At 53.5% G+C, this 134,337-nt stretch overlaps 3 protein-coding genes and 1 long non-coding RNA gene across 5 annotated transcripts; 1 reads left to right on the top strand and 3 right to left on the bottom strand.

The window, feature by feature from the left end:
* Window positions 1-24,433: 24,433 nt before the first annotated feature.
* C21H1orf159 (chromosome 21 C1orf159 homolog) lies at window positions 24,434-35,941 on the bottom strand. Its single transcript, XM_066563900.1, has 11 exons — window positions 35,924-35,941; window positions 34,529-34,615; window positions 31,740-31,870; window positions 31,266-31,356; window positions 30,788-30,863; window positions 30,258-30,362; window positions 29,986-30,045; window positions 29,278-29,412; window positions 28,741-28,766; window positions 28,392-28,422; window positions 24,434-27,701 (listed from the first exon to the last, which is right to left on the bottom strand). Exons 4-11 carry the CDS (start codon window positions 31,335-31,337, stop codon window positions 27,622-27,624), a joined length of 585 nt encoding a protein of 194 aa, XP_066419997.1. The 5' UTR covers window positions 31,338-31,356; window positions 31,740-31,870; window positions 34,529-34,615; window positions 35,924-35,941; the 3' UTR covers window positions 24,434-27,621.
* Window positions 35,942-44,191: 8,250 nt separating this feature from the next.
* Window positions 44,192-45,831, top strand: RNF223 (ring finger protein 223). The gene is made up of 2 exons (XM_066564201.1): window positions 44,192-44,231; window positions 44,987-45,831. The coding sequence occupies exons 1-2, from the start codon at window positions 44,192-44,194 to the stop codon at window positions 45,829-45,831; spliced, it is 885 nt and encodes a 294-aa protein (XP_066420298.1).
* Window positions 45,832-47,039: 1,208 nt separating this feature from the next.
* On the bottom strand, window positions 47,040-120,343 carry AGRN (agrin). Of its 2 annotated transcripts, XM_066563778.1 has the most exons (40): window positions 120,206-120,343; window positions 113,548-113,809; window positions 99,543-99,563; window positions 89,501-89,548; window positions 85,220-85,435; window positions 84,356-84,580; window positions 82,983-83,207; window positions 81,831-82,037; window positions 76,916-77,137; window positions 74,618-74,812; window positions 73,642-73,842; window positions 71,687-71,832; window positions 71,492-71,597; window positions 70,821-70,934; window positions 68,814-68,978; window positions 68,343-68,486; window positions 67,879-68,003; window positions 67,536-67,641; window positions 66,932-67,309; window positions 65,458-65,592; window positions 64,140-64,267; window positions 63,480-63,594; window positions 62,609-62,728; window positions 61,749-62,114; window positions 60,760-60,952; window positions 59,537-59,752; window positions 58,695-58,924; window positions 58,015-58,149; window positions 57,830-57,926; window positions 57,323-57,487; window positions 56,533-56,644; window positions 55,457-55,468; window positions 54,542-54,658; window positions 53,830-54,019; window positions 53,384-53,471; window positions 52,852-52,875; window positions 51,796-51,828; window positions 50,751-50,975; window positions 49,868-49,971; window positions 47,040-49,495 (listed from the first exon to the last, which is right to left on the bottom strand). In XM_066563778.1, the coding sequence occupies exons 1-40, from the start codon at window positions 120,242-120,244 to the stop codon at window positions 49,338-49,340; spliced, it is 6,108 nt and encodes a 2,035-aa protein (XP_066419875.1). In that variant the 5' UTR covers window positions 120,245-120,343; the 3' UTR covers window positions 47,040-49,337. The 2 variants fall into 2 exon arrangements, with proteins under 2 accessions (XP_066419875.1, XP_066419876.1); XM_066563779.1 differs by lacking the exons at window positions 81,831-82,037; window positions 82,983-83,207; window positions 84,356-84,580; ... (3 more) ...; window positions 113,548-113,809; window positions 120,206-120,343 and adding an exon at window positions 78,815-79,346.
* Window positions 120,344-122,743: 2,400 nt separating this feature from the next.
* Window positions 122,744-131,443, bottom strand: LOC136565550 (uncharacterized). The gene is made up of 3 exons (XR_010784883.1): window positions 131,321-131,443; window positions 124,265-124,458; window positions 122,744-122,855 (listed from the first exon to the last, which is right to left on the bottom strand). It is a non-coding gene; the product is annotated as an uncharacterized lncRNA (long non-coding RNA).
* Between the last annotated feature and the right edge of the window lie 2,894 nt (window positions 131,444-134,337).

The raw sequence follows: 134,337 nt of genomic DNA, 5'->3' as shown, positions 1-134,337 counted from the left end.
TCAGGAGTGGGAACGGCGGCCACATCATCTCCTGCTTTCCCCACATCATCTCCTGCTCTTCCCACATCATCTCCTGCTTTCCCCACATCATCTCCTGCTCTCCCCACATCATCTCCTGCTTTTCCTCCATCTCCTGGTTTTCCCCTCACCTCCTGCTGTTCCCACATCATCTCCTACTTTTCCCCCATCTCATCTCCTGCTTTTCCTCCATTTCCTGATTTTCCCCCAGTTTTCCAGCCCTGCCCCATTGGGTCATTCCCAACCCCATTCCAGCCTCTCCCGACCCCATTCCCGCTCCCACCCAAAGATTCCCTTGGGAAGCTCCTCCTGTGCCACCAGGGATTTTCCTGGAAAATTTCCAAGGAAAATCAGGAAAAAAAGGGAGGGAAGCTCATCCAGGGACTGGTCAGAGCTCTGGAAAAAATGGAGGGAATGGGAAAAAATCCTGGCAAATGCTCTCAGGTGGGATTTGGGGATTTCTGATCCCTGTGGGGCCCTTTGCACTTTGGATATTCCAAGATTTTTGATGTTTGGAATTTTTTTGGGCTGGCTCCCTGTGGAGATGCCAGTGCCAACATCTGTATTGATAGTTATTGATAATTATGGATAATTAGGGATAATCCAGGACGAGTTTCTCGTGGAAATCTTGGTTTCTCAGTGGAAATCCGTGGAAATTCCTGGGATTTCAGAGGAATTGCTCATGGATTTAAACCTCTGCTGGAGGATCCCTGGAGTTTGTGCTGGGAGCTCTGGGAATGTTCCCCTGGAGAAGGACTGGGGCAAGGGAGGGAGGGAGGGACAGACACTGGGAATGGAAAAGGGCAGGGTGGGATCAGAAATTTGGGAAAATCCCTCCCTGGAACATTCCAGAGGCTCCCAGTGAATTCCAGCAGCTTTCCCTGGACTGGGGTCGGGGTCATAGCTGGGAGTTCCTGCAGGAACAGAGACCCCAAAAGCTGCTCTGGGAGGTTTCTGATTCCCTGGGAAAAATTGGGAAATTCCAAAGAAAAATTCATTTGAATCAAACTTTTTGCTTTTGGGGTTTTTATTTGATTGGGGTTTCCAGCCTCATTCCCAACATGATCCTGAGGAATCCCAGCCTCCTTCTCCCCTTTAGAATTTCATCCCAAACCTGGAGAGAACAGAACCATCTTTGGGCTCACAGGAAAACCTCTCAGGAAAGGAAAAAAAGGGAAAAAAAAAATCCCATTTTTGGGGAATCAAAATTCCTCCTCCAGGAGCAGAGATCTGGATCAGGGAATGGGAAGAACATCCCAAAAAAAGCCATGGAATTCCATCCAAAGCCCGGCTTTACTTCCCCTTTTCCCAAGCCTCTGGCAGCAGAGGGAGAGCTGGAGAGGCTGGAAAGGAGAATTCCAGAGGAATTCAATGCTGACCAACATTCCCTGGAGAATTCCCAGAGTTTGAGCCCCAGCTCAAAGGCAGCGCTGCTTTTCTGGAAATCTGGGAATTGTTTCCCTTTTATCACCCAAAGCCCCTGGAACAACCCAGATCTGTTCCTGCAATCCATGAAAATGGAATTTTGCCAGGAATTCTTTTGCTCAAGGGAATTTTCCCACATTTCCATCAGGACAAAAGTGCCTAAAATGCCTTAAATTAATACAAAAATGCATAAATTCTTCTAATAAAAGGATTTTGTGTGACTTTTCTCCACATTTTTGCCATGAAAAAAGTGACATAAATCTGCCAAATGAATTCCAGCTGTGAAATTCCAGGAATTCTCCCTCTCAAGGGAATTTTTCCTGGCATTTTTGCCCCACCGAAAGCGCCTAAAATAATACGAAAACTCCTGGATCCTTCCGATGAAAATGAAATATTTTGGGGGTTTTTCTTCACATTTCTGCCCCGGAACCAGTGCCCAAGGCCCCAGGGCGGAGCCGCAGCTGTGGGCGGCCGGGCCGGGCGGGACTGGCGGCGTTAGCGGGCAGCGGCAGACGGAGCCGCCAGGCCTAAGCGTGCCTGGGACGGCACCAGTCTGCGGGAAGCCCAGAGAACCATCCCACAGGAACTCCCAGGGGATCTGGAGCTGCGCCCGCTTGGCTGGAGGCAGGAAAATGACGGAAATTCCGATTTTCCTGCTGGGCTGGGGAAGGAACTGGAAATGGTTTAAAGGACTTACCATGAGAGGGATCCTCCAGAGCGGCCTCCAGAAAATTCGGGATGTCCCTCATCCATGAATTCTCCTTGCTGAGGCAGTGTTTTTAGGATTCAGGTCTAGAAAGCTCCTGAACCACCCCAAAAGCTCCTAAACCATCCCCAAAAGCTCCTGGAATACCTCAAAAAGCTCCTAAACCATCCCCAAAACTCCTGAACCATCCCAAAAAGGTCCTGAAATATCCCAAAAAGCTCCTGAAATACCCCATTGAGCTCTGAACCACCCCAAAAAGCTCCTGGAATATCTCAAAAAGGTCCTGAATCACCCCAAAAAGGACCTAACGATCCAAAAAATCTGAGCCACCCCAAAATGCTCCTAAAGCACCCCCAAAAAGCTCCTGAAGCATCCCAAAAAGGTCCTGAACCCCCCCAGAAAGGTCCTGAACCACCCCAGAAAGGTCCTAAACCACCCCAAATCCCAGCAGTGGTGGTGAGGGGGATTTGAGGAAAGGGGAACTCAGTGGGAAAAGGGAGAGGATGGAAGGAAAAGAGAATTTTCCAAGAAAAAGGGAATTTTCCAGGGTTTTTCCTGGTTTTTCCCCACCAGGGCACTGGGATTTTCCTGAATCCCTTTGTTTTTCCCAAGGATTTCCCTCTGGAATGTTCCCCTGGGTTTTTGGGATTTCTTTCCCAGTGCCAGGTTTTGGGGGGGGCTGGGCCCCATCCCGGGATTTATGGGCTCGTTAAATTCCAATTCCCAGAATTCCTCCCCCATTTCCTCCAGGCCTCCCCAGCAGTTACTCATTAACACCAGCCTTAATTAATCACCCCCTGCTTCCTCCTCTCCCGCTTTTCCTGGGAATTTCAACCGACAAGGACAAACCTGGATTTAGGGCAGCTCCTCCCGAGCTCTCCGCGCAGCAATCATTTTACTGGAATTATTGGAATTATAATTTTCATTTTGAATAGAATTTAAAATTTATTGGAATTATAATTTTAATTTTGAATACTTTTGACGATAAACCCCGGATTTGGGATAGCAGCACCTCCATCATTTTTCTGTGAATATTTTGATTTAAATTCCCATTTTCCCTGGCTCAGCCCTCCCCATTCTCCCCAAATCCATCCTTACCCTGTGGAAAAGGTCCTGGCTGGAATTTTGGGCCTGGAGTGGTTTGGATCTCCCTTTAAACATCGTTACCAGACAGTGTTAGAGTAGAGGCAGAAAATCCAGCACTGTCTAGTAAGATGCCCACAGAGGACCAGCGCGTCCAGCAGCAATTCCGGGTTCTTCGGGGCTCAGAATTCCAGGAAAAACCAAGGAATGGCTTCACTTCCTCGGGAATCGGCCGTGGGTGCGAGGAGAGGGGAGGTGGGGAAGGAGAGGTGGAAACTGTGGGGGGTTTGGGGGGAAAAGGAGCTTAAAAAGGGATTTAATTCAGGTTTAAAGTGGAAACAGGGGGATAAGGCTGGTTTAAGGCAGGACAAAAAGAGAAATGTGAGGTTAAAATCTGATTTAATACAGATTTAAAGGAGAAACAGGAGGTCAAGCCTGATTTAAAACAGAGGTAAAAGAGAAAATGAGGTGAAATCTGACTTAGTACTGGTCAGATAATTTTAGTATAGGTCTAAAAGAGAAAGAGGAGGTTAAGCCTGGTTTAATACAGTTCTGAAAGAAAAATATGAGGTTAAGTCTAGTTTAGTACAGATCTGAAATGAGAACACGGGGTTAAGACAGATCTAAATGAGAAAAAGGAGGTTAAACTTCACTTAATGAAAATCTAAAAGAGAGAGATGAGATTAAATTTAATACAGCTCTGAAAGAGGAAGATGAAATTGAGGCTGCTTTAGTACAGATCCAAAATAAACGCACCAAGTTAAGCCTGATGTAACACAGGAAAGAGGAACAGGGGTTAAGCCTGGCTCAGCAGCAGCAGGCGCTGCCAAGGTTCCACTGCAGTCCCAGCTCCCGGCAGCTCCTGGGGAACGTTTCTGGGACAGAATTCCCACCCTGCCCTGTTCCTTTCCCCACCTGGGCATCCCCACAGTTTGGGGAATATTTTGCCATTTTTGCAGCCCCTGGTCCAGGGATTTTCCCTGAGCCAGGCTCACCCCGGGGATTTCCCCCAGCCAGAATTGAGATTTTCCAGCCCACACCAAACCCGGAACTCAGAGCTTGGCTTTGATCTGGGGAGGGGTTTGGGGCCCTAAACTGGAACTTTAAGCTGGGACTAAGCTCCAGTGCCAGATTTCTGCTGGATTCCCTCGGAGTGCAGGAAACACCATCATCATCATTACCAGGCAGTATTAGAAAGGCTGAGATCATCCAATGCTGCCCAGTAAGATGGTGAGGATATCTCAGGCTCAGGACTCCAAAATCCGAATTTTTTGGAGCAAAAACCAAAATTATTTAGGAAAAAAAATCACCTGGGGATGGTTTTCTGTTCAGGTTTTGGCTTTTTTGGGGATTTTTCAGTGAGAAATCTGAGAAAATCACCCCAAAATTCTGTGTTCATAGCCAGCCCTGCCTATAAATTAAGTGGAGGCTTTGTAAAGATTAAAACCTGGCTTTGTTAGACATGGTTTAATAATAAAACCCACCTCAGTCATCTATGGATTATGGATTAAAAGAATAAAAAATAATGGAATAAAAAATAATGGAATAGAAATAATGTGATAAAAAATAAAATAAGAATAAATTTAATAGTGATAGTAATGAATAACTGACAATGAAAATAATAATGATAATATAATAATGATTATAATTATAATTATGATACTGAATAATAGTAGTAGTTTTAATAGTAATACAATTCCCAAAAAAAAAGTAATAATAATAATAATAATAATAATAATAATAATAATAATAATAATAATAATAATAATAATAATAATAATCGTTAATGAAAACAATTCCCAAAAATACCCCAATATTTAATTGCAATTAGAGCAAAATGATCCAATTCTTAATAACTCAGGAAAAATTTCAGGAAAATCCAAAATTCTGCCTCCCAGAACAGGACTCAGAGTTATTCCATGAATTCCGAAAAATTCCTGGAGTTCCTGCAAGGCCTTGGATCAAAAATATCCTTTAAAATATCCTGGAAATCCAAGTTTTGATGGGATCTGGAGCTCAGGGGTTGGCATGAAAAATCAACTCCCACTTGTGTTTATTTCCAACAAAATCCAATTTCAAATCCTCCTCCCACATCCCCCATTCCAAGGAAATCCAATTTTCCCATTCCCAAATGGATTTGTTGGGTTGAGGTTTGGAAATTTGGATTTTCAAAGGAACAATTAAAAAAAAAAGTGATTTTTTTGGGGGGGAATGGATGTTTTAATTGGGAGGTCAAACAGGAATGGGAAAAATCTGATCCCAGGGAAAAAGGGGAATTTTACACCAGGACAGCCCAGAAGAGAGTATCAAAAACAATCCAAACCAGTAAAAACTAGTTAAAAACAGTTAAAACCAGTTGAAAACCAGTTCAGACCTACCAAAACCAGTTAAAAACAGTAAAAACCCAGTTAAAACCAGTTCCAAACCAGTAAAATCCCAGTAAAACCTGTTAAAACACAGTAAGAGCCCAGTTCAAAACCAAGCAAAACCCAGTTCAAACCAGTTTGAAGCCAGTTAAAAATCATCCAGAACCAAAACTGGTTAAAAACCAGTTAAAACCAGTTAAAACCCAGTTAAACCCCACCAAAACCAGTTTAAACCCAGTTCAAAACCAATTTAATCCCAGCTTAAGCCCAGTTTGCCAGAAGTGCATCCCAGTGTTCCACTGAGGCCTTGTCCTGTATGGAGTAAAGCCAAGCTTAAATCTGAACTTGGAGCAAACCCCACCAAAAACTAAAAAAGCACCAAAAAATTCCTAAAAATTCAACAGCAACCAAAAAACACCAAAACCCCTGAAATTAAAACAAAAAAATTGACAAAAAACTCAACAAAAGCAACGAAAATCCCACAAATCCCCAGCCCCAAATCCGGCAGAATTCCCAAGAATCCTCCTGGATAACAAAACCCCTCTCCCAGATTTTCACCCACATTTCCAATGGAATTCTAAGCCAAAAATGGGATTTTGAAATGGAATTTGAACCCAAAGAAATGGAAGCTTTAAATGGAATTGTAGCCCAAAAAATGGGATTTTTAAATTAAAAAAAACAATTGTGATTTTGAAATGGAATTCTAGCCCAAAAAATGGGACTTTGAAGTGGAATTGTAACAAAAAAAAAACCCTGGGATTTTGAAATCCAAAAATTGGGATTTTGAAATGGAATTCTACCCCAAAAAAATGGGATTTAGAGGAAGAGCCCAGGGCCTGACCTCACCCTCCAAAAATGAAATAAAACCACTTTATTCAACTTCTCCTTTCTCCCTTCAGAGCCCAGCTCCCCAGAATTCAGGAGAAAGCAGGAAAAGCCAATCCTGGTTGGATCCGGCACCGGAATAAAGCCAGAATTTGAATATTTGGGTTTTTCCAGGCACCAAAAAGAGCCCAAGACGAGCCCGAGGTGAGAAAGAATCACCAAAACCACCCCAAAATGGCTCCTGCAGCTCCTGCTGGGAGCGGGGCCGGGATTTTCTCCTGCGTCCGCTCGATCCAAACAAAATTCCCAAATTTTCTTCTGCTGCTGGGAAAATTCCCAATCCATCCCTCCCTGCTCTGATCCGAGGGATTTGGGTCGGGGAGGAGGAAAAAGGAACATTTGAGGATGGGGCGTTGTGGAGGGTGAGGAGAACTCGTTACAATGCAGGTTAATTAAAGCAGTCATTAGAACGTGGCAATGATTGCTCAGAGCCAGCAGCAGACTCGGGCTGGAATCCTCACGTTCATCAAAAACTCAGAAATCCTCCCTTAAATCCAAATATTCCAAAATATTCCAAATGTTGGAAGAACCCCCTTCGACTTCCCGCTCATTTTATATCAAATTTATTGGGATTTTAATTGAATTTTATCCGATTTTCCCAATATTCTTTTTTTTTCAGAGGCAGCAGCAAACTCGAATTCCTGACTTTTACTCCCGAAAGTGGGAAATCCTCTCTTAAATCCAAATATTCCACAATCCAGGAATATTGGAAGAGCCCTTTTCAATTCCATGCTGGTTTCCTATGGATTTTATTGGGATTTTAATCAGATTTTCCAAATATTCCTTTTTTTTTTTCAGAGCCAGCAGCAAACCAGGATTTGGAATCCTCACTTTTGGTTGAAAACTGGGAAATCCTCCCTTAAATCCAAATATTCCAAAATCCAAAAATATTGGAAGAACCCCCTTCAATTTATGCTCATTTAATATAGATATTATTGGGATTTTAACCAGATTTTCCAAATATTGCTTTTTTCCCCCCAGACCCAGCACTAAGCTTTGGTTTCGAATCCTCGCTTTTGGTCGAAAACTGGAAGATCCTCCCTTAAATCTAAATATTCCGAAATCCAGGAATATTGGAAGAACCCTTTTCCATTCCATGCTCATTTTATATCAATTTTATTGGGATTTTAATGGAATTCATTTAGATTTCCCCAATATTCATTTTTTTTCTGTCAGAGCCAGCAGCAAACCCGGATTTGGAATCCTCACTCTTAGTCGAAAACTGGGAAATCCTCCCTTAAATCCAAATAGTCCAAAATCCAGGAATACTGGAAGAACCCCCTTCAATTCCATGCTCGTTCCTATGGCTTTTATTGGGATTTTAATGGAATTTCATCTGATTTTCCCAATATTTCTTTTTTTTCAAAGCCAGCAGTGAACTCGAATCCTGACTTTTACTCCCGAAACTGGGAAATCCTCTCTTAAATCCAAATATTTCACAATCCAGGAATACTGGAAGAACCCTTTCCAATTCCATGCTGGTTTCCTATGGATTTTATTGGGATTTTGATCAGATTTTCCCAATATTCTTTTTTCTTCCCCCAGAGCCAGCAGCAAACACAGATTTGGAATCCTCACTTTTGGTCGAAAACTGGGAAATCCTCCCTTAAATCCAAATATTCCACAATCCAGGAGTATTGGAAGAACCCCCTTCAATTCCAGGCTTGTTCCTATGGATTTTATTGGGTTTTTTTTGGGATTTTGATGGGATTTCCCAAAGATCCCCTCTTCTCCCCACCTTTCCGTGACACCTGGCTGCGAGCAGCCTTCCCCCCTCATCTCCCTCCTTCTGGCAGCCCTGGCTCTGCTCGGAGCTGCCCTGACTGGTTGGACTGGTTGTAAAATGAACGTTTGGATTCATGCGCTGCCCTCCCCTCCCCCAGCGCACACAAAACCTGATCTGTCCAACAAAAACCCTCGCGAATCCACCTGGGGGGAGAAGGAGGAAGAGAAAAGAGGGCGGAATCCCAGAGAAAGTGAGCTGGGGAGAGGGAAGATCCATGGAAAAGTAGGAAAAGCCCTCCAAGAAGTCGTTCTCGCACTCAGTAAATCCCATTTTTTTCCCTCCCTGCTCTACCTGGATATTTTGGATCTTACCAGGACCAGCACAAAATCCAGGGAAAAACTTCAGTGCTGGGAGCTTCTCCCAAAGCCAGGTCAGCCTCCAGGTGGGGAAGGAATTTTGGGAGGATGAGGAGCCAGGAGAGTTTTCCTCTTCCGCGTCCCGGAAAAGGCGACCTTGGGTTTCACGGGGAAATTGGTGCCGGAGCGAACGGTGGCAAAACCACAGCCAGACCTGGAAAAACAACACCTCTACACCTCGTTAGGCTGCTGAAACCGAGCTTAAAAAAACAAAACCCAGCTGAAAAGGGACAAAAAAGCAGGCCGGGAAGGGCCGGGCCGAGCGCGGCGGCTCGGAGGAGCTGCGTGTTGGAGCTGGAATTGAGGAGGATGGTTGGGGAGCGAGGCCAAGGCTCGTCTTACATGGAGCCCTCACCCCTCCCTGCGCAGGTGCACGCCCGGCCCAGCCAATCCCGCGGCCCCGTGGCCAACAGGTGTGTCCTGGCCTTGGGGAGCGGCCCTGGAGCCGCCTCGGAGCCGCTGGGGCTGGGCCCGGCCTAACAAAGGCTGGGTTATTCCTGGGGCTCGGGGGGGGGTGTGTGTGCTGCAAGGGACGTTGGAGATCCCGGGTCACCCCGGGCTGCGGGCAGGGACCTTCCACCACCCCACAAACTGGACTCGGACACTTCCAGATCCTCAGGTCCAGGCCTCGCTGCCCTCACAGGAACAACTTCCTCCCAATGTCCCTTTAGTTCTGCCCTCATTCTGCACAAGCCATTCCCCAGAAGGGACGCTGGAGATCCAGGGTCACCCCTTCCATGATCCTGGAGTGCTCCAAGCCAGCCTTGGACCCTTTCAGGGACAGGGCAGCCATGGTGCCTCAGGCTGAGGCCTCACTGCCCTCAATTTCCTCCCAATTTCCCACCTAAACCTGCCCTCATTCCACACCAAACCATTCCCATTGTCTTATTCCTTGTCCCAAATCCCTCTCCTGGAGCCCCTTTAGGCCCTGGAAGGGCTCTGAGCTCTCCCCCTCCTCCTGCACCCCTTAAACTTTGCCAAATCCACCCTCACAAGGAACGATTTCCTCCCAATTTCCCACCTAAACCTGACCTTACCCAACCCAAACTCATTCCCCGTGTCCTGTCCCTCCACCCCTTATCCCAAATCCCTCTCCTGGAGCTCCTTTAGGCCCTGAAGGGCTCTGAGCTCTCCACATTTAAAATAAAAACATTAAAAATAGGAGCATTTAAAAGAAAAACATTTTAAACAAAAGCATTTAAAAGAAAATAATTGTTAAAAATGAGAAGTGTGGCCTTCTAAATATCCTTTAAAAATGGGGAATCATCCCCCTTCAAGGACGGTGTCGGAGAATTCCCCTCGGTGCCCTGAAAATCAAACAAAAACACCAAATGTTTTCTCCTTGTTATGAAGGCAGCAGGCTCGGATTTCCCAGGGAAGCTGCACTCCTGACTCCAATTATCCCCTAATTGGCCCCAAATCCCCACGGGAGCCAAGCTCTGCTCCCCGGATCCCTTGGGAAGCTCGGGGTGGGTCGGAGGGGTTTGAGCAGCCCCAGCTGAGCTCCTGAGCTGCTCCTTCCCCAGCTCCGCTTCCCAGCCAGCCTGGAACGGGCTGGGTGTGTGGGACTGGGAATGGGGCCTGGAATCTGTGGGGTCGGGTTTGGGCTGGGGCCTGCCATGGGCAGGACATCGCCACAGAACGTTCCCAGAGGGCATTTCCATTTGGTGATAATCCTAAATATTCCCTACTTGATAAATCCCAGAAAACATCCCCACAGAACATTCCCATTGGAGGATAATCCTAAATATTCCCTACTTGATAAATCCCAGATAACATCCCCACAGAACATTCCCATTGGAGGATAATCCCAAAGATTCCCTACCCCATCAATCCTGGAGAACATTCCCACAGAACGTTCCCATTGGAGAATAATCCCAAATATTCTCTACCCCATCAACCCCACAGAACATTCCCACAGAACATTCCCACAGAACATTTCCATTGGAGGAAAACCCTAAATATTCTCTACCCCATCAATCTCAGAAAACATTCCCAGAAAACATTCCCATTAGAAGATAATCCTAAATATTCCCTACCCCATCAACCCTGGAGGACACTGGGAAAAAACCACAAAAGCTTTGAAAGAACCTTAACATCATTTAAAAAACAAACCTTAAAATCTTTTAAAGAAACCTCAAAACCTTTGGAAAAACCTTAAAATCATTGGGAAAAAAAACCCCTCAAAAGCTTGGGGAAAAAACTCAAAGTCTTTGAAACAACCCTAAATATTCCTTATATTTTTCAGTTTCAGCCCTGGTCTCACTGCAGGCCCTCAGCTGTGTCTGCACAGGGCACAAGTGAAAGGGGAGACGGATCCCAAACCTCGGGCAGCATCGAGGGTTCCCAGGAGGGACCAGGATCCCATTAATCAGCCCCGGGGGATTCGTTCCCTGCTCCAACCAAAGCAAACACTGGGAAATCAGAGCCCTTCAGCTGAGCTTAATTCCTGGTCCTGAATGAAACCCAGATCAGTCAAATGATGATTGTTTAGGGCCTTTCACTGAGCTTTTAAATCACCTTGGGCTCAGCACAGGACTTGGAGAATCAAAACTGCCCATAAGACCTCAGACTCAGTTTAAAAACCATTCCTTGAGACCTCAGACTCAGAATTTTGAGAATCCAGTTTAAAATCTCTTCCTTGAATTCTTGGGCTCAGAATTTTGAGAACCCAGCTTAAAAATCCTTGAGATCAACAACACAGAATTTTGAGAATCCAGTTTAAAAACCTTCCTGGGGACCTTGGGCTCAGAATTTTCAGAACCAAGCTTAAAAAACTCTCTGAATCCTTGGATTCAGCACAGAATTTTGAGAACCCAGTTTAAAAACCTTCCTGGGGACCTTGGGCTCAGAATTTTGAGAATTCAAGTTAAACCCTTGGGCTCAGCACAAAATTTTGAGGACCCAGTTTAAAAACCCTTGGAATAACAACACAGAATTTTGAGAATCCGGTTTAAACCCTTGGATTCAGCACAGAATTTTGAAAAATGGGTTTAAAACTGTCCTTGGCACCCCGGGCCGAGCAGAGAATGGCTGAAAGCTCCACATCCCCTCCTTCCCAGGAATTCCAGCCGTTCCTGCCCTTTCCTCCTGCCACTCCTCCCTGCCTGATCGCTGATCCCGGCAGGACAAAGGGGACTGAAAAGAAAGAGGAAAAAAGAATTAAAAAAAAAAAAAAATAAAAGGAACAAAGGCTTTCATCTGCAGAGCACGAAGATTTCACATCTAAAGCTTGGGGCTGCCAGGAGCCAGGCTGAGCTTAGGGATTGGTTTTCCAGATTGGTTTTCAGCCCATCCCGGGGGTTTTGGGCCATCCTTTCCCTGCTTTTGTTTGTCCTGGAGCAGCTGAGGGGAGCAAAAATCCAAATTTAATCCCAGATTGGTTTTCAGCCCATCCTTTCCCCGCCTTTGTTTCCTCCTGGAGCAGTTAAGTGGAGCAAAAAACTCAATTCAATCCCAGATTTGTTTTCAGACCATCCTGGATTTTCCAGGCCATCCTTTCCCTGCCTTTGTTTCCTCCTGGAGCAGCTGAGTGGAGCAAAAATCCAAATTAAATCTCAGGGCCTCTCATGGTTTCTGTGGGAAATCCACCCCAGGGATTTCTCAGTGTCCCAAGGAAAGATTTGTCCCGAATTTCTGATCCCAGATATCCAGGGCTGGCGCAGCCGTGGATTCTCTGGGAATCCCATCCCAGGGAAGGATTTGTCCCCAATTTCTGATCCCAGGGAAAAATTTATCCTGAATTTCTGATCCCAGTTATCCAGGGATGGGGCAGCCATGGCTTCTTTGGGAATCCCATCCCAGGGAAAAATTTATCCTGAATTTCTGATCCCAGTTATCCAGGGCAGGGGCAGCCATGGTTTCACTGGGAATCCCCTCCCAGGGAAGGATTTCTCTGCATGTCTGACCCCAGATATCCAGGGATGGGGCAGTCATGGTTTCACTGGGAACCCCCTCCCAGGGAAGGATTTATCTGAATGTCTGATCCCAGATATCCAGGGCAGGGACAGCCCCGGTTCCTCCGGGAATCCCTCCCAGGGAAGGATTTATCCCAAATTTCTGACCCCAGATATCCAGGGACAGGGCAGCCCCGGTTCCTCCGTGAATCCCCTCCCAGGGAAGGATTTATCCCAAATTTCTGACTCCAGATATCCAGGGCAGGGACAGCCATGGTTTCACTGGGAACCCCCTCCCAGGGAAGGATTTCTCTGCATGTCTGACCCCAGCCCCGGTTCCTCCGGGAACCCCCTCCCAGGGAAGGATTTCTCTGCATGTCTGACCCCAGATATCCAGGGATGGGGCAGCCACAGTTCCTCCGGGAACCCCCTCCCAGGGAAGGATTTATCACAAATTTCTGACCCCAGATATCCAGGGCAGGGACAGCCCCGGTTCCTCCGGGAACCCCCTCCCAGGGAAGGATTTCTCTGCATGTCTGACCCCAGATATCCAGGGATGGGGCAGCCATGGTTTCACTGGGAACCCCCTCCCAGGGAAGGATTTCTCTGCATGTCTGACCCCAGATATCCAGGGATGGGGCAGTCATGGTTTCACTGGGAACCCCCTCCCAGGGAAGGATTTCTCTGCATGTCTGACCCCAGCCCCGGTTCCTGGGAGCCCCTCCCGGGCAGGCTCCATCCCAGTGCCCCAGCCCTGCGTGCGGGGCCGGCCGGGCGCGGTGCCCGCGGAGCAGGAAGCGCAGCGGGCGCTCGCTCAGGTGTGCCAGGTGTGCCGGCTCTGAGTCACCTGCACAGGGAGGGCTCCCGGCACCTGCCCTGCCCCCGGCGTGCCCCGACAGCTCCGGCCCCTCCTGCCCCCACCCGACCCCAGCACGGCCGAAACCCCGAATGTCCCCCGGGAAACCCCGGAGCGGGCAGGAAATGGTTAAAAATTCAATTTCCTGCAGCCCGATTGGACAGGTTCTGGATCAAATCAATGACAGGAACATAAAATTCACACCAAGCACCTTCCCCTCCTTCTTCAAAGGTAAAAAATCCACGGCTCGACAGCCAAAATCCCAAATGTCCCCTGGGAAACCCCAACTTGGGGAGGAAATTGTCAAAAATTCAACTTCCTGCAGATCAGTGTGAGAGGTTCTGGATTAAATCAATAAAAGGAACATAAAACTCATACTGAGCACTTTCCTCCCCCAAAGGGTAAAAAATCCACAACCCCACCGCCAAAATCCCAAATGTCCTCTGGAAAACCCCAAATGAGGGAGGAAATGGTTAAAAACTCAATTTTTGTGCAGCCCAATTGGACAGGTTCTGGATTAGATCAATAAAAGGAACACAAAATCCACACCATGCACTCCCACACCCAGCATGCCTAAAAATCCATGGCCCCACAGCCAAAATCCCAAATATCCCCTGGGAAACCCCAAATTGGGGAGGAAATAGTTAAAAATTCAATTTCTTGCAGCCCAGTGTGGGTGGTTCTGAATTAAGACAATAAAAGGAACGAGCACCTTCCTTTCCTCCTGCCAAGGGTGAAAAATCCATGACCCCACAGCCAAATTCCCAAATGTCCAACCCCAAAGCCTCTGGAAAACCCTGAATCAGAGAGGAAATGGTTAAAAATTCAATTTCTTGCTGCCCAATGTGGGTGGTTCTGAATTAAGACAATAAAAGGAACGTAAAATTCACACTGAGCACCTTCCCTTCCTCTCCCAAGAGTAAAAAATCCACGACCTCACAGTGAAATCATCCCAAATCCAACCCAAATCCTGTGGAAAATGCCAAAAGAGGGAGGAAATGGTTAAAACCTCAGATTCTGCAGCTCAGTGTGGGTGGTTCTGGATTAAATCAATAAAAGGTACATAGAATACACACTGAGCACCTTCCCTTCCTCTGCCAAGGGTAAAAATCCAACAGCCCCACAGCAAAACTGCCAAAAATCCGACCCCAAACCCTGTGGAAGACCCCAAAAGAGGCTGGAAATGGTTAAAAACTCGACTTTCCCCAGCGATGGCAGCGGAGTCAGTGAAGGAAGATAAAGGGGCCGGGGGCTCGGTGCGGGGTCAGGCCGGGCCTGGGGTCGGGAACTCCTCAGGAACGGCCCCAAAGCCCCAGCAATGAAGGGGTGGGGCTGGGTTACAGCAGGTGCAGGGCAGGTGCAGAACGGGGAGAAATCCCGAAAAAAGGGAGAATTGGATTAGGGCTCAGGGACAGCTATGGGTTCAGTCACACAAGTGCGATTTTAGTCATAAAGTCATTGTTTTTAACCCTAAAATTATAAATATAAAATCATCATTTTAATCATAAATCCATCATTTTAATCCTAAAGCTATGGGATGGTGTTAATCCTAAAATCATCCTTTTAATCCTAAAATCATCCTTTTAATCCCAATCCAGGAGGGTTTAAACTGGGAATTCTCAGGGATATTTTTGGGGCAGGAGCAAAAAATTCCCAAAAGTTTTTCCAGAGATTTTGATCTGAATTTCCCTTTAACAACCCCAAAAATCTGGGATGAATTCTCCTTCCTTATCAATCCCTCCCCAGTTCCACAGATCCCATAAATCTGCTGGAACAGGGAATTTTCCTGTGGGATTAAGGTCCTTCCCCTGAATTTCCATCCCTATTTAAATATGGGATTAAAGGGGCTCAGAGCCACCTGCCTGGAAACAAATACGGGAATGATCCATGCAAATCCTAAGGGATGGGATTTGGGATTGCAGGGAAAAGAGGGGCCTGGGCCACGTCTCACCCCATTAAAATCAGAATTGATGCAAATTCCCAGATTTCCTCAGGGCAGCCAATTCCAGCTGCAGCTCTGAGCTCTGGGTTGGGGCTTTTTTGGGATTTTGATCCTGATTTATTCCTGAATCCTCCTGAATTTGGGTGGGAAAGGCTCAAACCCCAATTTATCACTGAATTATTTCAGACTAGGAATGGAAAAGCTCAGACCCCAAATTTATCCATGAATTCTCCTGAATTTGGGATGGGAAAGGCTCAAACCGCAATTTTTCCCTGAATTATCTCAGAATTGGGGTGGAAAAGCTCAGACCCCAAATTTATCCCTGAATCCTTTCAGATTTGGGGTGGGAGAGGCCGAAACCCCAATTTTCCCCGAAACCTCCTGGTTTTGGGGTGGCACAGCCCCAGTTCCAGGCGGGGCCCGTTGCAGGAGGAAGGATCAGGTGACAATCTGGTGACATTTTGGTGACTCAGCTGCTAAAAAAACCCGCCCAAAAACAACAGAAGGGAGGTCACGGCCCCGGAAAACGTCCCCAGAATCACTTTTTGGGGTTTGGGGTCGGCGGGCAGCACGTCCCCGCAGAGATCGGTGAATGAAGGGGCCTGCGGGCCGCGCTGTCCCCGCCCCTGGCCGCGCTGTCCCCTCCCGGTGCCGCTGGCGCTCCTTGAACCCGGGGGATCGGGGCGGGACAGCGCGGGGACAGCGCGGGGACACGGATGGGACACGGGGGGGACACGGATGGGACACGGACGGGACACGGATGGGACACTGATGTGACACAGACGGGACACGGACGGGACACGGATGGGACACGGACGGGACACGGACGGGACACGGTGGGACACGGGGGGGACACGGATGGGACACGGATGGGACACGGGGGGGACACGGGGGGGACACTAATGGGACACGGATGGGACACGGTGGGACACGGTGGGACACGGATGGGACACGGATGGGACACAGATGGGACACGGACGGGACACGGTGGGACACGGTGGGACACGGATGGGACACAGATGGGACACGGACGGGACACGGACGGGACACGGTGGGACACGGTGGGACACGGGGGGGACACGGATGGGACACGGATGGGACACGGACGGGACACGGATGGGACACGGTGGGACACGGTGGGACACGGGGGGGACACGGATGGGACACGGATGGGACACTGATGGGACACGGTGGGACACGGTGGGACACGGATGGGACACGGATGGGACACGGATGGGACACGGTGGGACACGGATGGGACACGGATGGGACACGGATGGGACACGGATGGGACACGGTGGGACACGGGGGGGACACGGGGGGGACACGGGGGGGACACGGGGGGGACACGGTGGGACACGGATGGGACACAGACGGGACACGGACGGGACACTGATGGGACACGGGTGGGACACGGACGGGACACGGACGGACACGGTGGGACACGGGTGGGACACGGGTGGGACACGGACGGGACACGGACGGGACACGGACGGGACACGGACGGGACACGGATGGGACACGGATGGGACTCGGACGGGACACAGATGGGACTCGGACGGGACACGGATGGGACACGGATGGGACTCGGACGGGACACGGACGGGACACGGATGGGACACCAGGGTGACTTTGGCCAGCAGGTCCCCAGGGCCCCCAGGCTGTGACACCGATATGACGTCACTGTGACATCGATATGACGTCATTGTGACACCGATATGACGTCATTGTGCCATCGATATGACATCACTATGACATCGATATGACGTCATTGTGACATCGCTGTGACATCGCTGTGATATCACTGTGGCACTGCTGTGACACCCACCAGAATTCCAGAGCGTTTCTCATTCCCCTCTCTTTCAAAAATCTCTTTTATCCTCAAACACCTCAAGGATTTATCCCGTTATTTTCCCTGGATTGTCTGAATATCCCAAATAAATATCTGGGAATTTAAAGGAATTCTGAAGGAAGAACACAGAACAGGAGGGTGAAACTGCCCAGAATTCCAGAGGGATTTCCCCAATTTCTTCACTCTTTTATCCTTAAAACCCCTCACGGATTTATCCCATTAATTTCCTGGGATCATTTCAATATCCCAAATAAATTTCCCTGCGCTCGTTTCACTTGCAAAGGAAATCAGGGAAGCTTTAAATCCCAGCAGAAAGATGGAATTCCAGGCAAAATTATTCAAATCCACATTTTCCCTGCCCAAATGCTCATCCCTGGCACCTGCCACCCTTTCTTTTTGCCACGTGCTGCCCTAATTAATATTTAATTATGCAAAACCCGATGTTAATTAGGGGAGCCGATGATTGCTTCTGCTGCTTCCCAAAGGTGAGTTCAAAAATCCCAGGAAAAGGAAGAAAAAGTGAAAAGAAAATGGAATTTCTCTGCCCTGGGAGTTTTAAGGCAGATAAAATTCATTATTAAATTTCAAATCATGGAATTAGGGTGGGGTTTGGGAATTTTTCCTGTTGGGATTTGGGATTTTGGGAATTCATCTTTGGGATAAGCAGAAAACAGAGCAGAGGAAGTGAAATTCAGTGAAAATGGAGCTGGGGGATTGGAAAAATTCCCGAATTTCGAGATCTCAGCCTTGAAATCGGCATCTCCCCCCTCCCAAATATTCCCAAAGATTTTCCCAAAGATCCAGCCTGGATCTGGGTTGAGCTGCCCCTTCCCAGGGCCCAAAACCATTCCCAAATTTCCTCTTCCATCCTTTCCAACTCCATCCCACAGCAGGAATGATCAGGAATTTCCAGGAATGATCAGGAATAATCAGAAATTTCCAGGAATTTCCAGAAATCCTCAGGAATTCCCAGGAATGATCAGGAATTCTCACCCCAGGCCCCAAAACCATTCCCAAATCTTCTTTTCCATTCTTTAAATCTCTATTCCACTGCAGAAATTACCAGGAATTGCCAGAAATTCTCAGGAATTTCCAGGAATTTCCATCCCACAGCTCCTGACCTGGCACAAGGCTTTGGGATGGATCCCAAAACCCCCCACCCTCCGGCTCCATCCCAAAAAAAGCATTCCCAGAAAAGCTCGGGAAGCAGGTGCTGCCTAACCCCAGCAGGATTTAAAATAAAAAATTGGGAATTTTCAGCTCCCATCAGCCTGGACAGGGATCCAACCCCAAAAAACAGGAAAAGGCCGGATCCCAAAAACTGGGAGGGATTTTTGGCTCCTTCCCCATCCCGAAATTCCAGAAATTCAGGAGTTAACTCTGTGCCTGCACCTTTTATTTGCCTTGGATTTGCCCCAAGTTTGAGTCACGGAGTTCAAACAAAAGGAAAAAAAAAAGCCAACAAAAAACCCCAACCCTTTGTGTTTCATATCCCAGATATCCCTGGGAAAGGAGAATTTTGGGAATAATGAGGGCACATCTTTGTTTTATCCCAAAAAAACCCCCAGGATGTGTTCAGAGCATTAAATAACTCCAATTTTCAGGTACTGGAATTAATAAATGATGGCAAAATTCTGGATTTTCAGCAGCTCCATGGAAGTGCTGGAGGTGGGAGCGGGGTTTTTATAGGATCACGCTCCCAAAGGAACGTCAGGAATGTGGGGTGGAAACAGGGAGAAAAATAGAGAAAAATCTGGATTTTTTTTTCCTCTGAAAGAGAGCAGAAAAATAGAGAAAAATACGGATTTTTTTTCTCTTCTCCCCATGAAACAGAGCAGAAAATCAGAGAAAAATCCGGATTTTTTTGCTCTTCTCCCCCTGAAACAGAGCAGAAAAATAGAGAAAAGTTCGGATTTTTTTCCCCCTGAAACAGAGTGGAAAACCAGAGAAAAATCTGGATTTTTCCCCTGAGAGAGAGCAGAAAAATAGAGAGAAATCCGGATTTTCCCTCTTTTTTCCTCTGAAAGAGATAAGAAAACCGGAGAAAAATGCCGATTTTTTCGCCCTTTCCCGCCTAAAACAGAGCAGAAAACCGAGAAAAATCCGTATTTTTCCCGCTGAAACAGAGCAGAAAAATAGAGACAAATCCGGACTTTTTTTTTTTTCCTCTGAAAGAGATCAGAAAACCAGAGAAAAAGGGGATTTTTTCGGCCTTTTCCTCCCGAAACAGAGCAGAAAAGCGATAAAAGCGCGGGCTTCCCCTTCCCCTCAGGGATCCCATGGAAACCGGGCCCGGCGCCGCTCCCGGATCCGGAGCCCGCGGCCTTTTCCGGCTCCCTCAGGAGCTCCGGAGCTTCGGGAGCGGCTCCGGCGGCGCTTTGGGCTTGGACTGAGGGGAAAAAGCCCAAATGGCCTTGAACCCTGCAGGGTTTTGTCCTCATTTATCCTGCAGAGCCCAAAGAAACCCGGCCTGCGTGGGGAATAACCGGGGCAGCCTTGGGGCTGCACCCCGGCTGTGAATTCAGGGGTCTGGGGGGGGATTTGAGGGATTTTTGGAAGGATTTTAGGGAACCTCTGGATTTTTTGAGGGATTTTTTTAGGATTTTAAGGATTTTTGGAGGATTTAAGGGAGCCTCTGGATGATTTGAGGAGGATTTGAGGGATTTTTTTGGATGATTTTAGGGAACATCTGGGTGATTTTAGGGATTTTTAAAAATTATTTTAAGGATCTCTGGAGGATTTTAGTGATTTTTGGAGGATTTTAGGGTTTTTGGATTATTTTAAGGATTTTAAAAATTATTTTACAGATTTTTGGAGGATTTTAGGGACTTTCGGATGATTTTAGGGACCCCTGGATTGTTTTAGGAACCTTTAGAGGATTTTAGGGAACGTCTGGATCATTTTAGGAACTTTTGGATGAATTTAGGGAAATTCAATCGTGCCAAAGGTCACAATAATTATTGTTAATGTTTTTCATCCCTAGGCTTTCAGCCCTTTCAGCAAATCCCAAAAAATCCAAGATTTCAATAAAATTCCCTCTTCTTCAGGCACATTTTAAGAAAGATTCCCACTTTTTTTTGGCTCTGCAGGAAGAGCAGGGATTTGGGATTGTTCCAGGTTCTCACCAAAGTGGAAATCCCTGATTTTCCACCAGCTCCATGGTCCCTCAGAATGCTAAAATCCAGGAATATTCCAACACTCCAAGTTCCCTACAAACCACCCAAGATGTGGTCCCAGACAACACCAACTACAACATATCCCCAGGATTCCAAACAATTGGGAAATAAGTGATTTATCCTAATATTTTCCAATGGGAATTCCCTCTCAAACAGCTGCATCCATGGCTGGGAATTTCCAGGAATCACCAGAAAACAGGGAAATACCTCTTTTAACCATTTTGTCCCTCAAGAAGTTTCCCTGTTACAATTCACCCCAAGCACCTCAAAATCCAGGATTTTTCACCCATTTTGCTCCTAAATGCCCTATTAAAAATCCCAATCCAAGAATCCCTCAGAAAAAAAAAAAAAAATTCTTCCTTAGGAGGGGATAAAGTCCAACACTTACTTGTGGCGCCCAGATCTCTTTGTCCTTGAAACTCCAACAAAACCCAGGAGAAGAGGTCAAATCCTGATCCCAAAAGGAGAAAAAGGAGGGAAAACGAGGTGGGAATAGGAGCTGCTGATGGAATTTGGGATTTCTTCCTACTCTGTTATCTCCAGGGAACGCTGGTGGAAATCTTTGCCTGGTACAGTCGGAGCCTCTGCTTCACAGGCCAGGAATTTTTACTTTGAATAATTTTTAACTTCGGCTCCCGGCGAGGAAAATGCTCCAAGGCTCTGCTTGGTTGGGTTTGTTATTTATTTCATGGGAGAGGATTTTTTATTGAGGGGGGAAATGCGGGAAATTCTCCTTTTTTTCCCATCGTTTCCCAGCTTCCAGGGGTGGAAGGGATGAGGGGAAAGGATTGGAACAATTTTCCTGGAAAAATGAGGGGATAACAGAGCTGGGAGAGAGGATCTTCAGGAACTTTAATCCTCTGAGCTCCATTTGTTTTCTGCTTTTTTAAAAAATATAAATAATTTTCCTGGCCTGTGGCTGAAGCAGCGCAGTCCCCTCAGAGGTGCTGAAACAAAAGTAATTCACAATTGTGATACTGAAATTGGTAAAAACACCAATTTATTGTTATTCCTATTCTTTGAGGGTTGAAATTCAGACATGTTCCCCTCACAAACTGAGAGAAATCACTTTAAAACACAAAGAAAATTTTAAAAACTCCAGGCCAAGGAAAAGGCCCAAATCCCCTCAGAAAAGCTGAAACAAAACTAATTAGGAAATGTGATAATTGAAATTGGTAAAAACAACAATTTACTGCTATTTTTACCTCTTTGAGGGTTGAAATTTGGACATATTCCCCTCACAAATGGGGAGAATTCACCTTAAAACAAAAAGGAAATTTTAAAAACTCAAGGCCAAGAAAAAGGGCCCAAATCCCCTCAGAGGTGCTGAACTGAAACTAATTAACAAATGTGACCATTGAAATTGGAAAAAAACACCAATTTACTGTTAATTTTATTATTTTTACCTCTCTGAGGTTTGAAATTCAGGCACATTCCCCTCACAAACGGGGAGAATTCACCTTCAAACAAAAAGGAAATTTTTAAAAATCCCAGCCAAAAAAAAAAAGGCCCAAATCCCCTCAGCTCCCTGAGGAAGTCAAAAAAAGTGGGAAAATTGGGATTAGACCTCAAACTGCACCCAGACACCTCAAAAAACAACTTTTAAACCAACTGAGGTGGAAATAACTGTGTCATTTTCCCACCTGGGAACAGGAAATTGAGGAAGGAGCTGGAACAAAGCACAGCAGGAAAATGGAGCGGGTTGATTTTTGTGGGGATTTTCCAGGATTCTCTGATGAATTCCATGGAAAAATTTGATTTCTAAGGGGTGTTTTCTTTCCAGGGTGAGGAGCCCACAGCAAATCCCCCCAAAAATCAAAATATCCCATCCAAAGCTTGAAGAATTTCTGCCCCATCCCCATTTTTTACCCTCACGCTCCTTCCTGGATGAGAAATTGATTTATTTTGTTTATTCCCACCCCAAATCCCAATAGAAAAACTCTTTTTTTTTTTTTGCTGGCACTGCCAGCTGAGCCCCACCACAAATATCCCGATGTTTTTATGGTGTTTGTCCTTGTTAAAGTCAAATTTAGCCCTTTTTTTTTTCCTCTCAGCACCTGCCCTTTTCCACCCTGGGAGCTGCCAAGCACCTGCACAATTAAAGCTTCATTAAAACCGACTTTTTAATTGCCTCTGGGTCGTTGGAGCAGGAAAAACAGCTGGAAAAAAGCCTTGGACATTGTGGGGAAGCAGCAAAAATTCCATGTTTTCTTGTCAGTTTTACTGTTTTGTTATTTTTATTTTATATACTTGCCTTGGTGAACATGGAATTCACCAAATTGGAAGTGTCCGTCCTCAATAATGAACTGGAAATAGAGAATAAATAAGGATATTCCAGAGAAAAAGGGGAGAATAATAATGATAAATAAGGAATAATAATAAATAAAATTCAATAATAATAATCATCATCAGGATATTCCAGAGAAAAAGGGAAGAATACTACTAATAAATAAGGAATAATAATAAATAAAATGTAATAATTATAATAGTGGAATAATAAATAAAATGTAATAATAATAATCAGGATATTCCAGAGAAAAAGGGAACTATCCCCTCAAAATAAAAATTATCACCGCTCTTAACATTTACTCAGAATTTTGTGATAAATTAAAGATATTTTTAAAGCTTTTTCTAAGCCTTGGACAAACTTTTTTCTTATGCCAGGAATTTTTTTGGAGCTGGATTTGTCCTGGCCAAGCAAACAGCCCCAGCAGAGCGCAGCTTTTCATCAGGACCCATAAAATTGAATATTTTTTATTGGATTTCTGGCAACGCCCGGGAACGTTTGGTGCTTATCAGGCCCAGATAAGATAGCAGAGCTTGGGCTCGGCTCATTAAAGCCCGGCCTGGCAGCGGCAATTAACGAACTGGTTTTTTCCAGGGATGAGCAGCTCCAGAGGATTCCCGGGAAAAGCGCGGGAAGCGCTCCATGGCCTGGGCCAGAATCCGGGGGTTTGCTGAGCCAAAGCCAATAAACAAATTGGTTTTTCCCAGGGATTCTATGGGATGAGCAGCTCCACAAGGTTTCCAATTTAATAATAAATAAATAAATTTTCCAAAAATTATTGGAAAATCCTGGTTCCACCTCAATTTACCTGGGCCAGAATCCTGGGGTTTTCTGATCCAAAAGCAATGGACAAATTGGTTTTTTTCCAGGAATCCCACAGGATGAGCAGCTCCAGAAAGGTTCACCTGTTCTTGGGAATCATTGGAAAATTGAGCTCCCAGTTCAACTTCCCTGGACTCTCTTTGGCCTTTACTCCCCCCAGTGGCCACAGCTCCAGCGATTTCCAGAGAGGAAATGAAATTAAACAAGAAATCCATGAAACAAAATTAAAAAAAATGCGTGGAATGAAAGGAAATCAGTGGGATTGAAAAGAGATAAAAAGGAAATCAATGAAATTAAAAGGAAATCCATGAAATTAAAAGGAAATCTGTGGAATTAAAGGACATCCAAAATAAATCCATGAAATTGAAAAGAAATCCATGAAATTAAAAGGAAATCTGTAGAGTGAAAAAGAAATCCAAAAGAAATCGGTGAAATTAAAAAGAAATACATGAAATTAAAAGGAAATCCGTGGAATTAAAGGACATCCAAAAGAAACCCATGAAATTGAAAAGAAATTCCGAAGAAATCCATGAAATTCAAAGGAAATCCAAAAGAAATCCATGGAATTAAAAGGAAATCCATGAAATTCAAAAGAAATCAGCCAAAAATCAACAGTGGAAATGACATCACTGGGGACTGGGAATTGCAGTGGGAATTTCCCCAATCCCAACCCCAAAACCCCAAATCCAATCCCAGTGGGGAATTGGGAGGGAAAAAGGGAATTAAAGCCCAGCTTTACCTGCTTGATGTAAACATCTTAATTAAGCCCATGCTAATTGCTCGCTCCTAATTAAAGCTCTCCCATTTCCAGAGCCTCTGGAATTGCAGCTCCTGGAATTTTGGGATTTTCCACAAGGGAATTTCCCTGCTCAGCTCTCCCCGAGGGGCAGCACAGGCTTGGAATTGGATTTTTCCCCACATTTTTTCCCTCTTTGATTTTCTAATCAACCCCCAAAAAAGCTGAAAAGCCAAACAAGAAAAGTTTAAATCTCTTTATTTTGGCACTGTTTACAAAGATACAAATGCAGGAAATATCGGGGGGTTAAAACCGAGTTTTAAACACAATTTTATTGTTTTCAACCCAAAGCAGCACTTTGGAAGAGGAACTTGATGGTGGAAAGGAAGGAGAAACCCAGAAAACTCAAAATTAAACCGACAGAACCAAAACTGAAACCCAAACCCAAACTAACCCCACAAAGCTCAACCCCAAACCCAAAACTAAACCCATAAAACCAAACCAAACCCACGAAATTCAACCACAAAGCCCCAAGTTAAACCCAAACCTTAACCCCAAATCCAAATCTAAACCCACCAAGCTCAAGCACAAACCCAAACCCAAACCTACAAAACCCAAACTCCAAACCCCACAAAACTCAACCCCAACCAAACCTAAACTCAGAAAATCAAACCCCAAAACCCAAAATTAAACCCACAAAACCCAGACTTAAACCCAAACCCAAAGCTCAACCCCAAACCCAAACTAAACCCATAAAACCCAACCTAAACCCCAAACCTAAACCCCATAAACTCAACCAGGAGTTCACAGCAATGACAAAGCTGAACCACACCCCAAAAATGAGTAAAAGTTTGGGGATTTTAGCATTTTCTGGGTAAAAATTTCAGGACTTTAGGTAAAAATCTTGGGATTTTCATTTTCTGGGTATAAATCACTGAGAAAAACTCGATTTTAATCACACACAGAATTAGATTTTTAGATTTTACACAAATCCCACTTTTAATGTCACAAATCCCATTTTTAATGACAAAAATCCCATTATTAGACAACAATTAAAGCAAATCCCACACAAGAAGAGACAGAAAAAGGAGCTGATCCTTCAATAAATTAAAATTTCAGCAATTAAGCAGGACAGGAATTAACACACAGGAATTCCCAGCTCCAGAGGTGTAATTCCTTGGAATTATTTGCATAGTTCCTCCTTTTTTTTTTTTTTTGCCCCTTTGGAATTCAGAAAATCCTCAGGAATTTGGAAAATCCTCAGGAATTCTGAATGCCAGGATAAAACCTTCCAACTTGGGAAGGGAAAAAAATCTCAGCAGCACAAAAAAATGGAAATGATCAAAATTCCAAGTTGGAATTTCCCAAATCCTCAAAAAAAATGGGAATTTCAACTGGAATTCCTTGGCCAGGAGGAAAATAATTTTATTTCTCATAATAAAGAGGAAAAATTTGGAATTTTTTGGCACAGGAGCCTCTCCATGATTTGGGTTTTATCCCTAAAAATTCCACCAAAATCTCATTGTTTTTTTAAGGAGATAAAAGCAAATCCAGCTGCCCCAAAATTCCCAGAAAAAATGGGATTATTGCATGGGATAAATGGATTTGTTCCCATCCCAAAGTCTCCTCCTGGGAGGTTTGAAGCCCAGGGCAATGTGGATTCTCCAGGCGGGAGGCAGAGCCAAGAGTTCTGTTCCCATTTTCCCATTAAAAAATTGGGGGAAAAGGGGAGAACCAAAGTTCCCAATCCCATCCCTGGCAGGGAATGCTGAGGAGCCAAAGGATTTCTCTGGGAATGCGCAGAGCTGGAATTCAGGGGTGACAGAGGAATTCCAGGGATTTGGGGTGGATTTGGGATGGATTTGGGATGGATCCCAAACCAGCCCAGCCAGGGGTAAAACAGTTGGAATTCCAGGGGGTGACAGTGACTTTTCCATGGATTTAGGATGGATTTAGGACTTTTCCATTGATTTAGGACTTTTCCATGGATTTAGGACCCTCAGGCTTGGATGGAAATTCTGCAGGAGAGAGACCCAGCCAGGAAAAAAAATCCTTTTCCATCTCTTTGAACTTCCCAAAATCCCTCAGGCAGGAATGAGATCCATGGGAGAAGCTGAGGCTGCCTGGAATTGGGGAATGTCTCTGGAGCTCCAATTCCAGGCATTTCCCACACCAAAAATCCCATTTTTCCACTGGCAGGAGTTGTCCCAATCCCTGTGGCTCATCCCAAAAATCCCCGAGTGCCCCCAAAGCAGGAATTCCCAATTATCCCTTGGAGAACATTTAATCCAAGGATTGAGCTGGAAAAATTCTCAAAAAATCCCAAGATTTGGGATCAGGCCTGGATTGAGCACCAGGAGAGCTCCCAGTGGGATCTGGGATTTGCTTCCAAAGGATTCTGCATCTTAATTCTTGTCATAATTAATTAGCATGGTTAGTTAGCATAATTAATTGCTGTCCCAGGTTAAAGCAGTGGCACTTGAGAGGATCCCTTGGCCAAGTGTCCAGCCCAGGATGGATCCACATCCCAAATCCCAGCGCCGGTTTTGGGCTCACATCCCAAGGAAAGTCCCCAAATCCCTCAGGAATTCTCCCCAAACACCAAAAATCCCCCAAATCCCTCAGGAATTCTCCCCAAACACCAAAAATCCCCCAAATCCCTCAGGAATTCTCCCCAAACACCAAAAATCCCCCAAATCCCTCAGGAATTCCCCCATCCTCGGGCAGGAACCCCCGGAGCAGCACCAGGACCCTCCAAAGCCCCCAGACGTCCCCGGGGCGGCGCCGCCGTGAGCTGGGGGTGAGACCAGGCACAGACCCTTGAGGTTCAGCACAAACCCTTTGGGGTTCGGCACAAACCCTTTGGGGTTCGGCACAGACCCTTTGGGGTTCGGCACAGACCCTTTGGGGTTCGGCACAGACCCTTGGGGTTCGGCACAGACCCTTTGGGGTTCGGCACAGACCCTTTGGGGTTTGGCACAGACCCTTTGGGGTTCGGCACAAACCCTTTGGGGTTCGGCACAAACCCTTTGGGGTTCGGCACAAACCCTTTGGGGTTCGGCACAAACCCTTTGGGGTTCGGCACAAACCCTTTGGGGTTCAGCACAAACCCTTTGGGGTTCGGCACAGACCCTTGGGGTTCGGCACAGACCCTTGGGGTTCGGCACAGACCCTTGGGGTTCCTGTGGGATCAGCGGCTCCCAGGGGATCAGGCACAAACCCTTTGGGGTTCCTGTGGGATCAGCGGCTCCCAGGGGTTCAGCACAAACCCTTTGGGTTCCTGTGGGATCAGCGGCTCCCAGGGGTTCAGCACAAACCCTTTGGGGTTCCTGTGGGATCAGCGGCTCCCAGGGGTTCAGCACAAACCCTTTGGGGTTCCTGTGGGATCAGCGGCTCCCAGGGGTTTCCGGGGACGCTCCGGGCTCGCGCTCACACGTTGCTGACCCGGCTGTCAGCGGGGCCGGGCGGGACCGGGGCGCGCTCGCGGCGGACGTAGCGCGGCTTCCGCACTGCCGGGACAAAACATCCCAAAAACATCCCTGGGAATGGGGTCCCACAGGGAATTCCCAAAGGGACAGGGAGGTGGGATGTGGGGATTGAGGCACAGCGGGGTTTGGGGTTGGGCGTTTAGGGTTGGGATTTGGGATTGCGGTTGGGTTTCGGGTTTGAGCGCGGGTTCCACACTGCCGGAGACAAAATATCCCAAAAAGTCCCTGGGAATGGGATTGGGGAGGGAAATCCCAAAGGGAGGAGGGGGCGGGATGTGGGGATTGAGCTGTGGGAGGGTTTGGGGTTGGGGTTGTGTTTTGTGGTTTTTAACCCCACAAAACCCAAACCTAAAACCCACAAAGCCAAGTGTAAATCCCCAAACCCCAACGCCCCAAACTAAACCCACCAAACTCAACTCCAAACCCAAAATTAAACCCACAAAACCCAACCACGAACCCCAAACTAAACCCACAAAACCCAACCACGAACCCCAAACTAAACCCACAAACCCAGTCCCCACCCCAAAAAAACTCAACCAGAACCCCAAGAATGGATTTCCCACCAGAAATCCCATCAATATTTTGCCCTGCATGAATTAAAGCAACAAACCCCATTAGAAAAATCAAATCCCACTGATTTCTGTTCCTTATCCCGGGAATTTTTGGGATTTTCCGTTTATTTTTAGCACATTCCAGGGGAAATTTCCTCACCTGAAGAAGCTGGAGGAGAGATCATGGATGCCTGTGGAATAGAAGGATAATGTCAAAAACCCCCAAATTTTAAAAGTTTTTCTTTAAAAAAATCCAGGATTTTTTTAGGATTCCTATAATTTTCACTGTGTACAGAGCTTTTTCTTGGAAAAATCTCTTTTTTTTCCATTTCTGTCCCGGTTTGGATCCAAAGAACCCCAAAATATCTTTAATTTTATTTCAGCCTCATTCATCAATTAAGGAGTTGCTTAATAAAGTCCCAATTTAGTTAATTAAAATGGAAATTCTTGTTAATTAAAATGGAAATTCTTGTTTATTTAATGTTCCTATAAAAGCAGAATTCACTCACTGTTTCACTGGGCTGGAGGACGGATGCTAAAAAAGAAGGAAAAAAAAAGATTAATTAACATCATTTTAATTAATTTGAAGGCTGGAATTGTTCATTTTCCAAAAATACAGCCATGAAGGGAATATTTTCTTGTTAAAAAAGGAATTTTGTCTCAGAATCCCAGGAAAATACTCAAAAATCCCATTTGGAGAATTTATTTGGTATAGGACTCTCAAGACTGGAGAATTTATTGGCACAAAATGGGAATTTTCTCCACAGAAAATGGGAATTTTCTCCACAGAAAATGGGAATTTATTGGCACAAAATTGGCAATTTTCTCCGCATGAATGTGAATTTATGAGCTCAGAACTGGGATTTTCTCCACAGAATGAGAATTTAGCAGCCCCAAATGGGAATTTTCTCCACAGAATGGGAATTTATTGGCACAAAATAGGGATTTTCTCCACAAAATGGGGAATTTTCAAGGAAAAAATCCCCATGTCAGTCAATGAACAGAGCGAAATTCATTAATTAATGGACAATTAAAGGGTTTTTTACCTTTGTTCCTTCGGTAGAAAATCTTTGGGAGTTTGTTGGCTCGTTTGAGGTAGAAAAAAGAAGCCACAGAAAGGATCAGGAATAAACTGAGGAAAAACGTGCCCAGAATCAGAGAAGCGGCGACTTCAGGGCCCCCTGGCAATGAAAAATGATCAAAAAAGAGAGAAAACCTGGTTTTGACCAAAAATCTCTTTTTATTAAAGGATTAAATCCAAATAAAGAGCAAATTCCTGATTTTTAGGAGCTGTTGGATCATTCCCAGTGCCTGAAACTGAGCTTCAGTTTCAATGGCAGCTGCCAGGGATTCAATCACTTAGAAAAAGTTTTAATCAATTAAATCAGTTTTGACAAATTAAATCACTTTTTAAACTCATTAAATCCCTTTGTAAAAACTCACTTTAACAAATGAAAACACTTTCATTGGTTAAACTCTTTTTGAAGCCATTAAATCACTATTAAAACTCATTTTAACAAATTCAAACACTTTTAACTCATAAAATCCCTTTATAAACTCATTTTAACAAATTTAATCCTTTTAAATTCATTAAATCCCTTTTTAAACTCAATAAGTCACTTTTTAAAATCATTTTAAGAAATTCAACTGCTTTTAGACTCATTAAATTCCCTTTTTAAACTAATTTTAACATATTTAACTCATCAAATTCCTTCTTTCAGACCCGAAATCCTCCCAAAATCCCAGGTTCTCACCAAAGTTCTGGATGAAAGGAGAGCTCATGTTCACGTGGGAATTCATCCCTCTGCTCCCAGCTGGGGAAAAAACCAGAAAATGCACACCAAACCTTCAAATTAATTAAATTCAATTCAAATGAACTCCAGGACGTGGAATGAAAATCTCCATTTTTTGCTGCCTTTTGGGGGAGTTTTTGCAGTCACTGGTACCAATTGATTACGAAGAAATATTCCAATTAATTCCAATTAATTGAATTAAATGTATTGATAAAAATGGGTGGAAAACTCACAGTTCCTGCACTCGCTGAGGTTGTGCCCAGAGGGGCTGGGCAGGGTCTCATTCCTGCATTTGATGCAGCTGCTGCTCCCATCCTCATTCCACCTCCTGTAGCATCCTGCCCAAAAACCATGGAAAATGGATCAAACCAGGAACATTCCCAATTTCCTGGCAATTCCCAGGTTTTAGAGGGGGAAGAAAAGCAGAAATTCCCTTTTTTGGGGTTACAAACAGCACCTGATTCCCCTTTTCCCACAAGAAAGAGGTTTTAGTCTCAAATTTTATTCCCGATTTTTATCCCAGGAAAAACAAAAATTTCCCAAAGGGAAAAAGGAGAAGGAATTATGAGGAAATAATATTACTTAATTAATGAATTAATTAGCACTCCCCAGCTGCTGGATTTTGGTATTAAAGTCCAGAAAATCTGGGAATTTGTGTTCCCTGGAATTGCCAAGGCCAGCTTGGTCTCTGCCCATGGAATAAATGACCTTGAAGGGCTTTTCCAACCCAAATTCCATGGGTTTATCCCAAATAATTCCCTACCTGGGCTGCACTGGTGGGTGACTGGGCAGGAGCTGTTGGAATCCAACATTTCCACACAACATTCTGGGTCTGGCACCTGAGGAGAGAAATCCCCAGGGAATTCCCACTTTTCCATCGAGGAGATGATAATAAATATAACAAATAAATTTAAAATCTCCACAGAAATTAAGGGATGATACACTTAAAACCCACTGGAACTAACATGAAGGAGAAAACTTGGTTTATTTTTAATTTTATTTTTATTTTATAAATCAATTTTATTTTTCTAAATCCATTTTATTTTTAGATATAAATTTTATTTTTAAAAATCTATTTTATTTTGCTGTTAAAAATCATTTTTATTTTTCTTTTCTAAATCCATTTGATTTTTAGTTTCTAAATAAAAATATGGAAAATTTGGGATAAAAAATAAAATAAAAAATAAAATTAAAAAAATTTAATAATAATAAAAATTAAATTAAATTCCTGGAGCACCCACTGAGTTTTCCGTGGATTTTCCTGCAACTTCTGCCACGAGCCTGGTCAGGAGAAGCACGAAGGGCACCTCCATTCCCAGGGAAAACACAGATCTGGAGAAAATTTGGGAATAAATTCAAATTATTTATTCATGACACCGGAAGTCTGCTTCCCTTTAAAGAAGTTTAGGGAAAAAAGGGGAGGAAAAAAGGGGTGGGAAGAGTAAGGAAACACAGATGAAAGAGGATTATGGATTATAAAATATAATAAAATTAAATTATTTAGATTTTTGTCAATATCTGAATATTCAAAGAATAAGGAAACACAGATGAAAAAGGATTATTGATTATAAAACCATAATAAAATTAAATTAGTATTTAGATTTTTGTCAATACCTGCTTATTCAAAGAGTAAGAAAATACAGATGAGGAAGGATTATTGATTTTAAACAACATACTAAAATTAAATTATTATTTAAAAAATCGATTGTTCTTACCTAGAAGAATACCCTTGAGGAACAGGTCATAATAAAAGGGAAAATTTGGGTGGAAAAAGCCCCTTGGAAGTGCTGGATGCTGCTGGTGAAGGCTCAGCTCCCTCAGCTCAGTCCTGCTTGGGTTCCCATCCCTGAAACAGATCCGGACACGAGGACGCCTGAGCCCAGCCCTGCAGCCTCCCAGCCTCCGAGCAAGCGTTTGGATTTCATCTGCCAATCGTGTGGATTTCATCCGCCAATAAATTTGGATTTCATCCGCCAATCGTGTGGATTTCATCCGCCAATCGTGTGGATTTCATCCGCCAATCGTGTGGATTTCATCCGCCAATAAATTTGGATTTCCAGCCGCCAAGCGTTTGGATTTCATCCGCCAATAAATTTGGATTTCCAGCCGCCAAGCGTTCGGATTTCATCCGCCAATTGTGTGGATTTCATCCGCCAATCCTTTGGATTTCATCCGCCAATCCTTTGGATTTCATCCGCCAAGCGTTCGGATTCCATCCGCCAATAAATTTGGATTTCATCCGCCAATCGTTCGGATTTCATCCGCCAATCGTGTGGATTTCATCCGCCAAGCGTTCGGATTTCATCTGCCAATCGTTCGGATTTCATCCGCCAATAAATTTGGATTTCCAGCCGCCAATAAATTTTGATTTCCATCCGCCAATAATTTTGATTTCCAGCCGCCAGAGAGAATTTGGAAACATTTGATGGATCTGGAGCTGTTGGGCTTTTTTATTGAACCAGTTTGAAAGCAAAGCTGAGCTCAAAACCTGCTCTAAAGCTTCTAAACACTTAAAATATTCGGATTTTTTTTACTTAATTTTCACTTAACTTTTAAAATTACTTCATTCCTACTTAATTCCTTCCAAGCCATCCCAAAATTGACAAATTTCCCACAAATTTCCTCAGGATCAAACACCCACAGCAAAATAAATTTGCCCAAAAATCTGTTCCATGTTTGGCAGCATTTTTTATGTGGATTTGGAAAAAAATAATTTTTATATATATATGTATGTATATATAGTATATATATATATATATAGCCTCTGCCTGAATTAGAAGATATTTTTCCCTCAGAATTTTCCTGCCAGGGCAGGAAAATGTTGGAATTCCGACAAAGATTTCACAGCCTGGTAAGGAACAACATTTTCTGGTCAGACACAACATTTTGCTGCCCCCATGGAGGAGGTTTCACCTCATAAATTGAAATTTAGAGAGAAAAAAAACCAAACCCTAAAACCTTCAGGAGATTGAGGATCCAGCAACCCTGAGGAGAAGCGAAGCGTAAGGGGAGGTTTGGGCGGGAAACTGGGGAGGAATTGTGAGGGCCTGGGATGGAATTTGTGGGAATTTGTGGCTCCCCCTTCACTGGAATTGTCCCAGGCCAGGGCGGAAAAACCTGGGATATTGGAAAGGATGAGTTTTAAATTCTCTCCATCCCAAAATTCTGTGCTACACAAATTTCCCACAAGTTTCCTCAGGATCAAGCACCCACAGCAAAATAAAAATCTCTTCCATGTTTGGCAGTGTTTTCCCTGTGGGTTTTGGGGAAAAAAAATGAATATATTATATATACAATAACATACAATAATATTACATTATATTATTAATTATATTAATTAAATATAATATATATAATTGATTATATAAGACTATATTATCTATTATACATATCTTATATATCATTTATATATTATATATATTTTTTTAATATACCTTTATTTTTATATATATAAAAAGCCTCTGCCTGAATGAGAAGATATTTTTCCCTCAGGATTTTCCTGACAGCTCAGCTTGGGGCAGGCAGATTTCAGAATTCCAGCAAGGATTTCCCAGCCTGGGTGTCAGCTTTGGAACAAATCCCAGATCTCTGCCAGCCCAGATCCCATGGGAATGAATCCCACGGGGGAATTCTGCCTCTTGTTGTGTCTCAGAAGCAACACAAACAACTCAGGAACACCGAGGGCTTTCCTCCCACTCCTGCAAGCAAAATGTTTTCATTATCTCCACAGTTTCCAGTTGTTTCTGCTGCATTGGCAGCATTTTTCTTGCGGGAGCTTGGGAATTCCTTCAGTAGCTGGGAAAGGCTGGAAGTGGAGAGAAACTGTGCCTGAAACTCAGGTGATTTCACAATTCCCTGCGTTTGAAGCCACATCACACCCAAAAGCTGCTTAATTCTGAAGAGATAAGAAAGCTGAGAGCAGGACTAGAGAGGGCTGGAAAAGCTGAAAGGAAAAAAACTGAGGAGAAAAGCTGAAATGATAAAACTGAGAGAAGAATTAAAGGGTTTTAAATATTGAAATTATAAAGCTGAGAGAAGAATCGAGGGTTGGAAAGGCTGAAATGATAAAATAGAGCAGAATCAGAGAGGTTTTAAAAGTTGAAATGATAAAACTGAGTGAAGAATTAAAGAGTTGGAAAAGCTGGAATTATAAAACAGAGCAGAACCAGAGAGGTTTTAAAGGCTGAAATTATAAAACTGGGGAGAAAAGTTGGAATTCTAAAACTGAGAGAAGAATGGAAGGATTTTAAAAGCTGAAATTATAAAACTGAGAAGAATGAAAGGGTTTTAAAAGCTAAAATGACAAAACTGAAAACAGAACCAGAGAGGTTTTGAAAGCTGAAATGATAAAGCTGAGAGAAGAACTAAAGGGTTGGAAAAGCAGAACCAGAGAGGTTTTAAATCCTGAAACGATAAAACTGAGAGAAGAATGGAAGGGTTATAAACATTTAAATGATAAACCAGAGAAGAATGGAAGGTTTTAGGAGCTGCAAGTGTCCCTCACCTGCAGGCTGCCAGGAGCCCTGTGCACCTTGCCCAGCTGCCAGCAAACACCCGAGGCTCCGGCTTTGCTGCTCATTTCACCAGGAACCTGCAAAGGTTCAACAAAGCAATCTTTTATCAATCCCAGCTGGAGCAGGACTCGTTTTTCCAGCTTGGAGCTGAGCTCAGTCCTGCCCTTTCCACGGCTGGGGTTTTGTAACAGCGCTCAGCAATTAAAAGCTGGGTTTAATCAGAGCCACCTTGAGCCAGGCTTTGCTGTAAAAGCTGCTCCACACCTGCCTTGAGCAAACATTCATTCATATTCACTGCTGGGACACCTTCTGCTCTTACAGCGCTTGCTGCAGCATGAAAAATCAGGAGGAGAGATGAATATTCCACAGGGAAAAGTGAATATTCCACAGGGAAAGGAGAAATGAATATTCCACATGGAAAAGTGGTTTGGGAAGGAGAAATTCATATTATACAGGGAAAAGTAATTCATATTAAAAATATGAATTAAAAATAATTCATATTATACAGGAAAAATTCATATTGTACAGGGAAGGAGAAGTGAAAATTCCACAGGGAAAAGTGTTTTAGGAATGGGATAAAGGAATGTGTTGGGAGGGATTTAAAGGGTTCTCAGTGTCACCTTGCTGTGCCCCAGGCGGCTCCAAGCCCTGTCCAGCCTGGCTCGGGGCATTCCAGGGATGGGAAATCCTTGGGATAAGCAGTGCCAGGATCCCAGCAGCCTCACAGGGAGGGAATTCTCCCCAAAATCCAACCTAAACCCACTCCTTGTAGCTTGGAATTACTCCCTCCTTGTCGTGTCCCTCCATCCCTTGGAAATTCCCCTTCCTGCAGCTCGGGAAGGTCACAGTGAGGTCGCCCCAAAGCTTCCCCTCTCCAGGCTCAACAATCTCGATGTTTCTATGATAAATTTGGGGGTTTTTCACCCCTAAACGGTGCACCAAAACCCGTATTATTGGGATGTGCATTTGGGGGAAGCTCAGCCACGAAAAACACACCAAAATAATATCACCAAATCCCCACCACCCCAACAAGCTCAGATCGGCAAAAAATCCTCTTCAACCGAGTTAAATTATTAGGAAATAAAAGTTTCGGGGGGGGGGGGAAGTAGAGAATTCCTTTCCAAACGCAGCTGGCCCCAAAAGCGCTGGGGAAGGAGCAGGAACAAGGGGCGACTTTTAATCCCAAAGCCTTTTAATCCTAAAGTTTTTTAATCCCAAAGCCAAACCCCTCCGACCCCGCTGGTGCCGATCTCCCTGCAGAACTCGGTGACTCCATGAGGAACCGCTGCCCACCGCGAACAATGGGGCCCCACCCGGGGCTCGCCGCTCGCCCCGGGGCTCGCCGCCCGTTCTCCCTCCCGCTTCCTCCTCCTCCTCCTCCTCACCTGAGGGCTCCCCCGAGCATCCCCCCGCCACCGCCGAGGTTCCCGTTCGTACCCCCCGCCCTCCACCGGCGCCCAGCCCGCTGCACCCCGCGCCACCCTGGGAGTTGTAGTCCCGCAGCCACGCCCGCCTCGCCGCTTCGCTTAGCGGCCGCTCCGCTAAAAACCACAAATCCCAATAGCACCCGCGGCGCGCCCCACCTGTACTCCGCTCCCCGCAGGTAAATGCGCTCGCTCAGCCTTTTCGCGCGGCGCCGCGATGCCTGCTGGGAAAGCGAGTCCCGCGCTGCCGGCAGCGCGCGGGGGCGGTGGGGACTTCGCACTACAACTCCCGGCGTGCCCCGCGCGCGCGCCGCCATTTTAGGCGTTGCCTGGCAACGCTGACGCGGCGGGGTCGAGGCCTGTGCGCCCCAAAATCCCGGGAATTCGGGAAAATCGGGAAAATCAGCTGTGCCGGATGTGGCTGCCCCATCCCTGGCAGTGCCCGAGCCCAGCCTGGAGCAACCTGGGACAGGGGGAGGTGTCCCTGCCCAGGGAAAGGGGTGGGACTGGATGGGATTTAAGATCCCACCCAAACTATTCCATAATTCCATAAAGGAAACCGTGGGGTTTATTTCCTCTAAAAATCTCCTTCTTCTGTGGTTTATTTCCCCCTACAAATCTCCTTTCATGTGATATTTCCCCTAAAAATCTCCTTTTAATGTGGTTTATTTCCCCTAAAGTTCTCCTTTCATGTGGTTTATTTCCCCTTTTAACCCCTTGTTATTTTGCATGCGGATGAGGAGCAGCTCCTTCCGCAATCCCAGAATTTTCCTCATTCCTTGGAGCACAAATCCATTTAAATTTGGCATTTACAAGCTGGCTCCTGAATTCCCTCAGGGTTTTTTTTTCTGACGAAAGCGTAAATAAACCTCAAAGGCCTCATTTAGACAAATTTGGAGCTGCTCCTCACCTTTATTTTGAGGAAAATCTGTTTTTCTTCTTAAATTAACATGGAAAACATTCCTGGAGGTTTTGGATGTCTTCCGTAATCTTTTTTAGTACTGGAAGTTGCAAATTATACACAAAATATGGATTGGCTTTGTCAGATTTTTCTTTATTTCAAATCAAGACTGCCTCGAAATGCAAATATTTGTAAAGGTAGGAGGTGAAAAATTCCATGAATATTCATAAAATATGATAATTACCCCAATTACAGCTAACGAGGTAATCTTGCTTCATTTCCATGGCTTTGTAAATATTATTTTTTAAAATAAAAGGGAAGGAGGGAGAAAAGGAGATGGGGAATCCCTCCTGAAGCTCCAAAATGAAATCTAAAAAAATTATAAATATAAAAATAAAAAAATCCATGAAGGATTTTCCAACTTATTTCCCTGAATAAAGGGGGAAAAAATCCCTGGAAGTGGGAGAGGCTCGAAATTCCAGGGGTTTGGGGTCGCCCAGGAATTCCTGGATGGATTTCCGTGTTGCTTCACGTGCTGGAACTTTTAATTTTTAATTTTTTTTTCAGGAAAAATCCATCCCTTGGGGCTGGAAAGGGCTGGGTTGAGCAGGGATTGGGATTGTCCCAACATTTGTGTCCAGTTGTAGGAACAGGAATATGGGAATGGGAAATGGGAATGGGAATGGGAAAGGGAATGGGAATATGGGAAATTGGGAATGTGGGAATGGGATTGGGAATTGATGGGGATGGGGATGGGAATATGGGAAAGGGAATGGAGAATTCCTGAATTCACGGAATTCCTGATCCCTTGGAATCCCAGCTCCTCCTTCCTACCTGGGTGTGCTCTGGGCAGTGCAAACCATCCTGGGAATCCTTTTGCCAGGAGAGTCCCGTGGATCCAGGCTGGAAGAGCAGGAATGGGGAATCCTTGGCTGTGAGGATCCCGTGGATCCAGGCTGGAAGAGCAGGAATTCTGCCAGCAGAGGGCCGGAGGGTTTGGCTGGGGCAGGAAAAGCGGGAGAGGAGCGGCGGGAGGGCCCCGGAGGCATCGCGGGCTCTGCCGGCGCATTCCCGGGCCCGGAGTCATTCCCGAGCCATTCCCGAGCCCGGAATCATTCCCGAGCCATGCCCGGGCCATGCCCGAGCCCGGAATCATTCCCGAGCCAGGCCCGGGCCATGCCCGAGCCCGGAATCATTCCCGGGCCATGCCCGGGCAGAGGGAAGTGACTCAGAGCCGCGGGATGGCACCGGGACAGGCACGGGACAGGCACGGGACAATGAGAGAGCTCCCAGCGCCTGCTGGGAAGAGCGGGAGAGCCAGGGTTTAGGAGGAGTTGAAATGTCATCGATAGATCCTATTAATAAACAATAACATCGTAAGTATTTTGTACCGATTCCATATTTAATATTTCTGATTTATTTCTGATTTATATCTGATTTCCCAGCAGCATCCACGCTCCCCAGCTCCTGGAATCCAGGGAGACCACACAGGAAATATCCAGGGAAAACACTCTGAGCTCTCCTCCTCCCCCTTGGCAGCTTCTCCCGAGACACCATTCCCACCTCTGTCCCTGCGGCATTCCCGGGAATTCCGTCTGCAGGGAATTCCCAGAGAAACAATTCCCTGAGCTCAGCTCTTCACCCCCGCGTCATTCCTGGGAATTCCCGCTCCGGGCTGGACACAGGGAACGGTTCCCAGCCTTGTTCTGCTCCTGCCTCCAGAGAAAAATTTCCTGAGCTCAGGTCCGTCCTTGCAGCATTCCCGGGAATTCCGGGCGCTCAGCTCCATCCGGGAACGGCTCCCGGCCTTGTTCTGCTCCCAGCCCCAGATAAACAATTCCCAGCTCTGTCCCTGCAGCGCTCCCGGAAATCCGAGGCCGGAATTCCCCGCTCCAGGAGTGGAACCAGGGAATGGTTCCCAAACTTTCTCCTCCTGGCCCCGGACAGACAATTCCCGGCTTTGCTGGAATTCCAGCCCCGCGCACACAGATCTGTGAGGGAACGGCTCCCAGCCTGTTCTGCTCCCGGCTCCAGGGAAACAATTCCCAGCTCTGTCCCCGCAGCATTCCCAGGAATCTGAGGCCGGGAATTCCCGCTCCAGGCTGGAAGCAGGGAATGGTTCCCAGCCTTGTCCTGCTCCCGGCTCCAGATAAACAATTCCCAGCTCTGTCCCCGCAGCATTCCCGGAATTCCCGGTGCTCCAGCAGGGAACGGTTCCCAGGCTTTCCCCTCCTGGCTGGGGTTGGCTCTGCAGGTCCCAGGATGTCGAATTCCAATGGGAATTCCAGAGGCTGTGCTGGCTCCTGGCAGGAAGGAGCTGGTGAGTCACCAGATCAACCTGGAGCTGGCCCTGGCATGGATTCTATTTATTTTATTTTATTTTATTTTATTTTATTTTATTTTATTTTATTTTATTTTATTTTATTTTATTTTAATGTTACATTTTATTATTTTATTATTTTATTCTATTTTAATATTATATTTCATTTTATTGTATTTTATTTTTTCTTTTATTTTTTCTTTTATTTCTAAAATTTATTTTATATTAATTTTTATTTTACTTTACTTTAGATTTTTATGTTATATATTTTTTAAACTTTATTGTATTGTATATTACATTGTATATTTTATTTTATTTTCCCCTGCTCTGTTCCGGCCAGACAATCTCAAGAGGGATCAATGAAACTGAATTTTCCATCAATGGAAATTGATGGAAAACAACAGAAAATTTTGAAAACCTCTCAAAACCAGAATTTCCCAGCCTTTGACTTCCAGGGACTCTGGAAGAAAAGGATAAATTATGGAAATTAAAAAAAATCCTTAAAAATTGAATTTCCCAGCCTGGAAAAGAGGGATCAATGATGGACATTGACAGAAAGTTTGGAAAACCCCTGGAAACCAGAATTTCCAGCCTGGAAAAGAGGGATAAATTATGGAAAATAACAATAATAATTAAAAACAAAAACAAACCAAAAAATCCCCTCAAAAATCAAATATCCCCACCTGGAAAGGAGGGGTCATGATGGAAAATTTTTTAAAATCTGAATTTCCCAGGCTGGAAAAGAGGGCTCAGTGATGGAAATTGATAAAAAAATGAGAGAAAATTTTTTTAAACCCTCAAAAATCGAATTTCCCAGGCTGGGAAAGAGGGACCGCAGAGGGAAATGGATGGAAAAGGAGAGGAAATGTTTCAAACCCCCCAGACTGGGATTTCCTGAAAAAGAGGGAATAAATCAGGGAAAATTTTTAAAAACCCTTCAAAAATCGAATATCCCCGCCTGGAAAAGAGGGCTCAATGATGGAAATTGATGAAAAATGAGAGAAAAATCTTTAAAACCCCTCAAAACGCGAATTTCCTAGGCTGGAAAAGAGAGAATAAATCAGGGAAAATTTTAAAAAACCCTTCAAAAAATCGAATTTCCCGGGCTGGGAAAGAGGCACCGCAGAGGGAAATGGATGGAGAAGGAGAGGAAATGTTTCAGACCCCCCAAACTGGGATTTCCCAGCCTGAAAAAGAGGGAATAAATCAGGGAAAATTTTTAAAAACCCTTCAAAAATGGAATTTCCCGGGCTGGGAAAGAGGCACCGCAGAGGGAAATGGATGGAGAAGGAGAGGGAATGTTCCAGAGCCCCGAACCGGGTCCCGGTGCCCCCAGCGCTCCCCGGGCGGCTCCGGCCGCGATCCCGGCCGTGATTCAGCGCCTGGGGCCGGGCGGGCGGAGCAGGAAAAGTCACCTGGGCAGGAAGGGACGGATAAAACTCACCGGGCGGGCAGCGCTGGGGTTTCCTGCTCGGGAGAGCCTCAGCACAGCCCGGCCCGGCCCTGGGACACAGCCCCGCGGGATCCCGGGCATTCCGGGGCATTCCTGAGGATTCCTGAGGATTCCGGGGCATCCCGGGCATTCCTGAGGATTCCTGAGGATTCCGGGGCATCCCGGGGCATTCCGGGGCATCCCGGGCGCTGGCAGAGCAGGAGATGGTTCGGTTCCTCTGACAGCACCTGGACAGGTACTGGGGGGGAAATCCCACTGAGCCATCTCTGGGACTGGGCAGCTGCGACTGGGATCAGTGGAATTTGGATTGCTGGGACCGGGGAACTGGGACTGGGGAACTGGGACTGGGATCGCTGGGACTGGGGAACTGGGACTGGGGAGCTGCGACTGGGATCAGTGGAATTTGGATTGCTGGGACTGGGATCGCTGGGACTGGGATCAGTGGAATTGGGATCGCTGGGACTGGGATCACTGGGACCAGGGAACTGGGACTGGGGAACTGGAATAGGGATCACTGGGACCGGGGAACTGGGACTGGGGAGCTGCGACTGGGATCACTGGGACTGGGATCGCTGGGACTGGGATCAGTGGAACTGGGATCTGTGGAACTGGGGAACTGGAATAGGGATTCCTGGGGCTTAACTGGAATCACTGGGACAGGGATTTTTGGAACTGGGATCACTGAGACTGGGACTGTTGGAACTGGGATCACTGGAACTGGGATTGCTGGGACTGGGATCACTGGGACCGGGGAACTGGGACTGGGGAACTGGGATTGGGATCAGTGGAATTTGGATTGCTGGAACTGGGATTGCTGGAACTGGGGAACTGGAATTGGGATTGCTGGCCTTAACTGGAATCACTGGGACAGGGATCACTGGGACAGGGATTTTGGAACTGGGATCACTGGGACTGGGATTGTTGGACTGGGATCAGTGGAACTGGGATTGGTGGGACTGGGATCACTGGGACAGGGATTTTTGGAACTGGGATTGTAGGAGTAGGATCACTGAAACTGGGATTTTTGGAACCAAACTGGGATTGTTGGAACTGGGATTTTTGGAACTGGGATTGTAGGAGTAGGATCACTGGAACTGGGATTTTTGGAACTGGGATCACTGGGACTGGGATTGGTGGAACTGGGATCACTGGGATCATTGGAACTGGACTGGGATCACTGGGACTGGGGTCACTGGAACTGGGATCACTGGGATTGTTGGAATGGGAATCTGGGACTGGGGTCACTGGAACTGGGATTGTTGGGTCTGGGATTGCTGGGATGGGAATCGCAGGAACTGGGATCACTGGGACGGGACAAATCCTGAATCCTAAACCCCATCCAAACCGTGACCCCTCTCTCTGCTCTTATGGTGCAAAAAGATCCCTGGAATTTACAAAAATCATGGAATTCCTCCCTCTGTATCCCTCTCCTGGATGGTTTCGTTATTTCCCAAAGCTCCTGGAAGTTCCCAGTAAATACCTGGGAAAAGGAGAGGCTCTGAATTGAAAAAAGATCAGAAAATCAAACAAAAGGCCCCTAAAATTCAAATAATTCTGTTAAAAAGGTGCAGGAGGGGAAAGTTATGGAATTTAAAATGTCCCATCCTCAGCTTGATCCAAATCCCTGCATTCCAACTGGTCCACAAGCCCCAAAAATCAAAATATCAAACAAAAAATAAGGAGAATAAAAGGATAAAAATGAGCAAAATCTCAGTTTAATCAAACCAAGAAACTTCTGTAACGGCACAATTGCATTTAGCAAATAGCAAAGTTTGAATTTTTATTTGAAAGCAAATTTTGGGGTAAATTTAAGGTTTAATTCAGGATTTTGCTGGGCTGGAGCTGACGTAGGCCAGACCAATAAAAAGCTCCTGAGAGCAGCTGAAATTTCATAATTCATCATTAATAATTTCATAATTCATAATTGTGCAATAAGAGCTCGGGCAAGCCAAGGCTTCTCCCTTTCTCAGCTGCTCAGAATTCCTGAAAATCCCTGAAAAACTCCCAGGAACTGCAAAAAAAATGCATTTAGGGGATGGGGAAAAAGGGAATATTTAGCAAAAAAAAAAAAAAAAAGATAAAAAGGAAAAAACTCCCTCAGATTTTCCTCATCTTTGGGCCAGTTTGGGCTTGGATTTGGGATTTATCTGTAAGCAGGAAAAAAATTTTAAAATAGATTAAAATCCATTAAAATTAGCTGGAAATGCAGAAAATTTAACCTCAGGAGAAGCTGCACCCTAAAAAAAAATTTTAAAAATCCATTTTTAAATGAAGAGAGGCACAAAAAAGAGAAGTTCTGAAGGGAATTATATAATAAATAAATATATAAATGTATAATTAGAAATCTATAAATATATAAATAGGTATTTGAATATATTTAAATATATGCACCTATACATAAATATATAAGCATAAATAGAAATATCTTTTATATAAATGTGTAAATAAATATACATGCTATATAAATATATAAACAATTTAGATTAATAAATAGATATTGAGATAATAATAGAAATAATGGGAAAAATAATATAAATATTATAAATATTAAATTATAAATTGCAATAATTATAAATAATACACTATAAATAATGGAGATTTTTTTTTTCATTTTTTCCTTGTGGAATGTCAGGAATATTTGGTGTTTCCCAATTTAAATTCAGGTTTAATTGCTGGGGCAGGCTGTAATTACAGGAACCAGCTGAGCATTGCAACCCTCGGTGACACAGCCCAGAAAAATCCAGCCCGGAGCCGTCACCAGGGATTTCCTGCAGCTCTCGGGGACAGGAGCTGCAGCGCTCCCGAAAATAATCTGAATTCAGGGGCATCTCAAAAAGGGTGAAACTCAAAATTCGGGTCTGGGTGATCCCTAAAATACCCCAAATTTGGGGGGGTTTTAGGAAAGATGAAGGGACAGGAGCTGAAATCTTGGGTCTGGGTGCAGGTGATCCCTAAAATAATCTGGATTTTGGAGGATTTCAAGAAGGATGAAGCTCAAAATTCTGGTCTGGATGCGGACGTTTCCTAAAATAATCCAAATTTTGGGGGATTTTGAGGGGGATGAAGCTCAAAATTTGGGTCTGGGTGCAGGTGGTCCCTAAAATACCCCAAATTTTGGGAGGTTCCAGGAAAGATGAAGGGACAGGAGCTGAAATTTTGGGTCCGGGCGCAGATGTTCCCAAAATAATCTGAATTTTGGGTGATTCCAAGAGGGATGAAGGAACAGGAGCTGAAATTTGCCTCTGGATGCTGATGTTGCCTAAAATACCCCAAATTTTGGAGGATTCTGAGGGGGGTGAAGGGACAGGAGCCTTTTCCTCCTCACAGTCACAGCCCAGAGCTGCAGCTCCGGGCTGAGAATTCCACACTTTTAACGGGAAAAACCTGAATTTCCTTCCTTCTCTGGGTTGGTTTTTCTGGAATTCCAGCTCCCCGGAGCCAGGACCACAAATCTCCCCAAAAAAAGCTTTTTTTCCCCATTATCTCCCCACTGAAAACGTTGTCTGTCTCTTAGGCCGGGCTCAGCTCCACAAGCCCAGAATTAAGAGATTCCCCATGGAATCCTCTGCTCTCCTCCCAGCTCCCAGCACCCGGGGTAGGTCCAGTTCTGGTTTTTCTGCCCCAAAAGGAGGAATTGGGTGGGAATTTCGCTCCTGTCCCTGCAATTCCAGCGGATTTCCTGCTGGGAAGGGTCTGGGGGGATCTCTGAGGCTTCTTGGCTTTTCTTGATGGGATTTTTGGGGCTACCTAAGAGTGAGGCCAGATAAAATTAGGAGAATCAAAGAAAAAAAATAAGTACATTAAATTAAATTAAAAGTGGGTGATTCTGAATAGATAAATAAAATAAAAGAAAGAGAATGAAATAAATAAAACAAAATAAAAAGTGGATTATTCTGAGTAAATAAATAGATAAATAAAATAAAATGGAGGTGATTCTGAATAAATAAAATTAATTAAAAAAATAAAATAATAAAAGGAAATAAAAAGTGGGTGATTCTAAATAAATAATATAAATAAAGAATTAATAAATATATGTCTAAATAAATAGATATACAAATATAAATAAATATATAAATAAAGACTAAATAAATATAATATAAATAAAGAATAAATAAATAAAGAAATAAATAGACTAGAAGAATAAAATAAATAATAAAATAATGTAAAATAAAAAAATAAAATAAATTAAAATAAATTAAATAAATTAAAATAAATCAAATAAATTAAAATAGAATAGAATAGAATAGAATAGAATAGAATAGAATAGAATAAAATAAAATAAAATAAAATAATGAGACAAAATTTAAAAAAATGCAATGCAATGAATCCCATTGTGTTGTTCTCTTGCAGAGTCTGCCCGGGCTCAGTTCCCCTCGGGGGGCTCCATCATGTCCTGCTTCCCTCAGCTGTGGCACTCCAGCACCCCGGAGTCGCCGTCCAGCCCCGTTCCCGCCCCGCCGGGCTCGCTGCCGGTGCCGCTGAGCCCCCTCGTGCTGCCGTCGCCGGGCGATGCCCGCAGGAAGGGCCGGTCCCCCGCGGGCTCCCCGAGCTGCGCCAGCCCCGGCTCGCCCAAGCCGGCCTCGCCCGTCGAGTGCTCCATCTGCTTCAACACCTACGACAACACCTTCAAGACGCCCAAGCTGCTGCAGTGCTCGCACGTGTTCTGCCTGGAGTGCGTGGCGCGGCTGAGCGCGGCGCTGGGCGCCGGCCAGGAGCTGCTGCCGTGCCCCTTCTGCCGCCAGCCCACCAGCCTGCCCAGCCAGGGCGCGCCCGGCCTGCGCACCAGCAAGGAGCTGCTGGCCACGCTGCCGCCCGAGCTGCAGCGCGAGCGCGAGCTCTGGATGGACGGCACCAAGCTCTGCTGCCGCCGCGCCTCCGACGGCGACGCCGAGAACCCCGAGTCCTGCGTGTCCATCGACGTGGCCCTGAGCAAGGCCGAGAGCGCCGAGGCAGCCCCGGCGGGGCTGGCGGGGCGGCTGTCGCGCTGCGAGCTCTGCGACGACTGGAAGCGCATCGTGCTGCTCTCGGCGCTCCTCATCATCCTCTTCTGCATCATCCTGTGGCCCGTGCAGTGCGCGCTCAAGACGGGCAACCTGCGCTGCTTCACGCGGACTGCGGCCGTCAGCCGGCCCGAGCTGCTGCCCCCCAAAGCCACCGCGGGCCCCATGGCCGTGACGCGGCCGCCGTTCCAATAGGGACCACTGGGGCTGCTCAGGGATGGGGACAGGGACAGGACCTGCTGTCCTGGCAGCTGCGGTGACACGGCCACCGTTCCAGTAGGGACAGGGCCCTGAGGCTGCTCAGGGACGGGGACAAGGACGGGACCTTCTGTCCTGACCACCTCAGTGACACGGCCGCCGTTCCAGTAGGGACAGGGCCCTGGGGCTGCTTAGGGATGGAACCTTTTCTCCTGACAGAAGCTGTCACATGGATGCCCTTCCATAGTGCCAGAGCCCCTGGATCTGCTCAGGGATGGGGACAGGGACAGGACCTGTTGTCCTCAGAATCTGGGGCAAAATCCCCATTCCAGTAGTGCCAGAGTCCCTGGATCTGCTCAGCTCCATGGGGACAAGGGACAGGACCTGCTGTCCTTTCAGGATTTGGGACCAAACCCCTCTGGATCTGCTCGGCTCCATGGGGACAAGGGACAGGACAGAGCCTTTCCTGGATCTCGGCTCCATCCGGTGCCAAGCAGGACCTGCTGCATTCCTGGGATTGCCGGCAGATCCCACATCCCGCTCACCGCGCTCCTGTGCCTCTGGAATGTCCTTCCCCGCCTCTGGAATGTCCTTGTGCCTCTGGAATGTCCTTCCCGTGCCTCTGGAATGTCCCCGTGCCTCCATCCCGCTGCTCTCCACGGAATCCAGGGCTGGGAATGCACCCAGAGCTCCCCAGGCTCCCCCTTCCTCCAGCTCCTGAGGGAATAAAGGGATTTTTTTTTTTTTTCTGGAGCAGCTCTGTGATTATTCCTGTGAGGAGCTGGGATGGGAGGGCTGGATGGACAGATGGGAAACAGCAGAATTCCAGAGGCTGGGAGGGTGAATCCTGAATTCCAGAGGCTGGGAGGGTGAGTCCTGAATTCCAGAGGTTGGGAAGGTGAAACCCAAATTCCAGAGGCTGGGAAGGTGAAACCCAAATTCCAGAGGCTGGGAAGGCTCCCTGGTGCTGAGGGGGATAAAAGAGACAAAGAAGGAAATGTGGAGACTCCCACCAGCTGAAACCACAGAGGAGGGGAAGGAAAGACACAAAAATCCTGCAAAACCCTGGGATTGGGGTTGGAATTCCTGGAAAAACTGGATTTAGGAGATGCAGGAGCTTCCCCCTCCTCTGCCCAGCAAACAGCACCAAGAAAAGCAGGATTCTCCTTTACCTAGGGGAAAAAAGAAAAGAAGCAGAAGGCCCCTTAAAAACCTCTTTAATCGTTTCCAACCTTTATTTCTGGGTGATTTGACGAAAGACACGAGTTAGTAATGGTTACATCATGCTGCTCCTCTACTGCGCATCGCCCGCCACAGCTCAGCCAGCAGCTCCCCAAGGCAGGGATTCACCCTCTCCACGGACACCTCAGGGGTTTAAATTAAAAAAAAAAAAGCCAAAAAAAATCAAATCCAGAAAAAAACCCCAACCTTATGTTCTCTTTTTTTTTTGGTTTTTTTTTGCGCGTTCTGTGGTAGAAATGTTGATAAAAATAAAGCCCAGGTGAATGCGCTGCTGGAAATTCCAAATGCTCCCCCATGAGGACACAAAATCCTGGTTTAAGGCATTTCCAAGCCCCAGCAAAACCAAAATGAGTTTTTATATTTATTTTTGTTCAATTCTTGGGTTTTTTTTTTTTTGCTCTTTCTTGACTTTATCCTGGAAATCAGCAGCTTCCCCATCCCTGTGGAGCTGGAACACCAGCCCAGCTGGGAATGCCATTCCAAACTCCCAAAATAGGGACTGGGGGACTCCCAGCCCAGCCCAGCCCAGCATTTCCCACCAGGAATCCCAGTTTGGACCCAGCAGCCCCAAAAAATGGGAATTTTGGCACTCAGGGAACCCCCCAGGCACAGCAGAGCCCCCATCCCACGCAGGGCACAGCCCCCCATGGAATGTTTAACCCTGCCTTTTCCACAGGAATGTCACAGGTTGGGAATATTTATTTTTTTAAAAATCAAATAAACTAAATCAAAGCAGATCCAAGTGGTTTTTCCATTGGTTTTCCCTCTTGGTTCCACCTTTGTTCAGAGCTCACCCTGAGAGAAGAAATTTGACCTTTCCTGGCTCAAAAGTTGGTGCCAAAACTCCCATTTCAAAGGGTGCCCTGCAAGGCGGGGTAGAAATTTAGGGAAAAAAAAGCCAAATTCCGGCAGCTTGGGCAGGAACTCCCACCCAGAACCTGGTGGGGTCCTGCAGATGAATCCCCAAAGTTGTTTTTCCACAGAGAAATCCCAGCTGAGGGTGGGGAAGGGACACAGAGGCCACAAACCGGCAGGAAATCCTTCCATGGAGAAGGAATCCCATGGAAGATGGGATTTCTTCCAGGGCTGGGATCCATCTGTTCTTCTCCACATCCAGGAGACCCCGAGCTGCAGCCAGAGGTGCAGCCACACCCCAGAAACTTCACAACTGGCCCCAAAATTTTCCTGTCCTGGAAGAAAATGCTTCAAATTCCCCCCAAATCCTCCCCAGCCCTGCTCCTGTTGGAGCCGTTCCTGCTGGGCTGGCAGCATCCAGAGGATGTGGAAGACCCAAAAACTCCAAGTCCAAGGTGAAAAATTCCCAATTTTCTTGGTGGGAGAGGCTCCAGTGGCAGCTCTGCGTTGCCAGGCTGGGAGCCAGAGGCTGGAGAAGGCTGTGGGGCGTGAAGGACACATCCAGGAGACCTCTGAGGAGGGAACAGGGAATCTCCTGGTCCTCTTGGGAGAGGGAGAGAATTCCCAGCTCTGGGACAGGAGCTCCCAGTGATCCCCAGCATGAGGGAGGCCAAGGCTCGGTGGCCGGGGAGGGGTCAGGACGCGTCTGGATGAACACAAAATGTGGGAATGAGGTTTCACAGCTGCTCCTGCACGTGTCCAAGAGGAAGAGGAGGAGGAGAACCGCTGGAAAAATCCACATTTTTGCCTCCCCAGCACCTCTGAGTCCAGCAAAGAGTCCCGAGGCGAGCGCAGAGCGAAGCTTGGGCCTGGCTCTCTCCCTTCCAGTGCGTGGCATCCCTGATTTGAGCAGAGCTCGGAGGAGAAAAGCACTTGAGATCCTTACACACATAAATTACAGTGAGAGGAACGGGGGGCAGCAGGAATCGGGTGAACACGGGGCCAGGAGAAGGTTTGGAAGAGCCAGAGCCCGGAGCAGGGTGGGAATTCCCACCCCGCGAATCCGTGAAGGCCTCGCCAGCACCAGCAGCGTTTCCCCCACAGGAAAACAGGGTTGTTTTTGGGAACAAACCCCCCAAAAACACCAGGAAAAAAGGGGGAAAACAACCCCAAAACAAAGGAAGCTTCAAGTATGAAGAAGATTGACGCTGCAGTGGGAGAGTTCTGGTGTCACTTCTCGAGCTTTGTTCCGCTGCTCGGGCCGAGAGCCCGAAAGCAAAAAGGGTTTCCTGCCCTCCCTGTCCCCCCCAAAAATATAAAAAGCAATAAGTTTACAAAAATAGAAAATAATTACAGCAATAGGCAGGAGGGAGGGAGGAGGGAGGCGGGAGGGAGGTCCCTGTGCTCTATTTGGCCGAGCAGTGCAATATCCGGGGCTGGTTCAGGGCATCCTCCAGCAGGTGCAGCTCCCGCCGGTCCACGAGCACGTCCCGCATGCAGCCCACGAAACCCGTGCTGAACGCCTTGGGCAGGCGCTGGGGCACGCTCAGCTTGTCCAGGCCCCCTGGGAACAGAGCAGGGCTCAGCTGGGGCAGCGACAGAGCCGGGGACAGAGCCGGGGACAGAGCTGGGGACAGAGCTGGGGACAGGGACAGAGCAGGGGACAGAGCTGGGGACAGAGCTGGGGACAGAGCTGGGGACAGGGACAGAGCAGGGGACAGAGCCAGGGACAGAGCTGGGGACAGAGCCGGGGACAGAGCAGGGGACAGAGCTGGGGACAGGGGACAGGGACAGCACCACTGGGAATGGCACAGGGTCAGCTGGGACTGAGGACAGAGCAGGGGACAGCACAGGGACAGTGCAAGGGACAGGGGACAGCGCCCCTGAAATGGCAGGGGATAGGGGACAGGGCATTTTTCAGCCACCTGAGACTCACCCAGCCACAGCGCCCCGTCCGTGTCCAGCTGGGTGGCCCCGAGGGGCGAGGAGCCGGCGATGGGGGCCTCGTTCCCAACCTGCAGGGAGCCTTCCCTCTGCACCCTGCTCCCGAGGGGCAACAGCAGGGATTCAGCAACAGCAGGGATTCAGCAATGGCCCCCAGAGCCAACCCAGAGCTGCTGCCTGCAAGCCCTGACCCTGGGAACCACCAGGGGGCAGATTTTGGGATAATCTCCACCCCATTCCCCACCAGTATATCCCCACCAGTAGGGCTGTAGTTACTTTATTTTTTCTGTATCTTAAACTCTAAAACTCTAAACTTTCCTTTACTTAACGTGGCTCTGCTTTAAACTCTAAATCCACATTCTCGCTTCTGGCACCTAAGTCTGGAAGCCTTTTCCAAGGTCTCAGATCAAATCCTGAGTTTAATTCTAAGCTTTGACTTCCAGACCCAAAGTTCTGAGAGTTCTGATCCAAAGAGAGCTCCTTGGGGATCATGGGGCTCACCTGCCTCATTCCCAGCTTTTCCACCCTGATCCCAATCCTGATCCAGAGCCTGATCCCAATCCAGATCCCAATCCCAGTCCAGATCCAAAGCCTGATCCCAATCCTGATCCTGATCCCAGTCCCAATCCAGATCCTGACCCCAATCCCAATCCCAATCCAGATCCTGACCCCAGTCCAGATCCTGATCCCAATCCTGATCCTGATCCCAGTCCCAATCCAGATCCTGACCCCAATCCCAATCCCAATCCAGATCCTGACCCCAGTCCAGATCCTGGTCCCAATCCCAATCAAGATCCCAATCCCAATCCAGATCCCGATCCCAATCCCAAAGCAGACCCTGCCCGCAGTCCCGGCCCCGCTCGCGCTGTGCTGACCTGGAGGCCCTGATGTGCACCCACTGGTTGGTGTTGACGGGCACGCTGGAGCGCAGGGTGACGGCCTTGGAGCCCAGGTCGTAGCTGAGCTGCACGCGGCCGTCCACGATGGCCAGGGCGATGTAATCCGAGCGCTCCAGCCCCTTCCCGCTCCACAGCAGCAGCCCCTGCGTCGCCTCCGTCTTGATGCTCAGCTCAAAGTGGTTGGACTGCAGGGCCTTCTCACTGCGGGGAAAGGCCATGGGCAGCTCCTCCTCCTCCTCCTCCTCCTCCTCCCCCCCGGGAGATGAACCCCCCGCCTGTCCCCACCTGCTGCCCTAAAGGTGCCAGATCTTGGGATAATCTCCATCCCATTCCTGAGATTCACCCATGGGGTCTGTGCCCATCTGCTGCCCTAAAAGTGGCAGATTCTGGGATAACCTCCATCCCGATCCTGGGATACACAAGAAGGGTCTGTCCCCATCTGCTGCCCTAGAGGAGCCAGATTTTGGGATCATCTCCATCCTACTCCTGGGGCTGGGATACACAGGAAGGAGATTCTTTGGAGATTCCTTGCTTTTATCCTCATGGAGCACAAGGATCAATCCCTGCCAGCTGTGGCACAGCAGCCATGGCACCCTGGGGATGGTCACAGGAAGGGCATGGAGGCAACAAAACCTTTTCCCAAGGGAGGAGGGAAGGAACGATGGGATTTTCCCCAGGTTGGAATCCTGATTCTTGCCTCTGGAACAGGCACGAGGCTCCTGGCCACAGCTGGAGCGGGACACACAGAGACACCACAGAGAGCTTTTTATTCCTGAGGGATGCTGCATCCAGGGGGTGGGACACAGCCCTGCTGTCCCTGCAGAGTCCCTCAGCCTTGGTGGCTCTTTGCTGTCCCTGCAGGGTCCCTTAGGCTGGGGCTGGTGGCTCTTTGCCATCCCCCCTGTGCAGAGCTCATCCCTCACGGATAAAAGGCCAGGACAGGGACACAGGACACACACAGGGACACAGGGACATGCTGAGGCACAGGCAGAGCAGGGGACAGGCACACCTGGGCACTCACCTGGGCTCCGAGGGGAAATCCAGCGCCTCGGGACTCGGATGGGAGAAAAGGGGAGCGAGCCATAAGCGAGGGGCAGCAAGGAGGCCCTTCCTGCCTTTCTTTTCCCTTTTCCCTTTTCCCTTTTCCCTTTTCCCTTTTCCCTTTCCTTTCCTTTCCTTTCCTTTCCTTTCCTTTCCTTTCCTTTCCTTTCCTTTCCTTTCCTTTCCTTTCCTTTCCTTTCCTTTCCTTTCCCTAGAGCTTCCCTGGAGGAGGAAAAATCCACTTTTATGGGCACCAAATCCAGCACAGGGGTGTGGGAGAAGCACAGCCCAAACTGGCCGGGAAAAGCCTGGGAAAAGGCTGGGAATGGTGACATTCCCTCTGCAGGGACACAAGGCAGCAGGGATGTGGCTCCGGGAGGGGACACAGGGACAATTCTGAGCTCACATTGCTGGAGGGCACTGCCCAGCTTAGGAGGATGCTCAGGATAATCCTGAAATTCCTAAAAATCCCTTTGCAGCCCTTCCCTATGGTTTGGACATGCAGGTGGTGGCTCTGCAGCCCCCCATGCACAGGCACAGCTCAGCCCCCAGAGCCCTGAGGGCACACAATGAGGTGGGATGGGATGGGATGGGACAGGCAGGGATCCCCCCAAATCCCCCAAATCCCCCCCTTCCCACAGCAGGGAATGCTCTGCATGGAGCAGGGAATTTTAGGATTTCTTTTAGGGCTTCTCTTCCATGCAGGACAGACCCACAGCAAATCTCAGCTGTGCAGGGATTGGGATTTCTCCCCATCCTCCTGCCCTGACCCTTTTTCTGACCCCCCATCCACACTGGAGATGTTTTGAGGGGTTCCACATCCACACTGAAAAAATCAAGGATCAGCACCCCCAGTTTTCCATCTCCAACACCTCAGGCTGCTGCTGGAGCAGGAAACCACAGGGATCTTCCTTCCCTGTGCTCATCCTTATTAAAACCATGCTTAAAAATTCCTGCCCCCAGCCCTGCCCTGAGCTGCCCCGGGGTTTGGGGTGACAATGGGGACGTGGGGTGAGGGTGGCAGGGCCATACTTACGCTGGGATCTCATTGCTCAGGTGGCTTGGAAACAGAGAAACAGTGACATTGAGAAGGGACAGACAGACAGAGACAGACACCCAGGGAGGGACAGACAGCAGCTCCACACGGACACCCCCCCCAGCAGGGCTGGGACACCGGGAATGGGACAGGCAGAAGGACCCAGGAGTCTCCTGAAGGAGGAAATTCCAGCCTGGAGGAGCTCAGGGGGAGCTCTGCTCATTCCCAGAGGGAATTCCCAAGAACAAGGAGGAATTCCCAGCCTGGAGCAGCTCTGCTCATTCCCAGAGGGAGTTCCCAAGGAGCAGCACATCCACGGCCAGCCCAGGTCCTCCCCAGCCCGGGGTTGGGACAGTCCCACGTGTTCCATCCCTGAGGGACACTCAGGATCCACCCCCAGCCCATCCCCAGCCAGGCCTGGAGCTGGGAATCTGGGGGAAATCAAGAGGGGAGAGCCAGGAACATCCAGCCCCGTTTGGAGCTCCTGGATCCCAGCTTGTCCTCCCCAGATCAGCCCTGGTGGGGCAGGTACCTCTTGGTGATGCTGTTGTGGTACTCCAGGTACGTGCGGCCATCGAAGGCCACGGCCTCGGTGTCCCCGGCTGCCTTCTCGATGATCACTGGGGAGAGACAGGGAGATGGGACAAGAACGGCCAGGAAACCCAGGGAATTCCTGGGAGATGGGAAAGGAAGGGCCAGGAAACCCAGGGAATTCCTGGGAGATGGGAAAGGAAGGGCCAGGAAAGGCTCCCCATGGCCACCTCCAACCCCCATGGCCACCTCCACATTTCCTGTGACACCTCCAGCTCCCCATGGCCACCTCCAACCTTGTGGGCCACCCCCAGCCCCCCGTGGCCCCCTCCAGCCTCCCATGGCAACCTCCAGCCTCCTGTGCCACCTCCGCTTTCCCATGGCCACCTCCACCTTCCCTGTGGCACCCTCCTGTCCCCGTGGCACCCCAGCCCTGGTGGCACTCACCCTTCTCGCAGTGTGCCCCCGAGAAGCCCCTGTGGCAGGAGCACTGGTAGCTGCCCAGGCTGGGGCTGCAGGTGCCGCCGTGCTGGCACGGGTTGGGTTTCTGGGTGCAGGGGTGCCCCCGGAACGGGGACACCTCCCTGGCACTGCGGATGTTCTGCTCCTTCAGCACGGGCACGCCACCCACGGAGATCTGAGGGGCAGGAAGGGTCAGCCAGGAGCTGCTCAGGGCCAAAAAATCCAAAACCAGGGAATTCCCATCCCTGGCAGCGTCCCAGGCAGGGCTGGATGGGCTGGGATGGTGGAAGGTGTCCCTGCCCATGGCACATGGGGAGCCTGAAGGTTCCTCCAACCTAAACCAGGCTGGGATCTTCTGAAGGTCCATGGCCACTCACCTCTGGTGAGCCAGGGACACCAGGGGACACCAGGCAGTGGGGACAAGAGGAGATGTGAACCCATCCCTGAGGTGGGAACCCATCCCTGAGGTGAGAAACCATCCCTAAGATGATGGGAATCTATCCATAAAGTGGGAGTCCATCCCTAAGATGATGGAAATCCATCCCTGAAATGGGAATCCATCCCTAGGGTGGGAATCCATCCAAGTGTTCCCAACCTCCCCTTCTGTTCCCCACTGGTGCCACTCTCCCACCAGCAGGACAGCTCCCAGGTCCATCCCAGGACAGGTGGGACACTGGAATGACCAGCAGGACCTCACCCTCTGCACAGCTCCCTCGAAGCCGCTGGAGATGGCAGCTGCTCGGGCCAGCCTGGAGAAGTCGGGGGCTCCCCCCACGTAGAAGGGCTCCTTCAGGTTCAGCACCATGTGAGGCACCTGGGGGAACAGGGGCAGCAAGGACAGGGTGTCAGCTCGTCCCTGCTGCCCCATGCAGGGCCAGGAGCTGGCCTCGATGGTCCTCGTGGCTCTCTCCATTTGGGAGATTGATGATAATTTATTTGATGATATTTTATTTATGATTCCACGGATGGAGCCTCCAGGAAACCTCCTCATGCCAAGGACTGCCAGGTCCCACCCCCAGCAGGCACCTGGGAAAGGTTTCCCCTGGATTGAATTTTTGGGGAGAGGCTCCTCCCGCACCCTCAGGCCTGGAGGGGGGCTCTGCTCTCATGTGCCCCCCAAAATTGGGGTCCCCAGGCCTTGCTGAGAGCCCCTGCAGGGCTGCGGCTCAATCCCAGCCCGTTCCAGAGGGATCCAGCCTGGCTGCCCCAAGGTTTGAGGAGCAGGTCCAGGTTTTCTCCTGCACCCCATGGCTTGAGGAGGTTCTCCTGCACCCCACGTGGTGGTTCTGGAGGAGGAAATTCCCTCCTTGCTGTCACCAGCCTCAGGATTCCTGGGAAATCTCTGGGATGGAGGCAGGGCCACAGCAAGGACGGGGTGACATGGAGCACTAACTAATGCTTTGTGGGATTAACACAAAATAAATGACCAGATTAATTAATTGAAATGGTCCCAAAACCAGAAGGTGACAACTGGCTGGGAATGAAGGACTAAACTACAGGGATCCTAAACCAGATGGGGAAGATGAAAAACACAAAAATAGGAAGGAAAGGAAGGAGGGAGGTGCCAATGGCAGATGAGATGGAGGCGTCGGGGGGTCATACTTATCTGTACCTTACGGGATTTCTGGGATCCAGACAGCAGGGGAGGGGAAAATACAAAGGAAAATCAAAGGGAGAGAGAAGAAAAGAAAAAAAAAAAAACAAAAAAAGAGAGAAAAGGGCCATCAGTGGGTGCCATTGCAACGGGCAGGGCTGCCACAGCCCCGCTGCCACCAGGGCTGGGTGGCTCTGGGGGTGGCAGGAGGGTCACTGCCACCCAGGGCTCTGCTCTGCTCAGAGAGGAGCTTGGACAGAGGAGAGTGAGGGCAGGAAAATGCCAGGTCGGGTTCTGTGGGTTTGGGGGTGAGCTCAGCAGCCAGCAGGGCTTTTCCTGCCTCCTCCTGGAGAGGGAGGGAAGGGAGCCCAGGAATGCAGGGAAGGGAGCCCAGGAATGCAGGGAAGGGACCCCAGGAATGCAGGGAAGGGACCCCCAGGAATGCAGGGAAGGGACCCCCAGGAATGCAGGGAAGGGAGAGACCCCCAGGAATGCAGGGACAGCACAGGGAGGGACAGGGAGAGGCTGGAACTGCAGAATTCCCAGCTGAGAGGAGAGCAGAGCAAGCACCAAGGGATGCAGCAGCAGGGCCTGGGTTTTTCCTGCTCCCTGAGCTCCTCTCACTGCTGGGGGCTCTTAATTAACCATTAATTACTGACCCAGGGGTGCCTCATGTGGCTGTTCCAACAGGGGACAGGTGAGGACCTGGAATAAGGGAGAGGGGTCCAGGAGAGGTGGGGGGCTCATCCAAGGTATCCCTGAAACCTGGCTGAGATCCTGGGCAGGGACAGGGGGGACAGGGGCTGCAAGGGATGCAGGGATCCTTCCCTGCCTGCTTCTCCACCCTCAAAGCCACAATTTAAACCCCAGAAACCTGAGAAACTCCACTCAAATCCACAATCTAAAGCCCAGGAACCTGAGAAGCTCCACTCAAATCAACGATCTAAAGCCCAGGAACCTGAGAAGCTCCACTCAAATCCACAATTTAAAGCCCAGGAACCTGAGAAATTCCACTCAAACCCACAATTTAAAGGCCAGGAGCCTCAGGAGCTCCTCCCCAGGAGAGCAGGGCAGGGCTGGGTCCCCCCACTCACCGGGGACTCCCCTGTCACCCTGTGGCCGTTGTTGACCCTCAGGACGCCCTTGCGGCCGCTCCTCTCCAGCAGGACACTGACCCACGTGTTCAGGGGCACTGGCTCCTTGCTCCTGAGGGGGAAATAAAGGGAAAAAAAAGCTTAAAAAACCTTCTAAAATCAGGCCTTGCTCAGCTGAATGAACATGTGAAGTTCCCATGAGAAAGAATCACAGGAATGAAAATCAGTTTGCAGAACAATCTGTTCTGGTAAGAAAAGCAGGCTTGCAGCTGTGGCAAATAAAAAGTCTGTGAGAATCTGTGAAGAAAATATTAAAAACATATAAAAATCATATTAAAAGTATAAAAATAAAAAATGTAAAGATAATATCAAAAATATATCTCTCTGTGTAAAGAGTCTCAGCATGTACACACACAAGCACCTCCTAAGCAATGAACTGAGCAGCAAGCAAGTTGAAATTAGAAAAAGCACAATAACTGAAATTAGAAATTAAACACAATAACTTGGAAAACTGGATAAAAACAGGTTGTAACATCAAAGTGAGGCTTTTGCTGCTGCAACTTTGAAAATTGTCATTATTTGCTGGTAATGTTATAAACTCTGCCCTCAAAACCTACAAAACCAGCCTGGAAAGGTGCCCTGAGCAGGTGATGCTTTCTATTTTTAAGATTCTGTGCTGATGTCTCAGGTTGAGCAGGGCAGAGTGCCCCCGGTGCCCTCACCTGAGCAGGGCAGAGTGCCCCCGGTGCCCCCAGCTCCCTCACCTGGGCAGTGCCCCCAGTGCCCTCACCTGAGCAGGGCTGGCCCTTTGCCCAGGTCGTATCTGTACTCCAGGTGGCCCTCATGCAGTGCCAGGGACACAAAGTCCCCTTTGCCATCGGTCTTCTGGCCGTTGTAGAAGATCATCCCGCTGGGCTTCTTGGCCAGGAACACCACCTCCATGGACATCTTGTCCCTGGGAGAGCAGGGGTGGGGTTATTGATTATTGATTGTGGGTTAGGGATTACGGGTTATTGGTTATGGATTATGGGTTGTGGACTATGGGTTATGGATTATGGATAATTTTGGATTGTGGGTTATGGATTGTGGGTTGTGGATTTTTATGGATTATTGATTATGGGTTATGGATTGTGGGTTATGGACTGTGGGATACAGATTGTGGATTATGGATTCCCTCCCATCCAGCTGCTCAGGATAACCCCGAGGCCGTGGGTGTGGCAGCCATGCCAGCCCTGCCAGCTGCGGGGTGCCCAGGGTGCTGTGGGTGGGGTTTGTCCCTCCCTGTCCCTGCACTCACTGCAGGTCGGGCACAAAGCTCTGCAGCCCGTTGAGCTCCAGGTAGGAGAAGCCGTTGAACTCGGGCAGGAAGGGCACGGACTGGTCCTGCTCTGTCACTGGGCACAAAGCGGGGAGCGTGAGGGACACGGGGCGTGGCAGGCGTCCCAAGGTCACAGCGGGCTGGGGACACCCCTGCTGCCCCACCTCGCTCGCACAGGTCCCCCTCACGGCCCACGGGACAGGCGCACAGGGCCCCCCCGGCGGGCAGCACCAGGCAGGTGGCAGAGGCGTGGCACGGAGAGGGCTCGCACGGGTTCCTCTCGAAGGCACACGTGGGGCCTGCGGGACGGGAGATTGTCACCAACCCCCTGACACATGGCCCCAGGGTCCCCCATGTACTCAACGTCCCCCATGGGCATGTAGGCATCGAGGCACTGGCACAATGACCCCAAAAACTCCCACAGAACCCCCCAGAAATGGTGAAAATCCCATAATCCCCATCTCCGTACCTCAAAACCCCCTCAGAACCCTGCAATGCCCATCTCATACCCCAAAAACCCCCTCAGAACCCCCCAGAGGGATGAAAACCTCACAGTGCCCATCCCTATACCCCAAAACCCCCCTCAGCACCCCACAATACCCACCCCATACCCCAAAAACCCCCTCAGACCCCCTTGGTGCCCACCCCATACCACAAAACCCCCTCAGACACCTCAATGCCCACCCCACACCCCAAAAACCCTCTCAAACCCCCTTGGTGCCCACCCCACCCCCCAAAAACCCTCTCAAACCCCCTCGGTGCCCATCCCATACCCCAAAAAGCCCCTCAGACCCCACAGTTCCCACCCCATACCCCAAAAACCCCGTGGGTGCCCGCGCCGTACCCGTGTAGGCCTCGGGGCACTGGCAGTGGAACATGTCGGCCTCCCTGGCGTGGCAGGTGCCGCCGTGGTGGCAGGGGCTGGGCTGGCAGGGGTCGGTGCCACACTGGCCCACGGCCGTGGCGTACAGGACGTCACTGGAGCCCTGGTGCAGCTCGTGCCCACGGTTGTTGATGGCCAGGGCCCGCACGCAGCCCCGCAGGCCGCTCGTGGCACCCGTGCGCTCCGCCACCCTGAGGGGACACAGTGCCAGGGTTTGTCACCAAGGGAGTGGCAGGGCCCCTGTGCGCTCTGCCACCCTGAGGGGACACAGTGCCAGGGTTTGTCACCAAGGGAGTGGCAGGGCCCCCGTGTGCTCCGCCACCCTGAGGGGACACAGTGCCAGGGTTTGTCCCCAGGGGGTGGCAGGGCCCCACTCATGGTGGCAGCGCCACCCTCACAGTACCACACTCAAGGGGCAGTGCCACCCTCCAAGGGGCAGTGCCACACTCAAGGCCCAGTGCCACCCTCCCAGCAGCAGTGCCACACAAGAGTGCCACCCTCACAGGGCCAATGCCCCCTCATGGGGCAGTGCCACACTCCTAGGCCCAGTGTCACCCTCATGGTAGCAGTGCCACCCTTGCAGGCCCAGTGCCACCTCCTGGTCCCTGTGCCACACTCACAGTGCCACCCTCACAGACCCAGTGCCCCCCTCATGGGGCAGTGCCATCCTCCCAGTCCCAGTGCCACACTCACAGCAGCAGTGCCACCCTTGCAGGCCCTGTGCCAGCTCCCAGGCCCTGTGCCCCATTCCCAGCGCCACCCATCAGCCCAGTGTCACCTCCCTGTCCCCGTGCCCCACTCACAGCGCCATGTGCTCGTGGGGCACTCCCCCGATGAAGAGCTCGGTGTCCAGGTTGAGCCCGTCGGTGCCCGGGGGGCTGTGCCCGCTCACCGGGGGCTCCCCGTCCACGGCCAGCGTGCCCGTGCGCCGGTTCCGCGTCACCAGCAGCCGGTGCCAGCGCCCCGGCTCCACTGGCACGCGGCTGGTGACCGTGCCCGTGCCAGAGCCCGTGTCAAACCTGACAAAACACGGCCTTGGTGTTCTCCAAGGTGCCAGCTGGGCTGTGCCAGGCGTGACTGGCACTGGGAGCACTTGGGGACCCCCTTCTTCCCTCCCTCCTTCTCTCCCTCCCTCTTTCCTTCCCTTCTCTCCTCCATCCCTCCCTCCTCTCCCTCTTTCTCTCCTTCCCTCTCTCCTTCTCGTCTCCTTCCCCTCCCTCCCTCCCTCCCTTCTCTCCCTCTCTCTCCCCTTCCTTCATCTTTGCCCCCTTCTCTCCCCATCTTTCCATCCCTCTTCCCCTCCCTCCCTCCCTGCCTGCCCTGCCCTCCCCCTCCCTCACTCCAAACCCGTATCCGTTGGATTCTGGAATACAAAAAAAGCCACTCTGGCTCTTTCCTCCCTTCCCTTTTTTCCCCCCTCTCCACATTTCTCATCCCAGTTAAAAAAAACCCTACCAAAAAAAGATGTCTCAAAAAACCCCCAAACCTGCCAAAAAAACCCCAAACCTGCCAAAAAACCAACCTGCCAAAAAACCCAACCTCCCACACTTCAGAGCTTTTTGAACTCACTCAAAGTTAGTTCACTTCACTGAAAAGAAGGAATGAGCTCCCTCAGTATTCCAGCCAGACACACCCCAAAAAATCCTGATTTTTGTCCACTTTGAGGCCTTTTAGGATGCAAATTCCCCTTCCTGGGATACAAATTGCCCCTCCTGGAGTGCAAATTCCCTGTCCTGGGTCCAGAGACTCGCCTGAGCTCGTGCTCCCTCAGTATTCCAACCACATCCCCCCAAAAAATAAAGAAATCCCAATTTTTGTCCACTTTTAGGATTCAAATTCCCTGTCCTAGAGCTCACCTGAGCTCAGCCACACTTGATTCCAGCCACATCCCTCCCCCACAAAATAATCCCGATTTTTGTCCACTTTTGCAGCCTTTTAGGATAGAAATTTCCCCCCGCTGGGATGCCAGCTCTCCCTGCCGGGACACCAATTGCCCCTTTGGGACACAATCCCCTCGCAGCCTGACCTGAGCTCCACGAAGCCCCCGAGCAGCGCCAGGGAGATGAAGTCCTTGCCGTGGCGCTGGGCGTTGTAGAGGAGCAGCCCCCGGGGCTCCAGCGCGCGGAACTCCAGGGAGATCCTGACCGTGTGGTAGGCGCGCATGGTCCGGAACGCCAGCACCGAGGCGCCCCCGAAACTGGGCACGGACCCGCCCGGGGCTGGGGGAAACAGCGGGGAATGGGGGCAGAAACGAGGGGGAAACGGGAGGAGAACAGGGGAAGAAAGGGGGAGAGAACGGGGAGAGAACAGGGGGAAGAGAGGGGGAAAAAGCGGGGGGAAAAAGGAGGGGGAAAAAGGAGGGGGAATGGGGGGGAATGGAGGAAAAGGGGGGAAAAATGGGGGGGAGAATGGGGGAAAAAAAGGGGGTAAAGAATAGGGAGAAAGAATGGGGGGAGAACACGAGGGGAAAGGGGGAAGAAAGGGGGAGAAACGAGGCAGAGGGGGGGAAGAGGGGGGAAAAGAGTGGGGAAAGAAAGGAAGAAGAAAGAAAGGAAGAAGAAAGAAAGGGGGGGGGAAAAAGAGGGGGGAAAGCAGGGGAAAAAGGGGGCGAAAAGGCAACTTTTATTGAGCTTGGGTTTATGAAAAGGGCAACTTGTTTGTGCCTCCCTTGAGGAGATCTGGGACTCCAAATCCCATTAAACCAGCAGGGCTGGACACCCACTGTCATTTTCCAAGGGATTTGTGAGATCAAATCCCATAAAACCAACAGGGCTGGACAGCCACTGATGTCTTCCATGGGATTTGGGAGGTCAAATCCCATTAAACCAGCAGAGCTGGACACCCACAGCTTGCAGAGCTCCAGGTGAGAGGGTTTTTAGCTGTTTTCCCATCTCTGGGAATGCCCAAATCCAGCCTGGCACAACCTGGCACAGGGTGGGTGGCATCCTACCCACATCAAAGGACGGGAAGCGACTTTTAAGCCCCAAATTTGTGATTTCTCACATCACCACCTACATTTCTCACAGAGAGCCCCTCCTGTGCCCGCGGGGCAGCTGCAGGTGAAGTGGTGCCCGTCGTCCTGGCAGGTGCCACCGTGCAGGCAGGGCTGGGACTCGCAGGGCCGTGCCAGGGGGGTGCCAGGGGGCAGCTGGGTGGGCTTCATCCTCCTGCTGCTGCCAGGGCTGCGGGTGCTGCCCACGGGGCTGTGGGTGCTGCCCCCGGGGCTGCGGGTGCTGCCCCCGGGGCTGCGGGTGCTGCCCCCGGGCTCGCCGTGCTGCCCCAGGGCCGCGGTGGCCGCGGGCGCCCTGCGCGTGGTGCCAGGGGCCATGGTGGTGGCCGTGGTGGTGGTGACGGTGGTGGTGAAGAGCCGGGGGATCCAGTCTGGAACACAGCAGGGATGGGGTCAGCTGGGGGCATTGGGGGCAGCTGGGGTTGGGGGTAGATGGGGGGGTTGGGGTCAGCTGAGGGGGTTGGTTTTAGGGTCAGATGTGGGATAAGGTTGGGGTCAGGTATGGGTTAGGGTTAGGGTCAGGTGTGGGTCAGTTTTAGGGTCAGGTATGGGTTAGGTTTAGAGTCAGGAGTGGGTTCAGGTGTGGGTTAGTTTTAGGGTCAGGTATGGGTTAGGTTTAGAGTCAGGTGTGGGTTCAGGTGTGGGTTAGTTTTAGGGTCAGGTATGGGTTAGGTTTAGAGTCAGGTGTGGGTTTGGAAGTGTCCAAGCACCCTCTGGAAGATCCCTGCCCATGTCCAGACCCCTCTAAGGTCCCTCCCAACCCCAAACATTCTGGGACCCACCCGGGGAAGCTTTTGAGGGGTTGGCAAGACCAGCAGAGCCCCCCTGGCATTCTGAAACCCCAAAGCCAGCGAGGGGGACTCACCAAAGTCCATGAATTTGATGTGCTCCTGCTGGGGCCTCTTCACCAGGATGGTTTTTCTCTTGGCAGCTCGGAGCTGCTTCAGCAGGGCCCCCTGGACATCAGTGGCCGTGTAGGACGTGGCTGAGCCCAGCCAGGAGGGCAAAGGAGGGGAGCAACAGTGAGCATTCCAACAGGAATTTCCTTCCCACGACCTCCCCAAACCCCTCCTTTCCCAAGGAAATAATCCTCCTTTCCAAGGAAATAATCCTTCTTCCCAAGGAAAATAATTCTCCTTCCCAAGGAAAATAATCCTTTCCCAATGAAACTAACTCTCCTTTCCCAAGGAAAATAATACTCTGTCCCAAAGAAACTAACCCTCCTTTCCCAAGGAAAAGAAACCTCCATTCCCAAGGAAAATAATCCTCCTTTCCAAGGAAAATAAGCCTCTATTCTCAAGAAAAATAAACCACCTTTCCCAAGGAAAATGACTCTCCTTTCTTAACGAAAATAATCTTCCTTTCCAAAGAAAATAATCTTCCTTTCCAAGAAAAATAATCTTCCTTCCCCAAGGAAAATAATCCTCCTTCCCAAGGAAAATAACTCTCCTTTCCAAGGAAAATAATCCCTCCATTCCCAAGGAAAATAACCCTCCTTTCCCATGGAAATAATCTTCCTTTTCCAAGGAAAATAATCCCTCAATTCCCAAGGAAAACAATTCTTCCTTCCCAAGGAAAACCCTTCCAGCTTCCTTAGTGTGCAGCTCCTCCCATCTCCGCTCACACAGAAATTTTGCAGGATAAAAGACCCAACCCCAGTGAATTTTAGGATGGTTCTTCCCTTCTCCTCCCCAGCCAGATTTCCCAGCCAGAATTCCCTCTGGGAATGGCCCCACCTGGGTCAAAGTGAGCCTCCACGATGACCCTGACGGTGCTGCTCTGGCCCAGGTCCCGCACTCGGATGCTCCTGAAATCCTTCCTGACATCAGAACCCCGGAACAGCTCGTCCAGCTGGGGAAGGAAAGGGTTAACGGGAAGATCCTGGCACGGGGATCCTGCCAGGGAAAGATCCAGGATAGGATTTGCTTCCCAGCCTTTGCAAGGCAGCCCGGTGACAGGGAGGGGACAGGGGACAATTCCAGCTGCTCTTGAGGGCCAGGGAAGAACAGGATCCACAAAGTGGGACAGGGATGTTCTGTGACAGTTCCAGCTGCTCTTTAGGGCCAAGAAAAAATGGGATCCATAAACAATTCCAGCTGTTCTCTAGGGCCAAGGCAAGAACAGGATCCATAAATAAAGTGGGACAGGGATGTTCTGTGACAATTCCAGCTGCCCTTTAGGGCCAAGGGAAGAATGGGATCCATAAATCAATTGGGACAGGGAACCATCGACCATTTTGGGTTCATCTTGAGTGTAGGCCCAAGGTGTATCCATTGAGGAGATCCTTTTAACAAACCCCTGCTTCACTGTGTAACTCTGTTCTGGGGCAGCCCCTCAGGGCACCTGCAGGGTCCCCTTGGTGCCAGCTGTGCCCCCACGAGGGGCACGGAGCTCACCGCGCTCTCGATGCTCCGCGCCGTCTCCCCGAAGAGCTCGGATTTGGGGTCGGCCATCTCCGGGGTGTAGAACAGCTCCTGGCCCTCCACCTCCTCCAGGATCAGCACTCCTTGGAACACTTTGGTGGCTGCGGGAGGAGGGAACACAAGACAAAGCCCTTGAGCTGGGCAGGGGCGGCGAGGGAGCGCCGCGGTCCCTGGCAGGGGGGATGGCAGTGTGGGGGTAGTGCCAGTGCCGGGTTAGTCGGGATGGGACGGGCACAGCCATGGAGGATTAGTGCTGGAGCAGATGGCAAGGACCAGGCTGGAGATGGCAGCTTTTACCAGACGGGTTCCTGCGAGCTCCGGCGCGGAGAGCAGCCCCCCTGCACCGCTGGGTGACAAGAGAGACACGTTAGAGGACAGGGGACACGCCAGGGCCCCGGGGCACCCACGGGCACCCATGGGGCACTGCCCGGGGCCGGGGGCCAGGGGGACACAGGGCAACCACAGCCCTGCCAAACCAGCCTGGAGCTGCAGCAGGAGTGCCAGGGCTGGATCCTGCCCTGGGGCTGCAGAGGATGGAGAGATCCCGCTGTGGGAACCACACACGAGGTTCCTCTTCCTTTCCATTTTCCCTTTTTCTTTCCCTTTCCCTTTTCCCCTTCTCTCTCCCTTTCCATTTTCCCTCTCCCTCTTCCTTTTCCTTTTTTCTTCCCCTTTCCCTCTCCCTTTCTCTTTTCCCTTCTGCTTTTCCCTTTCCCCTCTCCTTTTCCCTTCCCTTTCCCTTCACACAGGGCTGTCCTTTATGGGTTAAAAGGGAAAGTTTTTTTTCCTAGAGGCAAAGGGGATGTCCTACTAGAAACCCCAAGGAACAAGGAAGGACTTGAGTGAGGAAAAATCTGGGACATGGCCCCTGAGGAACAATTTTCAGGATAACGAAGATATTCTGACAGAGCAGAGGTGGGGCTGTGCTTCCTCAGATTGCGGGAAGGAGGAGAAATCCCAGCTGGATCAGGGGACAGCAAACACCCCCAGGAAGTGATCCCAATTCTTCCTCCAGCCCCAAATCCACCTGGGCAGTTCCGTGTGTCACTCCCCTTGAGAGATCCCAATTCCTGACCCCAAAGGGATCCCAAACCAGCCCCAAATCCACCTAGAGAGCTCTGTGTGTCATCCCCCTTGAGAGATCCCAAACTCCTGACCCCAAAGTGATTCCAACCCTTCCTCCAAGTCCCAAATCCAGCTGGGCAGTTCTGTGTCCTCCCACCCTGAGAGATCCCGAACTCCTGACCCCACAGGGACCCCAAGGGACCCCAGTCCCCCATTCCAGTCTCACCGGGGCAGTTGGTGCCCTCGCTGTCGGCAGCTGCGGTTTTGCCGTCGGAGCAGCAGCCCAGGGCGCTGTTGTAGCACGTGGCCCTCTCGATGGCAGGCGTGGGTGGCACCTGGCCCTCGTCAGGCTCCTCCTCGCCTGGGGGACAGACGGGGGACACCCAGCAGTGACACCTCTGCATGGCACCCGCCCTGCTCGTGGTGACACCCAGGGCGGGGCTGAGGACACCAGGGGACAGCCCCCAGTGGCCTGGGGACACTCAGTGTGGCACTGCCCAGGGGACACTGAGCATGGCACTGCCCTAAGGACACTCAGAGGCACTGCCCTGAGGACACTGAGCATGGCATTGCCCAGGGGACACTGAGCATGGCGCTGCCCTGGGGACACTCAGTGGCATTGCCCAGGGGACACTGAGCATGGCATTGCCCTAAGGACACTCAGGGGCACTGCCCAGGGGACACTGAGCATGGCGCTGCCCTGGGGACACTGAGCATGGCGCTGCCCTGGGGACACTCAGTGTGGCATTGCCCAGGGGACACTGAGCATGGCGCTGCCCTGGGGACACTGAGCATGGCGCTGCCCTGGGGACACTCAGTGTGGCACTGCCCAGGGGACACTGAGCATGGCATTGCCCTAAGGACACTCAGGGGCACTGCCCAGGGGACGCTGAGCATGGCGCTGCCCTGGGGACACTCAGTGTGGCACTGCCCAGGGGACACTGAGCATGGCATTGCCCTAAGGACACTCAGGGGCACTGCCCAGGGGACGCTGAGCATGGCACTGCCCTGGGGACACTGAGCATGGCGCTGCCCTGGGGACACTGAGCATGGCACTGCCCAAGGGACACTGAGCATGGCACTGCCCTGGGGACACTCAGTGTGGCATTGCCCAGGGGACACTCAGGGGCACTGCCCAGGGGACACTGAGCATGGCACTGCCCTGGGGACACTCAGTGTGGCATTGCCCAGGGGACACTCAGTGTGGCACTGCCCAGGGGACACTGAGCATGGCACTGCCCTGGGGACACTCAGTGTGGCATTGCCCAGGGGACACTGAGCATGGCATTGCCCAGGGGACACTGAGCATGGCACTGCCCTGGGGACACTGAGCATGGCATTGCCCAGGGGACACTGAGCATGGCGCTGCCCTGAGGACACTGAGCATGGCACTGCCCTGGGGACACTGAGCATGGCATTGCCCAGGGGACACTGAGCATGGCGCTGCCCTGAGGACACTGAGCATGGCACTGCCCTGGGGACACTGAGCATGGCACTGCCCTGGGGACACTGAGCATGGCGCTGCCCTGGGGACACTCAGGGGCACTGCCCTGGGGACACTGAGCATGGCACTGCCCTGGGGACACTCAGTGTGGCATTGCCCAGGGGACACTGAGCATGGCACTGCCCTGGGGACACTGAGCATGGCACTGCCCTGGGGACACTCAGAGCCCCCCCAGAGCCCCGGGGGTGGCACTCACCAGCAGATCCCGCCCCGCTGGCCTCCTGGTCCCCGCTGGTGCCCATGTCCTGGTCCCCGCTGCCCTCGGCGCTGCCGGACTCGCTGTAGCCGGGCTGGCTGGTGGCCGCCACCACGGGGACAGTGGCCAGCGGGCGGATGGTGGCCTTGTGCGCGCCGTGGGTGACCCAGGCCGTGGTGGTGGCCGGCCTGGCCGTTGTCACACGCCTGGTGGTGGGGTGGCCCCGCTCTGTGGGCCTGGCTGGTGGCAGGGACGGGCTGGTGGCCGCCCCGGTGGGCAGGGGGGACCGCGGGGTGGCCCCAGGGGGCGCGGGCAGCTCCGGGGGCACCGTGGGCAGCGGCGTGGGGGGCACCGGGGGGCTCGTGTGGGTGATGGACTCTGCAGGGACACAGACACGGAGGTGAGGGGGTGGCACTGGGAGGGGGGGACAAAGCTTGGGAAGGGCAGATCCTGTGCCAGGGGATGTCCTATGGGGTGGCAGGGCCAGCCTGAGGACATGGGGCTGACACTGCCCTGGGGACACTGAGTGTGGCACTGTGCAGGGGACATTGAGTGTGGCACTGCCCCAGGGGACACTCAGTGGCACTACCCTGGGGACACTCACCATGGCACTGCCCCACATGCTTGACCGTGATGTGCTGGCCCTGCCTGCAGGCGATGGTCCGCAGCTGGCATTGGTCCCCGTAGGTGACACCATCAGAGCCACACACCTGGGGACACAGGGGACACCGGAGCTGCACCTCTGGGCCCCTCCCAGTGACACTACTGGGTCACTGGGAATGATGGCAGCGTTTTTGGGGGGCTCCTTTGGGGCACAGAGTGACCCAGGGCGGCTCAGGAGTGCCAGGGGACATCTGTGACCCGTGTGTCCCCCTTGCCCAGCAGGGAACAGCTCCTGCAGGATTTTCTGTCCCACCCCAAAGCCCCCCAGAGGGGTGTCCCCAAACCTTGGTGGTGTTGGCCTCGGGGCACAGCGGGGACGGGCACTCGCAGTGGGCGAAGCCGTTCAGCTCCACGCACGAGGCCCCGAAGTCACAGCTCAGCTCCTTGCACGACCTGGGGGCTGAGGGGTCTGGGCAGGGAGAGAGGGATCCAGGAAAACATCCCAGTTAGGCAGGAGCCAAAACCCCAAACTGACAGGTGCCAAAACCCCAAATTGACAGGACCCAAACCCCCACATAAACAGGACCCAAAACCCCAAATTGACAGGACCCAAACCCCCACATAAACAGGACCCCAAATAACCAGGACCCCAAATGCCAAATACACAGGACCCAAACCCCCAAATAAACAGGACCCCAAATAAACAGGACTCCAAACCCCAAATAAGCAGGACCCAAAACCTCCAGTACTGCAGGACCCAAACCCCAAATAACCAGGACCCAAACCCCAAACAAGCAGGACCCCTCACCCTTGTGGCAGCCCGTGGTGCCCAGGCTGCTGCCGTCGGGGCACTGGGTGCACTTCATGCCCGTGATGCCCGTCCTGCAGGAGCACAGCCCCGACATCTGCTCGCAGTCATCCCGCACCGAGCCCACGGGGTCACAGTGGCACGCTGCAACAGGGACAGGGCACGGCGTGGGGATGGGGCACAACAGTTATGGGGTGGGGAAGGGGGGAAAATACAGTCATGGGGTGGGAAAACAGTTATGGGGTGGGAACGGGGGAAGAACACAGTTATGGGGTGGGGAAGGGGGAAAGAACACAGTTATGGGGTGGGAAAGGGGAAAATGCAGTTATAGGGTGGGAAAGGGGAAGGGGGGCCTGACAGCCATGTGGGAAGGGGGGTGGTGATGTGCCATCCCTGTCCCTCAGGGAAGTGTCCCACCCCTGTCCCACCCTTGGGCAGTGTCCCCTCACTGTCCCTGTCCCCGTCACTCACGGGTGCAGCCGCTGCGGCCATCGGTGACGATGCCGCGGAAGTTCCAGAAGCCGGGCTCGCAGCGGTCGCACTTGAGGCCGCCCACGCCGGGCTTGCAGGAGCACTGCCCCGTGCCCGGGTCACAGGAGCCACCGTAGGAGCCGTAGGGGTTGCACTGGCACGTGCCTGAGGGCAGGGACACAGGGGACACCCGTGTCACCACCCCGTGCCACCCTGTGCCACCCCTGCTCTCCTCCATCGGCCCCCAGGCTGTCACCAGGAGCTCGATGCCATCAAGAGCTCGATGCCATCAAGAGCTCGTCTCTCATTAACATCAAAGGGGAAGGAAGCTATTAGAGGGTGATTATTAATTCATTAACGAGCAGCTTGATGGAGGGGAGGCAGCCAAAGATAGACAGGCAGGCGCTGTCCTTGTCCCAGCGGGGAGGTGACAGAAAGGGACAGAAAGGGACAGAGAGGGGCACAAAGGGACACCTGGGGAGGGGGCGAGGACACCCCAGGAGCAGGGAGAGGGAAAGTCCATGGATAAACCTGGCCCGGGGGGCTCAAACTGCTCCTTCAGTGGTGAGGGACACGGGTGGGACACAGACTGGTGACATTGGATTTCCACTGGAATCATCAGTCCATGGATTTCATGGATGGGGGAACAGGATTTCCACCAGAAAACCCAAAGATCATCACTGCCAGAGCGATGGAAATGCTCCTGTCCCCTGGAGCATCCCCCTGGACAACACCCCCACAGCTCCTGCAGCCTTTCCCACTATCCAGCTGCTTTCCCCCCATTATCCAGGTGTTTTTCCCCCCATTATCCAAGCTGCTTTTTCCCCATTATCCAGCTGCTTTTTCCCCATTTTTCAGCTGCTTTTCCCCCCATTATCCAGCTGCTTTTCCCCCCATTATCCAGCTGTTTTTCCCCCCATTATCCAAGCTGCTTTTTCCCCATTATCCAGCTGTTTTTCCCCCCATTATCCAGCTGCTTTTTCCCCATTTTTCAGCTGTTTTTCCCCCCATTATCCAGCTGCTTTTCCCTCCATTATCCAGCTGATTTTTTCCCATAATCCAGCTGTTTTTTCCCCCCATTATCCAGCTGCTTTTTCCCCATTTTTCAGCTGTTTTTCCCTCCATTATCCAGCTGCTTTTTCCCCCATTATCCAGCTGTTTTTCCCTCCATTTTCCAGCTGCTTTTTCCCCCATTATCCAGCTGTTTTTCCCTCCATTTTCCAGCTCTCCCTGCTCAGCATTACCCCACCCTGGAGTTGTGTCTCCATGGCGGATGTTTCCCCCCATCAGGCAGCCACAGCCTCAGCTGTTGAGAGCCTTTCAAAACGCTCCTGCTGGCTTGGATAATTAGTGAATAAATATTAATGAGCCCCTGGCCAGCTCAGCTTCCTGCACAAGGGGTCACCCAGCTGTCACTGGGCCTCTGCAAGGTCTCAGGTGACACGTTTCCCTCTGTGGAATATTCCTGTCACTCTGGCAGGTGGAAATGCCTGAGCCCAGTAATGGGTTGAAGGCACCAAGGCCCTGGAGGCACCTCTGGGGACACCCAAAGTGTCCCCTCCAGCATTCCCAAGGGATTGAGGCCTGGGAGGTGGCTCAGGGATTCTGGAGGATCATCAGTGGAAGGCTGTGGGGCAGGAGGGGTCAAGTCCCTTCTCCCAGGGACAAGGGACAGGACCAGAGGAAAAGGGGAGGTTCAGAGTGGATATTTGGGAAGATTTGTTCACTGGAAGAGTGGTCAGGGTTTGGAATGGGCTGCCCAGGGAAGCAATGGAATCACCAACCCTGGAAATGCTCAAAACCCTGCGCATGAGGCTCAGGGGTGGCGTGTGACACTTGGGGATGGGATTTTGTGACCACGGTGGTGCTGCAGCTCAGGAGGGCTTTGGCTTTTCCGCCTTGAATATCCCACGATCCTACATCTGGGGGGTGTCCAGCTTCACGTCCCGGGGACAGCACCCCAGATCCTCCCCAGCCCCTGTGAGGGTCCCCGGGGGTGGCACTCACTGGGACATCCAGCAGCTCCCACGCCCAGCGCCAGGGTGACGTTGTCGGGGCAGCAGCCGTAGACGCTCTGGCTGCAGTGCACGACCAGCAGGGGTGGCGGGGTGGTGGCCAGGGCTGCGGGGGGGCACAGGGACACAGGGGTCACCTCGGCACCCGGGATCCCGCAGCATTCCCATAAATCCTCCTGGAGATGCTGGGAACTGGAGGGGAGGCCCGGGACAGGGGACAGCAGAGCACAGGGACAGGGGTGGCCCCTGAGAGCAATTCCTGCTTATGGCCAGGGAAAGGACAGCAGGGACACAGCTGGGGACAGAGCCAGCAGGGAGGGGTGGCTGCCCTCTGGGGACACACCCAGTGACACACCCAGGGACACACCCAGGGACACACCCAGGGACACACCTAGCAGGGAGGGCGTGGCTTCCTTTAGGGGACATAGCTGGGGACACACCCAGTGACACAATGACGACACACCCAGCAGCGAGGGCGTGGCTTTCTTCAGGGGACACACCCAGTGACACACCCAGTGACACACCCAGGGACACACCCAGAGGGGGAGTGGCCTCCCAAAGGGACACATCCAGGGACACACCCAGCCAGGAGAGCATGGCTTCCCTGAGGGGACACCCCCAGGGACACCCCCAGAGCGGGGATGGCCTCCCCAGGGGACTCACCCCGGCAGGCTCCCTGGCTGGTGACCAAGAGCTCCTGGCGCTTCTCACACCGCGTCTTCTTCAGCTCGCACTCGTTGCCGTAGGTGACACCGTCAGAGCCGCACACCTGCCAGCAGCAGGGCCAGGGCACAGCTCAGGGCAGCCCCTGGCAGGGCTGTGCCAGCCAGCAGAGGACAGAAGGAGGGCAGGGCTCACCGGGCTGCGGGGCACGGCCACGCAGGTGAAGTCACAGACGCAGGGCTCGTCCTCGGCGTCCTCGTCCCACCAGCCCCCGAAGTGGCGGCAGCGCTCCTGCTCACACTCGCTGCCATCCCCCGAGCCCGAGCCCCCCGAGCCACACTCTGGGCACACAGAGAGAGGAAAGGAAAGGGTTCAGTCCCTGAGCTTGGCTCCTGCTCACACTCACTGCCATCCCCTGAGCCGCACTCTGGGCACACAGAGAGAGGAAAGGAAAGGGTTCAATCCCTGAGCTTGGCTCCTGCTCACACTCACTGCCATTCCCTGAGCCCCCCGAGCCACACTCTGGGCACAGGGATGCAATGGGTTCAATCCCTGAGCTTGGTTTTATGAGATTGAAGGTGAATTTGTTACACTGGAGACAGTTCTGCTGCTTGGGATGGTGTAGAATTATTGGAGGTTGTGTTGGATATAGGAAAAGGTTTAACAAAAGGTAAAATAACAAAAATTTTACAGAGGAAAACTTAAGTTAGGGGGAAGAGGTTCTTCCTCTTGCTAAAACACTCTACAAAAATAATTATTTCTTTTGTTCTACTCCATGCCTTGATCCGGGAACCTAAATCCCAACTGTGCAGGACCCAAAATCCCAAATAAACAGGAACCTAAATCCCAGTTATGCAGGACCCAAAATCCCAAACAAACACCCCCAAGTGTGCATAGGGAGATTGTGGGTGACGTGGAGCTGGGGAAGGGCTGGGATTTGGGGCTGGGATTTAGGGCTGGGAGAGGACTGAAGCCCCTGGGGCTCTGCAGGATGAGCTGCAGCAGCAGCAGCAGAGCTGTGGCTGATTTCAAAGGCTGCTGGAAGGGGAGAAGGGATGGGGGAAGGGGAACCTGGCCCTTTCTCTGGCGTGATCAAAGGCTGGGCTTTGGCATTACACACAGAATTATTCAGGCTCTGCCTGAGGAGGGACAGCAACCTGAAATCCCCCGAGCAGGGCTGTGATCAAACACCCTGCTCTGCCTTCTGCCTCAGCTCTGCCCTGCTCTGACGTCCTCCCCCACGTGTGCCAGGCAACCTCAGCTCTCTCCCTGTGCCAGCAGGAGCCCACAGCTTCCCCTGAGTGGGAAAACTCTGCAGGTTCTTTATTTTTAGGCTCACCAAGCCGACCCCAAAACCTTCCCTGGAGCTCTGCTGAGGCAACAGAGCCATGGGATGGGAGGGGTTGGAAGGGAGCTCAAAAATCATCCAGGACCAAACCCCTGCAGGGGCCAGGGATGGCACTGGAGAGGGAAAATTTACATTGGATGCAGAGACAGGACAAGGGGGAATAGGTTCCAACTGAAAACTGGAAATTTAGGTGGGATATGGGGAAAAAAATCCTCCCTGTACTTTGGCTAGAATTGGAAAAAACTGGGATAGCAGAATGGGGGCTGGAACTGGAAGGGGGCTGGCGCAGGACTGGGGGTCCTGGGGGTCCTTTGGGCAGTGAGGGAAACATGGCTGGTACAGAACCTGCTGTTTTGGGGGGGTTTTGGGGTTCTCACAGGGCACAGAGGGACAGCAGAAAAGCATGGATGGTGCAGAACCTGCTGTTTGGGTGGTTTTTGGGGTCTCACAGGGCACAGAAGAAGCATGGCTGGTATAGAACCTGCTGTTTTGGGGGGGTTTTGGGGTCTCACGGGGCACAGAGGGACAGTGAGGGAAGCATGGCTGGCACGGGATCTGCTGATTTGGGTGCCTGGGGTCTCACAGAGCACAGTGGGGTCCTGTGGGGCACAGAGGGAAGAATGACTGGCACAGGATCTGCCATTTTGGGGTGTCTGGGGTCTCACGGGGCACAAAGGAAGCGCGGCTGGCACAGGACCTGCTGCTCTGAGGGGGTTTAGGGTCTCACAGCGCACAGCAATTGAAGCTCCCTCCCCTGTTCCTTCCCTTTCCCCCAGCCCCTGCAGAACCAGGGCCAGCCTACCGTCCTCACAAGGTCCCATCCTGGCCACCTCGATGCTCTTCTGCAGCTGGCACGAGGCCTCCTGCAGCTGGCAGGGGCTGCCGTAGGTGACGCCGTCGGTGCCGCAGACGGGGGCCGGGGGCTGGCGCTGGCAGCGCGGGCACAGGCACTGCCCGGCCACGCAGCGGCTGCCAAAGGAGCACACGGAGCTGCCACACGACTCTGGGACACAGGGAGGGACACGCTCAGCCCCCCGAGCGGCCCCCGCGGCCGCCAGGGTGTTGTCACTGAGCTGGGACCGTTATCGCTATTAATTCGTTATTAATTTAATTTGTTACTCCTTATTTAATCCGTGCAAACTGGATGCCCACCCTGAGTATTCTGGATACCCAGCAGCTCTTTCTGGAGGGAAATAGATCCCATTTCATCATCTATTCTGGGAGGCAGCTGCCACCCTCAGCCATCCTCCCCCAAACTGTTGGGGAATCTCAGCCCAGCTGGACAGGTTTGTATGAGGCTGAAATCATCACCACAGCTTTTGTAATAATGAAGGAGCTGAGCAGGGCTTTTAATTCATTAAGAAATTAGCCCAGACAGCTCCCCGGGCTGGGGAGTGGGGAGGAAAGGAGGAACAAAGAGGAATTGACCCCAGGGGATGGAGGGGAGGGAGGGGATCAAACACAGCCCTGCTCTCACTTCTGCTGCTGGCTGTTAACACATTTTTATCCTAATTCCTACCCTGGCCCCACGGACATTAATCCAATTTCTCTGCTTGGCTCAGACAAATAACACAGGGGGCACTTCCAGCGAGATGGGGGGAAACCAAACCAAAGCTGCTGGGGAGCCTGGAAATATCAAATTATCCCCCAGGTAAAAGGGAAAATCACCCAGGCAGGGCGTGAGAGCGACCAAATCCGCGCGATGGAGCAGCGGGGCTGAGCGTTGGCGACACAGGGGACAAAGAGGGGGACAAAGAGGGGGACACCGTGACACTCACTGCAGTGGCCCTGGGCAGCCACCAGGATGTCCTTCTGCTGGGTGCAGGCCCTGACGTGCAGCTCGCACTCGCTGCCGTAGGTGTTGCCGTCGGTGCCGCAGACGGGCTGCGCCGAGGGCACGCACTCGGTGGGGCACACGCAGCGCCCCGTCTCCGCCTCGCAGATGGCACCAAACTGGCACTTCCCGCAGGGCTCTGGGCACGGCAGGGCAAAAAACAGGGTTAGAGCAGCTCTGGAGGCTGGGCTGGACCGCTGTGGGGTGCTCTGGGCTGCAGGTAAAGCTCATTTTGAGCGCGATGCAACCTGGATGCTCCCAGGGATGAGGCAGGCACGGATTCTCTGGCAAGCTCCCCAAAATCTTTTACTAAATACCTATTATTAGGTATTATTAGGAAATACTTATATTTTTAGATATTTGTGTATAAATTGTCTGGGTTGGAGTTAAAGCTCATTTTTGAGGGACGGCTTCTGCTCTCCAACCTGGATGCTCCCAGGGATGAGGCAGGCACGGATTCTCTGGCAACCTCCCCAAAATCTTTTACTAAATACCTATTATTAGGTATTATTAGGAAATACTTATATTTTTATATATCTATATATAACTTGTCTGGGTTGGAGTTAAAGCTCATTTTTGAGGGACACCTTCTGCTCTCCAACCCGGATGCTCCCAGGGATGAGGCAGGCACAGATTCTCTGGCAACCTCCCCAAAATCTTTTACTAAATACCTATTATTAGGTACTATTAGGAAATATGATATTTTATATATTTATATTTTATATTAATATTTATATAATGTAACTATTTTTTTCCTATTATTAGGAAATATTTAGAATAGAGACTCGACAAGGTAAAGGCCTTGTCGAGCTTCTAAAGCAGGGAAATGAAAGCCTCAGGTTTTGGCTTTTCTATTTTTCAGATTCTGCACTGATGCCTCAGGTTTCAGCTTTTCTAATTTTCAGATTCCGTGCTGCTTTCATGTGTGTATTTCTGAGCTTCATATTAAGGTTCACATTAGGTTTTTTCTGGGGGCACAGAAAAACCTTGATTTTGTATATATTAAAAAAAAACCCCTCTCCAAGCAGCTCTCCCTGCTTGCAGGAGACAGCAGCAAGCACATCCCCTGACTCCTGGGTATTCACTGATTCATCCTCCCCTCCCAACACCTCCCTCCCTCCCTGCCAGTCATTTCACCAGGAATTTGGCTCCAAGGTGCTTTTCCTGCTTTTCTCCTGCACACAGCAGCTGCTGCCTTGGCATGGGGGAGGAGGAGGCACCAACCCCCTGCTCAGTTCCTGCTGTTGGCCTGGAGGCTTTTATTCTGCTCTGGAGGTTTTTATTCTGGTTTTTTTCCTGGCTTGGTGGGTTTTATTCTGGCCTGGTGGCTTTTATTCTGGTTTTTATCCTGGACTGGTGTTTTTTATCCTGGCCTGGAGGTTTTCATCCCAGCCTGGAGGTTTTTATTCTGGTTTTTATCCCAGCCTGCAGGCTTTTATTCTGGCCTGGAGGTTTTTATCCCCACCAGAAGGTTTTTGTCTCAGCCTGGACATTTTCATCCCAGCCTGGACATTTTCATCCTGGCCTGGAGGTTTTTATCCCGCCCTGGCGGTTTTTCTTGTAACAACCACAAAATAATCCCCCTGCCCAAGTCTCATCACATCCTTTGTCCTTCACCCTGGTGTTCCTTTTGATGACACAGGCCAACAACAAGAACAACAAAACAACAATCCCAGCCCAAATCTCACCACAGGGTCCCCTGTGACAGATGCTGATGTTCCTTTTGGGGACACAGCCACCCCCAAGGCCAGCCCCAGCCGTGTCTCACCGCAGGGCCCATGTCCCTGGTGTCCCTCTGGTGACACACCCAGCCCTGATGCCCAGCCCCAGCCGTGTCTCATGGCAGGGCCCATGTCCCTGGTGTCCCTTTGGTGACACACCCAGCCCTGATGCCCAGCCCCAGCCGTGTCTCATGGCAGGGCCCATGTCCCATGGCAGGGCCCATGTCCCTGGTGTCCCTTTGGTGACACACCCAGCCCGAGCCCAATCCCAGCCGTGTCTCACCGCAGGGCCCACGTCCCTGGTGTCCCTCTGGTGACACACCCAGCCCTGATGCCCAGCCCCAGCCGTGTCTCATGGCAGGGCCCATGTCCCACGGCAGGGCCCATGTCCCTGGTGTCCCTTTGGTGACACACCCAGCCCTGATGCCCAGCCCCAGCCATATCTCATGACAGGCCCCACGTCCCTGGTGTCCCTCTGGTGACACACCCAGCCCTGATGCCCAGCCCCAGCCGTGTCTCACCGCAGGGCCCCTTGTGCTTGACGCCGATGTCCCTCTGCAGCAGGCAGGCCATGGCCTGCAGCTCGCAGGGGCTGCCGTAGCTGCGCTGGTCGGTGCCGCACACGGGGTCGTAGCGGCCCTGGCACTGCTGCTGGCACTCGCACACGGCCTCCTGGTTCTTCACCACGCACGTGGCCCCGAAGGAGCACTCCACGCTCAGGCAGGGGCTGGGAGCACCCAGGTCTGCAGGGGACAGGGATGGCACGGCTGGCACGGGGCAGGATGTGACAGTGTCCCATGGGGGGCACCCGCCCGCCCCGAGCCATGGTGGGTGTCAGAGCTGCTGGGCTCTGCGCCCTCCTGCCACCCTGCCATGCCCGGCCCAGCACAGTGCCCGGGCCTGGCAGAACCTTCCAGAGAGCTCCCACGGGGAGGGCTCACTGCTGGGATCCACTGCTGCCTGAAAATCAGCTCCCTTCCCTGGGATCCACATTGCTTCCCTGAAAACCTCCCTTCCCTGGGATCCACATTGCTTCCCTGAAAAGCTCCCCTCTCTGGGATCACACTGCTCCCTGAAAATCAGCTCCCTTCCCTGGGATCCACACTTCTCCCTTCCCTGGGATCCACTGCTCCCTGCAAAGCTCCCGGGGCCCCCCAGGAGGAGCTGCCTGGGGAGGACACACCTGGTTCCTGCTCATCGCCCACCCCATCCTCTTCCCTCCTCTTCCCAGGGAGCTGCTGTGGGGCAGGATGGGCACATCCCGTGTCCTGCCCTCAGCCCAGATTCCCCCTGGATGCACAGCCCCAGCCCAGCAGTGCCGCCTCCCCTGGGGATGCCCAGGGGTGACAAAGTGAGAGCAGAGGCCGTGTCCCACTCCCTGCTGGCAGGGACACCCCAGGAATCCCCCCAGCACCCAGGAGCCGAGGAAGGAGTGGCTGTGCTGCTGGGGACAGAGCCAGCACTGCCCAGTGACCCTCTGGGACAAGGAAAGGACACCACGGGTTTCACCTGGGCTGGACAGTGACAAGGACACAGGACAAGGACACAGGTGGGGACGGACAATGCAGCCTGGAGGAGATGGAGCGACAGCAGACACAGCACAGCCCTGGCAGCAAGACAGAGCTGGGCAAGGTCCCTCTTCAGGGGCCCTGGGCATCTCCCCTGCCAGCAGCACCGTGGTGGCACCGCTGTGGCACCTGTGCCAGGCAGCCAGGAAGGGCCTGGAGCAGGATCTGCCTACCTAGGGCCAGGGTCTGCAAAGGAACAGGGACAGGGGACAGCTCAGGCACAAGGACACAGCTCTGTCCCCAAATTCAGGCACAAGGAACAAGGACACAGCTCTGTCCCCAAATTCAGGCACAAGGACATAGCTCTGTCCCCAAATTCAGGCACAAGGAACAAGGACACAGCTCTGTCCCCAAATTCAGGCACAAGGACACAGCTCCAGCTCTGTCCCCAACTTCAGGCACACGGACACGACTCCACCTCCGTCCCCAGCTTCCCTGCAGCTCTGAGCTCTCCCCAAGCACCAGGAATTGCTCCCTGGGCTGCTGTCCCCACGTTTCTTTCTTTTTTGTCCCCATACCATGTCCCCTGCACACAGAGACACCGATCCACAGGGGAACATTCCCAGGAGAAGCCAACTCCGAGCAGAATCAGCTCCTGCGAGCCTGGCAGAGGGAGCTGGGAGCCCTGGGACAGGGGACAAGCAGGACACACAGCACAGCTGGGGCAGCACAGCTGGGGCAGCACAGCTGGGGCAGCCCAGGGCAGGCAGAACTCCAGGCAGGAGGATCTGGGGAAGCCATGGGGGTCATTTGGGAGCAGAAGGAGAGGGAAAATCAACCAGGAGCAGTCCAGGGTGATGCAGCAGCCCTGGGGAGGGGCTGGCTGAGGAGTGGGGGGCTCCCAGCACCCACCTCTGCTCCCACTCTCCTTTGCCTGGAGGGCACAGCGGGCACCGGGCAAGAGCAATTTCCACTCCAGCAGGGTTTGGGGCCAGGGATGGGACAAAGGCCAGGGCAAGCTCTCCATCCTGGGGGCTCTCAGGGCAAGCTCTCCATCCTGGGGGCTCTCAGGGCAAGCTCTCCATCCTGGGGGCTCTCAGGCCCAGCTAGAGCCAGGTGGGAGCAGTGAGAGGGGGCCACGGAGCAGGGGCAGAGGCGAGCTCCCAGCAGAGGTGTCCGGGCAGGGAGCAGGAGGCTGTGCCAGGACAGAATTCCTTCCTCCACACAGGCAACACTGTAAAACACAAGACACAGACAAAAGAGGAAAGAGAGAGAGAGAAAGAGAAAGAGAGGACAGCAGAGAGAGGAAAAGACAGATGCAACTACAGACACCTTCCTTCCTTCTTTCCTGCACTCCTGGCCATGTCAGCCTCATCCCATCCCTTCTTTCTGAGCTGCAGCACCCAGAATGACTCAAACCAAGAAATTTGACGATGAATGCTTATCAAGAATTATTATTTTACCAATTAAAATTGCAAAACTTGTTTGTGAATGAAGACCTGAGCTGAAAACAAGCAAACAAGCAAGCTTGTAACAGCTAGCTACAAAATAGAAATTCCTGTGTGATGTATTTTCCAATTGTTCTTCCGATCGCTTACTTCCCTTTTAACGGCTTGGATGGTTTTGTTTGGCTTTGCCTCCCTGGCCTGGCTGCTGGAAAAGGCGGGAGAGCTCAGGGCTTGTCAGGCAGGTGCTTGTGAGGGGTTAAAACGCTGCCAAGCCCTTGCCCAGCTCTGCATTCCCACAGCTCCCAGGCACGGATGAGCTCCCCAGCTCTGAGCTCAGAGCTTTTCCTTTTCCTTTCCAGAGCTGACAGGGCTAAAAAAAATCTGCTCACACCTCCTGGGGATGGGCTCCAGGGCTGCCTGGAGCTGTCACAGGCACTCTGCAACCCCACTTTTGGCAGACAGAGCCCTGGTTTTGATTCACTCCCCCATTTTCTGCTCGTGTCCCACCAGGATGCAGCTCCTGGAAGCAGATGTGTGCTGGGCAGGAGGGAGCCGAGCTGAAATCAAGGAGAGGGAGGTGGAGGGAGGGATGGCAGGTGCACCAGGACCTCACCCTGCTGCTCCTGGCCTTTTTCCACAGAACACGGTGGAAATGATGTGTGGCTGATGCTCAGAGCAGCGTGAATTCCCTGCTCATCCCAGAAATTTGGGAATTTTCAGCCTCTCAAGGAGGCACAGGGGAGGGTTTGAGGAGAGCCAGGGCTGCAAAAACTCCCCCCTGATGGGATCACAGCCCTTCCCACAGGGAAAACCTGGGGGATTGACTCCCAGCCATTCATTCCCCCACCAGGAACACAGGGAAATGGAGGCTTAAAAATAACAGCTGTGATTATTCTGAGTGGGATTTTGGGAACCTGACAAATTCCTTTCCAGCAGCTGGGTCTGGCAGCCTCGAAATCCTCCAGCAGGAGCACAAAGCCAACAAAACACATCCCCAGCGTGGGATCCTGATTGCCAGGCACTTCAGGAGGCTCAACCCAGCTGATACCTGATCAAACATCAGCTTAAAAGTACAGGACGCAGTTCCAGAGGTGGGAAAAACCCAAACTGAGCCGAAATGAACAACTTGTAACTCATCCAAATGAGTGCAGGGGCTGCTTTAACCTCCTGCACTTCCCAGGGGGAGAACCTCACACCTGGACACTCCTAAGGATCCAAAGCCCCATCCCATCCCATCCTCCTGAGAAAGGTCCATGGGGGAGCTTCTCCTAGAGACGAGACAAAGACACGGTGAGAGCTGCAGAGAGGGCACAGAGGGAAGAGTTCCCGGTGGAGAGAAGCAGGCAGGCATGGAAGGGAGAGCATGGATGGATTTGGAGACTGGCACTACCCTGGGAGGAGCGATGGATGGCATGGGTCGAGGGGGACATGGTGGGGAGGGACAGAAACCAGCAGGAGGTCACAGACACGTGGCTCAAACACAGACGGGTGTCCCCTGTGTCACACAGCAGACAGAGACAGGAGACGTGCACACAGCGGGGCTGCTGCAAGGACAGAAACACGGGACAGGGACGCGCCAGGCTGAGCCCAGGGCTTGCTCAGGGGGCACCCATGCAGCCCTCAGCCATCCTGCCTGGAGAGGGCCCGGGGAGGTGGGGGATCAGCATTCCCACAGGAGAGGGGAGCAGCATCCCCGTGGGACAGCATCCCCATGGGACAGCAATCTGGGGACCAACATCCCTATGAGACAGGAGGGAACAGCATCCCCATGGGACAATTGGGGACCAGAATTCCTGTGGGACAGGGTAGGACCAGCATCCCTGTGGGATGGCAGGGACCAGCATCTCCATAGGACAGCATCCCCATCCAGGACCATTTGGTGACCACCATCCCTTCCCTGTGGGACAACTTGAGGACCACCACCCTTACAGGACAACTTGGGGACCATCACCCCTACAGGACACCAACCCTACAGGACAAGTTGGGTACCACCATCCCTACAGGACAATCTGGGGCCCACCATCCCTACAGGACAGCATCCCTACAGGACAACTCGGGGCCCACCACCCCCACATGACACCATCCCCATGGGACAACTTGGGGCCCACCATCCCTACATGACACAACCCCTAAGGCCAACTTGGGGCCCACCATCCCTACAGGACAATTTGGGGCCCACCATCCCTACATGACACAACCCCTACAGGCCAACTTGGGGCCCACCATCCCTACAGGCCAATTTAGGGCCCACCATCCCTACATGACACAACCCCTACAGGACAATTTAGGGCCCACCACCCCTACAGGACAATTTGGGGCCCACCATCCCTACAGGACACCACCCCCGTGGGACAGCTTGGGGCCCACCATCCCAGTCGGGCACCTTGGGGATCACCATCCCTACAGAACAGCCTGGGCCCCCCAGCCTCCCGTGGCCCCGTGGTGCAGGCCAGGTCGCCCGGGCCCGAGGCGGCGCTCACCGCAGGGCCCGTCGTGGCGGGTGGGGATGTGCTGCTGCTGCAGGCACTCGGCGCGCCGGCGCTGGCAGTCGCTGCCGTAGGTGCGGCCGTCGCGGGCGCACAGGGGCCGGAAGGCGCCGTCGCAGGCGATGCGCTCGCAGGAGCAGCGCGCGGCCCCGCGCCGGTTCAGGCACACGGCGCCCAGCCGGCACGGCTCCGGGCACTGGTCTGTGGGACACGCCAGGCGAGGGTTAGTGCGGGTTTCTTAATATTTTCCAGGTTCTCTACTGATTTTTTTTACATATATTTTTCAGGTTGTCTACTGATGCTTTAGTATTTTTCTTAATATTTTTCAGGTTCTGTATTGATGCTTTAGCATTCTTTTTTATTATTTTTCAGGTTCTATACTTTTTAAAAATATTTTTTTCAGGTTCTGTACTTTTTTAAAATATTTTTCAGGTTTTGTACTGATGCTTTAGTATTTTTGGTAATATTTTTCAGGTTCTGTACTGATGCCTCAGGTTTTAAGTTTTATGTTTTTCACGTACTGGACTGATGCCTCAAGTTTAGGCTTTTATGTTAATATATAGAGTATTATAATAAAGTATACTTATTATATATTTATATATAATGTATTGTATATATATTTATTATGTGTACCTATATAATGTATTATATAATATGATTAATATATTATATTGTATTTAATATATATTTTTATATTTCTATATTTTATATATTATAATATAGTTATTTTCTATAATATAATTATTTTATCTATTTCTATATTTATATATAGTATTATTATTTTATATATTTGATTTATATTATGTACTATATATTATATAAAATATATTACATTATATAAAATATATTGTAAAAATAATACATTAAATAAATAAGTATATTAATATTTTCTATAATGTATTATATAGAACATTAATATATTAATAAAATATATAATGTATGATGCTATATTAATTATTTTTATATATTTATATATTAGATAATTTATTAAAAGAACATATTAATACATTTAACAAAGAACTACTACTATTTTAAACAGAATACAGCCTCTAGGCTCTGTTTGAGGCAGCCTCTTTGGGCACTCAGGGGATGCTCCGAGAGAGGAGGAGGAGGATGAGGATGAGGATGAGGAGGGCGGGCACTCACCCTGCGGCTGGCACTGCCCCGAGCGCACCTTCTGGATGTCCATGCCGCGGATGGCCCCCGAGCGGGCCATGGCGCACTCGCTCTCGTAGGTGACGCCGTCGTCGCCGCACACGGGGTCCCTGCCCGGGGGACAGCCCTCGGGCCGGGGCAGCAGCTCCGCCCGCCGCGTCCGCGGATTCACCCGGCACACGCGGCCCGGCTCGCTCGGCACGGCCTGGCACGGGTCTGGCACGGGCGGGAGGCACGGCTCACTCCCTGCCCTCTGGCATCGTCACTCCCTGCCCGAACCGGGGCTTCCCAGGCTCTGCTCCATCCCTTTGGGGCCCCCAATCTTCCTTTCTGCCCCAAGGAGTCACTCCCTGCCCAAACCCTGCCCAGATCGGGGCTTCCCAGTCTCTGCTCCATCCCTGCGCCGCCCCAAGAGCCCCCAGATCTTCCTTTGTGCTCCATGGAGTCACTCCCAGCCCTCTGGCACTGTCACTCCCTGCCCAAACCGGGGCGTCCCAGGCTCTGCTCCTTCCCCAAGAGCCCCCAGATCTTCCTTTGTGCTCCTAAGGACTCAGTCCTTACTGAGCCCATTTCCAAAGGGAACAGCACTGGGATAAACTCTGCCTTTTTCCCCATCCTGAGCTGCTTTTGGGATGCTTTAATTCCAGGAGCTGTTTGGGATGCTCAGATTCCAAGAGCTGTTTGGGATGTTTTGGCTCCAGGAGCTGTTTGGGATGCTCTAATTCCAGGATGTTTTGATTCCAGGAGCTGTTTGGGGTGTTTTGGCTCCAGGATCTCTTTGGGAAGCCAGGCAGCAGCAGCAGCAGCATTTCCCTGCCCCAAGCAGGGCCAGGGCAGCAGCAGGAGGAGCTGACCCCGGTGCTGGAGTCGCTCTCTGGGTCAGCGGGGTTGGAGCACAAACACCCAGGGGAAGGAGGCACTGCCTGGTTCTTGGCTCAGCAGCCGTCACCAAAGTGACCTTTCACTGTCCAGAGTGACCTTTCACTGCCCACAGTGACCTTCTACTGTCCAGAGTGACCTTCTACTGTCCAGAGTGACCTTTCACTGCCCACGGTGACCTTTCACTGCCCACAGTGACCTTTTTCCTACCCAAACCACCCATTTCTTACCCAAACCACCCCTTTTGTGCCCTTTTTCAACCCAAACTACCCCTTTTTCTGCCCAAACCACCCTTTTCCCTACCCTTTTCCTCCCCAACCCACCCCTTTTCTGCCCTTTTCCTCCCCAAACACCCCTTTCCCACCCCCTGACCCCCCAGCCCTTTCCTCCTCCACTCTCCCGCCTCTCCTTCCCCCCGCACCCCCACCCCAGCTGGGCACATTTTTTAACCCCCTCCTCCCCGAGACGTTTGACGCCCTCCTCACCACAGGGGCCATCGAACTTCTTGAAGACGTTCTCCTGCTTGTCACAGGCGTGCTTGTTGAGGTGGCACTGGCTGCGGTAGTCACGGCCGTCGCTGCCGCACACGGGGCTCTCGGCGACGCCGCTGCACGACGAGGGACACACGCACCGGGCGCCCTGGCCGTCAGGGGAGGGGACACACGTGCTGCCAAAGCTGCAGGTGACCTCGGCACAGGGGTCCTTGGAGCCTGGGGACACGGCAGGGGACGGGGGTGAGGGCACGGAGCAGGTGAGAGCGCGGCACGGGATGTCCCGCTTCTCTCGTGGAATATCCCAAATGTATCCCAAGATCCCCCAAATCCATCCCTCTAAATGCTCCAATCCAGCAGCACTGGATAGTTTTCCACAGCTTCAGAGGATCCTTAGAGCCTGAGGGACGGAGGAGGGGACACAGCACAGGTGAGAGCCTGGCACAGGATGTGCCCCCATTCCTCTTGTGGAATAACCCCAATATATCCCAATATTCCCCAAATCCGTCCCTCCAAATGCCCCAATTCAGCAGCAATGGACAATTTTCCATAATTTTCCTCCTCACAGTTTGCTGACCTCCAAAGCAGAGCTGGTGATTCCTCAGCTTCCGTTCACAGCCTTTGGTGTCCCTGGCCCAGCCCGTGGCCATCATTTCTCCATCATTTCTCCACCATTTCTCCATCACTTCTCCACCATTTCTCCATCACTTCTCCACCATTTCTCCTCCTTACCACACTCTCCTGAGCCCCAAGGCAGCTCTGATGATCCCCCAGTGTCGCCAGCCCTGTCCCCATCCCTCCAGCCACAGCCCAAGGTGTCCCTGCCCGCCCCGGGGCCAGCCAGGGTCCCTCACTCACCGCAGGGTCCCTTGCTGACCACCTTGATCCTCCTCTGCTGGTTGCACTGGGCCCTGTCCAGCTCGCACTCGTTGCTGTAGGTGGAGTGGTCGGAGCCGCACACCGGGGCCACCACGGGGGCACAGGGACCCTTCTTGCACACGCACGAGGCCTGGCCCGGCTCCGAGGGGCTGCGCTCGCACACGGCCCCGAAGCCACACAGCATCCCCCGGCACCCTGCGGGCACAGGGACACCCCAATGGGCACGGGGACACCCCAATGGGCACGGGGACACCCCAATGGGCATGGGGACACCCCAATGGGCACGGGGACACCCCAATGGGCATGGGGACGTCCCAATGGGCACGGAGATACCCCAATGGGCACAGAGACACCCCAATGGGCATGGGGACACCCCAATGGGCATGGGGACACCCCAATGGGCACGGGGACACCCCAATGGGCATGGGGACATCCCAATGGGCACGGGGACACCCCAATGGGCATGGGGACACCCCAATGGGCACGGAGACACCCCAAAGGGCATGGGGACACCCCAATGGGCACGGAGACACCCCAATGGGCATGGGGACATCCCAATGGGCATGGGGACACCCCAATGGGCACGGAGACACCCCAATGGGCATGGGGACATCCCAATGGGCACGGGGACACCCCAATGGGCATGGGGACACCCCAATGGGCACGGAGACACCCCAAAGGGCATGGGGACACCCCAATGGGCACGGAGACACCCCAATGGGCATGGGGACATCCCAATGGGCATGGGGACACCCCAATGGGCACGGAGACACCCCAATGGGCATGGGGACATCCCAATGGGCACGGGGACATCCCAATGGGCATGGGGACACATGAGGGGCACAGGGACATGCCAGGGGGCACAGGGACACACACACAGGGAGCCCCCAAACCTTTCCCTAAAATCCGATTCTCCCCTTCCCTGGGACAGCCCCATCCATTCCCTGAGGTGTTCCCTGCCCCAGTGCCCCCTCCCAGGGTACCCCAGTGCCCCCCAGTGCCCCCCACACGTCAGAACCAGAGCCTGACCTACATAAAAGGGAAAAGAGGAATCCTAAAAGGAAAATCAAACTCCTCATTTACACTTCAATTCCCAGGCGTCTGCCTTTGACTGCCTGGAGATTCTGGAGCTGCAAACCCAGAGATAAATCCCAGGAAATCAAAAGGAAAAGGATTCTCCCCCTCTCCTGCCCCAGCACAAGATAAATCCCATAAATCCCGGGAAATCAAAAGGAAAAGAATTCTCCTCCTCTCCCAGCGGTATCTAAAGGGATTCATCATTTTTCTGAAGAGTCTGAGTCTCTCCTGCACTTCCCAGAGCTGCTCCTTCCCTCTCTTTGGGGTTTTTTTAAAAAATGCAGATGAGGTGTAAAAATTCCAGGGGATGGGAATTGTGGGATTCATCCTGAGGGAAGGGGATGGGGAGAGGGAATGGAGCTGGGGCTGGCTTGGCCATGGCCATGGCCTGAGACACACAGTTAATTCTGAACTTAAAGCAAAAATCCATTTCGTATTTAAATGGAGAATGGGATTATTCCCAATGATTTGAATGAATGGTTTAAATTATTTAGTTTGCAGTTTGCTCACATAGGTGAAATATGTTGTTTTAACCTGTTTCATCTGTTACAATTACTGTGCTCAAAAAAAGCTTATATTGGATTAAAAAAAATTGTGCCCAAAAGGGGCAGTGGGAACGGCAGGGCTGGGCATTAATTAATTTGGGGTGGGCATTAATTAATTCGGGCTGAGCGAGGTGCCCGTTGCCATGGAGAGTGGCTGGGCTGGTGCTCCTGTCCCCCAGCCCAGCCCCGCTCATCAACATTCAAATATTCAGCCCCGCCCTGCCAATATTCAAATATTCAGCCCCACTCATCAATATTCAAATATTTATTGCATCACCCGGGGTGGGGAGCGAGGAGGAGCCCCTTTCCTGCACCCCAGACCTGAGCCCTGGCTTTGTTAGGCCGGACAGTGACCCTGCCCAGCCCTTTCTTCATCCAGACCTGAGCCCTGGCTTTGTTAGGCCGGACAGTGACCCTGCCCAGCCCTTTCTTCACCCCAGACCTGAGCCCTGGCTTTGTTAGGCCGGACAGTGACCCTGCCCAGCCCTTTCTGCACCCCAGACCTGAGCCCTGGCTTTGTTAGGCCGGACAGTGACCCTGCCCAGCTTTGGGAGGGGAAGGGACCTCCCCAGCCCTCCAGGTTGATCCAACCCTTCCTCCCCCAGCTCCTGAGTGAACCTCATCCAAATCCCAGCATTTTCCCAGCCCAAACCCTGTCCCAGAGCCAGCCCAGGAACACAAGCAGCACAAACCCATCCCCTCCCCAGCAGGGACCCCCTCCCCGCGTCCCCTGGCCCCCAAACCCCTCCTGCACCCTGGCAGCCCCCCAGAACAGGCCCTTGCCCATCTCCTGTGGGATCTTTGGGAAGTCTTTGGGCATCTGCCTGGGCTGGGCTGTTCATGTTTTGGAGCCCTGAGCAAGGAGTTCCACCCACGTGGGGGTTTATTTTTCGCTCGAGATGCCTTTCCCCGGGCCAATTATAGATTAATCACATTTTATCTCACATCCTTGTCTCCCCCACCCCCAGCAGGGGAGGCAAAAATGAGGGAAAAAAAAATAATAATAAAAAAAAAAGGCAACAAGCAGGTTATTAATTGGCTGCTGTTTTCTGTTTGCTGGGCTCTTATCTGTGCACGTGGAGGTGGGGGAAGAGCTGCCAGCAAAGGCAGAGGGTTTAAGCCTGGCTTTAAAAAGGGAACAAAGCTCCTGTGATGGTTTTATCTCAGCCTGGGCTTGCCTGCCCTGCATCCAGCAGCTCCTGAAGCTGATAAGAACCTCACAAAGGAAAAAAAAACCAAAAAACCAAACCCAAAGTTCTCTGTGAAACCAGAGGAAAGGTGGGAGAAAATGCAAGGCTGCAGAAATTCACCTTTTGCAGCCCTTCCCTGCTTCCAGCCAGGAAAATATCTGGGAAAAGGGAGCCCTGAGGGGCACTGCCCTCCTTCCTCACCCAAATCATGGATCCCCAGGAAAATGGGAGCACAATTCCATGAAAATCCCTGGAAAAGGGAGCACTGAGGGGCTCCTTCCTTCCTTCCTCACCCAAATCCCACATCCCAAAAAAATCCCAAGAAAATGGGAAACCTGAGGGGGAACTGCCTTCCTTCCACACCCAAATCCTGCATCCCCAGGAAAAGGGGAGCACAATCCCATGAAAATGGGAGCACTGAGGGGCTCCTGCCCTCCCTCCTCACCCAAATCCTGCACCCCCAGCACTGCCAGGGCTCAGGGAGCAGCCAGGCTGGAAGGGACCCGGAATCCCCACAGATCAGTGGGGTCAGGAGACGTTTCCCTGAGGGAAGGGCCAGCCCAGGAGTGGGTCCTGCTGCCCCCAGGGATTTGGGCACACTCTGCACCCAGCCCCAGGGATTTAGGGACACTCTGCACTCAGCCCCAGGGATTTGGGCACACTCTGCACTCAGCCCCAGGGATTTAGGCACACTCTGCACCCAGCCCCAGGGATTTAGGGACACTCTGCACTCAGCCCCAGGGATTTGGGCACACTCTGCACCCAGCCCCAGGGATTTGGGCACACTCTGCACCCAGCCCCAGGGATTTGGGCACACTCTGCACTCAGCCCCAGGGATTTGGGCACACTCTGCACTCAGCCCCAGGGATTTGGGCACACTCTGCACTCAGCCCCAGGGATTTGGGCACACTCTGCACCCAGCCCCAGGGATTTGGGCACACTCTGCACCCAGCCCCAGGGATTTAGGGACACTCTGCACTCAGCCCCAGGGATTTGGGCACACTCTGCACCCAGCCCCAGGGATTTGGGCACACTCTGCACCCAGCCCCAGTGATTTAGGGACACTCTGCACTCAGCCCCAGGGATTTAGGGACACTCTGCACCCAGCCCCAGGGATTTAGGGACACTCTGCACCCAGCCCCAGGGATTTGGGCACACTCTGCACCCAGCCCCAGGGATTTAGGGACACTCTGCACCCAGCCCCAGGGATTTAGGGACACTCTGCACTCAGCCCCAGGGATTTGGGCACACTCTGCACCCAGCCCCAGGGATTTAGGCACACTCTGCACCCAGCCCCAGGGATTTGGGCACACTCTGCACCCAGCCCCAGGGATTCGGGCACACTCTGCACCCAGCCCCAGGGATTTGGGCACACTCTGCACCCAGCCCCAGGGATTTGGGCACACTCTGCACCCAGCCCCAGGGATTTAGGGACACTCTGCACTCACCATCCCGTGGCGGCGGCGGCGTCTGCGTGAAGTAACTGTTGGGTTTGTCTGCAAGGAAACAAAAACCAGGAGCTGTCACGGGTTCCTCGGGCACAACCCTGCCCCAGCCCTTTTTGGGATGGTGTTTACCCCTCCTCGAGCAGGTTTGGCTCCCAGGAGATCCCAGGAGGAGCCAGGATCACCCAAACCCAGTTTGGGACAGCCCCAGGTACCGACGGAGCTGTCACGGGTTCCTTGGGATGGTGTTTACCCCTCCTCGAGCAGGTGTGGCTCTCCCAGGAGGTCCCAGGATCACCCAAAGCCGCTTTGGGCCAGCCCCAGGTACTGGGCAAGCGTCTCTGGGAGCAGCCCCCGGTGCCTGGCAGGGCTGGACCTGCCCCAGCCTGTCCTGCCCCATCTCCCGGGGCCAATCCTGCTGTGGATCACCCCACACACAGCTGGCCTCACACCCAGCCCAGAGCAGGAATGCTGCAGCCCCCTGCACCATCTCTTGCTCCTTCCAAATCCTCACATCCCACAGTCATCATTTGCACCAGCCCTTCCAGATCCTCACATCTCCCAGTCATCTCCAGCCCTTCCCAAATCCTCACATCCCCCAAATCATCACCTGCACCTGCCCTTCCCGAATCCTCAGATTCCCCCAGTCAGCCCCCAAAAAGTGGGAGGAAGGGGCAGCAGAACTGCAAGGTCCCCAAGCAAGGGTGCCCTGCCAGCCCCTGTTTGGGGACCCTGATGGAGCAGTGGGGGAGCTGAGCTGAGCTCCCTCAGCTCCAGAGCCCCTCTGGAACACCCAGAACCCAGGGCTTGGGCTGGGCTGTGGCAGAGATGACCCCAGTGCAGCACAGCACGCTCCAGGCTCCTGGGGGACACCCCTGGGTTCATCCCTGAGCACTGGAGGAGCTGCACACCCCAAAATGGGGCTGGGGGCTCTGCCAGGCCTCAGGAGGGGGAGCAGGAGCCTGGCACAGACACCTGGATCCACACCCAGGGTGGGATGCACTCAGCTGCACCAGGGATCACATTCACAGCCAGAGCTCAGGGGAAATCTCACATCCCCCAATCATCAGCAGCCTTTACAAATTCCTGACATCCCCCAGATCATCTCCTGCCCTTCCCAAATTCCCACATCCCTCAGATCATCACCAGCCCTTCCAGATCCTCACATCCACCCAGTCATCACCTGCCTCTCCCAAATCCTCACATCCCCCATATCATCATTTGCACCAGCCCTTCCAGATCCTCACATCTCCCAATTATCTCCAGCCCTTCCCAAATCCTCAGGTCCCCCTGATCCTCACCTGCAGCTGCCCTTCCCAAATCCTCACATCTCCCCAGTCATCTCCTGCCCTTCCCAAATCCTCACATTTCCCAATCATCATTTGCCCATCCCAAATCCTCATATCGCCCCAGTCATCACACGCACCAGCCCTTCCAGATCCTCACATCCCCCTGACCATCACCCCCAGCAGCCCTTTCCAAAGCCTCACATCCCCCCAGTCTCCTGCATCAACCTTTCTCAATCCTCAGATCCCCCTGATGCTCACCTGCACCAGCCCTTCCCAAATTCCCACATCCCCCGGATCATCACCAGCCCTTCCCAGATCCCCCATGCCCAGATCCCCACCCGGATTTGGGATGGAGCCTGCCAGGAGCAGCAGCAGCAGCAGCAGGTGGGAGCTGTCCTGGCCCACGCAGAGCCGCCCTCACAGCTCTGCTCCCTCTTCCCTGCCAGGCAAAAGTGGGACAGGGAGCTGCAAATCCTGGGATTGTCCCCGGGGCAGCCCCAACCCCGGGACTGTCCCCAAGGCATCCAGGAGGAGCCCATCTGGTGGCCCTGGGATCCATCCTGCCCCCTCAGGGACACCTACAGTTGTTGAGGAAGAGCAGCACGGCGAATCCCAGCGTGGAGGTGGCCAGCAGGATGAGGCAGATGTTGCAGGGGATCATGAAATATCTCACCACCAGGGACACCTTGTGCTGGTACAGCCGGTCCCGCTCCAGGGCTCCCGGCGCCATGGGGTGCTGGCACGCTGTCATGCTGGGCTCTCACACCCCAGGAGGCACCACCAGGCTCTCAGGGATCCCTGTCCTCTGTCCCCGGGTGGTTTTGGCAGTTTAGGTTTTCCCAGAGGTTCCCATCTCGGCTGGCAGCAGGACGGGGGCACCCTCAGGACTCCGTGCCCGGCGGTGCCATGGCAGAGGCGCGGCCCTGGGGACAGCTTGGGGACAGCTCCGGAGGCACAGGGACACTCAGCCAGCCCCCCAGGTGTCAATCCATGGGTGCTCGCAGAGAGCAAACCAAAATGACCGGAAAGCAAAACAAAATGCCCAGAAAGCAAACCAAAATCCTGATGCAGAGGGCTCCAAATCCGTGGCTGAGCCCACCAGGACAATGACACGCCGGGGTGGGAATGGTGGGAATGTCACAGCAGGAGCAGAGCTGGGACAGGGACAGTGCCAGCACAGGAGCGCTCCCAGGCTTGGCAATGTTGCTGTTGTCTGGGATAATGGCTGAGATCCTCCAGGATAACCCCTGAGATCCTCTGGGATATCTTCTGGGATAACTCCTGAGATCCTCTGGGATAATCTTTCAGATCCTCCAGGATAACCCCTGAGATCCTCTGGGATATCGTCTGGGATAACTGATGGGATACTCTGGGATATCTTCTGGGATCCTCAAGGATAACTGCTGAGATCCTCCACGATAACCTCTCCGGTCCTCCAGGATCACCTCTCAGATTCTCCGGGATGTCCTCTCAGATCCTCCAGGACAATCTCTGGGATCCTCTCAGATCCACGCCAGTCTCACCCCAGGCACACGGGGCTCCCTCCGCTGTCCAGCGGCTCCTCCAGGACACGTCCGGCAGCCTCTGACCCTCTGCAGGTCCTCACAGCCAGGAGCGGCCAAGATTCCGGGAGAAACCCAAAATTCTGGGAGCAGCCAAATTTCCAGGATCGGCCAAGATTCTGAGAGCAGCCCAAGGATTCCGGGAGCAGCCCAAGGATTCCAGGAGAATCTCAAAATTCCGGGAGCAGCCCAAGGGTTCTGGGAGCAACCCAAAATTCCGGGAGCAGCCAAGATTCGGGATCAGCCCGAGGATTCCGGGAGCAGCCCGAGCATTCAGGGCTGCGGCTCAGCCGCGCCGCGCTCAGCCCAAGGCAGGCGCTCCTCTCGGCTCCATCCCCGCTCCCTGCCCAGGCCAGCCCGGCTCTCCGGGAGCCGCCCGCGGCTCGGCCCGGCGGGCGGGGGCCCGGCTCGGCTCGGCTCGGCCCGGCTGCCCGGCTCAGTGCCCGCCTGACGCCGCTCGGACATGCCGGTGCCTCCCGGCCGGAGCGCGGCTCGGCGGCATGGAGCGGCTGCGAGGGAGGGAGGGAGGGAGGATGGATGGGAGGGAGGATGGATGGGAGGGAGGATGGATGGGAGGTGGATCCCTAATCCCGGTGGTCTCCGTGCGCCCCCCGCGCGGGGATGGGGCCGCGCAGGATCAGACAAGGGAGCGGCAGCGCGGAGCGAGCCCGGAGCTCCCCCCGCCCCGCATCCCTCCCTTCCCTTCCCTTCCCTTCCCTTCCCTTCCCTTCCCTTCCCTTCCCTTCCCTTCCCTTCCCTTCCCTTCCCTTCCCTCCCTCCCTCCCTCCGCCCTCCCCTCGGCCCGACCCCGGCGAGGGGGGGCCCGGCGAGCCAACAAAGGGGAGCGGGGGCGCAGGGGCGCGGCGCAGACAAAGAGCGGGGGCGGCGGGGGTCGCGCAGGAGCCGCTCCCCACCCGGGCACGGCGTGGGCAGCGCAGGGAAGGGCGGGGGACCCTCCCCAGGACCCCCCGGATGAGCACGGAGGGGTGGGAGGGGGCTCGGCCCCTCCGGCTGCTCGCACCTCTGCCGGCATCGCCCCCGAGAGAGCCCCGGGGACGGCAGGGAAAACCCGCCCATTGGCTTTAGGGGGTTATCGGCACCGACTCCCCCACACCAGCCCGAAAGAGCAGCAGGGAAAACCCAGTTATTGATTTTTGGGACGTTATCGGCACCGACTCCCCCAAACCAGCCGGGAAAAAGGAGCAGGGATGGAACTGCTGTTCCTGGCTGCTCCTGCTTCCCGCAGGGATGGGAAGGTGCCACCGGCAGGGCTGGGTGGACGCCAGAGGAAGGTGAAGGTCCAACAATGGGCTGGGAGCGCTGCCACAGCCCCGGGCAGGGATCGCTGCCGCCCCAAACACAAACCCGGGAGCTCGCCCTGCCCTGCCAGGGTGGCATTCCCGGCAAAACACAAATTCCCTGGGCTGGAATGGCACTTTGAGGGCACCAGGACACGCTGGGTCATTGCCCAGCCACCAGGGAGGAGCTGGGCAGCTCTGGGGGCTGCAGGAGAACCCCTCAAGAGGAAAAGAGGAAAGCCAGAGAGAACCTGGGCTGTGCCACACCAGGGGCTGGGTTATCCCCCAAAAACAGGGCAGCAGGTGCTGCAGAGGGGCTGGCAGCAGCCAGCGGCACCAGCAGGGACCCTGCAAGCCCTCCCAGGACAGACGGACACCGTGGGGTGTGGGGAGGGAGCTCCGCGCAGAGCAGCTGCTCCGAGCCCCTCCGGCAGCAGGGAGGGGAGCTCAGCTTCCCCTGCAGCCTCCGGGAGCTGCCCCCTCTCCCTCTGGGGGCCTGGGGGCTGTGGATCCATCGAGGCAGCTCTGGGAGCTGCTCACAAGCTCTGTTCCCACCGGATTCCTGCTCCCCACTCCTCCAAAAGCAACAGCTCGGGACAAAAACCTTTGCCAGGGGCAGGTTCTGCTCCCAGCCCTTCCAAGAATCCTTCCCTCACCTTGGCAATGCACCTGCAGCCCCAGGGACACAGAGATGAGAGAATCCTCCCACGGGGACACGTGGGGGACACTGGGTGGTCCCCGAGCAGGGCAGGGCTGTGCCCATCCCACAGCAGCTCCCTGTGGGATGGGCACAAATTGCCTCCCAGCCACCCCACAAACCCCCCTGCTCCTCTCCGAGGGCTGGGAGCGTCCCGAGGTGCAAATCCAAGAAAAAAGAAAAAAAATCAGAGAAAAAAGGGGGAAAAAACCCAAGACACGTCCAGGAGATTGCTCCTCTTGAAACCTGCCGTGCTCCCTGCAGCCTTCTCCTGTTCCTGCATCCTTCAGTGCCTTCTCCTCCCTCCTTCTCCTGTTCCTGCATCCTTCCCATCCCAGTTCCTCCATCATTCCCGTCCCCGCTCCCCAGCCCTTCCCATCCCAGCTCCTGCATCCTTCTCCTGTTCCTGCATCCTTCCCATGTTTTCCCCTTCCACGCTTCCCATCCCAGCCCCTCCACCCTTCCTGTGCCACAGGTGCCCAATTCCTGCCCACTCTGTGCCCATCCCTGTCCCCTCCCCAGCCCCAGGGCAGGTTCCAGAGCCAGCCCAGCAATCCAGGGTAGGGCCCAGGCTTGGCTGTGAACAATTCCCGGAGGGAATCGAGCTCTGCCTCCTCCCCGTGCTGTTTTCACATGCAAATCAGCCCCGGCCCTCCCTGTCCCCTGCAGCCACCGCGGGGCCACTGTCAGGGGCAGCTTTTGTGTCCCCAGCCCCAGCACGGCCACGCTGGCTCCTCATCCTGCCGGGAAACCCCAACACCAGGAATCTGGGATGGGATCTGACACTCCCAGGGTCCCTCTGCCCTGCTGTGACCCCAGTGGGGTCCATCGGTGTCCCTGTGCCCAGAGCTGCCACCTCTCTGGTGACAGTGACAGCAGGGACACCCCACGTGCCACCTGCTCCCTTGGCCAGCCAGGGACACTTTGGGAATGAGGGGCCAGGAAGGAGAACCCAGCAAGAGATGGCCAAGCAAAAAAGGCCGGAAAAGCAAAAAATAAAAAGAGCAAAAAGGCGAAGCAAAAACAAAACAAAAAAAAAACAACAAAAAACCCCCAAACAAACAACAACAAAAAAAGGCCAAAATGGCCATAAAAGCCAAAATAGGCATAGAAGCAAAAAAAAAAGGATCTAAAAGTCACCTTTGGCTCCTGAGCTGCCAGGAGTATATATTCTATATATTCTATTATATATAGAATATATAGAATAAAATATATAGAATATGATATATTCTATATCATATAATATATAGAATAGCATAGATCTATAATATTATTATATATCTACAACATATATTATCTCTAATATATAGTATATATCTATATAATATATAATATACTATTATATATTATATATATGTTCTATATAAAATAGAATATATATATTCTATTATATAGAGAATATATATAGAATATATATATTATATATATAGAATATATATGCTGCTATATGGGAGCAGCAGCCTGAGCTTGAGCTTAAATTCCTTCCCGTTTCTCCCGGGTCCCAAAAAACCCGATCTGCTGCTCGGGGAGATGATTGACAGCTGTCAGTCACGCCCTCCGAGGCGCAGCTCCTGCTGTTGCCAGGCTGATCCCCCACCTGGCTGCCTTCCCGCTAATCCTGTTTGGCAGGGAGCTAATTGGGATTTATCTGACAGCACCCAGAGCCTGCCGAGCGCTCAGCGCTTCCTCCCCGAGGCCAGGAGGAGGAGGAGGAGGAGGAGGAGGAGGAGGAGGGAGCCTGCGAAAGGCGCTCGCTCCTTCTCCCTTTCCCCATCCCCTCCCGCATTTTCCCCCGGCTAATTACCGGAGAGAGGAGCTGGGCAAGGAGGGGGGAAAGCGGGGATTTTAATTATTTCATTTAACACTTGGCAGGACCCAGCTTGACTCCCCGCTGAGCAGCGCCTGGAAATAAAGAGCTTTTAAAGGAATAAAGAGCTTTTAGAGGAATAAAGAGCTTTTAGAGGAATAAAGAGCTTTTAGAGGGTCTCGGCGGGAGAGGAGCGAGCGGGGGCGGGAGACGGGGTTGGCGTGTGCGGGGAGGGGTGGGGCCGGTAATTCACACCATTCCCAGGAAACATTCCCAAACCGCGCTCCCAATAAACGCTACCACTCCCAGAGCGCTGGGTAAGCGCTGCCTCTCCAGAAAAAGGGAATTTTCCCCACGAAACATTCCCAAAACACATTCCCAGTAAACGCTGCCTCGTCTGAAAAATGGGATTTTCCCCATGGAACATTCCCCAATAAACGCTGCCCCTCCTGGAGTGCTGGATAAACGCTGCCCCTTCTGAAAAAAGGGAATTTTCCCCATGAAACATTCCCAAAACACATTCCCGATAAACGCTGCCCCTTCTGAAAAAAGGAATTTTTTTCCCCACTGAAGAACTTTGTCCAAGCAAATCCAAGACTGCGCCTCACGGGTGGGCTCAGGGATGGAAAATCCCTGGAAAAGGGAGGAAGAAGCTCCAGAATGGATCCAGGTGCTCCTCTCCCAGCCCAGCAGAGCCCTCCCTGCTCTCCCTCTGCTGCCACAGCCCTGTCCCCAGTGGGACCCCACAAACCCCCCCAGCATCGGGGGCGCTCTCACGGGGCTGCCTCGCCCCTAAACCCAGAGAAATCGCAACGGAGTTCACACACAGAGCTCGGAGGGTCTGGAAGGACAAAACGCCATCCCAGAGGGAACCTGGGGAAGCGCCTCGAGCCAAAGCCACACAATTGCCACAATTCCTGCTGTTCCAGGGGCTCGGAGCATCCCCTCACCCCAGCCCTCCCCAAGCCGAGCTCACACGGAGCCGGGACCCCGTTCCCGGCTGGAACCGCAGCTCCAGAGGCTTTTCCTGAGCAAAGCAGCAAATTTGGGATGTCACAGCCTCGGCAGGGACAGCGGGAGAGGCGCTGGGGACAGCGGCCAGGGGAGGGGCAGGGCAGGGATGGGGACACTGCCCCGAGGGTGTCCCCTGCGCCCAACAGCAGCCAGGACAGAGCAGGGCGGTGCCGGGGACACCTCCCGATGCTGCCGTCCCCTGTCCCCTGTCCCCCGTCCCGCCGCGATGCTCGGAGAGCGGAGCCCGGCACCGCCCGGAGGGGAAACTGCGCTCCTGCGCGGGCCCGCACCGCCACCTGCTGCCCTTAGCGAGCCTGTCCTGACTTTAGCGAGCTTCTCCTGCCCTTAGCGAGCCTGTCCTGCTGCCCTGACCGAGCCTCTCCTGCTGCCCTGACCGAGCCTGTCCTGCCCTGACCGAGCTTCTCCTGCCCTTAGCGAGCCTGTCCTGACTTTAGCGAGCCTGTCCTGCTGCCCTTAGCGAGCCTCTCCTGCCCTTACCCAGCCTGTCCTGCTGCCCTTAGCGAGCCTCTCCTGCTGCCCGTAGCGAGCCTGTCCTGACTTTAGCGAGCCTCTCCTGCTGCCCTTAGCGAGCCTCTCCTGCTGCCCTTAGCGAGCCTCTCCTGCTGCCCTTAGCGAGCCTGTCCTGACCTGACCGAGCTTCTCCTGCTGCCCTTAGCGAGCCTGTCCTGACTTTAGCGAGCTTCTCCTGCCCTTAGCGAGCTTCTCCTGCCCTTAGCGAGCCTGTCCTGACTTTAGCGAGCTTCTCCTGCCCTTAGCGAGCCTGTCCTGACTTTAGCGAGCCTGTCCTGCTGCCCTTAGCGAGCTTCTCCTGCCCTTAGCGAGCCTGTCCTGACTTTAGCGAGCCTCTCCTGCTGCCCTTACTGAGCCTGTCCTGAGTTTACCGAGCCTGTCCTGCCCTGACCGAGCCTTTCCTGCCCGAGCCTCTCCTGCCCCTACCCAGCCTCTCCTGCCCTGACCGAGCCTGTCCTGCCCTGCCCGAGCCCGTCCCGCCGCCAGGAGCTCCAGAAGGAGCGGGGCATTGCCCGGAGCAGCTCCAGAGACCCGCACAGAGGAGGGGACACACAGGGGACACACGGGACCCTTCCATCAGTTGCCCATCGCACCCAGAGGGGTTCGAGGGCTGCACGGAGCACAGCCAGGGCACTGCCAGCACCCCAGCCCCTTTTCCAGCGGCTCCGGGAGAGGCAGGAGCAGCCAGCCCCGGCCGCAGCCCTGGCACAGGAACGCCTCGGGAAGCACCCGGGATCCGCGGGGAGCAGCAGCCAGCAGAGGATGCTGTGGGCTCGGGAAACGTCCCCGGGCTCCTCCCGCAGCCGCCCCGGGCTCGGTGTCCCCGTGTCCCCCCCGGGCAGCGGGGCTCGTTCCCAGCCCAGCCCTCGGGATCGCTCCCGCCGGGATCAGGGAGGAACCGCGGCTTTATCCAGCTCCCCCCGCAGCTGGGGCTGCTTCCATCCCCCCAGCTCCCCTGGCAACGAGGGGCAGCAGAGCTGGCACAGCCTCGTCCCACCCCACACCACCCCAAAAAGCTGCTTTGGGCTGGCAGTGGTCCCAAAAGTCCTGGGGTGAGCAGAGAAGGGAAGAGGAGCAGCTCCAGCCTCAAATTTGGGGCAGTCCTGGTTCAATCCCTTCTCCTCAGCTCCTTTGGCACCCGAGGGCAGAGCTGGCACAGCTTTGTCCCACCCCACTCCAACAAACGATCCCAAAGTTCTGGGGTGAGCACAGAAGTAGGAAGAGGAGCAGTTCCAGCCCCAAACCTGGGGCACCCCTGTTTCAAAACCTTCTCAGCTCCTTTGGCAGCCAAACCTTGTCCAGCCTGGCCCTGGGCACTTCCAGGGTTGTGCCAGCTCCTCTGGGCACCAGTGCCAGCGTTTACCACCCTCACTGTTAAAATTTATTCTATTTATTCTATCGAATCTAAACCCTCCCTCCTCCAGCTTAAACCCATCCCTGCTTCTCTTTCCTTTTCCCTAAAATTTCCCAAGGAATTCCTGCACACCTGGAGCTCCCCAGCTCAGCCAGGAGCAGGACAGGAATTCCCTGGATCTGAGCAATGCCCCAAGCCCCCCACCCTGAGCAGCCCAGTGCTCCCGGTTTGCCCCAGTGCCAGCCCAGAGAGCCCTGCCCGCCCTCCCAGGCCGCTGGTGGAGGTGAGAGGCTGAGGATGGAGAGGAAGATGAGGCGAGCACGAGGATGGAGAGGAAGATGAGGCGAGCACGAGGTGAGGAGCTCCCATTGCTCCAGCACATCCCAAGGGATGAGGATGACAGGGACTAAGCCAGCCAGGCTGATGGTGGATGGAGAAAATGGCAATTTTGGGTTTTTTTGGGTTTTTTTGGTGTGACAGCCCCACCACTTACCGGCCAGAAGCTTCCTATGTTCTTTAGAAAGCAGAGGAGGAGAAAAAGGAGAGAAGAAATCAGGTTAGAAGCAGGAAAAACAGGAGCAGCCCCCAAGCTTTCCTCGTCCCCAAGCCCCCTCTGCCACCTGCTAGGGAGGAACTGTCCCCAGGGGACACCAGGGGGACAAGGAGGGGACAGCCAGGGAAACGTCCCACAGCTCATGGGAGCCGTGGTGGCATCTCAGGGGACACCAGGGACACAGGGAGGGGACAGCAGGGCTGGCTGCTGTGGGCTTTGGGGACATTCCTGTTTGCTGGGGGGGGTCAGCTCTGTCACCTCGGGGACAGTGGCACAGTGCCCGGTGCCACATCAGGGCCATGCGCCAGGAGCTGTGCCTGGCACAGGAGCTGCTGCCACCACCCCTGGCACTCCCTGGTGTCCCCTGGCACGCCACCACACCCCTGAGGGCAGCCCGGATGTGCCCGGGACAGGTGACACGGGACAGGTGACACGGGACAGGTGACACGGGACACGGGCCCAAGGCCAGCAGGGAGGAGCAGTGCCAGGGGCACACAGCCCCATTCCTGGGCATTCCCAAACCTCCCCAGCCTCGTCCCGCTGGGCTGCGGTGGCCCCAGGACTCGGTGCTGGTGACAAAGTGTCAGTGCCACCTCCCGGCGTGAGCAGCTGGGAATGTCCTCCCCGGGATCCAGGGGAGTCAGGGCAGGGAGGAGACGGAGCTGCCTGGCCAGGAGCCCCCAGAGTTTCCCCAGGGAATGGGAACTGCAGCTCTGAGCACCGGGAGGGGACGGGAGGGACAAACCCCAAACCTGCCCTCAGGGTGGGAGAGCACCCAGAGAGAGGGGGAAACGGGGAAAAGGGTCAGGGTGCTCTGGGAGAGCTGCTGGGGCTGCCTCAGGGTGGGGAACGCGGCCCCACAAGGGTTAAAAGGGCCTTGGGTGCCCCTCGGCCATGCTGGACGCTTGACCACGAGCCAAGGGTCACTCCTGGGGCCACCAGACCATTCCTGTGCTCAGCCACAGCACCCACAGCCCTGAATGGACACTCCAGCCCCTTCCCACACAATTCCTGCCCTCCCCACGGCCCCTGTCCCCTGGGAGACCCCACAGCCACACTGGACACTTGACCACCAGCCAGACTGGACACTTGACCCCATGGATGACTCCAGACAATTCCTGTGCTCGGCCACATCCACCCAGAGCTCCAGACAGACATCCCAGCCCCTTCCCACACAATTCCCATCCAGAGCCCCCCCAGCCCAGCAGGGCTCCCACATCCCCCTCTGATTTCCAGAACAAGAGTGCCATTGAGCCCAGCCTGCCTCTCCTTTCAACCCCTGCAAAATTCCCCTGGAGTTTCGATTTTCCCCTTGCTGGAGCTGCAGCTCCGTGGGGCAGCTGTGAACACCAAGGAGAGAGGCAGAGAAGTTTGTTTTGGCCCAGGTTAAATAAATCCAAACCTGAAAGGAGGGCGGGAGGCCCTGTGCCAAGGCCAGGGGGAAGTTTCCTGTCACAGACATCTTTTATGGAAAATTCTTTCCTTAGGATTTTCCCTCCTGAGAAGCTGAGAGGCCTCAGGAACAAAATGCAAACAATGGTTATCTGCTGCTGTGGGATGCAACAGGTGCATCTGGGATTGGGCTCATGTGGATGTTTCTAATCAATGGCCAATCACAGCCCAGCTGGCTCGGACAGACAGCCGAGCCACAAACCTTTGTTATCATTATTTCCTATTCTATTCTTAGCCAGCCTTCTGATGAAACCCTTTCTTCTATTCTTTTGGTATAGTTTTAATGTAATATATATCATAAAATAATAAATCAGCCTTGTGAACCATGGAGTCAGATCCACGTCTGTTCCCCACCCCAAGAACCCCTGTGAGCACCATCACAGCCTCCCTGGGCACAGGGAGCAGCCCTGGGGAGCGGGGCAGGAGGGTGCTGGGCCATCCCCCGGGGCACAAAGCCCTTCCCCGCCCGTCCCTTCCCTCCCGAGGCACCCAGGACGTGCCTTTGACTCAGTGGCACTGCTGGGAAGCCACGTGTGGCCGGGCCGAGGCAGCCTGGGGCTGCTCCTGAGTCACTGCCGGGGGCAAAGCTCAGCTGGGCAAAGCTGCTCCTGGGAAAAGCCTGCACCGAGATGCCAGCCTGGAGAGGAGGCTCTGGAAGCGGCTTCAGCCCAGCCACGGGCAGGGCACGGTGACTCTCACAGTGACTCTCACGGTGACTCTCACGGTGACTCTCACGGTGACTCTCATGCTGACTCTCATGCTGACTCTCACGGTCACTGTCCCAGGAGGGGAAGCTGCTGCCTCCAGGGAATGGGATTGGGCAGCTGGCAGCGCCCAGAGCCAGCACAAGGGGCTGGGAAGGTCAGGACACCTCCAGCCACCGCTCTGGATTTGGAGCAGCCGCCTGATACTGACACTTCACCACACTGATGATTATTCCTCTACATTTCCATCTACTGATGAGGCTCTAACTCTTCTAATATATTAATTACAATCGACTTCCAATCCTTAGAATCTGCTTTAAATCCAGAGAAGAGTAATAAATGCAATCTTATTCATACTAATCCTATGGCTAACCCTAAGCATCCTCCTGACTTCACGAAACTCTTGACTCGCCCAAATAACCCCTGACTCAGAAAAACCATCCCCGTACGAGTGCAGATCCAACCCCTGGGATCTGCTCGACTCCTCCTCTCAATCTGCTTCTTCCTGGTAGCCATCCTCATCCTCCTACTGGACTTGGAAATCTCCCTACTCCAAATGATGCCCAGGAGGGGAAGCAGCTGCTGCCTCCAGGGAATGGCTTTGGGCACCTGGCAGTGCCCGGAGCCAGCACAAGGGGCTGCCAAAAGATCAGGACAGGCACAAACAGCTCCAGCAGTTTCATCTCGCAATCCCTCTGAGGGTTCCTCCCTTTCCCTCGAGCCTGGCAAGGGATTGAGGAATTTTCTGAAGTCTGGGGGCACGCTTTTGTTAATTAGGCACGTTACAGCACATCAGCACCAAACACCGACCCTGCCTCCCTGCAGAGCTGGGATTTTGGGATTGGGAGACGAGGTTTTGAGATTGGGAGACAAGGTTTTGGGACTGGGAGAGGAGATTTTGGGACTGGGAGATGGGATGGGAGCTCAGGAACATCCCCAGAGCCGGGATGGGAGCTCAGGAACATCCCCAGAGCCACATCAGGACAGAGGGAGAGGAAGAGGCCGGCACTGCCCCACCTTCCTCCCTTCCCCAGCTCTGCAAGTCCCCGAAAGGCTGCCAGGATTGAAACCAGATGTGTAGGAAGTGTCTCATTAGCAGTAATTGCTTCGGGAGGATTTGAGGTTTCCCCTCTCTGCCACCACCACCAAAAACACTCGGAAGGAGCGGGACAAGGGGAAAAAACAACCCCTCAAGGCAGAGCTTGTGCTGCACAAACGTTTGGGGTGGAAGGCAGGGGAAGTTTATTCAGCCGGGGCTAGCAGCAGGCTGAGGGATCTGAAACCACCCCGGCAGATTAGGCTGGAAAAACTCCACCTAAATCCCACTTTCCTGCCTCAGCAGGGCCAAATGAGCCGTGAAATGGGCTCAGAGCTCAGGCCCTGGCACCCTCCTGGCTTCCAGAGGGGGAAAACAGGCACGGGACACGCCAGGAGCTCCATGCCAAAGTCTGGGACACTCCAGGAGCTCCTTCCCATGAGCTCTTTCCTCAGGAGCTCCTTCCCCAGAGCCCAGGGCTCCTCCAGGGACGTGGCAGCAGCTCCAGGCATCCCTGACCCATCCCTGGGTTCCAGGGTTTCTCCTGGGGTCACAGGGCTGCATCCAAGCACTCAGAGCAGGCAGGTCCTGGCAGGGACCGGGCTCAGAGCAGGGGGACCCAAAGCAAGACAGGACTCGGAGTTTCCTGGGGCCTGGATGGGATCCAAGCCCTTCCCAAGGCCCCGTGGCACCCAGGCCAATCCTGCCCTGTGCTGCACAAGGTTCCCAGGCCAGGTGTGATTTTCCACCTGCTCCCTAAATCACCTCCTTGTTCTCGGGCTGAATTCCCACTGCCCCCCACGAAACCACCGCAGAATTCCCAATTTACGGCACGGATCTCTCCACACCTCACCCCACCAGCGCTGGATTTGATCCCTCCTCCCTCAGGGAGCAGAGCAGAGCCACCCTGCTGTCCCCAGCCCTGCTGAGGGGCCTGGGGGGTGAGAACAGACAGAAAATCCCGGGAGCAGCTCCAAACCCTGCTGAGGGGTCTGAGCACAGACAGAAAATCCCAGGAAGCAGCTCCCTGCATGCCAAACCCCACCAGAAGTGTCCCCACCTGTGTGTGGGGCTGTGCCTGTCCCTGTGTCCCCATCTGTGTGCGGGGCTGTGCCTGTCCCTGTGTCCCCATCCTGTCCCCGTGTCCCCATCTGTGTGCGGGGCTGTGCCTGTCCCTGTGTCCCCATCCTGTCCCCACCTGTGTGCGGGGCTGTGCCTGTCCCTGTGTCCCCATCCTGTCCCCGTGTCCCCATCTGTGTGCGGGGCTGTGCCTGTCCCTATGTCCCCATCCTGTCCCCACCTGTGTGTGGGGCTGTGCCTGTCCCTGTGTCCCCATGTCCCCATGTGTTGTCCCCTTTGCTGGGGACACCATGCCTGCCACCAGCCCCGGGTGGGGACAGCAATGGTGGCTCAAAGGAGGAGCTGCAGCCCCTTGGTTTTGGTGGAAGCAGCACAAGGGGGGCCAGCAGGGCTGTGGGGCTCCTCCTGGGGTGTCCCTGTCCCTGTCCCCAGCACAGCCCCCGGCGCTGGCAGCACAAAGGGCGCCTGTGTTGGAGCCTGGCGCTGGTTTCTGGGCAGGCAGCCAGGGCTGGCAGCTCCCAGCAGAGCAATCAAAGCCCTGCTTGTGCTGCCGAGCCCCCCGAGCAGGGCTGGGGCACCCACGCAGGGAGGCAAGGCCACAGCAGCCTGCTGGGGACAGCCCTGCACACAGATGGGGACATGGGGACAGGATGGGGACACGGGGACAGGCACAGCCCTGCACACAGATGGGGACACGGGGACAGGATGGGGACATGGGGACAGGCACAGCCCTGCACACAGATGGGGACACGGGGACAGGATGGGGACACGGGGACAGGCACAGCCCTGCACACAGATGGGGACACGGGGACAGGATGGGGACATGGGGACAGGATGGGGACACGGGGACAGGCACAGCCCTGCACACAGATGGGGACAGGATGGGGACACGGGGACAGGCACAGCCCTGCACACAGATGGGGACACGGGGACAGGATGGGGACATGGGGACAGGCACAGCCCTGCACACAGATGGGGACACGGGGACAGGATGGGGACACAGGGACAGGATGGGGACATGGGGACAGGCACAGCCCCACACACAGATGGGGACACGGGGACAGGATAGGGACATGGGGACACAGGGACAGCCCTGCACACAGATGGGGACACGATGGGGACACGGGGACAGGCACAGCCCTGCACACAGATGGGGACATGGGGACAGGATGGGGACATGGGGACACAGGCACAGCCCTGCACACAGATGGGGACAGGATGGGGACACGAGCCAGCCTGGGCTGAGGAAAGGCTGTGCCACGGGCACGGGAGGGCTCCAGGATCCCTAAAACCCCTTCCCTTCGCAGGTCAGGAACTGGGAATGGATCCAGGATGGATCCCTGCTCCACCATTCCAGCACGGACACCCCCAGATCCCTCCTGGGTCAGGGAATTCTGGGTCAGGGAATTCAGAATTCCCAGGGAATTCTGTGGGCCCACGTTCCCAGCCCACATTCCCAGCCCTTGGGCTCCAGGATCCCTAAAAACCCTTCCCAGGTCAGGAACTGGGAACGATGTCCCAGGCCAGGATTCATCCCTGTCCCCACCATTCCAGCACGGAGACCCCAAATCCCTCCTGCTGCTGGCACAGATCTGGTGATGCCAAAACTGGACAGGAGCAGCTCCCAGCGGGAATTCTGCGCCCACATTCCCAGCACAGCCCCAGCCCCTTAGCCCTGCCCCAGGCAATGCATCCCAACCTCCCAACCTCCCTCCTCCCCAGCAGCAGAGCCTTTGCAGTGTCCCCATTTCCCTGCAGTGTCCCCAAATGCCAGTTCCCCCCAGGAGTCCCACTGGCCTCTCCTGTTCCTTTGCTGCTTTAAAGTCGCTTTTCCGCCGCGCTGAATAATTGACGGGAACATGAAAATTTAAACTCTTTCAAGATTCCATTAAAATTCATTCCCTTCCCCTTTGGAGAATCGCCACTGCCAGAGTCCCGTGTAGGGCAGCTGCCTCCCTTCCCAGGATTCACCTCCAGAGCAAATTCCCTTGGAATTGGTTCATGGAGACCCCAAAACAGCATCCTGCATCCCCCCCCCATCAGCCTGCTCACCCCAGCCCCTCCTGATGCCAGCAGCAATCCTGCAGCTCGGCCTCCCCCTGCCCACTGAGGAGCCTGCATTCCCAGGACAATGGGATCCTGCATTTCCCTGCATTCCCAGGACAATGGGATCCTGCATTTCCCTGCATTCCCAGGACGATGGGATCCTGCATTTCCCTGCATTTCCCTGCATTCCCAGGACGATGGGATCCTGCATTTCCCTGCATTCCCAGGACAATGGGATCCTGCATTTCCCTGCATTCCCAGGACAACGGGATCCTGCATTCCCCTGCATTCCCAGCATGGTGGATCCTGCATTTCCCTGCATTCCCAGGATGATGGGATCCTGCATTCCCCTGCATTCCCAGGACAATGGGATCCTGCATTTCCCTGCATTCCCAGGATGATGGGATCCTGCATTCCCCTGCATTCCCAGGACAATGGGATCCTGCATTTCCCTGCATTCCCAGGATGATGGGATCTTGCATTTCCCTGCATTCCCAAGACAATGGGATCCTGCATTTCCCTGCACTCCCAGGACAATGGGATCCTGCATTTCCCTGCATTCCCAGGATGATGGGATCCTGCATTTCCCTGCATTCCCAGGATGATGGGATCCTGCATTCCCCTGCATTCCCAGCATGGTGGGATCCTGCATCTCCCAGCATCCCAGGATAATGAATTCCTGCATTTCCCTGCATTCCCAGGATGACGGGATCCTGCTGTGATCCAGGACTGCAGCCCCTCATTCTCTTCCTCACAGGAATTGTGGGCTGGGATTCCCAAAATCCCTCATTCCCAGCTATTCTTGTTTTGCATCCCATCTTCCCTGACCCTGAGGAATAACTGAGGAATAACCTCAGGAATAATCAAAGGAATAATCAAAGGAATAACCTCAGGAATAAACTCAGGAACAACTGAAAAACAATTTAAGGAATAATCTAAGGAAAAACTGAGGAATCATCTGAGGAATGACCTGAGGAACAACTGAGGGATAATCTCAGGAACAACTGAGAAATAATCTAAGGAATAAACTGAGGAATAACCTAAAGAATAATCTGAGGAATAACTGAGGAATGACCTGAGGAATGACTGAGGAAACCATCATACAGCATTAAAAAACCAGTAAAAAATAAAGGCCAGAGCTGCTTTCAGTGCTCTTAAAATGCCACCAAGGCCATCAATCCCTTTTCTGGGAGCACCCTCTGCTTCCCAGCTGCTTCCCAGCCCCTTCCAGCCCTCCAGGGGCTGCTGGACGGGCTCGGGTTTCGCAGGGAAGCTGGAGTTAATTAACTGTCACACCCTCGGGCAGAGCCCTCCCAATTTACCCCACTTGACCAAGTGACCCCGAGGATTTGGAGCAGGCTCCATAAATCCCAGGGCCACGTGGGGTTTGTTTTCCTGGAGGGAATTACAGGGAGTTCACACCTCCCTTTCCAGCACCCGGGGACTCCACCCTGGGCATCCCGGGATTCCCTTTTGCCAGGGAACTTTTCATACCCACACTCCTGTAATGAGGAGAGAGGGGTTTTATCCTGTCCCCTCCGTGCCTCCTGCCCAAGGGAGCTCCAGGGAAAAGGCAAATCCAAGGAATCCTCCCACCACAGAACCTCAGCAACCACACAAACCACCCTTGTGTGGCTTTTCCTGCCCCACTTTCCATCCCAAAGAGAAGAGGAATGATGTTCTTACCTAATGAATAATCCACAATCCACCAGGGACGGGGCAGCACATGGAAAAAAAAAAAAAAAACACAGGGAAAAACAGTTGGATCAGATCCAGGGGAAAATCCTGCTCAGGAAAAGGGCCCAGCCCTGCTCCTGCCCGGGCATGGACAGGAGCTGGACCCTCACCCCAAAAATGCTGCAGCCCCTCCTCCCTCTAGAGCAGAGATCCCCCCCTAAAAAGGTGCAGAACCTCAGGGAAGAGATTTCCCCCCAAAAAAGCTCCAGCCCACCCTGCAGAAATTCCCCCCCAAAAAAGCTGCACCCCCAGAGATTCACCCCAAAAATCTGCAGTGTCGTAGATCAAGGGCTCACCCGATACATCTGCAGCCCCCCAGGGTAAAGATTCACCCAAAAAACCCCTGCATTTTCCCCTAAAAATTCACCCCAAAAATCCTGCATTTTACCCCCAGAGATTCATGCCAAAATTCTGCAATTTTCCTGAGAGATTTGCTCCAAAAAACCTGCATTTCCCCCCAGAGATTCGCCCCAAAAAAACCTGCATTTCCCCCCAGAGTTTCGCCCCAAAAAAAACCTGCATTTCTCCCCAGAGTTTCTCCCCAAAAAAACCTGAATTTTCCCCCAGAGATTCGCCCAAAAAAACCTGCATTTTCCCCCAGAGATTCACCTCAAAATTCCCACATTTCCCCCCAGAGATTCGCCCCAAAAACCCTGCATTTCCCCCAGAGATTCACCCCAAAATTCCCACATTTCCCCCAAGGTTCAGCCCCCAGAAGCTGCAGCCCAGAGGGGCAGGGAAGGGCTCCTGTCCCAGGCCAGGGGGCAGCAGGGCCAGGCCCAGCGGAGCAGCTGCTGCCAGGGCCGGTGCCAGGGTTGCCGGGGCTGCCGGGCTCTGTTATCCACCAACAGCCTTTGAAGTCAGGGCCCAGGAATGTCCCCGTGCCAGGGAGGGAGGGACGGGGACCCCAGCGCCAGCAGAGCCACCTGGCTGCTCCCCAGGAGCATCCCGGGGCACAGTCCCTGCGTGGGGACACACAGCAGGGCCAGCGGGGACTCACGGAGCCACGGAATCCACAGAATCCACAGAATCAGAGAATTCACAGAGTCACAGAATCCACAGAATTCACAGAATCAGAGAATTCACAGAGTCACAGAATCCACAGAATCCACAGAATCAGAGAATCACAGAGTCACAGAATCCACAGAATCCACAGAATCAGAGAATCACAGAGTCACAGAATTCACAGAGTCACAGAATCAGAGAATTCACAGAGTCACAGAATCCACAGAATCCATAGAACTCACAGAATCCACAGAATCACAGAACCCACAGAATTCATAGAACTCTGAGTCCACAGAATCACAGAATCAGAGAATCAGAGTATTCACAAATCCACAGAATCCACAGAACTCACAGAATCCACAGAATTCACAGAATCCACAAATTCACAGAACTCACAGAATCCACAAATTCACAGAATTCACAGAATCCACAGAATCACAGAATTCACAGAATCCCAGAATTCACAGAACTCACAGAACTCATCCACAGAATTCTCAGAATGAATTCACAGAATCCACAGACTTCCAGGTTGGAAGAGCCCTTCAAGGCCATCGAGTCCAACTCTCAACTCAACCCTGGCACCCAGAGCCACATCCAGGCTTTGTTAAACACCCCCAGGGATGGGGACTCCAGCACCGCCCTGGGCAGCCATTCCGGAACTTTATCCCCTTTCTGTAAAACACTTCATCCCCTTTCTGTAAAACACTTCATCCCCTTTCTGTAAAACACTTCATCACCCTTCTGTAAAACACTTTTCCTCAACATCCAGCCTGAATTTCCCCACTGGAGGGGAATGAGGAGTTCCCTGAGGAACTGAGGCCTGACCTTGTTATGGCGCAGCTGGAGCCACCCAGCAGAGCCAATTATCCATTTTTCATCCATTTTTCATCCATTTTTCATCCATTCTCCACCCATTCCAGAGCTGAGATGTGGTTTTCCCCCGTCTCTGGCCACACCACCCTCAGCCTGGATTGCAGCACCCTGAGCTCCCCCAGGCCATTCCCGGGTCACAGCTCCCGGGGCCACATTCCAGCCTTTTCCTGACAGGGCCACCCGCTGGGAGCCCTCTGGACAGACAGACAGACAGACAGCCAGCTGGGACGTGTCCGTCCTGCAGACCATGGGGTCAGGCTTCTGAGCTCTCATGGAAAAAAAATCCCTTCTGGAAAAAGGAGCACAAGGCCCGGGCTGTGTGCGTGGGGAACGCAGGATTCTGGATTTGGAGCTGGGCCCTTCTCTTATCAACAGGACAGATGTGGTGGCCAGAGGGTCCCCAGGGTCCCCAGAGCAGCAGCTCCAGCCCCCTCTGCTCCTTCCTTCCACCCTCGGCCTGCTCTGGGATGGATTCCAGAGCTCCTCCAAGGGTTCCCACGCCTGCAGGGGCTGGAATGGCCAAAATCCTCCCCCTGGGGATGGAGCAAGGCTGTCAGCACACAGCACAGGCCGTGGAAACACCAGGGCCCAGCGCTCCCCATGGGATGCTCCTGAGGAGGAGGAGGAGGAGGAGGATGAGGAGGGATAATGCAGCAGCAGGAATGTCCCTCACCCTCCTAAAGGTTTCCTCCACTCCTCTTTTCCCCAGGGTGGAAAATCCCAGCCTGAAGGACCAAACATCCATGGAAAAGGAGGATCTGGGCTGGGAATGTCCCCACCATCCACAGCCTCCCCATGCCAGAGCTTGAAACCCCAAACCCAGAGCAGGGACGTGGCTGGGGCAGCCTGGCAGCCCCAGGGAGCCAAGCACTCCCAGAAAAGGCTGGAAAAGGACTGGAAAAGGCTCCCAAGTGCAGGGTCTGAGCAGGGCTGGGAGAAAGGGAAAACCAATTCCAGCTGGGATTTCAGTGCCTGGGAACTGGGGCTTCCACGAGCCACAGCAGCATGGAAGGGCCAGCTGCAGGCAGGAGAGGCTTTGGGATGCAGGGTTTAAAGGGAATTTGGCAGGGATGCTCAATGTGGAGTGGAGCAAACCCCTCCCAAACCTCCCAGCAGTTTTTATCCATCACTCCCAAGTGGAAGAATCCTCTTGTGTCCGAAGGGATTTGGACATGGAATCCTGACAGGTTCCTGGTGCTGCATCCCAAAAAAAGATCCATGCCACTGCAGCAGCAGGGAAATTCCAGCTCCTTCTCCCTCCCCTGAGCAAATCCTGGGCAAGCAGAGCAGGAACCTGGGCCTGTCTTCCCAAGGCAGGAAAAAGAAGGCAGCAGGATTGGGATAAAAGCAGCTCTGGACTAAAAAATAGCCCTGCACCAAAAAAGTATATCTGGACCCACAAAAACCAGCCCTGGACCCAAAATCCAGCCCTGGACCCAAAATCCAGCCCTGGACCCCAAAATCCAGCCCTGGACCCCAAAAAACAGCCCTAGACCCACAAAAACAGCCCTGGACCCCAAAAACCAGCCCTGGACCCACAAAATCCAGCCCTGGCCCCAAACCCAGCCCAGCCCCCAGTGTTTTCCTGAGTGAGTGGGTGGGAAAATCCAGCCTTTGATGTTCCACTGAGCGGCTCCAAAACAAAGCTGGGCCACGGGAGATAAAAACACCAAACAAACCTCGCCACGGGACACATCCGGGAGATGGGGTGGGAAAGAATTCCCTGGCCATGGAGGGCACGGCTGCCCCAGCGCCGTGGAAAAACCACAGCACAGCTGCTTTCCTCTCCCAGCAAAGCAGGAGAGCCCCAAACGCAGGACGGTGGGAAAAACCATCCTGAAAAAGCTGCTCTGGGCAAGGCAGGTGCCTCCCCAGTGTTCCCTGTGCACCCCTTGGTGAGCTCTGGCATTGCCCAAATTCCCTGGAATTGAGGCAGCAGTGGTGCCCCCCCAATATCCCACTTACACCCCTGGAAGTTCCCCAAATTCCATGGAAGAAGCACCAATGGGGCTCCTCAATATCCCCCTCACAATTCTGGAAATTGCCCAAATTTCCTGGAAGAGGCACCAGCAGTGCCTCCCTGATTTCCCTTCACACCCCTCGGCGAGCTCTGGCATTGCCCAAATTCCCTGGAATCGAGGAACCAGTGATAATCCTATTAATCCTCTCACACCCCTGGAAATTGCCCAAATTCCCCGGAGCAGGCAGCAGTGGCACCTCCCCAAAATTCCTCTTGCATCCCCTGAAAATGCCCAAATTCCCTGGAATTGAGGCACCAGTGGTGCCTCCCCAGTATCCCACTCACATCCCTGGAAGTTCCCTAAATTCCATGGAAGAGGCACCAATGGGGCTCCCCAGTATCCCCCTGACAACTCTGGAAATTGCCCAAATTCCCTGGAATCGAGGGCACCAATGACAATCCTGATAATCCCCTCACACCCCTGGAAAGTGCCCAAATTCCCTGCAAAAGGCACCAGTGGGGCCCCCCAATATTCCCCTGGAAACCCCCCAAATTCCCCAGAACTGAGGCACCAATGATAATGATCCTCTCACACCCCTGGAAAGTGCCCAAATTCCCTGGAGCAGGCAGCAGTGGCACCTCCCCAAAATTCCTCCTGCATCCCTTGAAATTCCCCGAATTCCCTGGAACTGAGGCACCAGTGGGGCTCCCCTGGAAAGCCCAAATTCCACTTACACCCCTGGAAATTGCCCAAATTCCCTGGAGTTTCTCCCAAGCCCTGGCACTGCCCAGATTCCTGGGAAGTGCCCGGAGCTGCTGGCAGGGCCCCAAGGGGAGGCTGCCCTGGATCCCAGGGATGCATTGCTGGAATTCCAGGCTGGCAGGGCAGCATCCGTGCCAGGACAGGGCATGGGAACACAGCTCGGGCAGGGGGAACTGGGCAGGGACTGGGCACGGACTGGGCAGTCCAGGGCTACTGGGCACGGACTGGGCACGGACTGGGCAGTCCAGGGCTACTGGGCAGAGAGAAACTGGTCAGGCCAGAGCTACTGGGCAAAAACTGGTCAGGGCTACTGGGCAGAGAGTGACCAGTCCAGAGCTACTGGGCAGAGACAAACTGGTCAGGCCAGGGCTACTGGGCAGAGAGTGACCAGTCCAGAACTCCTGGGCAGGGAGAAACTGGTCAGGGCTACTGGGCAGAGAGTGACCAGTCCAGGGCTACTGGACAGAAAGAAACTGGGCAGAGACTGGTCAGGGCTACTGGGAAAAGAACTGACCAGTCCAGATCTACTGGGCAGGGAGAAACTGGTCAGGCCCTGGTTACTGGGCAGGGGAAAACTGGTCAGGGCTACTGGGAAAAGATTGGCCAGTGCAGGGATACTGGACAGAGAGAAACTGGGCAGTCCAGGGCTACTGAGCAAAAACTGGTCAGGGCTACTGGGCAAACAACTGACCAGTCCAGGGCTACTGGGCAGAGAAAAACTGGTCAGTGCAGGGCTCCTGGGCAGGGGGAATGGCCTGGCAGCCTCGGGAGCTGAGCCTGCAGGAAGTGCTGCAGGATGTCCCAGCCTCCCACTCCAGATTAAAATTCCACAGGAATTTGCTCAACAAATGGAGCCTCTCAGCTCCTGCCACCAGCCCGGGGACGTTTCACATTTCTGCCACAGGGAGGGAGGGAAGGGACCCTGGGGCTTGGGGGGGACAGGGATGGGGCAGGGCAGGGATCCTAAATCGTCACCTGCCCATCATCCACTGACCCCAAAATCAGTGCCACCACCCAAAACCACAAAAACCAGGACAATGCCCCTCAACCACCACCCCTGCCATCCAGGGGCTGGGAACCCCACAAAAACCCCCAAAAAAACCCCAAAAAACCCCAGAACAGCCTCACCTTCCACGCAGTGCTCCACCTCCTCCAGGCTGTGCAGGGTGATGCGCATCAGGCTGGAGTTGAACCATGCACCCCTGCCCATTCAGGGGCTGGGAATCCCACAAACACCCCACAAAAAAAACCCCAAAAAAAACCTCACAAAACCCCCACGAAGCCCTCACCTTCCACGCAGTGCTCCACCTCCTCCAGGTTGCGCAGGGTGATGCGCATCAGGCTGGAGTTGAGCATGAGCTCGTTGCGGTGCGCCGGCCACAGCGCCTGCGGCGCGGGGTTGACGAAGAAGATGCGCGTGTCCCCCGTGGCCACCTGGTTGTCGCAGATCAGGGGGTCCCCGAAGCCCCCGATCACCACCTTGTTGCCCCCGTCCAGCAGGATCTCGTGGGTGACGATGTCCTTGCCCTTCAGGTAGCGCCAGACCCGCACCTGCCACGGGGAGGGGAGAGGGGAGAGGTCACCGCCTTGCTGCGGGTTGGGGCAGCCTGTTGTGCTCTCTGGGCTCCTCTTTTCCCTCTCTGGACTCTCATTTTCCCTTCCTGAGCCATTATTTCCCCTCCCTGGGATCCAATTTCCCCTCTCAGGGTTCCTCTTTCCCCTTCTTGGGTTCCTGTTTTCCTCCCTGGACTCCTCTTTCCTCTTCTGGGCTCCCATTTCCTCTCCCTGGACTCCTCTTTTCCCTCCCTGGTCTCCCCTTTTCCCTTCCTGAGCCGTTCTTTTCCTCCCCTGGGCTCCCCTTTCCCCTCCTGGGCTCCTGGTGGCAAGGAACCATTCCCAGGTTTCTGCCTGTGCTCCAGGTGTCCCCCCCAGACCCGAGGGGCTGTTCAGACCCAGAGATTTCTCCCCAGTGCCAAATTCCTCCCTGAGCTCGCAGAGTTCAAACCAGGGGCTGAAACACAAATCCTGTGATCCCTGATCAACCTCGCAAATTTAATTTTTTTTTGTTTTGGTTTGGTTTTTTTTTTTTTTTTGGGGGGGGTTTATGGTTGGGTTTTTTTTGGGGTTCTTTTTTTTTGGGGGGGGGAGTTTTGGTTTGTTTTTTGGTTTGTTTGTTTGGGTGGGGTTTTTTTTGTTTGGTTGGTTGGTTTTTTTAGCCTGAGCTCCAGAATTTCAGCCCTGATGGAAAAGGCTTCAAAGCTCACACTGAGCCTGAGCCAAGCTCCCGCAGCGTGTCCCTGGCAGGCTGGAAGGACGGGAACGGGGTCATTCCCACATTCCCTGTGGCCACGGAGCCGCCTGCTCAGCCCCACCTGCCAAGCAGGAAAAGGGAATAAATTCAGCACAAATTCAGCGCTGCCTGTGCCCTGCAGGCACAAACCAAGGCGAAGAACCGAGCTGAGGAGTTCATCTCCCCCTGCTCTCCTCACACTTTCTCCTGCTGGTGAAACATTGGGAGCAGGACCTCAGGCTTGGGGGGTCTGAGCTCTGAGGCAGCGCAGCCGCCCAAAAAAAGCAATAAATTACCCCAATTATCATCCCAACAACTGCACCCTCCCTGCCCTGCTGCATACCTGAGCCGCGGGAGCAGCCCAGGTGCAAGCAGGGCTGGGACAGCTCCTCTGGGGCCGCACATGCCCCGGCTGCTCCCGGGCGTGGAGCGCTCAGCCACGGCTCCACTCTGCCCCATGCTCCAGCAGCAGAGCTGGGGCACCCGGGGCTGAGCCACCCCAAAGCAGCAGCACTTACAAACAGAGAAAAATACAGAATGGTAAAAATAGGATTATAAAAGTAGAATTTAAAAATAGAATCATAAAAGTAGAATTTAAAAATAGGATTTAAAAATAGAATTATAAATATAGAGTTTGAGATCTATTTCAAAATATATTTTAAATATATTTTAATTAAATATATTTAAATATATTTTAGAATTTTAAATATAGAATTTAAAAATAGAATTACAAAAATATAATTTAAAAATAGAATGGAAAGTGCCCAAATTCTATATTTATAATTCTATAAATATAGAATTATAAAAACAGAATTATAAAACTAGAATTATTATAAAAACTAGAATTATTATAAAAATATATTTTTTATGAAAATGTCTTTTCATAAAAAATAAATGATAATGGAAAAATTCCTAGGTGGGATGTGTCCCTCCCTGCACATCCCAGATCCAAGCTGATGGGGAGGAACAGGGACAGGGGCAAAGTTTTGCTGCCCCGAGGTTTCCATGGGATTTTCTCTCCTCTGTGGTCCTCCAGCACAAGCCCAGCTCCCAGCAGGGTGAGCTTAAACCCCAAATCCCACCAGAGAGGGCAGAAATCTCCCTGAAATTTGCTGAGGTTTAACTCAAGCAAACCCCACTCGCACTCATCCTCCTCCTCATCCTCCCTCGGAGCGAGGAAGGAGCAGGACCTGCATTTCCATGGACATTTGGGAATGAGAGGGGCCTGAAAGGGACAGCTCTGGTTTCTGCTGGCTGGGAGCAGGGACAGCACCTGAGGGAATACCTGGAGGAACAGGCCAGGAGAGGTTTGGGATGGAGGGGTTTGGGATGGAGAGGTTCAGGATGAAGATGTCTAGGTTGGAGAGGTTTGGGTTCAGGATGAAGAGGTTCAGGATGGAGAGGTTTATGTTCAGGATGGAGAGGTTTATGTTCAGGATGGAGAGGTTTAGATTTAGGATGGAGAGGTTTGGGTTCAGGATGGAGAGGTTTGGGTTCAGGATGGAGAGGTTTGGGTTCAGGATGGAGACCAGGACATTTCCTTCCCCCAGAGGCTGCTGGGACACTGGAATTTCCCCAGTTGCCCCCAGGGATGCCCAGGCGGGATTTTCGCAGTGATACGAGCCCGATAAGAGCCCGAGGAGCCTCCCTGCCCTGACCCCACAGAAACCGCGGCACCCCCAGCACTCCCAGCCCCAGGGGCCAGCCCAGGTGAGCCTGGGGAGGGTGCGCAGGGCACAGCCCCGCTCTGGGAAGGTGTTCAGGGCACAGCCCCGCTCCCAGCCAGCCCTGGGGAGGGTGCACAGGGCACAGCCCCGCTCTGGGAAGGTGTTCAGGGCACAGCCCCGCTCTGGGAAGGTGTTCAGGGCACAGCCCCGCTCTGGGAAGGTGTGCAGGGCACAGCCCCGCTCTGGGGAAGGTGTTCAGGGCACAGCCCCGCTCCCAGCCAGCCCTGGGAAGGTGTGCAGGGCACAGCCCCGCTCTGGGAAGGTGTGCAGGGCACAGCCCCGCTCCCAGCCAGCCCCGCTGCCTCCCCAGCCGCTCCTCCTGCCTCCCTGCCCGCAGTCAAGCCCAGACACCTTCCCCAGCCGCACCTCCTGCAGCCCCGGGGCAGGTGAGCAGCAAACCAGGGCAAAGACACAGCCAGACAAAGCAGGGAAAATAGGGAAAAAAAAAAAAAAAACAACAAAACCACCCCTCCTCCAGCAGCAGAAAACACAGCCCGGGGCTGGCTCCGGCGTGCGGGGCATTTTCACAGCTCGGGGTTTGGGGTTTTGTTGGTTTTTTTTTTGGGTGGGGAAAAAGCTGAACTCTCCTCCAGCTCTGCAGCAGATGGGGATTGGCGTTAATTGGCGTGGCTGGGGCGCTCCGAGGCAGGCCACAGACACATCAGAGCCCGGCGGCCTCCTCCCCACCCTAATGAATGGGCGAGCGCGGCTCCGCGGCCCGGCCATCACCTGCGGGGCATCCCCTTCATCAGCGCGCCGCAATCGAGACTTTGTCACCGCTGACTCACCGGCGGCAGCGAGCACCGCCGAGAAAAGGAAGGGAGGGAGGGAGAAAAAATGGGGCCGGGACCTGTTGGGAGGAGGACACTGCCCTGGAGAGCTCTGTTCTTCCGGAGAGAGCAGAAAACGCCGAGTTTCAAGGGGGTTTTAAAGCTCCGCGGAGGCACAACTTTATCCAGGCACGGGTGTGTTTTAAAGGCAGGGGGAAAAGTTAAAACCCCAAAAATAAAAGGGGTTTCCAGCATGCCAGGGGGGTGAGGCCATAGCAAGGAAGGGGACCACCTGTACAGAACATTCCTGCCCGGAAAAGGCCGGGAAATGCCGGGACTGGTTGTGTAAAGCCAGGCGGGAAGTTGGAGCAAAGATCCCTCTGGAGGAGCTGTCACCCGGGAGGGGAAGCACCAAAACGGGTCAGCAGGAAACTGTGGGAATTTTGGGAGATAAAAGCCAGAATCAGCTCTGCTTCTACGAAATTTTGGGGAGTTTGGGAGAGAAAAGTCACTTTCAGCTCTGATTTCCAATCCTTCCCCCTCCCCTTTTTTGTCCCTTCCTGTGCCTTTTCCCTGCCCCTTCCCCAGGACCCAGCGATTCCCACAAAACCCCCCCAAAATCTGTGCTCCATTGTCCCGAACAGGATCCACATCCTCTTCCACACTTCCTAGGGCCCTCACAGAACCTGGATTTACCCTATAAATAGCAGCTGCCTCGCTAACCATGGGGACAGCCCAGAAAAAGGCGCTTCAGGGGGCAGGAAGGGACAATGCCAGCAGCAGCAGCAGCTTTGGGCAGAACTCAGAAACTGCACTCAGGAGTGCCAAATCCCTCGGGAAAAGGGCACGGCAGCCACTTTTTGGGAATTCTGTCAGCCTGTTCCTCCTGCCCCCCAGCTCCCCTGGCAGCCCAGGCACGGCTGGCAGCTATTTCGGGGTGTTTGTCTAACATTAACTTCACATTTCTCCTCCCGGTGCTTATCTGCCTCTATCGAAGCGCTCAGCTGGGAGGGTTTGGGAAGAACAATGCCCCAAGCACGGAATTCACGGATCCCCACGCGCCCGCTGCCTCCCGGACCACCCAGCTCCAGCCAAACTCGGATTTTTGGGTGTGGGAGCTCCCCACACCGTGCCTTTCCTCTGCAGATAAGGAAGAGGCTGACAGCAGATAACGGTGGGGGGCTCCGAGGGCAGGCCGGGAGGAATTGGGGCAGGAATTTCCTCAGCACAAGATCCTGGATTTCTCCCAGCTCCCCCGAGGGCAGTGCAAGGACAGCAGGAGCCAGGGGTCAGGTTTAATCCCGAGCTGCTGCTGCTGGAATTTAGGTTAAAAACAAACCAAAACCAAACCAAAACAAACTGCAGGCATGGCAAATGCACACAGTTCCCATTCCAAGACTTGGGAAGATGCGAGGAGGGCAATGAGCCAAGAGCTGCTGCAAAGCTGCACATCCCGAGTCACTGCAGTGGCAGGAGATGCATCTGCTCCCAGCTCCTCGGGACACCCCAAATCCCATTCCAAAGCTGGTTTTCCCTGCAAAGACACCATGGAATGCCACTAAAAATGGCACAGGAAGGGCTGATGGGCAGGGAAAGGGACAGGGAATTGCTGTCCTGTGAAAATTCCCGAATGTCACAGCACTGCCACGACGGGATGGGATGGGATGGGGTGAAAGCTTTCCTGCTTTCACACAACTCCAAGGCTGGAATGATCTCTCAGGAACCTGTCCTGGCCCTTCTGTGCTCTTTGGAGAGCAGGAACGGGCAGGAGCAAAATCCCAAACTCCAGAGCAAGCAGCACAAACCTCACCCTGCTCAGGGAAAGGCAGGGAAGAGATTCCCTTCCCAGTGTGAGGAATTCAGACTGTGCTTCCCAGAACGGCACCACGGGCAGCCCCATCCCACTGCTGGCTGCTCCAGCTGGGGCTGGATTGCACCTTGCAAAGGCAGAGCTGCTTCTCCCATCCCAGCTTTTCCTTATCCCAGCTTCTCCCCATCTCAGCTTTTCCTTATCCCAGCTTTTCCCATCCCAGCTTTTCCTTATCCCAGCTTTTCCCATCCCAGCTTTCCCCATCTCACCTTTTCCCCATCCCAGCTTTCCCCATCTCAGCTTTTCCTTATCCCAGCTTCTCCCCATCCCAGCTTTTCCTTATCCCAGCTTTTCCCATCCCAGCTTTTCCTTATCCCAGCTTTTCCCATCCCAGCTTTCCCCATCTCACTTTTTCCTTATCCCAGCTTTCCCCATCTCACCTTTTCCCCATCTCAGCTTTCCCCATCCCAGCCTCCTGCCCTGCTGCTGCAGGATGATTTTTCTGCCAGGCAGACACCTCACTGCGAGTCCGCAGCGGGGAGAAAAATGGGTTCATTTCTCACCCTGGCACTTCTGCCTCGCCACCAGCGCCCCTGGGCCACCTCCCGTGGCCACCTCGCTCCGGCCTCAGGTGGCCACATCCATCTGAGCCCCAGCACGGGCACAGCTCATTAATGCTCGGCGCAGCACCCAGGATGTGCCAGACACGCTGCAAACAGACGGTGCCGGGGGGGCTGCGAGCTGCAGATGGGTCGGGGGGCGCTGGCAGCGGGCAGGGGCTGGGGGATGCTCGGGGGATGCTCCAGAGCTCCGCAGGGAGAGTTCTGCGAAGGGAAAGTTCAAATTCTTCTCCTCCACCAAAGCATCGCCCCCGGCCCCGCAAAATCGGGGTTTTCAGGAGGAAAAGGGGAGTGAGGAGAAGAGGGAAAGGCAAGGGAGGAGAGTGTCCTTGCAAGCGAGATTCCTGCCCTGGCAAGGGTTAAGGCATCCGGCACGTTTTCTGTCAAGCGGGCGGATGGGATTTCAGGTTGCTCGGGACTCCAGCGTCTCTCCGCTTCGGGGGGAGATAAAAAGCCCCCAGAGCCCGAGGCCAGGTTGGTGGTTAAACAATAGCTCGGGCTGCAGGAAAACTCGAGATGCTGCTAAAGTCAACAGGAGAGGCTCCAGCACCTCCCGGAAAGTTGGGAGGCAGCTCCGCATCGCGCCAGAGCCAAAGAGGGAAATGCCCATAAAAAGCAACCTCTGGAGATCCCCCCCACCCCCCCGGCCACACGGTAGCTGGAACCTCTCACAGCTTAAAAAAGAAAGCCCCGATTCCAGCCCAAACCGCACGCGGGGCGAAAGTTCTACCTTGCACGAGTAGGTGTGGTGCACCGGGTCCACGTTCATGATCTCCTCCACCGTGCCCGTCAGCACCACGTTGGCCTCCTCCTCGCGGCGCTCCAGCTCCCGCTCGGGGCAGCCGGCCCGGGCCGGCCGTGCCAGCGGTGCCAGCAGCGCCAGCAGCGCCAGCAGCGTCGGTGCCAGCCGCGGCCCCATGGCGGTGGCGGTGCCGCCGGGCCCGGCAGACAAAGCGGCCCCGCTCGCAGGCAGCGCTGGCGCCGCAGCCGAAAGGGCCACTTTTGTTCCAGGGAGGTGAAAAGGAGGAAAGAAAGAGAGGGGAGGGAGGGAAAGGGAGGCAGCGAGGGGAGGGGAGAAGGAGGAAAATCCCAGGAGGAGGAGGAGGAGGAGGAGGAGATCTGGAAGGCGCTCGGCGCTCGCTGCCGTGGCCCGGGAAGAAAGCGCGCAGATTTGCATGCAATCTGAATTGCTGATAAGGAGGGAGCGGGGGTTAGGGGGGAGAGAGGAGGGAGGGAGGGAGGAAGGGAGAAAGGAAGGGAGGAAGGCAGCGCGGCCGCCCGCCCGCCCTGCTGGCAGCGCTCGGTGCGAACGCCGCCCCCAGGAAAGGGAGCCGCGGTTAATGGATAATCAGCGCCGCAACGTGAGGAGACTTTTAAAGGTGTAGGGACCGCAGCCGGCCCCGCCACCCCCTCGCCGTGAGGGGCAGCTGTCCCCAGCCCTGGCCCGGGGTGTCCCTGGCTCCATCCCGCACCCCCGAGATGCCCCAGGTGGGGGTTTGTCCCTCCTTGTCGCCCCCACTGTGAGTGGCAGCTGTCCCCAGCCCTTTTCTTGGCTGTCCTCTCTCCATTCTGCACCCTGCGGTGCTCAAAAGGGGTGGCACCCTGGCATTTCCCTCCCTGTCACCCCCAGCCCTGTTCCGGGGTGTCCCTCGCTCCATCCCGCACCCCCGAGATGCTCAAAGAGCGGTGACACCCCGGCATTTCCCTCCCTGTCACCCCCAGTTCCACCCCAAAGACGCTCCCGTGTTTTCCCCACAGGGAAACTGAGGCAGGGCTGGTCCTGCTTTGCTGGGACCCCACAGATCCATCCCTGGGCACAGGGGTGACCCGCACTGGGGACATGAGCTGTGACAGAGCCACCCGTGGGACCATGGAGTGGCTGAAAATAACTTTAAAATCAACTCATCCCACCTCTTTCTCCACCCCAGGCCATCCCAAGCCCCGTGGCCCCGCTCCCCAGGGGCTGCAGGGTGATTTCCCCACATGTCCCAGCAATTAGGGCAGATAGAAAATGAAAAGTTAAAAAGTTAAGTGGCACCGGGGGAGGGATGTTGTTTGTGCCCTCCATAAATCAGCCGGCCCCCAGAGGCGTTTTACGAGACCATTTCACTTGATGGCCCTAAAAATTCTCCTTGTTTCACTTGATGGCCCTAAAAAAATCTCCTGGTGCGACCCAGCCCAGCTCCTGATCCCAGGGTGAAGTTTAACCACCTGCCAGCTGAGGATGTGGCACTTGAGGCGTCCCCTGTCCTCCTGTGACAAACAAATTCCAAGCCACAGAGCATCCTCCCCTGTGTGCTCCTCTCCTTCCCGAAATTCTCAAATAATTTATTCCCCGAATCCCGAGCGCTCTGTGCTGTTTGCCCCTGGGGGTGCCACACTCCTTTTCCTCCCCTTCTCTCATTTGTTTAAGATGTAGAAATAAATTAATCTTGCTGAGTGTTCCAAAGTTTGTCCCTGAAGAGGATGGAGCAGCAGAGATCCCATAAATCTGCCTGGAAATGTCCCAAATCCTGTGGGATTTGCAGGGAAAGCACCTTGGACGTTTTATGTCCTAACCCATTCCCACAGTGTAACCCCGCAGCTTCTCCCAGTTCTCTTTCGACTCAAAACTTCCATTTCTCCTCTGAAAATCTGAATTTCCCAGGTCAGCACTAAGGGAAGGCTGCCTGATCCAAAGCAGGCAGGGTTTTATCACCTCAGGGATAAAATCCTTATCAAAAAGGGCTTCAGGGAGATCATTTTCACCAAAAAAGTGGCCCAGAGCCTGCTCAGGCCTGCAGGAAACCTCTTAGTAAATAATTTCCAAATCCACCAGACTTCCCTATGCTGTAAAACCCCCAAAAAAGGTGTAGGATGAAGCAACCTGAAGAAAACTCTTATTTTCTCACCAAAACTTCCCCAGAACTCCTGGATTTTGGCTGAGGGGTACGGGGAGACCTCTGTCCCTCAAAGCCAAGGCCAGGCCCCACAGACTTCACATCCCAGAGCTCTTTCCACTCAAAACTTCCCCCAGAAAGTTCCAGGATGAAGTGACCTGAAGAAAGTCCTCATAACTCAATTTTCTCACCCCAAAACTTCCCCTAAAAACCCTGGATGTTTTTGGCTGAGGGGCACTGGGAAACCCCCATCCCTCAAAGCCGAGGCCCGGCCCCACAGCTCCTGACAGAGGAGCTCCATTGCTCCACTTCTGTGGTTGTTCTGAACTCCAGCAATCAGCTAAAAATATTTCAGTGCCCTGGCAGCCGATATTTTTTTTTTATCCTGCTGTTTTAATAATTAATTTTTATTGTATTCCTCGAGCACTGCTGGAGTGGAAATCCCAGAAAGAAGCTCAGCCTGAGGTGGAAGGAACCAGCTGGGACTCCCTGCTCCAGAACCTGGCAGGGGAGGAGAGGGGAGGAATTATTTCTGCTGAATTTTGACAATTTTCTGGGTTTGAGATGTCTCCTTTTAGCCCCACCCCTCCATCTGCTTCCAGAGCTGGGATGTGAGGAGAAAAATGGATTTCACAGGTTTTTTTTTTGATGTTTTTTGCCCCAATCTGGTGTGGTTTGAATGGAATTAGTTGGCCTTGAGGGGTTTTTTGGTGGAGGTGAGATGTGAGGAGCTCGAGCTGCTTGTGGGGGTTTCGTGGGATTCAGAAGGACAAGGATTTTCCCAAAGGCAGGAAAAGAATCAAATCACCTTTTTTAGGGCCAGTGTGCAGGGAGCAGCACGATCCCGCAGGGAATTGCTGAGCCTCAAGCTGATAAAAGGAGAAACAGGAGAAAAAAACCTGGGATGTTTCTGTGGGAAAACCGAGGCGAATTCCTCGGCAAATCAGCGCCCAAAACAAATAAACAGCAGCTCCCAAAAGCACTCAAAACACCGGGGTTTGTCCCAGCTCTTCCTTGTGAACCTGGGGCTCGGGAAAACTTCTGGAAATGCCTTTGGAGGTGGCTCAGTCGGCCCCGGAAAATCAAAATATCTCGGAAAAACTGCGAGGAATGGGGCAGGGTTTGCTTCCTCACACCGCTGCGTGATTTTGGGTGGGAATTCCAAGGGTTTTTTTTGGAGGGAGTGGGGGCTAAATGGAGGAGGGAAGGGGAGGAGGGAAAAGAAGGGAAGGGAGGGCCTGGCACTGCCCACATGCCAGGGCAGGAACCCCTCAGGGTTCGGGGCCAAATATTTGCCCGGAAAGCAAATGAAGGCCCTGGTGAGGAAAACGCAGCCCCAGAGGTGACAGCAGCGTCCCCATCCCTGATTTCCAGCGTCCCCATCCTTGCTTCCCTCCCTGCTCCCACTGCTGTAAGCTCTAAAATGATTTAATGTGATTTTTCCCCTTATTTCTCTTTCAAGTTTAATCCCTCCCGGTGCTTTCCTGCCGCTGTCAAGTTCCTTTTGTGTGCTGTTAGAAACCCTCTGGATGTCACTCAGGAGCAGCTGGAACAAGCAGCCCCTGGGATGCTCCGGGATAACGAGTCCCAAATTAGTAAATCTGTTAATTAGAGCGGGGCTGAGGGCTGGGAGCAGCCCCACACTCGGGGCTTTCACCCCACAGCAGCTTCGTCCCCAAGGGGGGGTCCCTCTGTCCCTCTGCTCTGCTGGGGGGACAGGAAAATTTGGGCCTTTCCCCAAAAAAAATCGAGGAACTCACAGGAAAATTTGAGCCTTTCCCCCAAAAAATCAAGGAACTCACAGGAAAATTTGGGCTTTTCCCCCCAAAAAATCAAGGAACTCACAGGGAGCTGTCACATCCTGGAGGAAAAAAAAAAAAAAAAAAAGGAGAATTTGGCTTTTTCCTCACCAAATTCCGGAGGAATTCCTGTGTTCAGTGTAAAGGGCACTGGGAGTTTTGTCCAGATGGAATTGGGCATCCCCAGTCACTGCTCTCATCCCAGAGTTCTCTGGGTTGTCCCAGGATTGGATGTGGGATGGATGCAGAGATGAAGAATATCTGGAGTGGAACACCAAAAACCTTTTCTGGTTTAAATTCACATCCTGGAGAAAAAAGAAAAAAAGAGAATTCAGTGCTTTCCTCCCCAAATTGGGCCGGCGGCCTTGAATTGGGTTAAAAACTGGGTGAGAACAGGGTTAAAAATTCCCAGCTGATCTCCTGGAGCCACTGGGATCCAGGCTTTGTCCCACGGGCAGGAAAAGCAGGGAATTGTGCTGAATGTGCCCAAATTCCCTGGACTCCGGGGGAAAACCCCAAACCAGGGCGGGTTCTGAGCTCTAATGACAGGGTGGCAGGAATTCAGCCTGGAATGGGATCAAGGGCCAGGATTTCTGGGATTTTCAGCCCCAAATCCTTGGGATCAGAGCCCCCCACACCCCTACCAGGTGTTTTAGGGCTGGGTTTAGCAGCCCTGAGCCTCCAGCAGGGTTTAACTTAACCCCAGCTCAGGTGCCAAAGCACCCAGTGAACCACAAGGAACCAAAATCAAAAGGGAAAAAGGGAGAGGAGCAGAAGGAAAACCCAGCGTGAGCTTGAGGGCGAACGATGCCCCAGGATCAAATCCCATCCTCAGAAACGCCGGGGGGCTGCTGGAATTCCTCCTGCTGGAATTCTGTGCGGCCACGGAGCCTCCCTAATGTGGATTGATGGCCTCAATCTGCTCTCCCTGCAGGGAAAAGAGAGCCCTGGCCCCTGATATCCATTTTCTCCCCTCCCAGAAATCCCAGCCTGAGTGGGTTTCCCCGCGCCGCATCCAGGAGAAAACGTCTCCATCCATCCCCCAGGCCAGGCAGCAGCAGAGGGAAGCGTTCCCACCTGATTCCTCCCTCCCCTGATTGATTACAGCCACGCCAGGATTAATTGGGGAGAGTGAAAATGCTTCTCTGGGCCATCCATCTTCCCCCGCTTCCCTCACCTTGTCATCCTCTCATAAGTGGGAAATCAAAATTCCCCTCCTGGCTGCCTCGTCCCTGCAAATGGATTTCTCTGCTGCATTGCTGGGAATCCTTAAAAGGCGTTTTGGGAGCAGCCAGGAGACAAATGGGATTAGCTGGGCAGGGAAAGTGCAGCCACAGCATTTCTGCACTGACAGAGAGGGGAAATTCAGCTCTGGCAGGTCCAGGGGATGGGGGAGAGCCTCGGGATGTGGAGCAGGATTTGGGGTGGATGCATCGGTGGGGCTGAGGAATGTTGGAATGGAACACAACAAATCCTTTCCTGGTTTGAATTCCAGAGGGATTCCTGCGTTCAGTGTAAGGGAATTTTGTCCAGGAATTTGGACATCACTCCTCTTATCCCACCCACTGGATTCAGTGTGGGAGCTGTGGACGCAGAGATGAAGAATATTTGGAATCAAACACCAAAAACCTTTCCTGCTTTAAATTCCAGAGAATTTCTGAGTCCATTTTCTGTGGAAGGGGCATTGGGAATTTTGTGCAGCTGGAACTGGACATCCCCAGTCTCTCCTGTCATCCCACCCCAGAATTCCCAGGATCTGATGTGGGAGCCGTGGATGCAGAGATGAAAAATACTTGGAGTCAAACACCAAAAACCTTTCCTGCTTTAAATTCCAGAATCCCCTGCCTTGTCCCAGTTTGTTCCCAGCTGTTTGGGTTTGGATTTCCCAGCTGGCCACGCCATGCCAAGGACATTTGGGGGATGTCACCATCTCTGGAACGTCAAATTCAGCTCAAATTTATCACAAGGAGCTGAGACCCTGGCCATGTCGGAGGGAAATGGGGAATCCTGGAATGGTTTGGGTGGGAAGGGACCTCAGAGTTGATCCCATCCCTCCCCCTGCATTCCAGGGACACCTTCCACCATCCCAGGTTGCTCCTTGGACAATTCTAGGGGCGAATCCACAGTTCCTCCTGGCAAATCCCACTTATTTCCTTCTGCCACGAATGTTAACCCACAAGAATCTGGGGAATCCCACAGCCAGGGCAGTCCCAGCTCCCTCCGGTGACATTCCCCGTGCTCTGGGGGATCCCAGGGGGTCCCTGGCTGCCCAGGGCTGGCACTGCCCCATCCCACAGAGGCTCCCAAAGCTTCCAGGGCTTTCCCCGATGGAAAACACAGATTGTGCTGGGAAGCAGAACGACCTGAAAGAGGAAAGATTGAGATTCAGAGCATGCAGGGATCCAGCTTTTCCCTTTCTCCCTCTTTTTTTTTTTTGGAGGATTGAAGGAGCCAAGGTTTTCCCCGTCCCTCCGAGGGCCCTTGGCAACCCTTGGGAAGCTGCTGGAGCCTCTCCCAGCAGGGCTGGAATGCCCAGGGCTGGGCACAGAGGGACCCAGCCCTCCCAAATCGTGGTTTCACACTCCCCCGACCCCATTTCATCCTCCAAGCAGGATTTATTGGCCCAGGCTCTCCAGGAGATGAAGGCTTTTGTGTGGAATTTTGTCCCAAACCCTTCCTGCAGCTGCTGCGTGGGCAAAAGAAAAATAAAAAAAAAAAAAAAGAGAGAAAGAGAGAGAGAGGGGGGGGGGGGGAAGAATAAAAAAGACATTGAAAGTGCGAGGTTTGAAAAGCTTTCTCCTCTCTGGGATCAGTTTGTGAGTCACACAGAGGGGATGACCAGGGAATATTTCATCCTGCCGGGGCCACGCTGAGAGGAGGCAGCGCCGGGATCTGAACCTGCCCCGAGCTCGGCTCCGCATTCGTCATTCCGAGCACACACACGGAGCGGGCAGAGGGGTTTAACCTCTTCCTGCCCGCTCCTCCCGGGGTTCTGCCCTGCCTGTGCCACTGAGCGCTCTCCTCCTGCTTTTCCCTGGTTTAATAACGCCGGGGATGCTGTCCCAGAGAGGCTGAAACACCAAAAACCCCCGGGAATCATTCCCTGCCTCAGTCCTGGCTCAGCTCAGGCCCTGCAGGGAGAGGGGGAGCAGGAAAAGGGGAGCTGAGGGTGCTCTGCACCTGCTGGGCCTGGGAGCGAGCGGGGTTTGGGGGGAAAAGATGGAACAGCCTCAGGGAGAGCCAAGGAATTGGCAGATGGAGGCTGAGGAGCATGGAGAGAGGGAAGGAGGGATGGATCCATGGATGGATGGATGGATGGATGGATCCATGGATGGATGGAGGGTGGAATGGGTCCATGGATGGATCCACAGATGGATGGAGGAATCCATGGATGGACGGATGGATGGATGGGTGGGTGGAAGGATCCATGGAGGGATGGAGAGCAGCCTGCTCCTTTCCCTGGATCTGCCTCTTGGATCCCCTGCAAAGTGCTGAATCCAAACTTTAGAACCCCGACAAAAAGTGGCAAGAGAAGAAGGGGAAAATCCAAGGAAAATCTCAGAGCAGGGATGTGGGGCTGGCTGAGCTCTAAGGGGCCCTTCCAACCCAACCCATTCCACGATTCCCTGATCCTTCCCCTCCAAACCTCCTTTGCTGGGCTGTGGAAGAGAAAGGGAAGCCAAGGGAAGCTCCCTCAGCTCTGCCAGCTGCCCTAAGCCCTCAGCTAAGCTGAAAGCACCTGGCGAGGCAGCCCAGTCCCCCCAAGGCCGCCGAGTTTGCTGCAGGCAGCGGGAGAGGAGCCAAGGAGGCTCCAGAGCCTGTGTCAGCTGCTCAGGAGCTGCCAGGGCAGCGCATCCTGGCGCAGCCTTGCAATTATCCAAAGTGCTCTCCGGGAGCTGCAGCCTCATCCATTAGGGCTGCTCTGACTCAGGCACTCCAGAGCAGCTCCCCGCGGTGTTCCAGCCGGGAAAAGGGGGACGAGCAGGGGGGAGAGGGGGAAGAGCTGAGCCCACCAGGAAAACCTGAATTTCCCAGCCCCAGGCTGGCTGGGCTGGGCTTTAGCAGCACGAGCGGGGCTGGTGCAGTGCCCAGGAAAGCTTGGGGATGCTTGGGGGCAGGCGGGGAGGGCAGTGCCAGGGGGACGGAGCCCCGTGTGTGCCACCCTGAGTGCCCACGCCCCCCTCGAGAGGGCTCCTGAGCCCCTCAGCTCTTGGCTCAGCCACAAACCCCGCTCTGCTCCTTTCCCGGAGCCATGAAAGTGCTCTTTGTTCGGCGAGAGCTGGAAAGCAGCTGCCGAGGGCTTGTCCAGACACATAATCCCGGCTGGAGAGCCCGGGCTGGCAGCGGAGCAGCCGCAGCCCCGCCCGTGTCCCCTGCCCGGGCAGCGACAGCGGCACCGGGGACCCCGCGGGGCTGGGGGCAGCGCTGGCCGTGCCCTGGCAGCCCTGGCACGGGGGGAGCAGCAGCCCTGGCCGTGCCCTGGCAGCCCTGGCACGGGGGGGCAGCAGCCCTGGCACGGGGGGGCAGCAGCCCTGGCACGGGGGGGGCAGCAGCCCTGGCACGGGGGGCAGCAGCCCTGGCACGGGGGGGGCAGCAGCCCTGGCACGGGGGGGCAGCAGCCCTGGCACGGGGGGGGCAGCAGCCCTGGCACGGGGGGCAGCGCTGGCACGGGGGGCAGCAGCCCTGGCACGGGGGGCAGCGCTGGCACGGGGGGCAGCAGCCCTGGCACGGGGGGCAGCGCTGGCCGTGCCCTGGCAGCCCTGGCACGGGGGGGCAGCAGCCCTGGCACGGGGGGGCAGCAGCCCTGGCACGGGGGGGGCAGCAGCCCTGGCACGGGGGGCTCTGGGCTGCAGGAGCCGATTGCAGCTCGGCTCCCACCCCAAGCAATGATCCGGGCTGGTTTTCCCCCACGCCAGGGCCGGAAGGGCTGTAGGTGAGGGTGGAGGAGGTTTCCTGGATGAGCTGTGGCTGCCCCATGCCTGGCAGTGTCCAGGGCCAGGCCGGAGCGCCCTGGGGCGCTGGGGGTGCCCCTGCCCGTGGGAATGGGGTGAACTTCAAAGCCCCTTCCACCCCAAACCGGTCTGGGGTCAGGGATGGGATCCTGTCCTGCAGAGCTGTCGGATCCCACCCCCCTCAGGAGAATATTCCGAAATGGAAAAGGCAGAAGTTTGAATCCAGAGGCTTTGATGGAAGGGAAGGAAATCTGCCCAGGCTGAGCTCAAATCAAAGCCCAGCCTGGGACCAGAGCCTTGCCCAGGGCTTGCTCCCGGTCCAGTCGGGCAGGATTTGCTGCAAGCAGCTCCCTCTCTCTCCTGGCCTCAAAACTGAGTCAATCAAATCCTGCTGGAAACCAGGAGTGCCCCAGGAATCTCCATGGGAAGGGGCAGGCGGCTCCTGCGAGGGTGCTCGGCCTGGGAAAGGCTGGCAGGGCACAAATATTCATTAAATTTCTGCTTTTTATAGCAAATGCGGCCAAACCAGGCTGGCTGGTGCTGGAACACTCACCTCCTCTGATACCCTGCTCCACCCCAGTGAAAAACCACTTTAAAGCTGGGCTCATCCTTCCTGTACTGGGTTTGTCCCAGTTTGGGTGGTGCAGGCCTCCAGCCCAGAGCAGGAGCGGGGCAGGGGGGTGGGAGCAGCGTCTCTGCCCCTTCCCCTTCTCCCAGAGCTCTGCCAGAGCCCAGGAGATGCTTCAGGATGGGCCCAATCCCAGCGCTGGGCCTGGATTTGGGATCAGAGGGGATCAAGCCTGACCTGCCAGAGGGGCCGGGGAAGAGGCGCCAGACCAGGGCGGGCAAAGCTCTCTGCAGGTGAAACCCCCTCCCTTGTTTTGATGGAATCAGGGAATGGCTGGGGCGTGGAGGACCTTCAGGATCGTCCCATTCCAGCCCTGCCTTCCAGGGACGCCTCCCACTGTCCCAGGATGCTCCAGTCTGCCCTGGAGACATCCAGGGGCAGCCACAGCATTTTTGGGAAACACCTGGTCCCGTTTTCCTCAGGACTTTCCTTTCATTCCCCTCCTTCAGCCCGGAGGATATCCATTTTAATCCCATCAAAGTGGATTTCCCTGTGCCACGTTCAGCAGAAAACATCTCCATCCACCCCCTGGAGAGGCAGCAGCAGAGGGAAGAGTTCCCACCTGATTCCTCACCCCGCTGAGGGCTGGTCCCCCTGCCAGTGCCACCTCCATCCTTTCCCTTCCCTGCAGCCCTGGAAGCCACCCAAGGCTGGATGAGCAGGAGGCAGAGAACGTTCAATTAAAGATCAGCACAGGCTGAGCCAGGGGATTTAATGCAAGGGCTGGCTGGAGCCCCTGGCAGCAGCAGGGCTGAGCGGAATGAAATCCCATAAACCTCCAAAAGTGGGGGGACAGCCAGGACGAGAGTGGGGGTCGCTCCCAGTGACTGGAAAATCAATGGATCCCGCAGTGCAGAGGGAATCTGGGCATTTGGGATGAGTGAGGGAGGTGCTGGCACGGGGAGGGGAGGGGAAAAGGAGCCAGGAGGGTGAGGCCAGCCCGGCCTCCCTCTGCTGCCCTGCAGGATCCACAGAACCCCGGGAGGGACCCCAGGGCCCACCTCAGCAGAGCCATCCCCGGGCACAGGGTGGTGCCCAGCTGGCTCTGGAGCATCCCCACCCCTCTGGAGCATCCCCACCCCTGGGCTCTGGCACTGCCCAGGGAAGTTCTCCCTCCTGCCCAGAGGGAATTTCCTGCCCCCTGAGCCTTCGAAGTTTTCCCCCAGTGATTTCTGGTCCCCTCCTGTCCCCTGGGCACGCTTGGAGGGGTCACTGCCCTCCTTGCCGGGGTCATTCCAGCAGGGCACAGTGGGATTGATGGAATGGGAAAGCTTGGGCAGGGTCACAGCGGGTCTGGGATCTGCTCCAAGCTCTCTGCAGGCTCATCCTGCAGGACACTGCCCCCAGATCCTTCTGGAAGTGTGGAGTGGAAGGGGGGGTGGAATGAGATGGGATTGAAGGTCCCTTCCAACCCAAACCATGCTGGAATTCCCAGCTGAGGTTTTCCCATGGCAGGAGATGCTGGATCTGCTGACACAGAGGTGGGAAACCTCCAGGCTTCTCTGCTCCCACCTGGCTCCCTGCAATGCCAAAGGAATTATTTAAGGAAATACAACCCCAAGGAAAAACTCCAGAGAAGTTTCTTACCAATTCCTCTCTTCCTGGCAAGAAGAAGTGAGGAAAAGTTGGGAAGGAGCTGGGCAGGAAATCCCAAAAAGCCACGAACGGGGAGAAACATCCACACGAACTGGGAGAAACATCCAGGTTCCTCTTGCCGGCCTTTCCTGGCGCCGCAGCAGCAAACGCGAGAGGAAAGTGGCCTCTCGTGGATGGAAACTGTGCTGCAGCTCCAGGAAAAGCGCAGGAGAACTGGGGGGAAAGAAGCTGAGGAGCAGCGGAGGGTGCCCAGGACGGCGGGTGGGGACAGCACGGGGACACCAGGGCTGGCACCGTGCCCTGGGAGCGGTGGCACACGGCAGGGATGCGAGCAGGGAAATTTGGGCACGGCGTGGGCATCTCCGTCCCCAGCCCGGAGCTGCAGGAGGGCTCAGAGGGGGGATCCCTGCTCCGGCTCCATGGGATGATGGCAGGGTCACGGACTGGGGCTTAGGATAGAGCAGGGAAAGGGAACCCTGCCCTAGGGGGCGGTGAGACACAGGACGGGGGTGCCCAGAAAGGACGGGGGTGCCCAGAAATGTCGCATCCCTGGAAGTGTCCGAGGACGGGGCTCGGGGCACCCTGGGGTGCTGGGGGTCCCTGCCCAGGGGATGGGATGGCACCGAAGGTCCCTTCCGTCCAAACCGTGCCAGGGCTCGGTCACTCCGCTCTCCCAACCCACCCCTGCCCTCCCGAGCTCTCCCAGGCTGCTGCGGGGACTCCACCGCCGCGGATCCACGGGGACCCAGCCCCGCTCCGCCGGGCAGGCACCGGCAGAGGGCACGAGCGGACCGGGGGAGCCGCGGGGACGGACGGGGCGGCGACACCACCGGGGACGGACGGGGCGGCGACACCACCGGGGACGGACGGGGCGGCGGCACCAACGGGGCAGCGGCACCAACGGGGACCCCCGGCCCCCTCTCCGCTGAGGGACCCCACCCTCCGCACGGAGCCCGGCCCATCCAGCGGGCCCGTGGGCTTGGAATTCCCGAGCTCCGCCGCATTCCCAGTGGCATTCCCATGGCATTCCCATGGCATTCCCAGTGGCATTCCCAGTGGCATTCCCATGGCATTCCCATGGCATTCCCATGGCATTCCCAGTGGCATCCCCGTGCCATTCACAGTGGCACCCCCAATGCCATTCCCATGACATTCCTAGCGGCATTCCCAGTGCCATTCCCCACAGCATTCCCAGTGCCATTCCCGTGGTATTCCCAGTGCCATTCCCCACGGCATTCCCCATGGCATTCCCAGTGCCATTCCTGTGCCATTCCCATGTCCTGGGGACACACCGTTGCCAGGAAGTTTCCCGTTTCCTGTTCCCCCAGATGTCAGCCGTGTGTTCCCACAAAAAGCGGGATTGTTCCCGGGAGCTGGAGCAGCCCCTGGCTCCCGGATGTCAGCCGTGTGTTCCCATAAAAAGCGGGATTGTTCCCGATCCCCGGAGCCTTCCCGGAGCTGCAGCAGCCCCTGGCTCCGGCTGTGTCCCGCCGATCCCGGCTCTCTGTGACAGGGATGGGATCCAGGGAGTGGCTGGAGCTGTGCCAGGAAGGCTGGGATGGATTTTAGGGAATTCTCCCCCCTGAGGGGGCTCCCCAGGGAATGGGAGCATTCCCAAGGCTGTGGGAGCTGTGGGAGGGATTTTGGGATGTGTGTGCAGGGACAAGGCTTGGATTGGTCCCTGTGCATTCCCTCCCACTCCCTGTCTCACCTGCAGACCCCTGAGGGGCCACAGCGTCCTGGGATGGACACTCCAGGGTTTCTCCGTTCTTCCCAACTCCCCCCACAGCAGGAGCCAGGATTTCCAATCCCACAAAACCTTCCTGGAACACTCCGAACCCCATCCCTCAAAACTCCAAAGGCTGAGGGAAGCATCAAAGCCTGGCAGAGGGAGGGCTGATTAAAGCTTTTTCAACACGGGCATTAATTCAATTCATTTGTTTCTCCACTTGTGTCCCCTGCCTTTGGAATCACCCCCTGCACGTGCTGCAGCCATCTGCAGAGCACATGGAGCAGGGAATTCCATATGGATGCTCCCCAGGGAGGGCAGGGCAGGCCAGGAGCGCCTGGAGGGCTCTGCCAGGGCTTCTGTCGGCCTCCCTGAGCGGGGCCACGGCCCTGGGGAGCGGCTGGGGAGGGACTCCCGGCCTGGAATTGCGCTTGGCTTCCATCCCCGGGCTCCTGTTTGGCTCCTTCGCCCCAGCTGTGCGCAAGCAAAGGGCTGGAAGGGACCTTGAGCGTCCCCGTGTCCCCTCCCTGCCGTGGCAGGGACACTGCCACCACCCCAGGCTGCTCCAAGCCTGGCCTTGGACACCTCCAGGGATGGGGAATCCATGGAATCACCTGTGCCAGGGCCTCCCCTCCCTCCCAGGGAAGAATTCCTTCCAAAAATCCGCCGAAATCTCTCCTCTTTTAGTTTAAATTCCTTCCCCGTGTCCTGTCTCCCCCTGCCCCTGGAAAAAGGAGGCTCCCTCTGGTTCTAAGCCCCCTTTAGACAAAAATCCCCCTGGAGCCTCCCCTCTCCAGGCTGAGCCCCCCCAGTTGTCCCAGTCTGGTGCGGGGTGGGAACAGCGCTGATCTGGCTCTGCTGCCCCAGCTCCAAACAGATTCCCCCTTCCCTCGCTCCAAACCAGCTGATTCCCAGATTTCCCCACATCCGTGGAGCCCGCAGTGGGATCAGCTGGGATTGGGGCTGGGGAGATGTGGCTGATTCCCCCCAGAAAGCAGCCTGTGAGCCTGGTGTGCAGGAGCGTGTTCCCAATTTCCTGCTCCTTCTGCTCCACAGGATGTGGATGTGGCTTTCCCAGCCCCCAGCACGGCCCTGCAGGCAAATTCAGGGAGCACGGGGTGGCTCTGAGCCCGAGGAGCAGAGCCAGATCCCTCCTCATCCCCCAGAGAGAGCACAAATTCCAGCTGGGAGCACAAATTCCAGCTGGGAAAGGTCCCCACATCCCCCAAAGGTCCCCACATCCCCCAAAGGTCCCCACATCCCCCTGCCCTAGAGGAGA

The sequence above is a fragment of the Molothrus aeneus genome, chromosome 21 (assembly GCF_037042795.1).
Source record: "Molothrus aeneus isolate 106 chromosome 21, BPBGC_Maene_1.0, whole genome shotgun sequence".
Lineage (NCBI taxonomy): Eukaryota > Metazoa > Chordata > Aves > Passeriformes > Icteridae > Molothrus > Molothrus aeneus.
Note: the sequence above shows the minus strand (reverse complement) of the source record. Positions and strands in the feature narration are given on the sequence as shown.

Bases quoted from the DNA above. Each gene is read 5' to 3' on its own strand.
- AGRN (XM_066563778.1), bottom strand. From the start codon at position 120,244: ATGAACGTGGACCCGGTGCACCACACCTACTCGTGCAAG. The intron at 99,564-113,547 runs GTGAGGGCTTCG...TGCTTTCTAAAG, and splicing joins GGTGGAGCACTGCGTGGAAG to AACATAGGAAGCTTCTGGCC. The intron at 63,595-64,139 runs GTGAGCTCCGTG...TTCCTTCCCCAG, and splicing joins CGCGGAGCATCGAGAGCGCG to CTGGACGAGCTGTTCCGGGG.
- RNF223 (XM_066564201.1), top strand. From the start codon at position 44,192: ATGGAATCCTCTGCTCTCCTCCCAGCTCCCAGCACCCGGG. The intron at 44,232-44,986 runs GTAGGTCCAGTT...GTTCTCTTGCAG, and splicing joins CCCAGCTCCCAGCACCCGGG to AGTCTGCCCGGGCTCAGTTC.
- C21H1orf159 (XM_066563900.1), bottom strand. From the start codon at position 31,337: ATGGAGGTGCCCTTCGTGCTTCTCCTGACCAGGCTCGTGGCAGAAGTT. The intron at 30,864-31,265 runs GTGGGTGCTCCA...TTCTCTCCTCAG, and splicing joins GAAAATCCACGGAAAACTCA to GTGCCAGACCCAGAATGTTG. The intron at 29,413-29,985 runs GTGAGAACCTGG...TTTCATTGCCAG, and splicing joins TCCTTTCATCCAGAACTTTG to GGGGCCCTGAAGTCGCCGCT.